The following is a 144,179-nucleotide window of genomic DNA, read 5'->3' on the forward strand; positions in this document are numbered from 1 at the left end:
AACAATATAATAAAGAATAAAAACATAAAAAATAAATGTCAACAATATTAGAATCTCAGGAAAAATATAATATAATCATCATTCATCAAATATTTTTACCTGGTCTCCAAAACACTGGCATTCTATACAAACAAAAAATGTCCTAAACAGTGACTATGCGGCCTAAAAATAAAGCTGGCTACCCATTCAATAAGTCCATAATCAATGGTCAAGAAAAACACCTGAAAATTTAAATGTGAAAACACTTAAAACCGGCCTAACTCCGTTTGCACAAGGAATCGCCGTTCACGTATTTTTAATTCCGCCTTCATTGAAGAACATGGATGCCACCCACGTCAGTCACTCACAGGATAGCCTCTGGAACCGAAGAACTTTAATCTGGAACCATCATCTCGCAAACCGGAATCAAGGCATTTTTATTCACCGGACTGCAGGCATCCTTTTGAAGGGGCTGGAAACCGCTCACTCACTTCCCGGGAAACCAGGAACTAGAAGGGTTGAACTTGGATCTTGGATCATATCTTTACTGCTGGCTTTAGCTACTAGGAGCTCTTACCAGTATATTATCATTTTACCATAGGCCATAAAGTTAAAAATTTAAGAGGTGTATTTAAAATACACCGCGCCCGAAGGCGAAATCAATAAATGAGAGAACTCATAAAATAAGTTTTGCTAAATTGCATGGCACAGCATGGGTGATTATATACGTAAATGGTGGCGAGAAGCGAAATGAAAGTCTAAGCCTCTGCGTGAGTCAAGAAGTGCAGAAACACGTGATCAGCGTCCGGCATTTAGATTGGTCGAGGAGTCAGACTTCGAAACATGAAGTTTTTGTAGTTTTTGGCAATAATTAAAGTTCGAACATAGTAAAAGCAACATCTATTTGTGAATTTAAGAGTCCTATGTCTTTGAAACACTTGAAAATCTTCTAAACTTGCGATCAGAGCGACGCAAGATACTTATAGCAGAAGTAGGAATGACGTCATCTCACGGCAACCAATCAGCTATCGGCACGAATCGGCTTTTCAGATGACGTAACATCATGTTTCGTTTTTGCATCTCAATTAGGTTGAAACAGTCCGTTCTCAATGCAAACAGTGGCAGCAAGAAAAAGAAGTAGAAGTAACTACTATATTACATTAAAATAAGGACTAAACTAAATAAACATTTCAAGGAGGAGAGATGACGCAGTAAAAGGTTTAAAAATAAGCTATATTTTCCAACAAATGCCCCCCACATCATCATCTCCGACCTGAAATAAAAACCGAATGCCAGTATCTTTACAAAATTCAAAACAAGAATAAATAAATATCACAATTTCATTCAGAAATTTTTAAGAAAATTTTCCTTTGGGAAAATCTTATCCCATTATTCAAAAAATTTTACCGTAGCAAGAAAGTCCAACATGTTACAGAACAATACAAAGACATATATGATCACACGCTCAATACTTTTACCCAGGGCCCTGGTCACTCATACAACATTCTACACTATACAATTTTACATTTACCTAATATCCATCATATATGACTTATAGCATATTTTCAAATTAGCAAAACTCTTAATTTAAATACACACAAAAACAAATTTCATAAGAAAATTGTTCCACAAAATCTTACCAGGTTATGCTTAGTCAGCGGTTTTGTCATGGGATCAGCCAGATTATCTTTACTTGGGACATATTTTAAATCAAAAATTTCCCTGTTCAATAGATCACGAATGAAAAATAGTTTCACATCTATATGTTTTGTCCTCGAGTTTTCAATGGGTGATTTTGTAAAACAGATAGCAGCCATATTATCAGCAAACAATATTGGCCTCGAAACATAGTTACTTGCACTTTTAAACTGAATGCATTCATCCAAAATGTTTTTAAACCAAACTAATTCTTTTGCTGATTCAGTCATGGAGATAAATTCAGCCTCCATAGTAGACAAACTCACTCCCCTTTCTTTAAATGTACGCCAAGATATAGGTGATTCTCCCAACAAAGCTATTTGTCCACCAATAGACACCATATCATGCCTGCTTGAAGCAAAATCCGAATCTGAATATATATTGAGCTTCAGTTCCTTGCATACCAGTTTGAGTTTGTGCTGTCTGGTATTGGAAACGTACTCTAACAGTTTAAGTAATTCTTCCCAGTGAAACTTACCAGGATTGCTTTGGAACTGAGAAAATATATTAACAGCATAAGCTATATCCGGACGATTACGATTGCAAAGAAACGAGAGACATCCCAAAACATTTCTATAAGGATAATTCATCATTTCAGTCGTTTCTTCTTGTGTACTGGGACTTTCAGTATTTCACACCTTTAACTATTGGAAGGGAAGTAATTTGTATTTTAAAAGACTTAAATCGATCAACTATGTCTTCTATATATAATTGCTGATGAATTAAAACACTATTGTTCTCATATTCAAACTCCACACCTAGAAGCTTTCTTGTTTTACCTAAAATTTTCAAATCAAAATGTGAACTCAGGACTTTTAATATCCTTTTGGCCTGAACTTCACTTTTCCCAAATACAACTATATCATCAACATAAACCAACAGAATGACAAAATCTTTAAAACGATAGACGCAATTACACCACTCAAACTTGATGAACCCTAGGTTACATAGTGTTCTATCCAACTCGTAGTACCATAATCGGCCACTCTGATGCAAACCATACAAGGCTCTATCTAAGCGACACACAAAAGTTTCTTTATCTCGCTCCACAAAACCCTGAGGTTGGGACATGTAAATTTCCTCTGATAAAGGAGCGTAGAGATAGGCACTTTTCACGTCACATTGTATATTTGCCCATCCAAGGTGTGCAACTAAAAGGGAGAAAAAGAGCCTTATTACTGAAAAGTTGACTACAGGAGAGTAGGTTTCATCATAGGTATCGTATTTAATTTGCCGATAACCCTGAGGCACTAAACGAGCTTTAAAACGAACGATGTTTCCAAATTCGTCACGTTTAATGTTGAAAATCCACCTGCAACCTAGTGGAGTCTTGTCTTTAGGAAGTGGAACAAGATGCCATACCTTATGCTTTCGCATGTTGGCCATTTCCTCTTCCATTGCCTCTATCCATTTAAGCTTTTCTGCAGATTTCATTGCCTGGTTATAAGTGTTTGGAATTGAAACATCTAGTCAGCTATCTCGGGTATACGACGTTGAAGGAGTACCAGTTGGGTGGATTTCACCACTATAAGTATTGCTTCCCTTGAAATCAAACAAGGTAGAATCATACTGAATATTATGTTCAGTCATCAATTTCACATATCAAGTTTCTAAATTCAGGGCTTACATTCATATAAATTAACGATAATGCCAATCGACTTCTATTTTGATAGTCGGCAATAATTTCTTTTGCAATACCCTTAACATCATTTAAATCAGGACATTTTTCAATACCCTTGACCAAAAGCCATGCATTTTTTTCATTCAAGACAAACTTCATATCTTTAGACCATGTAAAATAATTACATGCATCAAGTTTAGCAATATTATGCATGACACTAACAGTAGACATATTTGAATTTTAACAAAAACCGCCCCCCAATCTCTTAAGTCCTAAATTAACTTTAAACTTCAAAAGTCTGCACTAAAATAACTCAGGAGCTGGAGGCCCATAACCAAAATGATGCTAAAGCAAAGTTTAAAGTTTAAAGAAATTAAACATTTAGCAGTAGTAGCAATGAAAGCTCCCTGAGATATGTTGTGCAGACATTGAAGACAATAAAGGATTTTGAACTTAACCAATTTATTAACAATATAATAAAGAATAAAAACATAAAAAATAAATGTCAACAATATTAGAATCTCAGGAAAAATATAATATAATCATCATTCATCAAATATTTTTTCCTGGTCTCCAAAACACTGGCATTCTATACAAACAAAAATTGTCCTAAACAGTGACTATGCGGCCTAAAAATAAAGCTGGCTACCCATTCAATAAGTCCATAATCAATGGTCAAGAAAAACACCTGAAAATTTAAATGTGAAAACACTTAAAACCGGCCTAACTCCATTTGCACAAGGAATCGCCGTTCACGTATTTTTAATTCCGCCTTCATTGAAGAACATGGATGCCACCCACGGCAGTCACTCACAGGATAGCCTCTGGAACCGAAGAACTTTAATCTGGAACCATCATCTCGCAAACCGGAATCAAGGCATTTTTATTCACGGGACTGCAGGCATCCTTTTGAAGGGGCTGGAAACCGCTCACTCACTTGCCGGGGAACCAGGAACTAGAAGGGTTGAGCCAGAGCGACGCAAGATACTTATAGCAGAAGTAGGAATGACGTCATCTCACGGCAACCAATCAGCTATCGGCACGAATCGGTTTTTCAGATGACGTAACATCATGTTTCGTTTTTGCATCTCAATTAGGTTGAAACAGTCCGTTCTCAATGCAAACAGTGGCAGCAAGAAAAAGAAGTAGAAGTAACTACTATATTACATTAAAACAAGGACTAAACTAAATAAACATTTCAAGGAGGAGAGATGATGCAGTAAAAGGTTTAAAAATAAGGTATATTTTCCAACAAAGATAACTAATCCATGAATTAATTTACTTGCACCAAAAAATATTTTCTTTTCCTTGAGAGTTTAAAGACATTTTAAACAATATTCATTTTATGAACTCTTGATAACGTGACCTTCGAACTTCGACACCGGTTTTGAGCTTTGGCGACAGATATATCGCGCATGCACAGCTGTTTCCCACTATGATGGAACCGAGCCACGTCTGTTGCAGAGAGGTTTTCCTTCTTTACAATACATATTTTTTTAATTCTAACCTTCATGGTACCGTATACTAGGATTAAACCCATTTTGTTTCATACGATAACAGGTACTTTCTTTAGTTCATGCACTGCACATGCGATTCTCGAGGTTACTGGAAACCAAAAGTTGCGGGAAACTTGCTTTGCCTTTCTAAAAAGACAATCAAATTGGAGCTGCGAAAATTGGTTCTATGCCAGCTGCCCGAACGACACTCACGTGATACACAATTCGCCAAAAAAGTGATCTCTTCCGACGTCGGCGCAAAAATCGCCTTTTTTGGCGGGATCATTGTATGAAATTCCCTGACTTTTTCAGATTTTGACTAAAACACTTAAATTCCCTGACTTTTCCCTGAATTTTTTGGTCAATTTCCGAATTCCCTGACTTTTTCCGGTTTTCTCGGTAGCAGGGCAACCCTGCAAACAGGTTGCCTCTGAAAGTAAAATTACAAAGTTCAAATAGAAGACAACCAATAGTTCAAATAGTGGACAACCTGGGTCCTTACCGCCCACTAAAGGGCGTTTCAGTTTTCATAGCGGAGCAACCAAAAGCCACTGCGATTACATATTAACCGACTAATTGTTGACCAGTCAAGATTAGTACAACGGTCAGACTTATACAGGGCATTTGTATCGTGACTGCACCCGACTTCTTTCGTGACCATCTGACCAACGCCATGAGACGATAAGGATGTCTTGCATACCGAATTTGATAACAGCGCAGCTTGCCAAAAGTCGTGACCACGCGACAGAATTTAAGTGCAAAAGTTTTGTTCATGTGATGTAAGTGAGGCTACTAAATCGTTACGTAATCGAAACTAAAGTCAGTGCGTAGTTAGCTCATAACTTCTAACAAAATATCTCAAAGAAAAAAAAAAAAAAAAAAAAAAAAAAAAAAAAAATGCTCAGTTATTCGCCAGAGAGCATCTCAAGATGGGTTACTAGAATCTGTCGCAATATTGTGCCATACACACTATCCAACGAGGCAATGAAGATAAGTCAATTACGAGAACATCTTTCTTCAAAACATTCTTCATTATATAAAAACTTTCAAAATCGTTCAACTATCATTGTGCCATTTAAATTGCTGACGTGATTTTTGCACAACTTTGCTCAATTTGAGGCGTAGAATTGAAATATGGGATTAAACTGGCATTTCATTTTTTAAAAAATCTGGTTTTTAGTCAAATACACATGTCAGAACAATGCTAGATATATTTTTAGTCACGCTACTGATATGAAAAACGCAGTAAATTGGCCAATTGAAAAAGGAGATATACTAACTGATCCAGAAAGTAAGTACCACTTGGATGTTAAAAAAGATTAGTCATTTGTTACCTTTTATATTTAATTACAAAAAAATCTACACCCCTTAAATTACTTTTCGACGTATTTACCATCAGCATTAAGGCATGTGTCGTATCTTGGCACTAACTGCAACAAATTCGGAGAATTTGGCCACCCGCGACGTGAACCAGTTGTGGATGTTTACATAAATTTCATTATCACTTGCAAAGTGCAGGCCGGCAAGAAATTTCTTGAGAGAAGGAAACAAATGGAGAGCTAGGTTTAAACTATAAGCAGGTTGACAGAATTCTTCCTAGTGAAATGAATCAAGCAGCGCTATTGTTACGTGTGTTGCATACAATCGCGCGATACCCACCTTTGTTCTGTGTCGTGCGGCATAAGTTCTTCAGTGTCTCGCAGAAGGCTGCAGAGATGACTGTTGTGCCTCACTTCATTTAGTCCACTTACAAAATTTTTTGACAATCCCAGAACACGGTGTGCACGATTTTTCTCGAAAAAAGAGGTGGGAAATAGGTTTTTCGGGAATCAGTACACCACCATTCCAGTGACTACTGCTTTGTTTCAGGTATCTCATAATAAATGTATGTTTCATCGCTTGTGACAATCCATTAAAAAAAATCATCTCCTGTTGTATATCGCTGAAAAAACTCCAAGGCTGTTTCCATTAGCATTTTCAGAAGCCATCGTAGCATTCCAGTTTTTTGCAGTACAAATGCTCAGTCACAATTTTGAGTATTAAAGATCATAAAACGTTGAAATGATCGAAAATGCACTGTCAAATCAGAAATCATTAATCGCCTAATGGAACAAACTTTCTCGTCAACCAATTCTTCGATGATCAACGACGGAGTCCATTGTACTCCTCGACTGGACATTTTCCCTTCCTTCGTTAATCCACTTTCCCCCTTACATTTCTGCATTCTCTCTGCAAGTTTCACTTATGTAACAATAACGCAATCAAAAACTTGATATTGGCCTTTAGTTTACAGCTGGCAGGTCGATCGATTGTTTTAAACATGATTAATGACAAACATTAAAGTAAACAAATAAAATGACTAGGCTACTTTGTTTTCAAAATGTCCGATGTAACTACACATGCATGACCTTTGTCCTATCAAATGCGCAGCAGATATGCGGAAAAAGCACTTTCAGGATCAGGAAACGGGCCCAACACATTTTTTTTTAAGTCAAGGAAAAGCATTTAATTATTTTTCACAAACACCTTACATACATAAACTGTTCATTTTAATTGTTATTGCATTATTGCTTTATCAAAACCTTTTATAGCAGAGCACTGATATTACATAAATTAAAATCTACTGAATACATAAAATATAATAAAATGAAATATTTCTTTGATTGCTATCTTTCTTTCTTTCTTTGATTGCTAAGCTTTGAATGAAATAAAGTGACATTTAGGTGGAATTTTTTAAAATTTCATTGCATGCTAAATGACTTAACAGTAATTTTTTTGAATTATTTTCTGAAAATTAGTAAAGTTCTTTACACTTAAATATATTTGATTACAAAAAAACTGCATTACATTTAAAAAACATAGTTTCTTACTGCATATCTGCAAAAAAAGCACTGATGTTATTTGATAAGATGTGGCATTTTCATAGTGATAAAAATAAAACAATGATTCGCTATGTACATTTGTTATATATTTTTATAGAAAATAACAAATCCATTTCTTTCTTTTTTTTACAAATCAAACTTTAATGCGAAATAGTACATGGAATATATACATAGTTGATAATCCTACTGCAAGCAGAGTTAGATATAAAACTGCGTTAAAATGTTCTTTGCACCCAACAGGTACCTGAAAACTTATAGAATGCATTTCCTAAGGGAACAAAGTAGGATAAAAATACATTAAAAATTCCTCAATATTTTTTTTTCCAAATTAAATATACGGAGGCCGTTCGCAAATTTTTAGACGATTTTGCTTTGCTATTAAAAAAATTGTCTGCTTGGAATTTTTTTTTAATTGCAGATATATTTTTTAAAGTATAAATTAGCATCTGCTACTTGACATTTTTGTTTTCATGCAAAATGGCGCTTTTAAAGAAGTAGTGGATGGAAGGCTACGTTAGTCCTCTTAACAAAGAAATTTAGTCCTATCTAGTTATTAAAAAAAATTTTATAAAGCCATGAGTTTTAAATATCTAAATCTATGACAGATAATACTGTCAACAAGAAAGGAAGGGGGAAAACAAACTGAGTGTCAGGCTTCAAGTGGAAAAATTCTTCAAAATACCCTCCCCTTTCAAAAAAATTGAATGTTGCAAAGGTAAGATTTTTAATGTTAAAAGAAAAGCCATTAAGTCAAAGGACAGTTGTAAAATTATTAAAATGCTGAAAGCCAACTGTAAACAAAGTTGTTAATGCTAATTTGAAACTTAAAAGGGTGAAAAATCATAATATGCATCATCTTTCTCCATGATATATCACAAAATGTGCTGCAGAATGTTTTATCAGAAGCATTTATCCAGACAAAAATGGAAAACTGTTGTCACAATAGATAAATATTGGGTGTATTTAAATGATTTAAAAAAAAAAAAAAAAAAAAAAAGGATCCAGGTACTATCATCAAAGAGGAGAAAAAAATCTTAAAACATGGTTCAGAGAATCTAAAGAAAGTTTTCTAATGGGATTTATGATTATTGCTGGTTTTTCATATAAGGGCAAATTAAAAATAAAGAGAGTGGAGAAAAATGTTAAGATGAATTCCACATATTATCAGGACCATATTTTATACCCAGTTTCCAAATGTGAAATACCTCCTCTTTACACACAGTGCCATCATCAGTAGATCTGCATCAAGACAAAGCAAGTAACCACATGTCAAAATCCACTGTTAGTTTCCAGGAAAAAATGGGAAAAGAAGCAGGTATCAAGGCCATCGTACCCTTCACTCATATCTCTACTAAATCGCTGGATATTCATGGATTTTTGCTCTTTTAGACTTCTAAAAAGCAAACTGTCCAAACGTCGACCTACAACCCAACCCTCCTTGGACTTTGGAAAACTGTTCAAGCGGAATGGAATAAAATATCTCTTCCGATACTAAAAAAAGGCTTTATTTCATTGTCTTGAAAATTATGGTGTTGAAAGATAGTGAAGAATAAGGGTTATCAAACAAAACATTTAAAACACAATTTTAGCTAAATTATTTCTGTAAAGACAATGAAAATCTTCTAAAAAATGTGCGAACAGCCTCTGCATACTATATCAACTATAAAATTGTTTTATGGTTATTTAAATTATCATAAATTGCACTAGTTATGATTTGTTTGAAAGAGTACAGTACCTACTGCTTATTAAAATCACCTTCATTCCAAACATACTTGTGTTTGTTAAGCAACTGACGACGATTTGTACATTGCTAATCATGATATCAATTTTAAACATTTCAAGTAAAATAATAACTACCAACTAATTCCAAAAATAATAATTAAGAATTAATGCTAGAATTATACTGTTTATGCAACTTTGAAATTAGTTTTTTAATATTTTATAAAAATATTTTTATAATTATGTTCTTGAGAAAATTTTATCTTTTAAAAACAAATATCTTGTCTTCATTTGCTTCATATTAATTCAACACCATTTTTTCAATTTTTTTTTGGCTTTTTTTTTTATCAGCATCTTTCAATTCAAGATTTTTTTTGGAATTGGCAGTGCTTTTCTAATCTTGATTGATGATGCCAAGTCATTTCTTTTTTTCTGTATAACTTTCACTGTCAGATTCTGCAGTTTTTTTAATACTTTTATGCACATACCAATATTATTGTGGACTAACATATATATTTTAAAAATGAATCCTCATAACTTACTTCACTGATGTCGGGATCAGTAGCTACAATTTTTAGTTTTTAGATTCCTCGGAGGCTTTTTCTTTACAAAAACCACATTTTCAAAAACTGATTTTAATAAATTCTAACAGATTAACCTCCAGCACTGATTATATTATGCATGGACTTTTAACAGAGATATCAGCTAACTTATCACTTTCAAATTTGCATTTTCACAAAATTCAATTTTGTTCAACATTTTCTGAATATATTTTCTGTAATAACATTTGAAAGCTTTTATTACCCTGATTTTATTTACCCTGATCTAAAAGCAGAACGTTAGAAACTGTTAATGCACAAAATTGAAATTTATCTTTTGGTCCCACTGGTCACAAAGATACCAAAGGTTCACTATTCTAAGAGTTTCAAATGTAAACAAATGGTGGCCTTGTTAGGGTTAGCACCACATAAACTTTTAAATTGTCAATAATTCTACAACTATTGCATGCAGATTAAGTAAAGGCATAAAAACCTTAACTGGAACATAAGAACAGCATAATTCAATCACTTTTAAAGAAAAAAATGCACAATTTATCAAAATATATGAATAAAAAACAGTTCATTGAGCTGGATGAGAGGGTGAGTACTGTATATTCTGGCATATAATGCCCACTTTTAATAAGAAAAATAAAATCAAAATTTATGGGTGAGTGTTATATGCCAGATTTAAAAATAAGAAAATGATTAGCTTACAAAAATTAAATTTCTACATGTACCCAAGTGTTTTTATTTAAAAGAAATGACATAACTTATGAACTTAAAAAAATTCATTATGAAAAGTTCATCATATTCATCTTCTGCTGTATCGTCAAGTAAATCATCACATTCTGTTTCATCTTCACCATCACTGTTACTCTTATTTATAAATAAATAATCATCTTCCATTCCATCTAGATTGTCAGATAGTTTTTAAATTACTTTTGATTACATCCACTGCAGACAACGAACTCTGAAAACAGTGTCTCATATGTGCAGGGTAGGAAAAATTCAGTCAAAACCATTTTACTGAAGCCCTACATACGTGAAAGATAAAGTCAAGGTAATATGTCAAGTGGATGAACTATGCAGAGCTTTGATAGGTACAAGTAGGAAATTCTGGTACCGAAGAAATAGTCTTTTGCTAATCTGAGTTCTTTAAGTAGCAGAGATGAATTTAATAAATGACAGTTTTTCTATTGATGAACATTTATTTGCTTTGTTTCCTAGAAATTTGAATGCAATAAGCATGAGTTTATTAATCAATGAGTTTAATAAGTGGCGGGTACTGTATTTAAAAAGAGCAACTTTATAATTTTATTTTATAAAAATTCTGAAGTACTTTTGCATTATCCCACAGACCATGTAAGTTGGCTACCACTGAACTACAACCATTGGCAGACCATTCCACCAAAGTAGCAGCAATTGTTCCTGAAGAATTCTGAAAGAAATGATGCTTCTTTATTTAATAAACAATCAGAATTTTATCTGCTTTGTAAAAAAGCTTTCAAGAAATTTTGCTATTTTGTCAGGCTTTCTGATTTTACCAAAGCTCTATTTAGAACACTATGAATATAAACTTTGTACGGGTAATTGTTCCAATCTATCACTGTTTTGTCGGCCATAATCAGTTGACCACATTGTGTCCATTAATGCACACTTTTTTTGATGGTAGGATCACATAATTTTTAAGATAATACAGTGTTTGTTCTTCTGTAGAAGGCAGGTCCTAAATTTTAATCATTTGTTTCAAGGTGGAAGAAAAACATACAGCAATCACAGTTAATTAATATGTGTATTATAACATCAAAATGTAGCTTATTGAAAATCAATCAGAGATGCATGAAATGAAACTGCAGATTTTACGAGTATATTGCTATGTAATGCTTATCCATATTTGCCTCTAAAGTGCACTACTTGAAGACAGTTTCAAAGCCAACAGGGTAATACACAAGTACTAGTTCTGATTTAAAAGCTCAGTTCATAGTTGAAAGTACCAAAGCCAAAATCTATACTTATTGGACACACTTTTAAAAAAATGCAAGTTATTTTAGAAGATTTGTTATTTTTTAGTAATTTACTAAAAATTAATTTTTGTTATAACTTGTTAATCAAATTTTTTAATAAACAATAAATGCAAAGATTAATGTCATTTCATAAAAGGTTTTCCACAACAAAAATGTTTTATTTATCCATATTATAAAGAATTATTTTTCCAACTACAGTAAATTCTACCATAGATATCAGCTCTGAAATTGTCCTTTATTCTTCTCTATGGTGATAACTCTTTAACTCAATCGCAGTCATAAAATTTGTATTAAGGTTAAGGTGACCACTAAAATGTCTAATTTCATCATCAAACTAAAATATTTTACATATTAAAAAAATTAAAGGGCTATATTTCTAATTCTTATTATAATAGCAAAAGTATTTTTAATTAAAACCTACATTATTTCTGAATAATTAATTTTATTTTTTTAGCGTGGTGTAAATTATCATACAAGCTCCATTCAGCAGATTTAAATGAATAGTTTAAATGTTATACAGCACTCTTTAAAATGAAAAGAATGACACACCAAGTAAAACTGAGGTTTAGGAAAACAAAATCTTCGTTAATCAGTGCTGTTTTTTGTAGGAAAATAATAAACTAATAATAACTTAATAAATTTATCGTACTCCTAAATGTTTATACAGGATGGGGCAGAGCAGTATGCTTATTTTGAAATTTAATAAAAGAAAATGTAATATATATATTTAATTCTTTGAGCAGTATCAAGTACAAGATGTAAAGTGTATGTTCATACTGTTTTAAAGATAATATCAGGCAGACGGCATCCATAATTGTAAACACACTGCGTTAATCAAACTTGGAAGTTTCGTTCAACTATTTCCAGCACATCGACAGGCATGTTGGCTAACATTGCATTTGCCATCCCGGAGCTACAATTTCTTCGAAAAAGGTGGGGGTAGGCACAACCAAGAAACCGAGCCATAAAACTTTAGCCCGTTTGGTTCATTTAGTATCATGGAGTGGTGGAAGGAGGAGCAGGCATTTGCTGTCGAAGCATATGTTTATAACAGTCACTCAATCACTGACATGCAACTTTCATTCCATGCCCATTTCAATATTGTGCCCGGTGGTTGTCTTTCTGGTCAGCAATCGATTGTTTCGTGAGTATACAACTTCAGGGAAACTGGTGATGTGAAGAAGAGGAAACCCAGGCTTCCATGAACAACAAGGTCACCACAAAACATAGACATGGTAAGGTTTTCTGTTTTGTGATTTTCTAAGTGCTTTGCTCGGAAATATGCTGCTGCTGTTGTGTTATCCACTCGATCTATGAGACAAATTCTTCATGAAAAACTGAAATTTCATCCATATAAATTGGTTATAGTGCAGGAACTTAATCCACGTGATTTTATTACTAGAGAAAATTCATGTGAAGCACTTCTTGCAATGCCTGACAACACGCTTGTTTTCTTCAGTGATGAGGCATCGGAATCAGTAAATAAGTAGAACATGTGCTATTGGAGTCCTCATAACTCCAGACAACTTCATCAATGTCCCCTACATGCAGAACATGTAACTGTTTGGTATGCAATATTGCGAGTTCGAATAATTGAACCACGGTTTTTTGACGAAAACAAACAGGTCATTTCAGTGACTTCTGATCATTATGTGCACATGATTGAAGAGGAGTTCTTGCCAAAACTCAACAAGGTGAATGTGGGAGATGTATAATTTTAGCAGGATGGTGCCATGGCACATACAACTCGTGTGTCAATGACTGTTTTGTGCCAACACCCCAGGATGTATCATCATTTTGAGAGGCAATTTGCACAATTTGCTAGAGAAAATTCATGTGAAGCACTTCTCGCAATGCCTGACAACGCTGTTTTTTTCAGTGATGAGGCATCGGAATTAGTAAATAAGTAGAACATGCGCTATTGGAGTCCTCATAACCCCAGAAAACTTCATCCAATTCATAGGTAATTCTTATTTCTCAGTAATCTTTCTCATCACTTTTAAGCATATAGATATAGGCATCCGAAATTCAAAAACATTTAGGAAGAATAATAATCAGTGCACTACTCTAAGAATTTAATAGTATGTATACTTTTCTGAAGGTTATACTACTGATGGTAGAAGTTCAAAATACTACTGCATAATTTCAGATTAAGCTACATAAAAACTTTTATAAAAATTGAGAAAGGAATGATTTAATAAATGATAAAATAATTAGTATTTGAATTCAAATGTCAATTTAAGTTTTATACTTGTGCTTCTGATAACATATTTATTATCCAATTCCAATTCTTATCATAAAATATTTATCAAATGCTGTAAAAATTACAAATGCCTTTGAAACATGACTATTTTTAAAATTTATAAATAAAAGTAAAGCTCTTACATGTTCTAAAGTTTTCCAAGAACCAACTTCAGTATCACCAGTAGTACATGTGGAATCATTACCTGAAAAATATAAATGCCTTTTTTAAATGTAGAATGTATTTTGAAATTCTTCGGCGAAGGGGTAAACTACAAAATTAAATTTTCCTTAAAACTGTCTACAGGGTTCGTACTCATTTTTGCACACAGAAATTCTAAGGACTTCTAAGGACCATTAACAAAAAAAAAAAAAAAAAAAAAAAAAAAAAAAAAAAAGAGGACCTATTGGCAAATGGAAGCTGAATAAATTCAGTTAAAGCTATTATCTATGCCTGAAATTTACTTTTGTAATACCATCCTAAGAATAAAATAGATCCATAAGTAGGATGCATTATTATTAAACAGAATTATAAAACACAATTGAAAATAAAATCAACTTTAAATCAAATGTATCAAGTAGTATTGAATATTTTACACTTACAATATTTGGACATATTTGAAAGAAGATTAAGTGACATTTAATTTATGTTTTACTAACAGTTAGCTTCATACTGATTTTTTTCTTTTGTCTCATTTTGTCACATACTTTCTCAGCCTAGAGGTTTAGTAAATAGTAGGTAGATTTTATGTCAAATGGCATAAGTTAAAGTAAGAAAATCATAATCAGCATTATTCGTAACAGAAGATTGGCTGTTGCCACTGCTGCTTCTTTCTTACACAAAGACCTGCTGATCAGAACAAACCTGAAAGCCTGATGTATGTACGGTTTGCAAGGTTTAAAAGTTAGTTGTGTTCTCTATATCTGACGCAGATAGTGCCATAGCTTCGTATAGAGCTTCTGGGGTTGTAATCCAGTTAATATAGTTTAAGGTACCAATAAGCCACTAAAGCACCAGAGGCGACGAGTTGTTTTGCATTATTTTAAATCTCACTAGATGCAAAGAATAAGTTTTAGATATATATATATATATACATATTTTTTTTTTCATTTTCGTGCTGTATTTCATAATCACGTTAAGGCTTAATGAAAGGCAATAAATTGCTTTAATATGCAGAGATAATTTTAAGGTTGAGCAGTTAGTTATAAATAATTAAATTAGGTAGTTACTCTTAGTTATAAATTAACATGGCCAATATAATTTTTTTTTAATGTTTGTTAAAAAAGCACCATTAAAATCCCAATCTAATAACATTTCACATTTTAAAATACAGTAATTTGTGACAGTGATTCATAAACAATATTAGGATAATTACATATTAAAATCTTCAAAATATTTGTGTTTTGTAACAACACACAACAAAAACATTTTTGAGTCTTTTTAATTTGAAGCCTTCACAAACATTTTAGCTAATATATATCAATTTCCCTTTTTTTAAGCATATTTTCTAAAAATTAGAAATTGGTTTCAGTACACAAAACAATTTTCTCCCTAATTTCTGCATGCTTTATCTCCTAACTTGTCAGTCTCTCAACAATGTACCTATGAGGTTTTGCATGATCTGGTGAAAGTTAAATACTCCAAACCCCTGACAGACACAAAGCAAATTATCACTATGTTTGAAAGTAACTACAAAGTCAAATACAGGTTTAAATAAATCTCTTATTTAAAAAAAAAAAAAAAAAAAAAAAAAAAAAAAAAAAAAAACTTAAACCATAAAGGCACGTTCTTATGCTAACAAAATAAACTTATACTAACAAATTCAAATGCAACGATAACGCAAAGAGGAATAATTGCAAATTATCAAAGCTGGCAGGAACTAATGCAGCGTGCATGCACGCCAAAGCCAGAAACACTGCCTGAAATTATAAAGAACTGGTTAATTTATGTAATAATAACTGTACATATCTTTGAAGAATTATTATCTCTTTTCTTTTTCTTTCTTCAATACATTTCCATTTCATTTTAGAATTTTTGGATTTAATTAAAGATATCTGTTATTCTAAAAACTAAATGCACAGAAAAATAATATGAACATTCAAAATAAATATAAATGATACATGGTAACGCCCAGTTACGGAGCCAATGTGGCCGGATTTTTAGAATTTACTGACCCACCAAGCAAAAAATCTAGAAATAGCAAAACTTTTAGAATTTAGGACAGGCACTGGCAGAAAAAAATAGGAACGCACTAAGTACCAGAACTTAGTATCCACAGAGATTGCATCAGGTGGGAAAATGCCTAGCACCAGCCCTGCGTATGATGAGTTGAGACATACAAGATGAATCTTTTAAATTGTCAGTTTTCAATTTCTTTATACATGGAAAAATTCTTGTCTGTCCACGTGATAAGATTACAAGCATTTTTGATATTTTCCACGCACCATTCCAGTGAAAAGTAGAGAAAATAGAGGAAAAAAAAAAAAAAAAAAAAAAAAGATGTTAAAAAGACTTCTAGTGTCAGAAGTATAACATTCAAATACTATGTTTCCATTGTTCTTCCAAAAATTCTCCAAAAAGTAAGAAATTCACCATAAACTTTCCGTAAAATACACCCATTACGTGTTAATACCATGAAGACACTTTTCTGGCATATTCTAGAACCTTGGGTTTATAAATCTTGTCTTCAAATGCTTCTAAACTTTCCAAGTTGCAATGCCTAAAATCCTAAAGAAAAATTATCCCTAACAATCCTATAACAATGAAATGCCAGAAATATTTTGAAGGGAAAGAATAAAAGAGAAAAATGTGTTAAAATCATTTTATACAGAAAAATGATGCAAATTCTGAGAAAACTGCATGGGAAAAACTTTAACCATGAAAAAATTAAAAAGAAGATATTTTTTATTAATTACATAGCTATTTTGCTTTTGCTAAGAATTATTTCATAAATTTTGCTTTATTACCTTATTTTTCAGATTCAAAATATTGCATAATAAATCGCCAAAACAGAAGGTAATATCACTGTATAATATTGCATTGAAAAATAAAAATGTTTCATTTTAATGCTATTTCTCAAATATGATATACACTGGTGTGCAAAAATTAAGGACGAAGTCGAAAAATTAGCATATCAGCTGAACGAAGAGGCAGAGCGGACAGAAAGACCAATCAGGAGATTACGTAAGGTGATGTACGGTAGCACATGTGCAGATATGCAGGTAGGCGTAATGGGGGAGTGTCTGAGTAGTATAAAGCATGTTGTTGGTGTAAGATCAGTATTTCTGGCAAAGAGATTGCACGCCGTATAGCAGTTAAAATCACACCGAGTTGCCGCCTCAGCGAAAAATGGCGAATAATCAATCTGTTAGACGACATCCGGATGCTTTTACCCGAGGTCGAATCATTGGGAAGTTGGAAGAAGGCCGCAGTGTGACAAGTGTGGCTGCAGAGTTCGGAATTGCTCACAGCATCGTTTCACGACTTTGAAGACAATTTCAAACTACAGGAACAGCTATCCGGGGGTTTAGTAGTGGTCGTCCACGAGGAACCACACCCGCAGATAACCGGTATATTGCCTTACAGGCCAGAAGAAACAGGCGGCAGACAGCGGAAGAAATCGCTAGACACACGACACAGGCGACCGATATCGCGTTTTACCATGGCCAGAAGACTGCACGGTGGTGGTCTGTTTGCACGACGCCCTGTACGGTGTGTACCTCTAAAGCCTGCCCGTCGGAGAAGGTGTTCTCTGTGGTGCCGGGAACACCGGAATTGGAGAGACAATGAATGGGGACGAGTACTCTTTACAGATGAGAGCAGATTCAGTCTGAGTAGCGATTCTCATCGCATATTCTTCTTCCATATGTGTGTCTTTTTAGAGGCGCTATGGGCCCGCAGTTCCTTTTCATGGATGACAATGCAACATGTCATCGCACAGTAGCTGCCGAACAGCTCTTAGAGAGTGAGGATATTGAACGTATGGATTGGCTGGCACGATCTCCGGATTTCAATCCCATCGAGCATGTATGGGATTTTCTAGGCAGACGCTTGGCACCTCGTACCTTACCACCAGTAACGATTCCGGAACTTCGATTGGCGCTGCAAGACGAATGGGCAGCAATGCTTCAACAACTCATTGACACCCTCATTCTCAGCATGGGCAGACGCTGTGAAACCTGCCTAGCAGTCAGGGGAGATCATATCCCCTATTAAAGACCGAATGTTTCTTGCTGGACACCCATCACAGGGATGTTTCGGCCTTCAGTCGCATTGCGCTCCATGCTACTTTTTCAATAAAGCTTCTTTTTATCCCTCTGATTTCTCTTTTAGTAAGTGTTGTTTACATTACTCATGTCCTTATGTATTGGGGATCTTACGGTATTAAATGTGTTGATTTGGAAAGCTTTTGTACAAAGTTATATTGAAAAAACCGTCTCGTCCTTAATTTTTGCACACCACTGTATATTATCAATACATTATCATTTTAATGATTTTCAACGCTAAAATGTTTTCAATGCTAAAATCGTTGAAAATTTCCCAGACCTCCCCCCCCCAAAAAAAGTTTCCTATAGAAACTGATCTTAAAATCGCCAAAATGCTGGTATAGAACCGTTTAATAAAAGAATTCACATCACCAAAAGTGAAACGTTGTGAAAAGAGCTCTTCATTAGAAAAAATTAAATAAATTCGAAATGCTTATGTTTCACTTTTTGCCCAGAATCTTGAGTATCAAAATGTTTGTATTAGAAATACGAACAAATTATAACCTATTCCACCCATTTAAAAAGATAACCATATTTATCAGTGAATCACTAAAAATATTCCTCCAAAATGCTAATTCACACTCAAAATGAGTCATAAAAACAGGCAGAAATTTCAGATGATTAAAATTATGGACCTTCTTCCGATTTTGGCGCAATTAAGGACTTTTAAGGTCCAAAATTCGATTCCAAAAAACCTAAGGACTTTTAAGGACCATATGAACCCTGTGTCTATATTATTTTTAATTAAATTAATCACACAGATCATCAAGATAATTATTTTACAAAAAAAAAAAAAAAAAAAAAGTTAATTATAGCTCACTTGTAACAAAAACAGATGGTGGTCTTAGCTCTATCTCAACAGTTTCTCCAAGAATGTCACATTCTTGTGGCTTTATGTATCTTACATGAAATGGAACATCCACATTATGAGAGCCATTCTTTGAGCATGAATAAAGTTCTATATACAAAGGTTGAGCATTATAAGCTGGGGTTTCAGTATTAATAAACTGAATCTGAGGAATCTATATATATAAAAAAATTTTTTTTGTTATGCTATATAAAATCTTCTGATACATTAAATTATATATAATAATTTCATAAAGGTTGCACAATGCATAATAACATAGTTTTGATCTTGCTATCAACAAAACATAGGTATAATTGACTATTAAAAAAAAGATTTGACTACAAACTGAGACTATTGCATTATCTGCCCAACACCCCCACAAAGTCTAATTTTTTGCCAGTTTAATAAATGAAACACAGCAGCCACTTTAAAAAATGACAAAGATCTGAATGAATGTTATACAAAATAATAACAAATTAAAATTTAAAAAAAGCAAAAACATCTATAATGAAGCACTGAAAATTACATAAAACAACATCCATAACGAAACGCCAAAAACTACACAAAACAGTCACAAATTAACTAAGTTAAACATGCATAATAACGCACTTAACTTTCTCTCCCCCCCAATCTTTTTTTAAGCTAAACCATAGTGTACAACACTATGGTTTAGCTTAAAAAAATCAGAGAACTGTAGAATTCTCAGCATGCACAGCAACTTGATATAGCTCTCCATGTACACAACCTATTTTAAATTTAAAAAAAAAAAAAAAGAGAGAAAGTGAGAATTACACTTATTCGTAGAAAACCATTATCCCAATCATCTAAGAACAGTTCATAAACTACTTTCTAACTACAAGATTTCAATAATAATGTAACATTGGAGATAAATAAAAGCTGGCCAAATGCATCACTTTATATGTATTTTATTACTTAAATAATAATAATGAAAAGTGGCTAGTGCATCGCACAGCTGCACCACAGGTCCGGGGTCTTATCCCCAGGCTGGGCAAGGTTGAGTCAGCCTTTCATCCCTTGAATGGGTCAATACAATGAGTACTAAGTTCGCTTGGAAACTAAACACCGGGGGTACTGCAACAATCTGACCACTTGTCCAGGGCATATGCTGATGCACTTTGGGGCCCAAGGTCAAGAAAATAAATTTCAGGTTACTGCAGGCTGTGGCTCATTAGGGCTGTTGGCCACTGAGTTTAGTTTTATTAATAATGAAAATCAATCTGGACTTTATACATCCAATGGATACTGTTCAGGTATGTGCTTTAAAATCTATTTAAAACAGTCTTTTTGCTTTTCCTCCTAACCTTTTCCCAAAGATAACCTAAACAATCCGATCGCTTGTAAAATAAAACTTTATGGGATAGCGCACTTTCTACCACTGAGCAAAATGCAATATTTCTTTAAGAATACAACCCTTTCCCTTTGTTAGCAACTCCACAGTTGCATTTAACAGGGGGAACAAAAATTCATATGCTAATCACAAGCATAAGCCTTGAATTCCAAAACTGCATGCATTTATGGGTTGCCAGATAAAATACATTTTCATAAAATTCTGGGTTCTCTACATCAGTGGCATAGTGCTTCACTTGATAACTCTTGCCATGGTTAATGTGGATAATTTGATTTACCCATTTTAAAGTCATAATTTAAATAATAAAAATTTGTAACATAAATAATTGTAATCACCATTATTAGATATTTTTAAGTCAAATTAATGAAATATTAATTCTATATAATACAAGGTGAATCCAGAAAATATTTATTTGGTAATTAAAAAAATATTATAAATAAGCCAATCAACACATTTTTATTTTTGAAGCATGTAACTTCTTGCACATTATGTCAAGTTAAGAGTTGTATTGCAATGACTGCACATTTATTTGCATTGGTAATAGAAGTGAACAGAAAATTAGAACCCTTTCAAATGCAAAATGAGAACTGTCAATCAACTTTTGCACAGTAAAAACACTTGACCATGCGAAATTCACCATTAAAGTCACACAACATTTTAGGTGTATCAGCAATGAAAAACTGAAAGTTTTTCTATATATGTCATTACATGTTATGCATGATACAGTTATTCATCATCTCAACTGTCTCCCATCAAACCACTATATTCTGAGACAGACACAGTTTACTCTTTATTAAGCTCATGTTCCATGGTTAAACAAGCAATGAAAAAGGCAAAAGCATACTGTGAGGCACTGAACAGCCTAAGGACAATTATTGAAAATTACAGGAAAGACCTCTCGTGTAACATGACCATTTTTTACGATGATGCTTGGCACTTTTTGCTGCATTTATTATCACTGCTTCAGAAGTTTAATAAGGGAAGTTTGGGAAAATCAACAAATAGTCTCAATCTTACCTCCATCAACTATTGTCTTTTTATTAAATTAATATATTTTGGGATAGAATTGTTTTGTTGATGCATGGTTTGGTTTATTTGAACATCGAAAAGCACACACAGCCGCCCAACCCATATAGGATATAGCATCGTTGACTGCCGTGCCGAAAAGGCCCAGTTTCGAATCCCGGAGAAGGCATGGATATTTGTAAATGTATAGTATCGCTGCGGCATAGAAGACCCTCTGACCCATCTCCCCGGGGTGCTCTCCATCAAAATTGGGGGCAGAACTAAGCCAAATTTACACTGTCACCTGTTAAATACTCAAGGCTGTTGCCAACAACAGGCACAATCTTGCACTCCTTGCCACAAGAAATAACAGCTTGAGCTGAATACGTCAAACCAGTGAGCATAAGCAACAACAACAAAGCACACACAGCTATCTGTCTAAGGTAAGGGATACCTCTGTGGAGGACTTTGTATGGGAACTGGCTCATAACAACATTACCCAAGGGAAAAACCACAAAAACAGCCAAGCAAGCCAACCTGTTTGCCTGGAATTGAGCTCAGGTCGAACTAAGAGCTTTAGACCACTTGGCCATTATGGGCCCTTTGCAAACATATGTTTCAGAAAATAGTAATTGCATGTCTGAATAGACTGGCAGCAAAAGTGTATGACAAAAAAAAAAAAAAAAAAAAAACTCTGTATGATAAATGCTGCAATGTTGTAGGTACCTATCCGCTTGCGTAAAATAAAGCTCAAGTTATGCATTTTTCACACTAAAAATATGTCCTTAAACTAACTGCTTCTTTCTTTTATTACCATGCACTGCCCTCTGTTGTGTATGGAATTAATTTATCCAGCTGGCAGTTAGAAGTTATATGCTTTAAATCGTGGTAAAAAGTAGTAGGCTATTGATATTTTTCTCAACAATTAGCTAGTAGTCTCTCTAGTGTGATGCTTGAACTCAAATACAGTGAGAATAACTTTCACCAGCTACATTTGTTTGACTAGGCCTAAGTAAAAGAGAATGTAAGAAATTATTGTATTCACCCATACAAGCTTTTACAGTGTAAATTATTAGTACATCCAACTAACTTTTTGGATATGTTACACATAAAAAAATTCTTAAGATGACTTATTAATAATCATATCTTAAAAGGCATATATTGCAATTAAAGTAATATAAAACAATAATATAAAACTTATTTTTGCTTACACATTGTTAAAAGGGTTAATTACCTTTTAACAATGTGCATATCCTAGCATATCATGATTATTTTTATTACATACAAAAATCATCTAGTCATTATTTAAATAAGAGTGCATTTAAAACATAGTAGATTCTCTCATAGTAACCACTTCTGAATGTGATTAATATTTCTACATAAAAAGACAAACATAAGTACTGAATAATACCTCTCTGAAATGAAAATCTTTAAAGAACACAAAGATCTTTTTGATGTTGTATGTGAACATTTTACAAAGACTTCAAGGTATTTCAACTGAAAACTTTAAATTTACTATTTATGAATTAAAGCTATATCCAAGTTATTTAATTAAAAGCTAGTGACTTTATGAAAATTTCTAAAGCATAAAGAATATAAATTCTCAACAAATATGCCCTAACTTTAATTGAAAACACTGAAAATTAGAAAAATTTTACAATTTAATGTATTCCTTTTTATGGCATAGTTGAAAGCTGTAAAAATAGCATTCACATCTGCATAGTCCCCATTTTTCAATGATCCATTCTTTCAATCTCCATTTAAAATCAAAACTCACAACTCGGTGAATAATCTGCCCTTAGAATCTATTTCACTATTTTGTAAATTAAAAGGTTTTGTTTAATTTGTCATATTTCTTTCTTTGTGGGCAAATAAATTATATTACTTTACATTTATATACATTCGCATATGATTTACAGGATAATGCAGTACAAAGTCTGAGATCCGAATCGTTGGGACTTTGATGATTCCAAAAAATTCTGACTTCAAATCATCAGTTAAAATCTACTAAAATGACATGTTGACATGGCAAAATCAGATCAGACAAAAAAATACTAATGCTAACAACCACTCACCTAGTACCTAGCTCGTCATTAAAGCATTTTTTTCAAACGGGGGAGAATGGGGATAAGGAAGAAGAATTAGCTGCACTAGAAGGTACTTTTGCATACCATACTATCTGCCACAACCACAAGTTTACGTCTATAGATTGTACATCCAAGCTGCTTCAAGTGGCATTTGAGCCTAAATTTACATGTGCTCAAGGCCGAAGCAACAATATTAAATGTTTTTATGCCTTATTCTATAGGAGCTTTGCACAGTGATTTGAAAAAAAAAAAAAAAGTTTATTTGTTTTAATCTTAACTGATGCATCGAATTACACAAAAATCAAACATTTTCCAATTTTCCAATACTTGTTAAATTTACAGATTGGAGCTATGGAATAAGAGCAAAAATTTAAGAATTTAAATCTTTACCTGGTGAAACATCCGATATTGTCAGCAACTATTTAACACCTGTCTTGAAGAAAATAATTTAAAAGAAAAGTTATTGGTCTTTGTGATGATAATAAGAAATTCTAAATTTGGAGAAACTGATAGACATGGAGAAAGTAATGTTTTTGTTAAAACTGAAATGAAACCTTAGGCATGGTTTAATTGGAGTCGGATGTTTAGAGCATATTATCCATAATATTAGAAGAACATCAGCTGATATTTTGCCAACTAATATATAGAAATGATTATTTCTAAGGTATAGTTTAAATCCTATAATGTTAGAGTAGAAACAATGAAAAATTTCTGCAACTACTTAGAAATCCATTTTTCAGTGATACTAGGATATTCACGAACAAGAGGGTTAGCATTAGACTTCCCACCATTGAAAGAGTACTCAAAATGTTTTTTACTGCTGAAGTCTTATTTTCATCCTAAGTTATTCCAATAAACATTAAAAAAAAACTTAGAACTCTTGAAAAACTTGAAGAGAATAGAGTTAAAACAGTTAAAACAGCCCTTTTTTTCAATTAATAAAATAATATCAAATCATAAAATATTGGAAATAAATATATATGACGAATATGTTTATCTTAAACAATATATCACAGAAGAAAAAATATTGGCCAGATAAATAAAAAAATAAGGTATGCCCATTTCAGTGGATGGAAATCATTGCATATTTTAACAAAAACCAGGTTCCTTGTTCAAATGTTTCAAAAACTGCAGAGTTTTCCTTTTGGCTTTTTGGCACTAATGCTGCAACTGAGTGAGTATTTAGCATTATGAATAGTTTTTGGACTAATGATAAGCTTTGAAGTACACTCTTTGAAGAACATGTTAATCACCAAAATATATTTTGATGAAAATTGCATGGATTTTTAAAAGATTAAAAAAATATATATTTTAAGAAATAAAAGGCTGCTTCATCAAAATAATTTAGAAAGGTTACAAATTTATTATTTTGTTTGATGATGATACTATGTTTTGATTCATTCTTTATTTATTGAAAAATATTATACATCATTATTAAAAAATAAAACAAAAATTATTTATTTTTTTATACATATATAGATGTGTGTATTATATATACATAAAGTACAAAAAGAAACATAGTAATAAACCAGTAGGAATGGGTATTTTTCTACTTATTTTAATTTTATTTATATATTTATTGGAATGATGGTCCCAAGGTCTGGATATTAGATGATTCCGGATATAATGTATGTCCAAATTTCGGACTTTATACTGTATATTTGTTTCTTGAAGATGAGATTAATACTCCGGCTCCTAATCAGTCAAATAAATTTGGGATACCTTTATAGAGATCCAAGTAACTTACACTGATGCATTACTTTTTTCTTCATACTGCCACAGCACTTGAATATTATAAAATGGGATATTAATGAAAATTAAGTGTAAGGTGCAAAGGAATTATCTAACTTGCACATATTCACTCTTAGAAATATTAGATACTTCTGACAGAGATATAGTACATATTCATTATTAATATGAGTTTGGCAAATAAAAAAACTGACAAATTTTAGAAGCACCAAATATTTTATTACAGCTTAGAATTTGAAAAATTTACTTCAAAAAAAAAATCTTGCTTGAGCATGCTTTGATAATCGCCCTAGATTAACTGAAAAATTCAAGATAATGCTGCTTTTACATTCATACACAACAAAGTTAAAGAAATAATTAATAATACTTTTTCATCTTAATAAAAAAAAGCAATACCCAAAATAAAAATTAAATAAAACAGTTTACTAGCATTATACAGTATGTACTTGGACAACAGAATAATTTTTTAGGCTCTACTCTTATATGCGCCCTAATTTCACCAAATATGGAGATATGTGTTCTGTGCTGGTTTTTGGTGCGATTGCGTGTTGTATGGCAACCCTGTTGACATTGAAAAATCTTTTGCTGGAGTGGTTTAATTGCTCATTGGTTCATGTCGTGCGTGTTTTGAAATGGCCTGTGTTCCAATGATAGACATGGTGGCAAGATTTCAGTTGTGTATTTTAGATTGTGTGGAAAGTAAATTTAGTATTAAAAGGTACGATGTTGGAGTTGTTAACGAGTTTTTCGTTCACGGGCATCTTTATGAGGATTGAAGTGTATTTTGGAATTTCTGCGGGACTTTTAAAATGAAGTCTGAAATGCGGAGCTGCTATGAGAAATCGGATGAAGAAGATCGTGATAGTTTTTGTGTGGACTTGCAGTCAAATGGTTGCTGGTAAAGCATGCGGCTGTCAGCAGAGTTTAAGATTTGGATTGTGGTTTTGGTGTAGTAAGTTAACTTTGGAGGAAATTTTTATCATTACTTTCGAAATTTTGAATCTCAGAAAGACATGTGATATAGCAAAATCGTGGCAGTTCAGAGATGTTGTGTGACTGGCGAAATTTAATTCAGGAATGCATGATGGCAAGTGCATTTTATTTTACTGTTTTTATTTTGTAGAATGTTATGTTCACTGCTTTTTTACTATGAATTTTTGTTGTTATTGTTGTTTTCTGAATTGTTTGTAATTTAGTTTAGTTTATTTGGTTGATTTGTGTGAAATGCCTAGATTGTGCAATTTGCAGATGATTTTTTTAAAGTTTAAACAGAATGCTGTGTACATGGTATTCTTTGAAATTTATTATTGTTATGTTAATTTATTGAAGCGAGGTGTGCATAATTCATAGATTCCTTCGCTACCTAGAATGTGCAATTTGTAGATGTTTTCTGAAGTTAAAACATATCATTGTGTACATGGATTCTTGTCAAATATTTTTGGTTAGAAACTTTACGTTTTTGCAATCTAAATTTTTTGTTTTGGAATTTTAGCTTAAATTGTGTCTTCAAAATGCGGTTTTTGCATCTGCGAAAACCGCATTTTTGGACACATTTTAGGCTTAAAATTCGAAATGTAGACAAAAAATTTAAGTAGTAATATGGCAGCGTAGAGTTTCTTGCCAAAAACCTGAGGGCGCATATAAGAGTAGTTCCACCTTTTATTACATCGATTTTCATGTTGTGTGTTTAAAATGCACTGCAAATGCAAAGTGTGCAACTATAGAATATTCTTGTTACTGAAATGGAAATCCATTTATTCACAGCACTGAATGTTTATGAAGCTTTCAGAGCAATTTCACTTTTTAATTAAATTAAAAGACACTTTTTTTTTTTAGCCAGTATTATGATTTACTAGAAAGTTATAACAATATTTTATGTTTAAAATAATTAATTCTTAATATCAAATGGATAACAGCATAGAAAATTACCTTTATTTCAAGATTACTTATTGTTCTTGGAATCTGATAAGGATCTAAATATATTTCTTTAGGAAAATTTTCCTTTATTAAGAGCTTTGTTTTGCCTATTACCCCATGGATATTTATGCTGTATGATAAAATCCTATAACAAAACAAATATCTAATTATCATAAATTCATTAACTTAAGCAGTTCTATTACAAACTGTATTTTTTTTACTGTATTTTAGTAATGATTAAAAAAATAATAAATTTGAAATATAAATAAAATTAATTATGTGCTAGCATTATACAATACGCACAGAATAACTACCCATGGGACTAATAAAATTAGTCACTTGGGTTTTTTAATCACAATCATCATGATAACCGCAATAAACTTCAGTTGTTTAATTTTCTTTTTACATGGAGAGGCACTTACAAATAGGTATCACTAGGAATTAAGGACAATTTATCAGTCATTCAATCATCTCATAACTGAAAACGTTATTCAGGATACACCGCAGCAGGGACTTATAGTGTGAACTTCGAGAAATAAGGCTGTCCATCTCTCTCGTGACGTCACGACAAGGAGTACAAGGAAATCTCTCTCCGGCATTCGAAGCAAGTGAACCCACAGTGCACTATTTTATCAGTAAAAGCTAATTTTATGTTACTCTGATGTAAATTAAATAGGAGATTATTAAATAAATGATACTATCTTAACATTTATTATATATCATGCTTTAAGACTTCAGATATCTGAGCTTATTTTTCATAATGCTTGATAAAAATTTTCACTTGGATGATCAATAATTATTTATATTAGTCTCATTTTATTTTCCATAGTTTGGATACACTTTCCAACACTTCATAACGCGAAAATGTTAAGCTTTCGAACTGCAAATGAAACATTGCATATTATTTTTCATTCATATATAAACGTAAAAAATATGAATAAAAAGAACATTTTAAAAGAACCAACTTTTTTAAATAATATATAATTTTTTTCAGTATGGCGATAAAATGAAAGAACTAGCATTTTCGGTTATTACATTTATTTTTTAAACAAATTTAAGTGTAAAAGATCTTTCATAATAAACTAAATATTAAAAAGGAATACAGTCAAAAGTCGTTAATCCGGACTCGTCGGGACTTCGTCGATTCCGGATTATAGATCATCAGTTTAAATCTCGTAAGATAGCATGCAGAAATTCTAAAATTAAAAATATGAAACCGTAATTTATGAAATAAAGAACAATTATGATCTAAAGGGTACTAAAATTTCCAAAAAGAAAAAGCTTAATATTTATTTGTTTACTTTATTAAACATTTCTTTCAATGTAAGTTGTTTAAGTTTTGCTTCGTTTCATGTGATAATACTTTCTCTTTAATTCTATTAAACAGACATAATTTCTTGTTCAGTTACAAAGCTCCGCTGTTCAAGTCCTATAATTGCTGTGTCGAGAACACCGACTAATTTGTCAATCAAAATTTTTTCGTTTTCAATAACCTCTGTCACTTTCTTCGCTATCGGAAGCGACTTATAATGACGAGGAACTTGTTTTAAATCATATCAAAGAAGGAGCATATCGAGATGAAATACTACACTTGGTAAAGAATTATTAACCTAAATAAAATAAAAACATCTGCGCTGAAGATAAGGATAGTGCTGACAGATCAACTTCCAATTCATTACACGCCCGCCGCGGCGTTCCCCCCGCCGAGCAGCGTGAAATTGATAAACAGATTTTGGATTTCAAAACATACTTTCGCTTTAGATCCTTTACATATTAGCAAATATATATCGGAAATTCTGTTTGATATAATCGAAAGTTTAAGCTTACTTTTATAAAATTGCTCTTACAGTCTGCAAAAAATAATAAGCCGGATCCAATTCGAAAATTAAGGAACAACGCAATCATCAACATTAACTGAAATAGATAATTAGATAATTTTAGCTTATACATCCATTATACATAAAACGCGCACGCGAAAACGTATTCTGCACTTGCGCACACTCATATGTGCAGTCGTAAAAGGTCTTACGCGCACGCGTAAACGCCTATGCGCATGTGTCAACGCGGCGCATGCGCAGAAAGTTTTTAGTTTTGAGGTCCGGATTATAGATCATTCCGAATTATGGGTGTCCGAATTAACGACTTTTTACTGTATTTCATCATTTATTTATCAATATAAATACATTAAAATTTATTTTTTAATGTCAACATTGTTTTAAACTGTCAAATGGTGAATTGTTATTACTAAAATAATTATTAAACTTGCAGTAATCCAGATTCTTACAGAATAAAAACCAAAGATCTATTTTTAAACTATTACAGAAAATCATTTTACTTTAATTTTGTCGACTGTCTTTATGAAATCTTGATATGTCCACATTAGAGTTTATGATCATAATACAGTACAAAGTCTTTAATTCGGACTCGTCGGGACTTCAGCGATTCCGGATTAGGGGTTTTTCCGGAGTATAGATCATCAATTTATATCTGGTAAGATGGCATGCAGAAATTATAAAATTAAAAATATGAAACCATAATTTATGAAATAAAGAGCAATTATGATCTAAAGGGTATCAAAGTTTACAAAAAAATAGCTTAATATTTATTTGTTTACTTTATTAAACCTTTCTTTCAATGTAAGTTGTTTAAGTTGCTTCGTTTTTTGTGCTAATACTTTCTCTTTAATTCTATAAACAAACATAATTTCTTAATCAGTTCCACTGTTCAATTCCTGTAATTGCTGTGTCGAGAATACCGACTAACTTGTCAATCGAAATTTTTTCATTTTCAATAACCTCTCTGTCCCATTCTTCACTATCGGAAACGGCACATCGAAACATGCTTTCGCTTTGTAGATCCTTTGGCAGCTCCAGAATCAGAAACTCTTTTTGACATAATCGAAAGTTCAAGCTTACTTTTTATAAAATTGCTCAAACAGTCTGAAAAAATAATAAGCTGGATCCAATTAGAAGATTAAGGAACAATGCAATCTGCAACATTAACTGAAAGAGATAATTAGATAATTTTAGCCTAGCTTATACCATCCGTTATACATTAAACGCACATGCATAAACATATTATGTGCCTGCGTAAAAGCGCATGCACAGAAAGTTTGTAGCTTTGAGGTCCGGATTATAGATCATTCTGGATTATGGACGTCTGGATTAAAGACTTTTTACTGTAGTTAATTTCGTAGCTCTCTAGATCGAAAGTTGTGCCTGTAACTATGTGTGAGTTTTGATTCTTTGGATTACTTATGTGTTGAAAGGAACACGCTGTAGAATTATGTTTTAAATTTTAAAATATGCAAGGTAGATAGCTGAGGTTCCCACATCTCATTACTGAAGTGCATGCGGTAGAGCCTATATTATAACAGGAAAGTGCAATGATAGTATAGGATACCAGACGTCCCTTGCAAAAGCACTTCATTCTCCCAGTATATTTAATCTTTTTTAATTGTTTATTCTGCTGTATCCATTTAAAACATCATATACTCTATAGCTTTTCAAAAATTTATCATTTTACTAATGTATGAAGTTTAATTTAAAAAACGTAACAGAAAAATTTTAGGGAAAAAAAATTCTAAGCTTTATAAGCGACTGGTGTAAAAATATTGTTTTCAAGTTTTGTTTATATATATTTAAAAATATAATATTAATTACAACTTTCACAATAATTTTGAAAATATGACCAAAAAAAAGTTTAAAAAAAAGGTAATGCGAAAAACATAAATTTGAATTTTTAAATGAAAAACATTATTACTTTTAAATCTTTAAAACGATAATGACAAGTACATTAAATATAAAACTGAATTAAATTAGATATTACAAATCATTTAATGCTATATGATTAATATATAATCATAATGCACAGCATTTCAGCAATACATGAAACAAAATTTACTACACATTAAATAATCCTGTAGTGTTATGACTTAATTAATTTATTGTTTACTTTTACATTTTACACTAGTTATAGTTTACTTTTTAAATATTTTACACTAGTTTTTCAGTGGAAATCATTTTGGCTTTAAAAACAAACATATTAAACATATAGAAAACTTAATCTAGTTTTCTTTAAATATCAATAAAATCATAGTAATGAAACCTCACCCTGTTGTTTTTAGTCGGAATGAAGTCCTTCCGTTTTGTCGCACGTATTCATTTTCACATCTGCATCAACAGGAAAAGCGAAAATATGTATTGTAATTTCAGTTACATTGCGATACTGAACACATGTAAGACATTATATTGTTTCTGGGACAACCCCCAAATTGCAAAAAAACTCAAATTTAAAGAGTCCGACTATGAAAAAAGCACGGTATGTACCAAGATTTTAGGTAAATAATAGCAGTTCAACCAGTTCTCTCATAGCAATGGCGACGAACAATAACCTTTGACCCAAAGCTGCCCTCAAACCCAAAGAGGGGTGCACTCTCTGTACTGACGTAACACGCTCTATGTCATTGAGCTATATGGCCTTGTTCTCGAAGGCCACGCTGATAGTGCACCATAAAGCCTTGTGGTACAAGGTGGCCATGAAATTATGTACCACACAAAATACCTCATATTCACACCAATTCCATCTTTTAGTGTAATATTTATTATTTGTAAAAATAATTCTAATACCCAAGAACAACCATTTACCTAAAAGAGTTTTCTTGTCTTATTTATTTATTGAAGAATTTTAAAACTGAAAGTATTTGAAATTACACTATAAACTTTAGAACTGATCTTGGTACTCTTCTGTTATTGGGATCAGATTCAAAAATCTATGCATATAAGCATATGTGTGTATACACATACATATATATGCACATGAACACAAACATACATTTCTCAATTCTATCCTGATAACAGAAGATTATCCTGAGCTATCATGTTTGAAACTAGATAATTTAATATTCTTTTCAGGTTTGGTAAAATTAAGCTTGCTGTTTATTAACTAGTACATACTTTTAAATTTTATGCTATGATTTAAATAATATAAAACCTAAGCTAAGACACGCTTATAAGAGTAATATCTTTATCTGTTTGTACAAAATAATTTCTGCATTTCATTTTAGTTTAGTAAAAATAAAAACAAAATTATGCATTTAGTTTTATAGTCTATGTAAATAAAAAAGAATTTTATTGTTTTCTATTGGCATAGAAACAGCTAAGTACTTAAGATTAAAAACTTTGCTTAATTTGATACATTTTCCACTATGCACCTGCCATGCATTTTGGTGCCTGTGAAAGAGATACCAAATACACCCCAAAACCCAACAACTGCAACTAGAAATATGCTGCCATCTAGAACCGTTCTTGTAAGTACTAATATTTTATAATTAAAAAAAAAAAAAAAAAAAAAAAAAAAAAAAACCCTGATATTTGGGCTCTTTTTTACAGCTGTTTCAAAGTGTGATGGGTGCATAACCAAAAAGTAACCTTAACCCTTTATCTAGCCTAATGGCAGCAATGTATGCTTCATAAAAATATAAACTTACTATATCGTATAATATATATTATATAATGTTTAATATGCCCAACATCTAAACTGTGAAGTTCTTTGACTTTTTAAAGCAATCTGTTTTTGCTTAAAAAATATCAAGGAATTGCAGGTGTTGCACGCATTAAACATTGCTCAACTGTTCATGACAAATATAAACAGAGTACCACATTTGTTCACTGACACTCCATTAATAGGAATGTACCAATACTTTTTTAGCTGTATAATCTTTCTGTAATGATAAAAAACAGAAAAAATTGTGTTCACTTAGACAATAGCAAACATAAAATTTGGCTTACGATAAGTAAAAATATAAAATTTCATAACTTCCATATTAGCACACACTTCTACACAATTTTTTGGAGGAAAAAAAGATGATTAGCAAAAAATATTTATTACATATACATGTTACAGTTTAATTAGGTGATATATATAAAAAAATAATTGGTAAACCTAGTTACTCAAAGAATTTTGTTTCTTTTGCTCACATAAGAACTTCACTGTAACAACCTTAGAAATATATTTAATGCAAATGTTTTTTTAGCAATTTTTCAACAAAATACCGTATTCCTTCATAAATTTTAACAAGTTTCTGGCATTGCAAGCATATCCCCCCAAACGCATATTTTGAAACTGATTTTTAGATATAAAATAGCATAATTTATTTATAAATCTATTGGAATTTGAAATAGTACAACAAACCAAAGCATATAAGAAATAATGATGTTACTTGTTAAAACTGAAGAATTATATCTTGATGACTGCCAGAACTTAACACATTTTGAACATTTTATGATTTCTACTAAAGGTATTTGCACTAATATGTTGGTAGAAAAATTTCTTTGCATTTAAGTAAATATGTATTTGATTTGATAAATGAGAGGAATTAATACTCGGATAGACTATGATTCCAGTTATCTAAGCTCTTGGAATTCTATTGCAAAATAAACTGCAATTTAAACTCAGATGTGTAGCTAGAGGGAAGTGCAGCATTCAAGGGGTGCCAAATTGACGTTATGAAATTTTAGAATTAAATGTTTTCTATTCTCGACAAACATGAGGGGGTGCAAAATCTTCAGCCATCTCCTGGCACTGGAAACGTAGCTATGACTCTCTTTGGACTAAGTATACCTTCAAACTTTCACAGAAAAATTAAGTACACTTAGTATCTGTGTGTAAATGAGCTTCTTGGGCAATACTTTATGATCATTTCATGCTTTGGGTATGGTGTTTATTCAAGGGCCTCAAATGCCCTCTTTCCATGTTTTTATGATAAAGAAATATAATTATGAGGATTTATGAGATTATTTTTGGTTCCTGAAATCTGCAATTCATAGTCTAAGTGATCAAACCTGGCCAAGTTAATCAGGATTGTTTTGGGTTCCTAGTAGTCTTTTTTTCAGATTTTGGATTTAACATCAGAAATGATTTATCTGGAGATATCGGCAACCAATGAAAACATATTGTGAATTCAAACCACAGACAACAAAATAAAGTTCACAAGATTGAAGCCATACAATCATAAAAACCTAAATTTTCAGACAGTCTGAAAAATGGACATTATCATTTAGGAGTCGAGCACTTCAAATATTAATCATAAAGAATAATATTAAAAAGCTGGAACTTGCAGCTGTCCACAACCACTGATTTATATTTAAATTTTAATCTTCTCTTCCGAGTCAAAGTTTTAACAAGTAAAGAAACTTAAAAATGTTAAATTAATATTTTCTCTGTCTAAATATTTGAAGCTTAAATAGTGGTCCAAAGACAGCTTTTTTTTTTTAATATGGAATGAATATTTCCTCAGATTTTGATATTCATTTAATACACAGAATAATGTAAATTAAGAATTTTTATAGATGACTTTTATTTTTTAAATATTAGATAATATGAAATTAAATAATCTGTCATGCTATCTAAATTTCTTATATGACCTTTGTTTACATATTATATAAATTTTAAAAAATCATATTTCATAAAAAATTTATATGGTACATTTCCATTTCGCCCGCACAAATCTCGCCTAGAAGACTTTATTGGCAACAACATACAGTATACACATAAAAAATGTTAGTTCTAAGAATTCATTTTTTGAAGGCATAAACATTTTAATATCGCTTAAAATTTTATAAAAAGAAAATAAATAAAGACAATATATTTGTAAAAAGACAGTAATTTAAGAATTTACTATGTTTCATGGTTCAACATCCTGATTCGTTGGTTCATATCACGTGACCCCAAGCGATCTCATCTCACGTAAACTACTCTACAAAAATTTAATGCTCTCAGTAATTATCTACATTAGTTTCAAATTAAATCTTAATTTGGAACACAAGTTTATATGCAAGAAATATTTCAATTCGTACGAATAGCTTACTCAGAAATTATGTAAAACTGCAGTGCTTTACTTCGCTAATGCATTTACATTAAAATTGATAAATTAACCCTTGACTTTATCTTTTCTATATTTTCGGCTTTGGGTGAGCGCTGTGATTGCATCCTAATTGACTTAATTGGGTATAGTAGACTTTAAGGTACCCCTTGTATTATGGCAAAGTTGTTTGATTTATCGCCAAGTTGTTGTTTCATTTACGGGGTAGCCTGAGTAGTTGAATGTTATGGAAACTCTATTGTGACGTAATCGGGTGAATGATTCTGGGAAATTTTGAATCATGGGATGTTTTGTAAGCATTTTTGTGGTGTGCGTTGGTTTGATTCTTTAGATGGTAGAATGGGCGAATGTAGTAAGATTAATTTGAAGTTTCTGTACGATTTGGAGCGAAAGGAGAAAAGAGCTTTAATTGACTGGTGTGTAAATGAAGGTTTACTTAGTAGCCATTATAAGTGTTCTGTATGTAGGAAGGATATGTGTATAGTCGAACGTAAAAAACGTTTAGATGGATTTGAATGGGTTTGTAGGAAGAAAGGTTCAGATGGTCACTATGTGAAGCGTTCGATCAGAAAGAGTACCTAGTTTAAAAAAAGTCATTTGAGTATGATTGATATTTTGATTTTTACGTGGCTCTGGCTGTACAAAGGGAACTTGAAAATCATGGTAAGTGAATATTTATTTTTGGTCAACATGTTTTTCCTTTTTTATGTTATTTTATTGTTTGGTTTAAAATGCGTTTTATTGAGATTATGTATTTTTTGTTTGCCTATAGTGTAGAATGTGGTGCTCCTTTGACTTTTTAAGTTAAAATATATCGATGTGTACATGGATAAAGTAAAGGGAGTGCGCAATGCAAGTTTGTGCAATTCTGAGATATTTTTTTAAAGTGAAAATAGGTCGACGTGTACATGGATAAAGTTAAAAGAGTGTACAATGCCATTTTTGTGCAATTCGAGGATTTTTTTTAAGTGAAAATAGATCGACGTGTACATGGATAAAGTCAAAGGAGTGCGCAATGCCATTTTTGTGCAATTCGGGGATTTTTTTTAAAGTGAAAATAAGTCGATGTGCACATGGATACCGAGTTTGTGCAATTTTTGTCTTGTTATTTTGGCTTGTGTTTTTGGAATTTTTGGGTCAAAAACCGCTGCTTCGCAAGCCAAAATAACAAGTCAAAGAATTGTACAAAATCAGTATCCATGTACCACCAAAAATCGCCAAGGAGTACCCTAAACTATACTTTTACTGAAAATGGCCTTAGACATAAAACTGAACTATCTGATAAAAATTCTATGTAATTATATGCCAGTATTGAAAGAAACAATGAATATGATAAGAAAAAGCTGCGACTTGTTTTGAAAATGAGGCGTAAAAGGTTACCAGCGAGAATATTCTGTTTGGCATCGGTTGTACCATTATTGGCGACTTTATCGCTTGCGCCGGCAAAACAGAAAAGTACCAAAATTATTAATGCTTATACACATGTTATAAAAATAACAATATTTAATTTATAGCACTTTTCCTTAAAATGTAAAATTTCAAATATCTGACATTTCTTTTCTTATTATTAAGTAAGCAAAAGATACTTCCATATGTACTTCTACCAGAAATTTCAGTTGGTGTCTAGATAACTCGGGGAGCAATTCGAGTAGCACAGACTTCAGTTCAGAATTTAGATACTGAGGACTTTGGAGTTTTCCTTCTTCAGTAACACACATTTCTTAAAGATTTGACAAGTTATCACAGTTTTGTCCACAACATCCAGTACATCTTTGCAAAATCTGATTCATGTTAATTCCTTTCAAAACAATAAATAAATTATGTAACTGTTCTAACCATAACCTAGCTTCCTTCAAATCAGTCTCTAGCTCTCATTCTTGTTATCTATCCTATATTTTCCCAACATACTATATTTAACTGAGATATTGCAGAGGAATTAAGGGCAATAGTCTGAGATTGAAAGGAACTGAAAAAATGTCAGCTTCTATTCTGTTATATCTCAAATGCAAGAGACTCGTTGGGTAGCAAAAGTTGAAAATATGGCTGGAAAGAGAAGGCAGACAGTTTTCGGCAAGTTATTGCCAAAGCCTGGTAGCAACTGAAGTTCTCAGTAGTGGTTAATACACAAATACCAAATAAAATTTCTTTTATGAAAATTAATTCAAGTTTTAGAATACTGTCATGCGATACCTCACATTAGACAACTAATACTCAAAGTCTTACTTACAGGACATTTGATTTTATCCACTAAAATATCCATTTCAGACTTTGAAGGTACACTAGGCTGATTAATAGTACACAAGGGAGAAAAAAGTGTTTACAAATTCAAAAGTTAATTGTTTTTCTTGTTTAGTAACAATCATTTTCTTGATGTAAATGTACTTAGAAAAATAGTTCAAATATACATCAATTTCAGGTCTCATATATATTTTATTATATTACATTCAGTGCATGCTTTAATTAACTATTTACTGAAAATTCAAATTAGCCTGTTCTTTCCTAAATATAATGATCATACATACACAAGGAAAAATGTTTAATTCCTAATTCTAAACTTTCTGAAGGCAAAATTAATGTATATTACTTTTAAAAGTACAGGAAAATAGTTTAAAAAGTAAAAATTAATGTATACATATACCACCCGAAATACAGACTCATTTTCATATCCGGATTATAGTGCCTTTATTATCCCATTGTCATTCCAATCCTGATAAAATAGGAATTTGAGTAAAGAACGCAGTTCGCTAAAGCGGGATCCCGCGCGGTTGCGCTATCCCGGAATATCCAGTGAAGGCGATTTTCTATCTTGTGATTTTTCAGAGCATCAGTAAGTCCTATAAAATAACTGACTGCATTTAAGACTGCATTTAAGAAGCACACAAAAGAAGGGTTAAATATTCACAAAAGGTAAAAGCAATATGTTTAATTGAAACAAACACCACGGAACTCCCACCACATATACAGCTATTCTGATTTTAAAACTCTAGTCAAACTGTTTTGTTTCATTATCATTTAAAATGTGGTAAATGGTACCTATGGAATCCATTAAAAAGTATTTTTCTTTTGAAGTCGGCGGAAAGATTCTGACTGGAAAAATTGCCTGTTGCGAAAAAGTACTGAAACTCACATATCATAAACGATATTAAAACACAATACTTCTTTTCCCATCTCATTTCTGTAGACGGTTTGTGTTTTCCTTGAGATTGTCACTTGAGTATATATTAGTTGTAATATATATTATGTTATGAAAGTGAATTAATCTTAATACAAAAACTTTTAATTTGAACCCTAGTTTACCAATTCCTTTAGTTGATTATATCAGTTTATAGCTCAAAAGTTAATTTTTACAACAAGTGTTCCATCGTAACAACATCTGTACCGAGGAGAACAAATTGCTAACTGTAACCATATTTTCATAATAAAAAAAAAAAAAAAGAGTACCGAATTAAAAACAATGGCGGAATTGGCAAGTGCACGTGTTAAAGAGGCTATAAACTCAATGCTTGAAGAAATTGATAGGTCATGTATGAGAAATATGCAGGTATTTTTCTTGGCATTTTGAATGTCAAAAGGTTTATGCCTTTTCTTTGCTTAGTTTAAAGTTTTAATTTTCCTACCGTGTTAAAAACAACAATCGCGGACGTTTATCTTCGGTAGCGGTCATTTTGACCGCTGTAAACCAACCAACTTTTATTTTACTGTTAACAAAAGTGAGAGAAATGGAAGTGCTTGACAATTTTAGCAGGACATAATGAAATGATTTGAAAACACAAATCTAAGGAAACATTCGTTTTAAATATGCCTTTTACGCAAAATATACAACGAAATGTAAATTTGCATGTCAAAAAAATATTAGCAAGATCATACAGCAAAATGTGGGAACAAAATTTAATTCACACCTTTTGCATTTATAACAGCTTGTAATCTTTTGTCATAGAGAAAAATAAAGTCCTGTTGGAAATTTTGTGCCATTCTTGCAAGAGTATATGCTTAAGTCCATCTTTGCATGAAATTTTATGTTTTATGACTTCTAGGTTAAATTTGTGCCATAAATTATCAATTGGATTTATGTCAGACGATTGAGGCAGTGTCTTTTTGAGTAACTATTACCAGGTGATGTTCTCTGTATCCTTAGGGTCATTGTCTTGTTGAAACACAAACGATGTTCCTAAGCCAAGTTTGGGCACTGAATTTTATGTTATGACGTAATATGTCAATGTATGTATCCTCAGTGAAACACAGGTTACCAACTCCCTTTGCTGCCATACAGCCCTAAACTATGATGCTTCTCCAACATGTTTTACAGTCAGTACAGAGGCGTAGCTAGAGTTTCCAGCACCCAGGGAGAACTGAAGAATTTGCGCCCCTTTGTGTGCCAAGAATAGAAAACATTTCATTAAAAAATTTCGTAGCATCAATTTGGCACCCCTTGGATGCTGCGCCCGGGGACAGATATCCCCTCTTGCCCCACCCTAGCTATGCCACTGAGTCAGTATTAAATATAGTTTTTCCAGTTCGGTGTTAGGCCTTTTTTCCCACATATTGTCATCCATCACTCTCGAAAATATTAAACTTTGATTTGTCAGACAAAATAACTGTGTTCCAAAATTCGTCAGATAAATTAACATGAGATTTTGCAAATCTAATCTCTTTCTCCTGTTTATTTCTAAAATGAAAGGTTTTTTTCTATCTGCCCTTCTGTAATTTCCTCCATATCAAACATATCAAACATTCCGTATAGTCTGTACATTAAAAATTTTATGCAAAGTATTAGCAACATCTTTGGCTAACTGGGGTGCACTTATTTTAGGGTTTTTCTTAACCTCTTTGATAATGCCACATTTTTCCTTGCAGAAAATATTCAATGCCGTCCACTTCTAATCTTATTTTCCATCGATCCTGTGTCTTTGAACGTTTTTGCAACACTTCTAACAGTAAATAAACTTATGTTTAGTTGTATTCCTATAACACAATAAGTTAAACCCTCATTTCTGAGCTGAATAATCATGTTTTTAATATTAACATCTAACTCCTTCAACTTCGAAGCCATTTTATCACAGTATTAGCAAAATAGCATTTTAAAAGTTTTGAAGTAATACTGCAGACTTTATACTTACAGGGATTCTTATCAGTTTAAATATGTGACCTCAACATAACAAAATTTACATAACTGTTAGAACTTTGCCGATACTTATTTGATATGCAAATTTATGTTTTTGTTGTATATTTTGTGTAAAAGGCATATTGAATTGAAAGTTTCATTAGATTTGTATGTTTATTACCTCCTGTGTTCATTTTGTCCAGCTAAAATTGTCAAGCATTTCCTTTGTTAGGTAGTATGATCATTTAACCCACTGTACATACATTTAGGTACATGAATGTAAATTGAGTATTACAGACAAATACTGAAAATCCGCATTCCCTCTCAAAATATAAACATTCAGTTTATAGGTTCCGGAAACCATAACATTGAGTACGAAATATCGAAGAAAAAATACCTAACGAATAATGCCGTCATAATTAATGAATAATAATGAGCCATAACGGAAATACCAAATTATTGACATCATGATAAAAGTTTTTCCCCCCTCTAATCTGCATCGAGGTAAGAAAGTAGACGATTCACTCAAACTCTTCTTTCAAGTTCACGATTCACGTTGCTGTATTTTCTGAACTTTGTTATTTCATGAGATTATTTAGTGCTGCTTTTTTTATCCGGATATTTTGTGGATAAATTAAGAATATTTTAAATTTCAGCCCCTTTTATACAATTACAGATAAGAAATGCACTCATGATTTTACTGCTTGCAACATTGAAAAATGTAAACACATTTACATGTTAAATGTAAACACATTTAACATTGCATTGATGGTAATGCAAAAAGTGCAAATTCTGCAAAAGATGGACGCAGGTGCTACTCCTCGGTTTATAGCAAGATCGTATGGAATTGTGACACGATTGTGTGTGACATACAGAAAAATAAAGAAAAGCTTTGAAATTTTACAGCAACAGTGATTCTAACACCGAAACCGGAAATCTTTGCATGAGGTGAAATCGTCAAACCTCGATGCTGTGTGTACGTAATACAATGAATATAATCAATTTATATATGTAATAATAATTTAATGCATATAATAAGTTATTGCAATAATGTATATAATAATTTAATTAAATGTATCTAATATGCCTTATTTATTTTGCACTTTTAGTCTGAATATTATGATTTATCTTTTCTGTCCTGAAATCAGCACAACCTCTGGTCCCAAGCTTTGTGGATTTCTGGACTTCTACTGTATTGATTGTTTGACTATAGCTAATTTGTTACAAACATTTAAGTAAATTTTTAATGTAAGTTCTGTGCATCGAGAACAAGCAGTATTATTTTGGAAAGGAATGCTGCATCCTTATCTGTTAAAAAAGAATACAGGCTTGTCGCAAAGAAACATATTTTTAATTAGATTCATAAAACTTAATTGTGTTAGTGCATAAAATTTTTCATGTTGCAGGATATGAATATTTTTAAATTCAAGTGTTTCACCTGTATTTTAATAAAATGCCTTTATAGACATTCAGTATTTGACTGCACGGTTTTACTTCAGTGAAGAAGTTCGTTTATAACAGAGAACAATAAATTATTAATACATCTTTTTGGTTTCAAAAAGGATTTATATTTATTTCAGAATTAAAAAAATAAAAGTCATGTATAATTATTGTGTAATACAAAGTAGGATAAGGATAGCAGGAAGATTTCTAATTGCCGTTGCAGGGTGTGTCCAATAACTTGACATGTTCATTTTCCATATACTGATTTTTATGCGTACTTAATATGTCTGGTGCTATATTTTTTCATTTTCAATATAAGACTAAAATGTTTCTAACTGGCTTTCAGTACTTTTCTGCATATTTCTATTTCAAGAACATGTTGTTAGCATTCCCCCTAGATATTATACTTATTAAAGTTACTCTAAGCATTTTTTAATATCATTTATTTAAGTAATTTTATGAGTTACTTTCCTGCTGATAATTCATGCTTTATTCACAGTACAGCAAGAACCAGAGTACAGGTCTCCAATGTATAGATAATTCATGATGCTGCAAGGACGGAAGTTCAGGCCTCCTACCTTTTTTACAAAACTGAAGCATAATGTGAGGAAACAATTACTGTTAATTTACATGGGAAGGCCTGAAAAGTAATTTGCCAAATGGCAATATATAATGTAAAAGACTTGAATGATTTAAAGATAAATACTAGCACATAGCAAACAATATAACAAAAGCAGGGATGACATATTAATTAAACAGACTATAATAAGCAAAAAATGTGTGTATGATTTAAGATCAATAGACCTTTTCAAAATTATATTTGTAATTGTCATCTATATAGAATGTATTCCCACAAGTAATTATTCCAGTCTATAATAGCTGTCTCTTCCATGCTTAGTTGCTTTTCACATGATTGGACTGAAGTCAGTTCTTCACTCTAACGATACCACAGTAGCATAAGATATTTTTTAACTTCTGAATTAGTTCATGATGCTAACATCTTTCTTCTTGCAACTCCTTAACATTGCATCTCCAAATGGTTTCTTTTTCAACATACAGTGGCATATAATGGCTGTTTTCACAAATTCTTTGAGAATGTTAATTCCCCCCCCCCCCCTGTTGTGAAAAAACTGTAACATCTTTTTTTGTTGATGCCAAATTGAAAATAGCAAACATATTGGAAATTTAAGCAAAGGAAAATTGTTCATTTAGCGCTACAAACTTTTTGAGCTGAAAAAATGTAAACCATGTGCAGATTAGAAATTTTGTCATTGTTCACTGTTTAGTCACGTTTGTAATACAGTCAAAAGTCGTTAATCCGGACTCGTCGGGACTTCGGCGATTCCGGATTATCGATTTTTCTGGATTATAGATCATCAGTTTAAATCTGCTAAAATGGCATGCAGAAATTATAAAATTAAAAATATGAAACCGTAATTTACGAAATAAAGAACAATTATGATCTAAAGGGTATCAAAATTTACAAAAAAAAAAAAAAAGCTTAATATTTATTTGTTTACTTTATTAAACATTTCTTTCAATGTAAGTTGTTTAAGTTGCTTCGTTTTTTATGTGATAATACATTCTCCTTAATTCTATAAACAGACATAATTTCTTCAGTTACAAAGTTCCGCTGTTCAAGTCCTATAATTGCTGTGTCGAGAATACCCACTAATTTGTCAATCGAAATTTTTTCGTTTTCAATAACCTCTGTTACTTTCTTTGCTATCGGAAGCGAATTATAATGACGAGGCATTTGATTTAAATCATATCAAAGACGGAGTACATCGAGATGAAATACTACATTGAGTAAGCCAAATAAAATAAAAACATCTGCCCTTAAGATAAGGATAGTGCTGACAGATGAACTTGCCGCGTTAAAGATAAACAAAGTTTAGATAAACAAACGTTAAAGATTAGATAACCAAAGGATATGCCTTTATCCATTTTTTGCAGCACTTCCACTTTTTGTTTAATGGACTCCGAAAGATACTTTCGCTTTGTATATCCTTTACATATTAGTAAATATATATCGGAAATTCTATTTGACATAATCGAAAGTTCAAGCTTACTTTTATAAAATTGCTCTAACAGTCTGCAAAAAATAATAATCCGGATCCAATTCGAAGATTAAGGAACAACACAATCTGCAACATTAACTGAAATATATAATTAGATAATTTTAGCTTAGCTTATCCCGTCCGTTATACATTAAACGCGCATTCGTAAACGTATTTTGCGCATGCGCACACTCAAATTCGCAGCGGTAAAGGTCTTACGCGCATGCGCAGAAAGTTTGTAGCTTTGAGGTCCGGATTATGGGTGTCCGAATTAACGACTTTTGACTGTATATGAAAAAAAGTCTCGAGTTTTGAACTTGAGACATCCAGTTCCCTTCTGTTCCTTTACATTTTGGTCACACGTAATATATACAACTTCAGTACTAGTGTTTACCGTAAACCTTCATCAGTTTGCCTCCAAATTATCCTCCTTATTTCAGATCATGTCATCTGACTAAACAGAAGTTAGCTTCATTTTATTCCTTTGTTTTCCATGCACTTCACGTTTGCTCCTCCAAACTGGCTCTTGACCAAAAACTAAATTATTTAAAAGCAGTTGCTATTGATTGGCTTTTCACCCAACATTAACAAAGCAGTAAAAAAATTCTCATCTCAGTACATCAAGGCACACTCTTGTTTTAGGCAATTATAAGAATTCCTTTGTCATTCCTTTCTTTCCATCAATTAGCTATAAAATTGCATGTATTGTACAGAAATTAACTTTCAGGTTGTTTTTTCTCCAATCAATAAAATTCCTGGTTCCATACTTAAGGAATCCATTCCGAATATGAATTCCTGGGGTATTTACAGATTCCTTGCCAGCATGGTTTAATTTATATTGGTCAAACTAAAACAGCCTTAAAATTTAGTGTTAAAGAACATAAGGTATATGTTAGGAAAAAGGAAACACAGAAGTTCTGTGTTGCCCAGCACTGTTGGTCTGAAAATTACACTTTCCATTTTTCTACAGCCAAAATTTTTCAAAAAACATCTTCCATTAGTAAATTAGATTTTCTAGAGGCATTTCACTATCATAAAAATCTTTCTGTTCTAGTTAACGACGCTAATTCCAATCCATCTTTAACTTCAGCCTTTAAGGCAATTATGTTTTAGTTTTCATGTTTCATCAATAGATAGTGCCAGTAGCATAACTGTCTAGCCATTGTCTTATCAACATACCTTATCTCGTTCATTTGCACTTAGACAGCTGAAGGATTTATATTAATCAAGATTGCACATGATATTATTTATTTGCACTTCAATTCTTACCGTCAGTTCTAGTAGAAGTTACAAATCAATTATATTTAATTAAGGATTGGATTGGATTATTTAATTATGGCAAAGCATACAAAGGCTATCTGCCTAAAGGGAGGGATGCCTACGTGGAGGACTTTCTAAGGTAAACTGGCTCGTATACACGTTATACATGGGGAAAACCACAATAATGCCCATGCGGCCAGCCCATTCGCGGTATTCGAACCTCAGACCGAACTACCAGTGTTCAGCGTTTTTACCGCTCGGCCGCTGGTGGGCTATTTAATTAAGGAATGACCATCTATGTTTAGAAATAGCGTACCATAACAATTCAATTATTGGCTCTGTATCTTTCATGTTACTCCCGATTGGCAAGCTACATGATTTTTAATGAGTATTTGGGTTTTGCTAGTAACTTCACTTGGAAATCTCGCTTAAACTAGGTTAGTTGGTTATTTGAACATAGAAAGAACATGGGAGCTATTTGATTAAGATGCTTTCATATAGAACCTTTGTAAAGAGAACCTAGAAAACTACGAAAACCAACCATGCAGCCTGGGTTAGACTTCGCAACAAACAATTAGTATTTAACAATCTTCAAATGCCAGGCAACTGGTGAGGCTCCAATTAAATCTCCAATTTAATATTTTATTTGTAAATATTTAAAATATTGTTGTATTCATAGACACAAAAATCAGAATTTAAGTTTTGTTAACTCGTTAGTAAACTACCAAGTCATAGTGCAAATGAATATTCAGTTTCTTTTGCAATAATTGTATTCACTTAATATTCTTGGAATATGAGCTAAAGAAGGAACATTCTCGGAAGATTAAAGAAGTGTTTAAATCCAGTGATATTAGGTTTGTCTTACAAGCTTAGGATCAAAATGATTCTGCAATTGCCCAAGTAGTTGACTTGACTTGTAAATGGCTGTGAATTAAGCAGATGACTTTTAATCTTACGTTTTCAGTCAGAAAACATATTCCAAATGTTTTGTATTGCATGACAATGCATCTTTTCATTATTCAATAACCAGTCGGAGAACTGCTTGTGTTCCGAAAATAAGTATGTGTACTCAATCGTCCTGCATGTTCTTCAAATTTGTCTTCTTGTGATTTTTTTTTTCTTTCCCAAAAACTAAAGTTGTCTCTTAAAGGAAAGTTTTTTGACATTGAAGAGAAAAAAAAGGTATGACATCTACTTTTGGAGGCATGCCAAAAACAGATCTCTACAAGCCTTCTCTTCTATTACATGTTGTGCAGTCAGACAAAAAGTTGCATCAGCATAAATTCTATAATCTATTCTTATTATACTCTGATTACTTTATCAACATACAGTGAATATATACTAAATCTTTTACTTCAGCTTAAGTAATTCGGAATTTTTGACGGAATTATTGTAGGAACTAGGACTTAGGAGATAAGTCAAATTAAATATTTCGATAAGCCAATAAATTCAAGGTCGAAGTTTCAATATTTATTTTCGGAGGGAGGGGAAATTTTTTCAGTTTTGGTCCATTATCCTAAGTATATTTGCTTCGATTCTTTATTTTTCCATAAAAGCGAAAAATTTACGCATGGTATACATGTAACGCATAGCTTCAAATTAAAATTTAATAATATACAGAGTGGTTATAATTAAAGTTCCACATTGAAACGGTCATAAAAGGAAAACTACTGGATCAAATGTTATCAAACTTGGTAATCGTGTAAAGGAGGTCATGGGAATTTATTTTCCGCGAAAAAAAATAAGTTCGAAACATCACCACCTGTGGGGAAATGCCGCTGTATGCAATATTGTTAAACGAAATATGGGTCAGAATCTAACTTAACCTTTTGTTACGCGGGTTTAATATGTTGTATACCCTTAAGAAACTGCGAAGTAGGCAAATTACCATTTAAAGGCGTTAAATTTGATAAAAGTCGAGTGCGCCATCCGTGTAAGTGAGAAATTCGTCTGTGAAACCCACAAATTAGTGATTAGAAAATGTGTAATTTGTAATTTTTGAAGCCTGAATTCGGCACTAAAACATGAAGATACTGATTCAAAACGCTTTTAATCGATTTGGGCCAAAGAAATCCCTCATATTATCTATCTAGTTCCATTGCATTCTCCTACTGCATTCGATTGCATAGGAGTCATTCCACACCGTCTGGTGTGGAATGACAGCTAGTTTCATAACTGAACCATTTCTCTCTGAAGAGCAGTCGACAGCTGGACCACTGTGATTGCAGCTCATTTAGAGTCAATGTTAAAATGTTTCGTGATACATGAACTGCAGTAACGTGGCATTTTACGATTTCTATGCAGGGCTGGGCCCCACCTCACATGTGTTGCACAGTTACTTAGGCAACATTTCATGAATGAACGTCTTATAGGCCAACACTTACCCTCTTCCCACCAGACCTCAACCTCTGTGACTTTTGGCTATGGGGTTATCTCGAAAGCATTGTTTATGGTGATAATCTAAACAATTTGACAGAAATGAAAAATGTGATACACTGACATGTCCGTAACATTCCTCCTGATATGCTAAGAGCTGCTGTTGAGAATGCAGTAAAAGGATTTAACTTGCTTTCGGAAAATGCTGGACGCTACATTGAACATGATTTGTAACACATTTTGGAAAATATTAAACACATTTTAAACAGATGTTTTCGTGTCTTATTTCATTTAACAATATTGTGTACAGTGCTATTTTTCCCTGGTGGTGAGTTTTTGAACTGTTCCCCCCCGCGGAAAATAAATTCCCATAACCTCCTTTACACGATTCCCAAGTTTGATAACATTTGGTCCGGTAGTTTTCCTTTTATGACCATTTCAAATTGGAACTTTAATTATAACCACCATGTAAATTAAACTTTAAAAGTTTGACAGTTTGGTTCAAGTCCCAGCTTTAAAAATATATATATAAATAAAATCTTTTATATTAATTCTCTTAGAAAGAATGTTTTAAAAAGCTAATTTTTCTCTTCCGTTATAGATTGTATAAAAAATCATGATCTTTAGTATGATTTAGATTGTTTCAGCCGATATAAGAATCGGGTCACTCGGTGGTACAGAATAAACCCTTCTGGACTGTTTTATTACTTTGTCATTTAGCAAAAATCTTTTAATTAAAATATTTATCCTTTGGACTTTGCTTTAAACTTTATTTATAGTAAAAATGACTAGAAAATGAAAAGCTGTCTTCTGCTGAAATGCAATTCATGTAATTGATATTTTAAAAAATTGACAAGAATGCAAAATTTATGGAAGTCTAGCAATCGAAAAATCTTAATTTTCTTGTGTCGGACATACCAAGATGTTTCAAAAAGTTGGATGCAAAAACGATATCATTGCAGATTAAAGTGAAGAGCGACTGCTTTTAGACTATATGGTTGTATAAATTTAAGTTACGTTATAGAACATCATATCGTATCATAAATGGAGAATCCCATGATTTTCTCAGTCGAATTATTTGAAGATTCAGGAGTTTATCCAGTATTGTATGTGGATGTCACCTAAAAGCGTTTTTTTTTCTTCCCTCCTGATGAAACAGCGGCCAAGCGGTAAAGTCGTTGAACACTGGTAGTTCGGTCCGAGGTTCGAATCCCGCGAACGGGCTGGCTGCATGGGCGTTTTCGTGGTTTTCCCCATGTGTAACGTGTATGTGAGCCAGTTTCCCTTACAAAGTCATCCACGAAGGCATCCCTCCCCTTAGGCAGATAGCCCTTGTGTGCTTTGTCATAATTAAATAAACCAAAACCTCTTGATGAAACCAGTCTTTCCTTTCATCTCATACTTTCAAAATGTTTAGCCTCTAAAGACTGATAAAGGCTCTGACGAAATACTTCGTGAAGAACTTTCTAAGGGAAACCAGCTGTCATACACGATACACATGAGAAAATCCACAAAAACGCACATGCAACCAGCCCATTTACCGGGGTTCGAACCCCGGAGTGAACTACCAGTGTTCAGCAACTTTACCGCTCGGCCGTTTGTGGGCCTTTATGAAATGGAAGGCGATAACTTTATTTAAAATGATTGTCAGAAATACCAAAATGTTTCGAAAAGTTGGATACTTTTCAATATACTTTTAGAATGCTTAAAGAAACAGAGAAGAAAAATAAATTTTTTCGTAAAATTTAGTTTTCGTATTTTTTTTAATTTAAAACTTTTCAATCTTATGATATTTGATTCTTGCGATTTCAAAAATAAAATATTTGACTAAAATATGAATAACATTTTAAGAAACCAAATGTAGGATAAAATTGTGTAAAGCAATGGGCACAATGATAAAACTGTTTAAAGCAGTGTATGCAAGTCATCCTAAGTTAAAATGTCGGTTATACATCTCTCTTATTTATATATATCTTTTCTGAACGGAACATTGAAAGGCATGTTAATTGTGCTTTACTGTATTTTCTCTTTTAATATATGCAGTTTTCAAACACTTCGTAGTCTGGGTTACAAAGTATTCTTCCGAAAGAAACGCAATTCAAATAAATAAAATCAAATTCTGGAAAATTTATATTAATAAGTATATTTAAAATGCTCAGTTCGAAGGAATAAATAGAAAATTTTAAAACAATTATCTGAAGAGACAATGCAACACAAACAATTAAAATAAAAGTATAAAGATTTAAAAATTACCTAAAATAATAACTATGACAAAAAATATATATAAAGAAAACTATTTGATAAAAAATAAACGCTGCACCTTTATTTATGCAGTTCAAATAGGTAAATAGAAATTTTTAAAACAGTTATTCGGGGGGAAAAAAAAAAAAAAAAATCAAACACTTAAAATGAAATTTGAAAAAGAAAAAATTACTTAAAATAATAAGTTATAATTAAAAATATAATGTAATGAATACTATTTGGAAAAAAGGAACAATGGTGACTTTTTTTCCTCTCACGGGAAAGGAAACTAGGTTGCCATATATTAAGAAGTTCGCCAAGTAAACTATTCTTGGCGCAAACTGAAAAAAAAGTGCCAACATAAATTTGTGAATTTCTCCGTAAATTTCGCTCCAAATTAAAAAAAATTTCATATTTAGGTTTAATTTGAGTTGTAGAATCGAAATATGTAAAAAAATTGCTATGTTATTTCAGAAAAAGTCCGATTTTGTGTCAAAATACCTATGTTAGAATAGTGCTATATATAAATCTAATATATATCCTAAGTCGCGCTTTCGAGACATGAAAAACGCAGTTTGAATTTTGTCAATCGGCCCAGTAGAATGGGAGATACAGAACTGTCTCCTCCCCCCATTTTTTGAGCAGTGTACATTGATTTCCTAATTATGAATTTTGAAAGAAAAATCTGCAAAGCTTCTCTGTTAAATGATAAATGTATCATTATTGTATGAAAATCCAATATTATAATTACTCATGCATTCTCCCGTCCCCCCCCATTTTTTACCAATTTTATTATACTGAAATCAAGAGGGGGAAATTATGTAAATAATTTAATTTCTAAAGGATGTGCTTATAGTAAAAGCATAACAAATGAATGTTCATGGATTAACTACCTATAACTGTAAGAATACTATTTATTTAAAAGAACCCTATATTCCATTAAGTATATGTAGTAATATTAACGTTAAAATATCTAATAAGGCATCTTCATTTCTACTACCCTGTATCTTGAATCTTGCCTGCTTTTATTGTTATTAGTGATGGGCAACTTTGGTACTTTCTTGTACCTGGTACGAGAGTAACGAGTACCGAAAAGTTACTCAAGTAACCGTTACTTTGAAAAGTACCGAAAACCGATTTAAAGTAACGATTTGGAATACCGAAGTAACGAAATACAGGAGTAACGGTTTGCTGTACCGAAGTACCCTAGTAACGGTTTGCTGTACCGGAGTACCCTAGTAACGATTTGGAATACCGAAGTACCCTAGTAACGATTTGGAGTACCGAAGTACCCTAGTAACGATTTGGAGTACTGAAATACGCAGCTAACGATTTTGCACACTGAAGGAACTAAGTGCAATATCGCCTAATGATTCTATTAATCAGGCATGAAAGAGCAAAAAATGCAAAGGAAAAAAAAAGAGGAACATGTATGTTTACATAAACATGTTCGGATAATTTCCGGTGTTCCATTCGATAGTTTTTCCCCCGTCAAATAAGCTCCAGAGGAAGTAAAAAGAAAAAAGAAAAAAAAAAAAAAAAAAGAAGAAGAAGATTCGGACTGCCAGGTCAAAGTTCACCTCTCTTCCTATCGAAGGAGCGTGGTCACGTCCTGGGGGGTAAAGCAGGCGTTGACAATCCTGCGTTAGGCACGTGACCTGGGTTTAGTTTTTGGCGAGATGAAAATCTGTTTTTAGAAGGGAGAAGAATTATCATAAGTGGGTCAGTTATCTTTGTTCTTTCATTAGAAAAGTTTAAAATTGCATCTGTATTTTATGTTGATTGGCTTAGTGATCCACTAGATGCTGTGACATTTTCTGAAGTAGGTACAGTGGGATAAAAAAGGATCATATTTATTTAAAAAGGATCATATGATTTACGTTGCCCTGTAAGGCAAGCAAACGAAAAATATTTTTCATGATTTATGCTAAAAATATGTTGAGGAAAAGGAAGTAATCTAGTTGGTAGTTGATTCCATTCACCAATCCAACAACAGCAACTTACCAAATCAATCATTTCAGATCTACGCAGTTTTTCTCCTACAAACGATGAAAAATCAAAACATGCACAGTTCGGATTGCAAATCATCTAGCGCTCCCCTCCCTTTCCCTCCTGACTATACTGACTCTAATCACTAATCACAAGCGAGCAATGCCGGCGACAGTGACTCCAACTGCTACTATTCCCCCCCCACACACACACAACGAACGGCCTTTCGAAAAATTTCCACTATTTCACACTCGTCCTCCCGCGCACACAAAGGCAATTAATTATACTACTCAAACTCTAGTCTCCGTGATGAACAGAACGGAAGTTCCCCCCTTTCATGTTTGCCATTCCATGCCCTATTTCAAGGTCATTCATGGACACAAGGAGCGCATACCACCATTTCACGACTACAACCAGATACTACTGTCCTTGTACGAAAACCGAGTTGAGCTGAACCGTCATCGATCCTCCAGTAACGAATACCGAAATACCGAAAAGAGACGCATATTTTCGTTACAAAGTAGCGAATACCGAAAAGTACCCGTTTCGGTACAGAAGTAACAAATACCGAAAAGTGCCTGTTTCAGTACAGAAGTAACAAATACCGAAAAGTACCCGTTTCGGTACAGAAGTAACGAATACCGAAAAGTACCGATTTTGGTACTGAAGTAATGGGTACTTGGATGTACCGATTTTCAGTACCTGTTACAACTAAGTACCCGTTACAAAATACCCGGTTCGGTAGTACCGACTCATCACTAATTGTTATCCATAGCTATTCCCCAGGTCTCAAATCATTGTTGCTAGAACTGTGTTATCTGTTATAGGTTGCTAGTCATCACCATCATTACTGTTGTCATTACCTTTAGTGCTGTTCAGTCTGTCTTCCCTCATTTTTCAGAACCACAAAGCATTAGATATCCCTGTTTTCTTGTAATTTTCACTTTAATTCCTTCTGCCGTCAGAGCCCATGCATTCAAAATCCATGGGAAAAAAAAAATAATCAGTACGTAAAAGGGCATTTATTTAAAAATTTAGGTAAGCTCGCTTCATAAAAGTGTTGAGAAAGGGGAAAGTTGCATGAATGCTCAAAAAAGCTTTCAGAACCTTGCATTAAAAAGTTGGGGGGGGGAATATGCAAGTAAAAAAAGTAATTAATTTGCAGAATAATTTTAATAGCATATAAAAAATAAGCAAAACAAAGGGGATTGAGTAAACTGAAAGGAAGTCTTCTCAGCATCAAGTAATTAAAATATGTTACGACAACCCTTTCAGGACTAAAAAAAAAGAGAGACAGATACTTTATGGTCATTGTACTGAATGAAAGGTCAGCAGGAACTTTTTTATGGGTTGTTATACTTGAGCAGGTTGCTGTATACTAGCACAAGTTGACTATGCAAAGAATTGTGTGCAAATACATTTGTACTTTTTTTTTTTTTTTTTTTTTTTTTAAATCATTGTAGTTTTACAAAAAAGAAAATAGATGGAATAATATTTCAACTCACTGTAACGCTTTAGAAAAAAAAAAAAAAAAAAGTAGTCTTTTCAAAGTTTTATAGTTGCCATAAATAAAATGAGCATTTGTTGTACATATTTAACTAACTTAAATAACTTTTATAGCTGTAAATTGTTTTCGATATTGCTTCTTTATGTATGTACACAGAAGAGCCATTACATTATAACCACCCTCCATCTATAACAATGGGACAGCCCAGGAACAAAACCACTGCGTGTGCACAACTAATGTTGGAGTATATAAAGTGGCTATGCATCGTCTTTCCAAATGTAGCGTGATTAGTTATGTAATGGGGAAAGAAGCTGATTTACCAGACTTCGATAAAGGTCAAATTGTCATGGCTCGGTGACTGGGAGCATGAATATCAGAAACTGTGCATTTATTGGGATGTTCACGTGCAGTTGTTGAAAGCACATATCAAAAGTGGTGTATGGATGGTGACACAAGTTACCGGCCACCAGTGTATTGCTGACGGTGCATTGATTCCAGAGGAGGGTGGAGATTGTTACACATTGTTCGCCATGACCCAAGAGCTAAAACAGTAGTTACCCAGACAGTGTTTTTCAGCGTACTGTGCATCGTACATTGCTGCGTGTGGGCCTACACAGTCGGAGGCCGAAGCATGTCCCTGCACTCATCCGGCACATCATCGCCAGTAGTGTCTGCAGTATGTCAAGAAGCATTAAAATTAGACATTAGAAAAATGGAAGAAAGTTGCATGGCTGACGAATCATGTTTTCTGGTCCATTACATCGACGGGCATGATGCAGATTTCCAAACGAAATCCTGGCTCCCAGATGCACAGTTGGACGGAGATAAGCTGATGGCGGGGGTATTATGGTGTGGGTAATGTTTTCATGGAGCACATTAAGACCCATAATCTGCATAGAACAATCGCTGACTTCTGTGTGCTACGTGAACATTATTGCAGATGAGATTGAACCATTCATGACAACAGTATTTCCGGTGAGAGATCGTGTTCACCAACAGGATACTGTACCATGTCATAAGGGCCGAATCACCAGGGAGTGGTTTGAGGAAAATTCCAGTGGCTTTCAAGTCATATCTTGGCCTCCAAATTCACCTGACATTAATCCAATAGAGCATTTGTAGTCCTACCTGGAAAACCAAATTTGTGCTGCCACACTACTCCCTTGCAGTGTGTGGGAATTGCAAGTTGGTGCATGCTTGGTACCATATACTTCAGGCTATGTATCAGCACCTTGTGGAGTCAATGCCACACTCGGTGCTGGCAGTTTTGAGGGCTAAAGGTGGTCCTACATGTTATTAGCAAGGTGGTCGTAATGTAACGGCTTTTTGGTGTTTCTCTTGATTATTAGTGTTATCATACTTGATATAGTTAACAGTTAAATGTATTCATATGTAACCAAGTTTAAACAAAATGTATCTGCAACGTTAAGAAATAAGGAATGCCATAAATTTAAAATTTGGTTATTAACAGAATTTCCATTTCTGGTTAAAAAAAAAATAGCAATTTCTTTCAAAGTCTGTTCCTAAAGATTTTAAATAGTGAAGGTGTTTTATGAAGCAATGGTTGTTTGCAACGTTTAATACATTTTAATCCATTTAAATAATTTAAAGAAAGAAATTGCCAGTTTTTGATTTATCATCAGTATTGATACTGGGAGTATAGTATAATTTTTAATGAATAAATGATGTTCTTTATAATGGCAAAGCATGTAAGAATTGTATAGCTGTTTGCTCTTCAGAAAAGTGCTTTTGTGGAGGACTTCTGATGCAGAAGGTTGTATTCACATTACACTAGAAAAGATACAGAAACTGTATAGCCAGCTTATTCAGTGAAAGAGAAATCAAGCCAGTCTTACAAATATCAGTGTTCAGAATTCATGTTCTTACAAATATGAAGCATAAAAAATTAAATTTTGTGATTTCTTATATAACAGTTATGCATATTTCCTTTGTTAAAAATTTTAAAAACATTTTTCAAATTTCACGAATAATACTGACGTGCTTTTTATGTTTTTATTTATTAATTCTGATTTTTCATGATGTGTTTAACTTAATTCTCATTATTTTTTATAGCTTATGCAGAAAACATTATTTTATTTTAGGGAAATATGCACAAATGTGCTGCCAAATGCTGTGATAACTCTTCTTCATCAATGCAAGAAGTTCATCAATGTATTGAATCTTGTAGTTCTACATTGACTGAAGCTCAAACATTTCTTCAAAATGAATTGACAAATTACCAGGTATCAGTAAATATCTTAAAATTTTAGTTGGCTGTTGTAAATTCATAACTGCATATGTAAATGAATTTTTTTTAAAGAAAACTAGATTCTAATTGCGTTATTTGTTAGTTTTGCATCATACGAATGTATAGATTTCATTTGTATAAAAAAAATGTATTTAAATTACTTTATGTATCACTGTCTAATCTGATAATTAATTTATTTGTAAGCATAGTGTCGTTAGTCTTCCAGAAAATTTTGCAGGTTTTTAAATTAAAGCATGTATTTGTCTAATTATTTTGTTACTGCTGATACATAATTACTATGACTGAAGCAAATGTTTAAATACAATTTTCTCTACTCTTGTTTCATAATTAATTCTAGATAATCTTTGCATTAGTAGAGCATTAAGAATAAAGAACCCCCAAATTCATTTCATAATATGCTCTTTTATTTTAAAAAAAGAAAAAAAAAAAAAATGTTAGTTATACTGTTCAAAAAATTCATGCTGTATATGGATAAAGCATTATTTCTTTAACTTATGAGCCATCTGTCAGTTGATATTCATTTCTTTTCTAGCATTTAGAGAATTTGGTTGGGGAACTCTGGAATTAGAAGTGCGTTTATAGTTTGAAACCACGTTCGAAAAGCAATTTCAACATCTTTGATTTTCTAGCTTTTTTGTGCTTGAGAAATTTGCATTTTTTATTAGTTCTTCATTAAGTAATTCCTTCTTAAAGTAAATTACACAATGCTGTTTGCAAAATTTCCAATTTAAATGCAGTTTTTGATTGGGTGTAGTTATAAGCATTAAAATCTTCAAACAATTTATCCTTTGCTTTCAGGTGTAAGTCTTTTATTGGCCTTTTGACATGTTATAACTTAAACTCACAACAAATTAAGAAAATGCTTCTTTCATGATTTATTCAAATTTCAAAATTTACATTTCTAGGTAAAATTGCTCTTTGTCTGTTTAGTCTATCTGCCACTTGGTGATTACAAGCATGAACAGTGCTTTCCGTACTTTTTTTTCAGCCCACAATTACCATCTCCTTTCCAAAGACTTAATGTATGGTAATGCTAGGAGACATTTTATGAAATTGTTTTATCTCTTTGAATATAATTTGACTATCCCAAAGGGAAGATTTTGAATGTAGTAATATTAAAAAATGGATCTAGAAGTTGCATTTCCATCTCCTATCAGCTGGTATTTGAGAAAGAACTCTCGCTCATTTACGGTCTTTCTTCCACAGGGAAATGTTTTTATTAACCTCAAGATAAGGAAATTGTGACGCTGTGAAATCCAGTACAGATTTAGAACTCTGGAAACAGTGTACAGGGAAAGTGTTAAAAAAATATTCAAATGGATTTTATTGAAGCACTACATAACCAACAATAAAACCATGACATTACCAATACATTAAGTGGATGAACTATACGTTTTGACAGGTCAAGTAGGATATTATGGCACCGAAGAATCAGTCTTTTGCCAGTCTGAGTTCAATAAGTGGTGGAGATGAGTTTAATAAATGGCAATTTTTGTATTGATTAATAATTATTTGGTTTGGTTCTTGGAAATTTGAATGTAATAAACAATTGCGTTTATTAACCAATGAGTTTAAAAAGCAACGGGGGCTGTATTTTTATATCGTTATGATTTACATAATATATGGTAAGCCACACAATGCTATATACATCAGTTGTTAATTTTATTTTTATATCATATTTATAAGGATTATTTATTATATATATTGGATAAATAAGCTTTCTTTTCTTACTGAGGATTTTTTCTGTAAAAGTGTAAGAAATTTACAAAATGAAATTAGTCAAATAATATAAAATTTCAAATATCTAATTAAATGTCAACAAATTTTACATTAAAATCATATTATAAGTACTTCAGTAACCAGAATCATCTTTTATTTGGTATTTTCTGATTATCTGATTTCAACTCCAAATTTAAGTATTTGAATTTACTTAAATTTGGAGTTGAAATGGCTTTGCTAAAATGATGAAAACATCCTGGTTTTGAGCAAGAATCTTCCGGTTTTCCATATTTTAAGGCTTGACAATGCCTTGACTTCATTAAAAGCATCAGGGTAGCACACATATGCATTAATTGTGTAACTCATAAAGCTACAGTATATATGGCATTAAAAATATCTTTTATGAACTTGAGTAATCATATAACTGTTTAAAGAATTATCAGTCAAATGCATTATAATTTATATTAAGTATTACTAAAATATATATATATATTACTAAATACATTTTTAGTAATATATATAATATATTACTAAAAATGAAATGGCAATAAAATTATTTAAATGTAATGTATTAACTTAAAAATTACATGTCTAGCACATTATAAAAATTATTAATTAATTAAATCTATCACATTATAAAAAGTGTACTTTTACAGTTTGGAAAATAATAAAAAATCTTCTGACTCAAGATCAGCCATACTTTTAGAGCTGGCAGTTTGCTAAGATCTTCTGTGTTAAAATTGGCTACAGCTGTGATAATTCACCAAGCCTCATGAATGATAATTCTCTTCAAGTAAAATATAACAAGATGCAAAAGATGGAAAGATTTAATTACAGATTTTTCTGATGTCAATATCTTATCTACTTATATGTAGTTAAAAAATATTTGACACTTTCTAACAATTTGCACCCCCACCGAAAAGTCGTACAAAAATATTCATGAGGTAACACAGTTAGTCCCCAAAATAGTTATGTGGTAATCCAGGTATTTTGCACATCTGTTTAAATACGTGTAGACCTGCAGATTTGAAATTCAACTATCATTATTATGATTAGTGTTTCTTTTTATAATTTAGTATATATATATATTTTTATTGAATCATAATGCAGAGTTTTTTTGTTGGCTGATGGAAAAGAAAAGAATTATATTTCTTCAGAATTGTTACATTCTGCGTCCAATAGTTTGGATTGCATGCATTTACATTTTTTTCTTAAATGATTGAATTTTAGGAAATGCAGTGTGAAAAATTGCAAGCAAAGTGTTATAATGCAAGTTGGAAATTGGTTTGAAAATAGCCATGTTTCATTCATAGCAGCTATTTGCTTTACTTATTATTGTTGGGTTGTGTGTAATTCTATGATGTCTTTGTTAGTGAAAGCAAATTGTTGTGTACATACGTAGATGTAGTCCAGAAAAATTTCTTGAAAAGTAACCAATTCAATTTATTACCAATTTTTCTTTTTTTTTTCTCTTTTAATTTTATTGATTGCAGTTTTATGAAATTATGCATGTGCTGCCATTTTGAAATGGCTCTTGGCTTTAGTGTCAGTAAGGAAATAAATTGCAAAGAAGTCGTACTTTGCTGTTAGCAGAAGTAAAAATGCAGCAGCATGACTAAAAATAACTAATATTTATTTTACTCTTCTGAAACTAACTAAGCTGCAGTAGTAGTCTTTTACAATTAAACTAAAGCAAAAATGAAAGCATGTATGGAGTAAGTAGACTCCGTAGTGCACTTCACAATATTTCAATTCTCTATTTTTATTGTAGATTATTATCTGATAATTTACTTATGTTTTCTATTTGGCTAATGCACATTTTTTTTTTTTTTTTATATATAAAAGAATGACATAATATTACAATTACCAACCTATTCTTTTCAGGATCGTATCCAACGATGTGTTATGCAATGTCAAGATGAAATCAGAGATAAAATTACACCATCTACAACAGAAGCTGAACTTAGTGGCTTTAAAAAGAACTTTGAAACATGTGTTGTTAAGTGTGCTGACACACATATAAATTTAATTCCATCCCTAACAAAGCGGATTATAGATGTTTTACTATCTAAAATGCAATCTAAAACAGTAGTTTAGAAAATGTGTAGCTTAGATCAACCAATTTATTTAGTCACTAGGCAATTTTTTGTATTAGTTTAAAAAATAAATTTTTTATTTAGTCTAATGTATTATGATAAAATTATGAAAGCTCTAATCACATAAGAGTACATTAGAAAACTGATATAGTATACTGGTATCCAAAATTAAGGTTACAAGCATTAAAAGTTATCTTAAAAAATAATTGTTTTAGTATAATGAAATTTTGTACACAGATGCCCAATACTCCGAGAATAATAATATAGTACAACAAACAGAAGGTAAATATTTCTTTTTATATGCAAATGAAATCATAGACAGCCAAAGCATGACATTCATATTTGCAAAATGGTCTAGCTAAGAAGGTGTGAGACCACCATGTCTAACTTTCATCCCTCACATGAAGCCCTATTGTAAATGAGATTGTTGATCATAAGCTTGTGGCAATAATTTCATTATCCTAAAAGTGAGGATTTTAACCACTTGTGGTATGACTAAACTTCACGGTTGTGGTGCTGTGCACTACAATATAACAAGCGGTAAAATGTCTCATTAACGCCACTCCGCATCTGCGAGTGCAATCCAGAGCTGTAACTCGAGAAATAAACAATCTCGTTAGGCGACGTGTGCACTACGTTACTTTCATTTTTACAATAAATGCCTATCAACGTGGTGTTTACATCGCTCGCGGTTTGAGACAAAAGCATCTCGACGTGCCTGGCACGTCTTTTTAGCGCAAGTGGTTAATGAGTCTTGACATTGTGCAATGGCTCTTTCTAGAGAATCTCAGACATATTCTATTATATGGTTAATGAGTCTTGATATTGTGCAATGGCTCTTTCTAGAGAATCCCAAACATATTCTATTATGTAGTCTGGCGACTTTGGTGGCCGTACCATGACACATCCAGAAAACTGTCAATCAGTTCAGCTCTTTGTGACTTGGAATTATTCTTTATAAAAATAAAGGTCTCTTCAACAACTCATCATAAAAACTTCTTATAATTTCTGTGCAAAGTGTATGGCTATCCAAAATGGTGCCTCTCCACACAAGGATTCCACTCACACCAGATTGGTCGATTTCCTCATATTGGAAGGATGAAATGGGCCCCAAGTTCTCTCCAGATGAAAACTCATCAAGAATCTCTGATGCGTTGTCCTGTGGGGATGGGCAATTTACGCTGCTAAGCCTAACTTTGGAAAAAAATCATATAACTTAAATTAGTCATCCAATTTTCTGTACATTTTGAGAAGAACATTCAGGTAATCGTCAGAATTAATTTTAAGCCTTTATTATTATATTTTCCTTAAAAATTTTATAAAATACTCATTCTAAAATAATATAATTTTCCCCTTATCCCACAAATAAATAAATATGTAAAAATAACCAAACAATCGCAGATTTTATTTAACACAACACACAATTAAAATTTTAAAATATTAAAACTATCTTTCATAAAAATTCAATGAGCAAACAATGAAAAGTAAGCAATGTTTCAAAATGAGACAGTGTATGATATTCTTTGAAACATGGGTGTATGCAAAGTCCAACGTTGCATTAGTCACAGGAATATAATATCTGCTGCTATTTTACTCAGCAAATTTGACTCATTTAGCATTTGTATATGTTCTATGGTCAGATAGTGCTTTCATTTGGCATTTAAAAAAAAAAAACCTTTCGCCAAGCTCGTCTCAATGCCTGAAAACTCAAAGAGTAATAAAAAAAGTCTCTAATGATCGAACATCTACTCCACTATAACCCATAAAAAAATAAAATAAAAATAAGAAAAATTAATAAATTACATTACAAGTATTCCAGAGCAATGACGCAGTAAGAGCCATTACATTACTCAACACTAACAACGAATTAGGGATTGTGTATATTCTACATTTAGATACTGCTTTTGTTTGCCATTAAAAAAAAGATAGGTTTCACTGAGGATTAAAAATATTCATCTCAAAGCACGAAAAATCTAAGAGTAATAAAAAAAAAATCGCTAATGATAGAACGTCTATCCCTCTATATCGCAAAAATAAAAATAAAAAATACCTCAATGCAGCGAGAGCAAGTGCATTTGTTTATATCAAATGACTCCGTTAATTGCTCAACACCCATCCACGAACCTCACTCTCATTCCGTACCAAAAACAAAAATCATTGCATAGTAGAAATGAAGGAAAACATACTTAACTTTCGATATATTTCCCCATAACAGGCATACAGCTACATCTAGTGGCAACAAAAAATATTAATTAAACGTTCTTTCTAAAAAGTCAAATGTGGTACGCCCAGTAGAGTGAATTAAATGGCGATTCAAATATGGCACACATAGCCGTGAGGTAATGTTCACTGCTGATGCACATATGACACACCCATACTGAATGGGTTAATAATGGTATCTGTAGTTTGAAAATAGAACCATAATTTTGATATTACCATTTGAAACATTCTTTGAATGACCTCTGCTTGACACTGGCCTACTGACATTTCAATACATCATCTAAAGAACTCATTTTAACCCTTTGACTACTATGGGCGCATATATGCCTTTTGCAAAAACCATTGATGTGGCTATGGGTGCATATGTGTGTACTGTGCAAGCCATTGGTGTAGAATATGGGCACAAATGCATGTTTGGTGAAGTCTTTGACTGTTTACTGTTTTCTCATGTGTATGTTCGAAAATTATTTCTACATAATATATGTCCAACACTCTCAGAAACCTGATACCTCTTCGTTGCTTAGCAACATGAAAAAATTAAATCTTGTTTATTTGATCGAACATTTTGCAGCCACACGCCACTCATGTGAAGCGTTTCAACTTAAAGTAATTAGTAATTGACAGTCAGTCTTGTGACTTTTTAATGTAATAAATACAATTCTACAAATGAATTTCTCAAAATCTCCCAGATATCTTAAAAAAAAGTATCCTTTTAAATAATCACTAGACATTTATATTTTACAGTGTAATTTCAATTATCTGAGCTAACGGCAGGGAAGCAAGTCATGGGTAATTGAAAAACATGGGATAATCTAAACTATCAATTTTGATGCATATCGTGTGTTTATTTCTTTAAAAAAAAAACCAGTAATTTTACTTTGTTTTTGAAAATATTTGTCAAATTTCATAGCATAATTTATTATTTATTTCATTCTCTCTTCATAGTGCTGTTTTATTACTGTATTTGGTTCCCCTTTGGTCAATCAAGTCCAATCAAATTTTAACAGAAGTTATCTCTGTTTTAAGACTAATATAATTACTATCTTTGCTTGTATTTTCATTATGATTTTATGCCTCTTCTTTTTTTGTAACATTTGCCCAGCTCAGTCAAATCACCATTGAACTACGTTTTCCTGATCAATATTTTCGAAGAATTTTACCTTTGTGGCATAAAACTTCAGTTATTGTCTCAAATTCATTATAACTACATATTACATTCATGCATATGCAGAACAAATTGCAAGGTAATTGCTAAAACTAAACCTAAGATACAATTCAGCAGTTTTTTAATATGCTCAGACTTGTGCTGAGTGTGTGTGCATGGCCATCCACACCTAGATAATCGAAAGTACTCTATATTACCCATTCCTCAAATTATACGTGCTATCAATTTTTAAAATTAATGGTGACAACTATTTTTAATTATTGAAAAAAATAATTTTGTAACTTTACCCATGTATGTTTTTCTTCTAGTAATATCTTAGTCTGAAAAATAATAGAAAATCTAGGCTAAAGTTCCAAGCACTATTTATTACCTAAATTCCTTTATCACCAGCAGTTTTTCATTTTCATTGATATTTAATAATTATACATAATTGAGGAGAAAGAAGTTGTGCACTTTCCTTGCAATTAATTCATTACAAGATGTTCAGAAAAGGTGACTACAGGTTTTATTTAAAAAAAAAATATATATTAATTCTTATCCTACAGTCCTAATTAAAATTTTAAAATAAAATATAGAATTTTATAAAAACGTGCCAACCTGTTGAGCAAGGAAAGTTTCATATGGTTAGAATAAAAAATCAAAGTTACTGAGATATTTATTTAGTTCATATATTTAATACAACTTCCATATTTTTGTGTGCTTGATAAATATTTCTACTTATAAATTTAATGATTGCTGTTTTACCCTAGACTAGTGGTGTTCAAACCTTTTGGGCAGTGTGACCCTATTTGAGATAACATGCTGACCCAAAAGTTAAATCGATCAATAAACTAATTGCTTAAAAACTAGCATTAGATAATATTAATAATCAGGAAGACTTTTTTAAATACAGAACAAACTTTACTGTCAAAGCAAGTATAATAAACTGAAATCAACTCTGTAGTTACCAAATAATTAGTTGAAAAATCAAGTAGCATTAATCATTTATAAATTAAAATTAAAACATGGAGTATAACACATAGGAACTTTAAAAACTTTACGCAATTAAAAAAAAATAAATAAATAAATAAAAAAGGAAACATTTAATGAGACCTAACCTTGTTTTTTTTTAACCTTGTTAATAACAAATAGTAATATTTTTGGCTCTGTTTGAAATTGTTCTAAAAATAATCTCTCTAGAATTTAATAAAATTTCATATTTAAAAATTTTCTGAAAAAAGTTCTCAATGATGTATTTGTATTCAGTTAAATTTATTTACCAATTGCTTCATATACCCTGCAATATAATTTTTATATGTACCACCAATGTAATTTTTCGTGACTCGGTAGATTGACTACTGTTGCCCAAAACTATGAAAAGAAAGTAGCTTCCCCCCCAATAGCTCCTCTCTCAATTTGCTTTTAAAGTTTAAACTAATTAAAAGTGTAAAGAATATTTTTATAATTTAGTTTTTTATAGAAACTTCTCAATCACAGTGCTTAGTCTGTTTTTGTAAAAATATGCATTGTGTGTGTGTCAAGAAACTTTCTAACTGAAAGCATATCTGTGGGATCTATATTTAAGAAATAAAGCTCATAGTCATCTTTTTAATAATACACATATTACTGCATGAACTTGAAAATGAGACCCCTCTTTACATTTGAGAATAATTTTAAAAATATAAACATAGGTGAACATTTGATAACAGCATGGCTCTGATTATTATTTATCTGTTTTTGATCGAAAGGATAGTCAAGCGAACTTTTAACTGGCAAAACTGGCAAAGTGAGGGGGAATATACACCTACATGTACAAACATAATGATCAAAGTATATCCTTAAAACTTATTAAAAGTTCTTTCTTGGGAACAGAAAGTGTTTTGTAATCTAATAGTGACCTATTATCCGGAGTTGTACATTTTTATTACAAGTAAGCAAAATATTTTAAAAATAATTTTAAACATTAATAATATTTCTGACATAACTATATATTTTTACAACAGGTCATAGACATATACTTCCAGTTACAAAAGTATTTCCATCAATTAAAGCATTTATTTCTGGCGATGAGGTACAAATTATAATGCCGAAATTAGATGAAGGAGTATGGGGAAAAAACTTACTAGCAGAATGTGATCAGCATTTTTCAAATTAAAAAAAGTCAATTTTATAAAAACATGAAAATGATTGTCCCAGGCCTCAAACTTTACTTAACAGTTTTATACAAAATACAAGAAGTTTGATTCCTGTACAACAAAACTTGACCAAGCTATTTGATTTCAAAATTTAGGATATCTGACATCATTTCCAACTGGAATTAAGCAATTCTTTATTTCCAAATACATGTGAATCTTGTCAATTGTAAATTTGTAATACAAGCCATGTTTGTTCTCACACACTGTGGTTCGTAACTGGAATAAGAACTGAGCTCATTGATTACTATCAAAAGGTTTAAAAAAAATCATTATCTAATAATCATACAAAAAAGTAGTTAAACTAGAAAATGTTTAAAATTTTTAATTCCTGCAAAAAACGTTACATGTTGGCTATGCGTTATTACTAAAGTGTTTTCTAGAATAAAAATTCTGTGAATAAGTTTTTTTTTTTTTTTTTATTTTTATTTTTTTTTTTTTTATTTTTATTTTTTAAAGCCCCCAGTGAATAACAGCTTACTTTTCTTGTGAATACTTTTCACGCCAATCAGTACAAAATTTTACTCATAATTTATTAACATCAGAAACCTTTTTCTAAACTGATAGTTTTATACAAATAAATGCTCTCCAGTTTGCATCTGGTGCCTAAATACAATCTCCAACTTTGAAATGAAATACCTTAGTTAACTGTGTAAAACTTTCCTAAATACAAGTGTAGGCCCTGAAGAATATATAACAAGTTAACCTTTGTAAAATCAATTTTTTTAAATTTAAAAATGCTAATATTTGTGCCATATGAAACATTTCTCACTATAGTAATGTTCTACTTATGTCTATGACTAGTCGTTAGAAAAATAAAGGCCATGTCAAGGCTTTTGTAGACATGGTATAGTAACACTTATAGCTACTTACATTATTTACTTTGTATATTGGAATCATTAAATAACAACAATACATTATTTATTTTGAAATTCATATATAAGTTTTATTAAGATCTGTCATTGGAAAAATCTTGTTTCCACAAGAATTCTTTGACATAAGCACCTGTACCCCTTTCACAAGATTCAGAACAAGTATACACAATTAAAGTACCCCAATCCACACTATCTTCTACACTATCTAAGGATAAAAAGTTCAAAAGTTGTGGCATCACCTGAAAAATAATGTTTTTATTAAAATTACAAATGATTTTGAATAAACATAAGCAAATTAATTATCTTCCAAATAGTGATGTATTTTTGCATATGCAGCAATTTACTTAATCTACAACTATAGATTAACAAACTTCCACAACTGAATCTGAGCTATTTTAAGAAATTTGTAGGTCTTAAAAATACCAGCAGAAACAAATTATTTAGGTAGTAATACTGTCAATTTGCTTACTAAGCCTCCTTAACTTTAAAGCACAGAAACCAAGAAACCTAATGAAAGGATATTTTTATTAATTAAAACTATTTCATAACTATTTGATCCAGTTTTACCTTCATGTTTATTAAAACAATACTGTTAGCTTGTTTTAATAAACATTTCTGTAACATAAAAGTCTACAGAACTGCTGAGGGGAGTGTACACCTACATATACAAACATAATGATGAATAAAGGATACCCTCAAAACTTATTAAAAGGCCATTCTTAAGACGACGACAAAAAAAAAAAAAAAAAAAAAAAAATCTACAGACCTATTATTCGACATTCTATACTTTTATTAAAAGTAAATAAAATATTTTAAATAAAAAATTGAAAAATAATTATCATTACACATTAATAAATATTTCTGACAATGATTTATAATTCTACCTCCATCTCTGACTTGATGCAAACATTCATGCTCTTTGAATGTTTTTCCTCACCATAATTTTAATGGTATATACAAAGTCTCTAAAGTATATTTTTTGAGAACCCCATATTGTAATATAGTACTCCATATTTGAGTAATACAGTCAAAAGTCGTTAATTCGGACACCCATAATCCGGAATGATCTATAATCCGGACCTCAAAGCTAAAAACTTTCTGCGCATGTGCTGCGTTGACACATGCGCATAGGCATTTACGCGTGCGCGTAAGACCTTTACGACTGCGCATTTGCGTGTGCGCAAGCACAGAATACGTTTTCGCGTGCGCATTTAATGTATAACGGACGGTACAAGCTAAAATTATCTAATTATCTATTTCAGTTAATGTTGATGATTGCGTTGTTCCTTAATCTTCGAATTGGATGCGGCTTATTATTTTTTGCAGATTGTAAGAGCAATTTTATAAAAGTAAACTTGAACTTTCGATTATGTCAAATAGAATTTCCAATGCTGGAGCTCCCAAAGGATCTACAAAACGAAAGTATGTTTCGATGTCCGTCAAACAAAAAGTGGAATTGCTGCAAAAAATGGATAAAGACATGAAGAAGGTGACAGAAAGGTTAGTGAAAACGAAAAAATTTCGTTTGACAAGTTAGTTGATGTTCTCAGCACAGCAATTACGGGACTTGAACAGCGGATCTCTGTAACTGAACAAGAAATTATGTCTGTTTGTAGTATTAAAAAGAAAGTATTATCACATAAAACAAAGCAACTTAAACAACTTACATTGAAAGAAATGTTTAACAAAGTAAACAAATAAATATTAAGCTTTTTTTTTTTTTTTTTTTTTTGTAAATTTTGATACCCTTTAGATCATAATTGTTCTTTATTTCATAAATTATGGTTTCATATTTTTATTTTAGAATTTCTGCATGCCATCTTACAAGATTTAAACTGATGATCTATAATGCGGAAAAATCGATAATCCGGATCGCCGAAATGCAGAAAAATCGATAATCCGGAATCGCTGAAGTCCCGACGAGTCTGGATTAACGACTTTTGACTGTACCATAATCAATTAAATTTTCACAGTAATAGCTTTGACTTTAGCTACAATTTCAACAATTGTTACTTTACCTGAAGCAGAAAGAATAGCTGATATTACTACTGAGGTGACAATTTGTAGGATTTTTCCACACTTAACTGCTTCCTTCAAAAGCTCTGCACATATAATATTATCCTCTGAATCATTTTCATCATCAGCTTTGCAGTGACTTCAACAAAAAATTCAACATGTCTGAAGAAATATTTGGTAGTTTTTTCTCAGGCATCACTATGACTCATGATATACATGATGGGCAATGAAAATATAGCCTGCCCCCAGTAATAATATGACAAGATAATAAATAAGTGGATTGTTTTATTGTATGCTGAAAGTGGTCCTCATTCACATTTTGTGCACATCTAGTCACATCAGAATGGCTGATACTGCTTGCATCTGTTTAACAGTGATGTTTGCAATGTTTTCCTTCAGTTAATTTGGATTGTTGATGTAAATTTTTTGCTTTAATTTTCCCAATATATAAAGCAAGTCCACCGACAACTCCGAGGAACATGGTGGCTTTGCTAAGCATACACAGTTTATGACCTTATGCAGTTGAGTCGTGTAAGGTGTGATATGTTGCCCTTTCACACCTTACACGACTCAACTGCATAAGGAATAATTAAGTGAATTCACTTTTTATTTTGTTAACTGGTCATAAAATTGTCCAAAGGAGTCTGGTTAAATAGCAATATTCACACTGGATTCAAAGAAAACTGGGCTCATTATTTGTGCTCTTGGACACTGTGAAACAAAACCAGTTTTTTTTTATTATGAGTCGAAATAAAATTTTCAATGTACTAGTATACCTGGTATTTCTAGGAATTTTTCTGATGTAATAAATAAAATCAAACTTTTCCTTTAAGACAATAAGTAATACATCCGAGTGTGCATCAAACTACTGTACACTAAAAAAAGGGGGGCAGTTCTATATCTCCCGTTCTACTGGGCCAATTGACAAAATTCAAATTGTGTTTTTCATGTCTCGAAAGCGTGACTTAGGATATATGTTAGATTTATATATAGCACTGTTCTAACAGAGGTATTTTGACACAAAATCGGACGTTTTCTGAAATAACACCAATTTTTTCCCATATTTTGATTCTACGATTGAAATTATGCCTAAATATTAAACAGGGTTAGTAGCCACATTTTAGTTAAAAACATAAGCACCTGTCTAATTACATTATACACAACTGCCTAATCTTAAAAGAAAAATTAGACTTGTAATTAAATATGAGAAATTCAGTATTTATTAAGAGAGATTGAGTATTACTCAATCATGGAAAACAATTACTTTTTTTAAATAACAATTCAATTTACGGAACTAGTTTACAATGAGGGGGAAAAACTATGCAGAACTAAGCTATATTACAAGATTTAATGATGAAATTTCTGTTCAAAATAGGGAAAATTAATAATAATAAGCCATATTTATTGTATTCACTTGGATCCTAGTAAGAAATACAATTTATTTTTCCACTCATATTCATATTTAAATAATTTAATCAAAATTCTGAAAATTTTCATTATATAACAGTTTTCCCTTAACAGATATTGCAAGTAAAGTAATTTAAGTAAGAAGACAAACATTTCTGAAATCAGAAGATGGGAAATTGCTTCATGCCTTTAATAGTAAAAGCTTAATTAATCCGTATACTCGGAAATTGCCGATTATCTGAAAATTCCGGATAGTCGAGTGTAGCTGGAAAAAGAGGAGGGAGGTGGGGTAGATTGTAGCCCTTTTTTAGATTTTTCAGCTAAATAATGCTTTTGACATTTCAATATGTGCATCATATAAAAATAGCCCAACGAAACTGAAAAATATTCTGCTTAGCAAACACAGTAAAACTCTTTTAAGTGCTCATAAACAAATCTGAAACTGAACATGAAAATTAATTATCTCTGCAAAATATTGCAAATGTTATTGTGCAATATGTGCGCCTTACTTTGTCTGTACATGATATTATGCAGTCGGAATCAACAGTTGCTGGTATTCGGAAAATAAAGAGCTAAACAAAGGAAAAGAAACTTACCAATATGGGGTGTTTTCCATTCAAATTTTGAACAGACTGCATTAAATTTCCCGAATAGAATCATTCTTTGCTAAGGTTGGTAGACCGCACACTTTTCAGACCTATTTAATCTAGATTGAAAAGTGAAAAAAAAAAAAAAAAGTTCGTTGCTTGTCTTGCTGCGACATGAAACGGTTTCAATATTCGAGATTTTGCAGAGAAAGAGGAGGACCTCCCAACTTCCATAATGCATGATGCACTGGCAAAAAAATTAAATTATTTTGACTATTCAATTACTTTCACTTTATTTACGCCATTCCTAATATTATTCCGTAGAAAGCTAATCAGTGTTAAAACACACCCATTTTTTAAGTTTATATACACTTCAGCAGTTACTGCAACTATATTATTATAAATATTCATACATATCCTCATAATATAAGCATAATGATCATAATAAATGTGAATATGAACTGACCACACGGAACGAGAATGCAAATTATTAAAATCTTGATAGAAATTCAAACATGTGTAGTCTTGGGTGGGAGGAAAAGAATACAGAATGTACCGGAACTTTCTACCGCTTTCGCATTTCTTTCACCAATGACGTGCACCAAAGTCTGTACTACACACCAAAGGTTACGTTAATGCAGAGAAAGGGGCGAAAAGCTATTTCCCAGACTATGATTCACCATCTGACGTTCTATATAAAGAAGAAACGTTATTTATTTAATTTCGGCCTTCGTACAGGGAAAAAATATGCATTACTTAAGGGAAAAAAAAAAAAAAAAAAAAAGGGCTCTAAAAGCAAAAAAATAAGTGCTTGAGAGAAAAAGTAAGCATTTCAAATATAAGGGCCGTTACGTACCATGTTAAATTCTGTAAAATTTGGTGCAAAATTTACGGAGAAATTCAAAAATTTATGTTGGCACAATTTTTACTTCCTTGTACGAAGTAAATTGGAAGTATTGTAACCGTGAAAAAATTCAGGCATCATATTTCAACAAAAATATCCATTTTGACCACTACCGAATGCAAGATATTTTTACGTGACAATCATACGTAAGGACAGAATAAAGGACTCTTCTCCCCAAAAAAATTATAAAACTGATTGAAAATGAATTCTAAAGAGAAATTTTCGTGGCATCTGTGTGTATGTATGTACGTATCTCAGTTTCTTTATTCTTATATGTTTGTAAACTGGGCACTTTTGGCTTTAAAAGTGATTGAATTATGTTGTTCTTATCATCAGGTTAAAGTTTTATGCATTTAGTAAATCTGCATATAATATTTTTAGAATTATTAACAATTTAAAAGTCATTTAAGTGCCGCTAAGCCTAATTATTTTTGCAATGGCAGCAATATTTGTTTACATTTGAAACAGCAAAATAGTAGATTTGTTGCCAATCTAGAGAAAGTAAGTTTCACAATAACAAAGACAGCGCCTTCTTTTATTATTGCGAATTAAATCATGCTTTATTCATTCTGGAATTTATTCGAGGAAATAAGTGTTTAAGATTTACTTCATAATTTTCAATACAAATATTTTGAGTTTTTATGTATTTTTGCCTTGTCACGAAGTGAAAACTGAATTAATTGAATGAGAAATACTAAATCATCTGTGAAAACTTTTTCTTTTTTTGTTGTTGTTGTTTTCTTAATATGTTTTATACATCATTTTAGATTTATTATAGTATTTGAATAGAAAATGTGGCAACGATTATATAATCCTTAAGATGATATAAATTTCGGGCATTCTGACATGAAAAATCAATGAAATGTAATGCTGTTAAGTAAACCTATGAGCAGAGTGTCACTATGATAAACAAAAAGAGTGCATTTATTTATTCTATTGTGGTTTATGTTCTATCGATGAAATAAATTTAATTCAATCCATTAAGTTTAAATGAAATGCAAGGAAAAATGCGTATAATTTAATATTTCATACAAGTGATGTTTCATACAAGTCATGTGATGTACACATCAGATTTTTTTTCAATATGCACCAAGAATAATTCACTTGGCGCACTTCTAAATATATGACAACCAATTTCCCTTTCCTTCCATTATGCCTGAGCAGGAAAAAAAGGCACCTCGTTCATACTGTTTTACGTTGTGTAAAAGTGGAAAAAAAGTCACATTGTTCTTACTTTCAAATAATTTTAGCAAAGTGTCTAAACCACATTTGATGTTTTATCGCTTTTAACAAATATGCCAAATTTCAAAATGTGCCAATATATAAATTCACGTACATCTTTGGAAATTTTGAATACGAAACTGTAATTTTATGCAGGTATGCTTAGAAATCTACTTTAAGATGACGATAAAAATCTTATAGATTATATTCAAATTATTTTTGAATTTATAAAAATTATTTTAAAATACATATTTTAATAAATAATAAAAAATCCGGAAATTTTTTTTGGAATGAACCTGAATTTCGAATTCTGTAAGAAGGAATCAAAAGTTCAATACAAAAAGAGATATTAATAAATATACAGGGTGTCCGAATTTGGAGAGGCTGCTCTACTTAACAGACAGTTTAAAAGCATAAGAAAACTGTAAAACTCACAAAGTTTTTATTAAACAGTCAGTACAATTTCACTTGAGCTCCCTTAGTAACTCTGAGAATGTCCAGCAGGTAGTCCAGTTCCAACCATGTCTGGTGTAGCATTTCCGGAGTTACAGTAGCCGCAGTTATGGAAGCACGATTCAATATCACAGATGTTTCCCGAGTACACTTTGTCTTGCATGTAGCCCCAAAAGAAGAAATCGAGAGGAGTCATTTCGGGAGAACTTGGCGGCCAGACAATGGGGCTACTGCGTCCTATCCATTGGTTATGGAAGGTTGTATTTTCAAATGCACGAACATGCGTGTCCCAGTGAGGAGGGGCCCTATCTTGTTGGAAGATAACAGTGGGTTGTTGCATTTGGGATATTGCGTAAATTTATAACACGTCCAGGTAAATGTTTGCCGTCACAGACGTCTTAGCAAAGAAAAATGGTCCTATGACTGTATCATGTGTCAGAGCACATCAGAAATTGATTTTTGGGCTGATCTATTCCTATTGCAGTGAATGGGGATTTTCTGAGTTGTGCCGAATTTTGAATTCCTGAATTCTGCAGTTGTGCTTATTAACATTGTTGCTAATGTGATATGTAGCTTCATCTGAAAAAAGATGCGGTTTAGAAAATTGTGTTTATTTTTTATGCAAGATAACATCTCAATCCGCTGCGACCAATAATTTGGTTGCAGTTTCTGCAGAATCTGCATTTTATATGCATGCATTATCAGTTTTCGATGCAGCACATCATGAATAGTTGATTGTGACATAGATAATTCAGAAGCTGTCTGCTTGATCGACTGACTCCAAACGAGACTGTCGAACATGTTCCACATGTGAATCAGAATGTGAGCGCCAATCACCTCCAGATCTTTTTCATACACTTCCCGTTTCGAGAAACATTTTCAGCCACTTTTTAATGCTCTTAGCTTGGGAGTGAATTTCTTTCATAAACTGTTTGAAACATTCTTTACACTTTTTACTACGGATTTGTGTTCTACACACCAGAGAACAATTTGTGCCTTCTCTTGCGGTGATGCCATTTTCAGTTTGTTGGCTCAGCAAAAGTGCAGGTGTGTCAGAAGCAAGAAAAAAAATATTGACGCCAAACTCTACGAATTCAGCTCCCACATGTGGCCAATGTTGCCCTCACAGCGCTAAAACTTTGTGTTTAACTGACTGTTCAAAATAGGTACATTTGATTCGGACACCCTGTATATAAAATTTAATTAACATTGAGGAGCTTTAGCTCCTCAATGTTAATTGATTTTGATAGCTAGTTTTTTAAAAACTACTATTTAAAAAAAATGCATGTCATTTAGGAAAAATTTTGATTTTGTGTAAAAATACCTATATTAAAAAAATGCTATATATAAATCTAATACATATCCTAAGTCGCACTTTCAAGACATGAAGAATGCAAATTGAATTTCGTCAATTGGCCCAGTAGAATGGGAAATATAAAACTTTCCCATTCTCTCTCTTTCTTTTTTTTTTTTTTTTTTTTTTTTTTTGGCACAGTGCACATACACTGGTGTGCAAAAATTAAGGACGAAGTCAAAAAATTAGCATATCAGCTGAACGAAGAGGCAGAGCAGACAGAAAGACCAATCAGGAGATTAAGTAAGGTGATGTACGGTAGCACAGGCGCAGATATGCAGGTAGACGTAATGGGGGAGCGTCTGAGTAGTATAAAGCATGTTGTCGGTGTAAGATCAGTATTTCTGGCAAAGAGATTGCACACCGTATAGCAGTTAAAATCACACCGAGTTGCTGCCTCGGCGAGAAATGGCGAATAATCAATCTGTTAGACGACATCTGGATGCTTTTACCCGAGGTCGAATCATTGGGAAGTTGGAGGAAGGCCGCAGTGTGACAAGTGTGGCTGCAGAGTTCGGAATTGCTCACAGCATCGTTTCACGACTTTGGAGACAATTTCAAACTACAGGAACAGCTATCCGGGGGTTTAGTAGTGGTCATCCACGAGGAACCACACCCGCAGATGACTGGTATATTGCCTTACAGGCCAGAAGAAACAGGCGACAGACAGCGGGAGAAATCGCTAGACACACCACACAGGCGACTGGACGACCGATATCGCGTTTTACTGTGGCCAGAAGACTGCACGGTGGTGGTCTGTTTGCACGATGCCCTGTACGGTGTGTACCTCTAACGCCTGCCCATCGGAGAAGGCGTTCTCTGTGGTGCCAGGAACACCGGAACTGGAGAGACAATGAATGGGGACGAGTACTCTTTACAGATGAGAGCAGATTCAGTCTGAGTAGCGATTTTCATCTGGATAGAACAGGGAAGCCGCAATCATCCCTCGAACATCATTGAAAGGGACAGGTATGGAGGTGGTGGTGTTCTCGTTTGGCGAGGCATCATGCTTGGTAGTCGTACAGACCTTCACATCTTCGACGCAGGTCCAGTTAATGGGACCCGTTATTGTAACGAGATTCTTCTTCCATATGTGCGTCTTTTTAGAGGCGCTATGGGTCCGCAGTTCCTTTTCATGGACGACAATGCACCATGTCATCGCAGAGTAGCTGCCGAACAGCTCTTAGAGAGTGAGGATATTGAACGTATGGATTGGCCGGCACGATCTCTGGATCTCAGTCCCATCGAGCATGTATGGGATTTTCTAGGCAGACGCTTGGCACCTCGTACCTTACCACCAGTAACGATTCTGGAACTTCGATTGGCGCTGCAAGACGAATGGGCAGCAATGCTTCAACAACTCATTGACACCCTCATTCTCAGCATGGGCAGACGCTGAGAATACCCTAGCAGTCAGGGGAGATCATATCCCCTATTAAAGACCGGATGTTTCTTGCTGGACACCCATCACAGGGATGTTTCGGCCTTCAGTCGCATTGTGCTCCATGCTACTTTTTCAATAATGCTTCTTTTTATCCCTCCGATTTCTCTTTTAGTAAATGTTGCTTATATTACTCATGTCCTTACGTATTGGGGATCTTACAGTATTAAATGTGTTGATTTGGAAAGCTTTTGTACAAAGTTATATTGAAAAAAACCGTCTCGTCCTTAATTTTTGCACACCAGTGTATATAAAGGCATTAGAATTGTGTGCAGCTGTGAACTTTGCTGATAGCAACAGAAACCCTGCCATTGATTTCTTGTTCGTCATCAGAAACTGTTTCTTCAATCTGTTGTTTAATAGCAGACACTTTTTCTTCATATTGTCCAACTTTGTTTTCAACCATGTCTATTCTACCTTCCACTCCCTTGAATCTGTTTTGTATTATAGCAGTAATTTCCATTTCCTCTTGACCTGCTTCCATCTTTTCTTGAACTGACTTAAGGGTCCGTTCCATCTCTAGACCTGTTTGCATCCCTTCTTTAATAGGCTTGATGGTCCCTTCCATTTTTTCTTGGAGTACAGCAAAGACCATCACCAGCTGTCTTAGTTGCTTTTTCATGGCTCATCACCAGCATTCATCCCAATCCCTGGCACTAAAAATCTTTGAATGCCTAGGGTTTGTAAGGGACTGAATGCACACAGAAACATGATAGCTTAAATTGATTTTCTTTAACACCTTACAGTTCTGGAACATTTCACGAAAGTATTCATACTTTCGCGGTAGTTACATTTCACACTACTAAGATCAGTAGTTACATTTCACACTACTAAGAGAGTTAAAACACAATGCAATGCACAGTGCATTTAAAAGGTGAAGCTTGAATGTAGCTCTCTCAATACTGCACAGTCAACTCTGAATTAAAAACTGATGCTCTCTCTGGTCTTATATTGTTTCTCTCAGCTGCCGAGGAATTTCCATTACCTCCTATTTCTTAAAATTACTAACATCCAGATTTAACTCCTACAGTTGTGCAATATTTTGATGCCAGACGATGATTTCAAAATCAGATTTTCTTGGGAGTGGTGAAATTACAATTTTAGCCAAACAAAGACGAACGAGAAATTCGACTGGAGTAAGCAAAGTATAAAAAGAAACTAAAATACTTTTATTCATTCTTAGCACTAGATCAGTAAACTTCCCACCCTTCCATCAACATAATATTTAATCCTAAAATCCTATAAACAATCCTTTAATTATCAGTTTGATTGAAATGCAGTAATATATAAGGTTCAGCATAGGTATGTCATATATTTGCAGATTTTCAATTCCCTCCCCTCTAATATAATTTATGAATCTTCAAACATAATACCTTTGAACAAGGTACACTAATTTCATAACTGCAAAACATTGAGCATTCGTAGGTAGTACTGCCATCTAGAATCAAAAGGAAACACTAAAAACAGAAGATTACAGCTTTTGGTATAGAAAATTAGCATTTTTTAGAAGGTTAAAAAATTGACAAACTTTCAGTATATTTTACATATGAGTGCCCTTTAAAGGGTTAAATGACCTGCCTTATACATAAAATTCTTAACAATATACTATAAGATGAAGCAGCAGAACATAAATTATGAATTGGTCCCGAAAGTTGGTTGAATGAAGACTAATAGTGATGCCATAAAGACATCATTGTCAACATTAGAAAACTATTCTTTTACTTGATTTTCCTTGTATTGCTCTAAAACATTTGATTTTAAATACAAACCACATTTATCTTCAAATTTCACTACAAATTATTCTTCTTCCTTATTATTTATTTAATTTTTTACTTAATTCCAGCTGTCATCTTCTGATTCCAAAATGAATTTATTTGTATCATAACATAATATAGCTTCAATTAAGTTAAAACACTGTAATAGCTTTGCACTTTGAAGAAAGCCTAATCATGCAAGAATCAACACTCATGCGTATTAAAAAAATCACTTTTACCTAACGATAAGCAGGAGAAGAATCTACAACAAACAGTTTATGGGAAGAATAAGTTAATGCAAAGTAGTTTTAGGAATTTTTCCATAGAATACTGCATACTTTGGGGGGGGTAGAAAACAGACCATGGGGATTTTGACTACGGTCATTTCAATTACAGCAGTGTAAGTTGTGAAGAGGTTTAAAAAAATTTTTTTTAGCTAAGTCGCAAGAAAACAAGTGAACATTTTTAAAAAGGCTGAAATCACCTGAAATTCAAATGCACGTTTTGCCCCACAGCTGCATACAGGTATATCTTTCTCAGATGGCACATGTTCAGATGAAACCCACAGAGGTTCTCCTCTTCTTTGATAACGTAAAACCTATGGATTAAAAAAAGTACTTTATGAACTATTAAAATAATTAAAGCACAGGGTTAAGTACTTCTTATATAGTCTATGTCTGACTACTTATGATATTTTTGAGATTATAATTTTCCCATTAAATAATCTAACAAGTTCTATAAAAACTGGTAGAAAACTAAAAACAAGCTTACGTAAGATGTATAAATCAAAATGCAACTTTTTTTTAGATTAAATAATGAACTACAAAAGCATAAAAAGAGCTGTGTCTATGTAATAAATATATATTAGTAAAAAAGATATTAAGGTTTAGTTGCATGGCCATTTTCATGACTTTTCCCAAGTGTAATGTGATGTGATTATGAGCCAGTTTCTGTTAGAAAGTACTCCAAGAAACATTCCTTTCTTTACACACAAAATCCTCATTATAATCAATTACAATAACAAAAAAATATTAAAAGCAGTCATTAAGATGCATAAGCTCTTATGACCACAGATCAAGCATTTATTATTCTAAAAATCATAATATTAATTTGGAGGCAGCATTAACCATCTGAGCATTATGACTGGCTTTATCCGGTCATTAGAACTTTTGCTGCTTGGCATATATTAGCTTATAACTTATGATATTTTGCTTTCTTACTTTCTTTAATAATGTAAATATCATCTTAATGAATGTAAGTTTATAAAAATAAGAGACTAAAATAAGTAATTATACAAACTCAATTAATAAATGCTGTTTAAATACCAGTCTTCATGATAGATCTAAAATCCTGTGCCACTCAGAGGGTTAAATCTCTTATGCCCATACACAAAAAGGAATATGTTAAGTATGCAAGTAATGGTATCTGTGTATAGTAAACCACATATGATTTCCTCCACTCCAGCTTCTGTTAATTTATTATTTACTAAGTAACAAAGTAGCTTTGCTGCTTGAGAAGAAAAAAAAAAAAAAATAAATAAAAATAAAAAAAAAAAAAAAAAAACCTCTTCATCAAAATTATGCAACACCTACCACAGCACAATTAAAACTCTGACATCATTGTTTTGTTGAAAACTAAGAAAGTTCACCATTTCTTTGGTCAACACAGGATAGGAACTATATGGTGAGAGCTTAGCAAGGAAACACCTGCTTTAAGATATGTTAAATTAATATAAGGGTAGCCATTAGGAATTTATATTTCACAATACATCTTCAACTGACAAGTGACTAAGGATTTTAATGTATCTTTCGTCAGAAAAACTAGAATCCACGAGTTTCACTTCTAAAATTTATTATTATTAATTTTTTGAAATCTATAGACAAGTTTCATTTTTTTTCAGAGTTTCATGTAGTGCACTGCTATTTATAGCTATTTGTTATTTCATGTTTGGATGTTTAGCACAAATATTAAAAGCTGATTTATATTCTTTTATTCTGATGCATTTCACAGCAAGTGAAACATTTTGGACTACTGAATACTTCTTCACTTGTCTACATTATTTTTATATTTACTTTTGGTCTTCTCTTTCCATCTTCTATTTTGATTATAATTAAAGAATATGCAGAATATTACTGTGAGCAGTTTACAATGTCATGTCTCACCACAGAATAATACTACAATGAAGTCATTTCAAGAATATATCATATCTAATGAAACTAAATTCCATGCTGTTAATCATCATTCCATCTCAAGTACTTTTTTAAGTAATTTAACACTGGTAACAAATGTACACTTGGCCAACCTACGACACAAAAATATGGAGAATTTTCTCAAAGACAAAAAGATTGTTTAAACGATGAAAATATATTTTTAATAATGAATGGAACTAATTAATACATGAAAGTTCAGTTAAAATACTTACATGTCTTTTTTTTTTTAAAAACTATCTGTACCTTTTAATAGAAAAATAATACATTAATCAGTTTTCACACAAATGCTAAGAACAGTAGTAGATTTTACTTTCATTAAGAAAGAAGCTTCACTTATTCATAGCAATTACCACATAGGCCTGCTTTTGCTAATAAGTTTTCTAATGTATAATTACTAATATTAGATCTAAATTTAGTTCTTGTTTTAGTAACATTGAACATCCTTTTACAATCTGTACTACTATGGGAAATTGTCAGGATGGTGAACATTATTTTAGACAATTCACTCACTGTTCTTTAATATTCTTTCAGTTTTCCAATTAAACTCCACTGAGTGTCAATCCTTATTAGTTTTATAAAGTTTTCCAAGTTTTCTAATTGTAAACTACAATATTGTGACTGCAATTTATCAAATGCAACATCAGCATCGTCATTCAAAACTAAATGAAGTAAAATTGAAGAATCTAAAAAAATATAATATCAGAAAAAGATGCATAATCTAGAGCAGAAACATCTGCAACTTTACCATGCAAAATCACGTCATTATTGATTGGAAATTTATCTAGTATGTAATGACATACTCAATGCACTCAAGAACTTAAGATTTATTTTTCATACCCATTTCTTTAACAATCACAGTTGTTTTTGTCCTTGCACTTGAGAATTTATTAGCAGTTTTGTGTATGTGCATGTTTAAGAACATCGGCCCCTCCCCCGTGCTAAACTGGTTAAAAATTCGTAATAACAAACAGTACACATCACAAATATATTACATTTCTTTGACAAAATAATATAAGAAAAGTCATATGTGTACGACTTTTGAAATGCATATGAATATTTTACTTTTTTGCATAAGTAAAACAAAAAATTGTAATTTCTTAATCTATTTCTCGAAAGCATGTGAAACTCGCAGCACTCAGAGGTGAGATGAATGATATATTAACCACAATCTTGCTTTGTCCTCATTGGCTAATATATGCCAGATGACCTGCACTTGATGCTCATTGGATAACTGGAACACAAAGTTCACAGAAACATGCTCTCAACACACAAAGCAGAAGTGTGCCCTAATATCTCACTGATGAAACAACTTTGGTTTTCTTTTATATGTAATCTAGAGAAAAACCCAAGCACTTTCAGATGCCAAAAATCCCTTTTGGGGGTGCAAATAATGAAGTATTAAGCAAAACTACACAATCATGAGAAATTTTAAGAATAAGAGAATATCAGGAGAAATATATCGTAAATCGGGTTGGCGGAAGTAAAGTACCATAGGAAATTGGCAGAGTTGGCAACTCAATAAATACGGACCTTTACTTACAGAAAATAAATCATAATAATAAAAAAATCTTATGAGAAATATTCTATCTAAAGGCAATAACAGCAATTTAGAATAATACTTGTTTAAAGGCAGTCAAAATTATATCATTTTTATCTTCAGAATTCTTTAAAGTTACTTTACTCCCTCTAGCCAAGGTTCAAAACTAAATCATTCAAATCTTTTGAACTCTCATTGCTGCCAGCTGTTGCTAATACATTTAATAACTCTAATTCCTTGGGAGAGATATCACAATGAAACAGAGAGAGAGAAACGATAAAAAAGTAGCTAGAGAAAAAGAACCTAAAGGAAAGATGTGTAGATTATCTTTGGAATATCTTATCCATATTTACAAAGCAGTGAACTCTTTCAATCAGAATTACAGCCATTCTTTTACTACTGCCCTCACTTTTAAGGTTTTCGGAAATTCTCAAAAACTTTTACAGATAGTCTAATAAAGGATATAATTCCTAGAAACCAAGTGATTATTTTATTAGCAGTAATACAAGTAGCTGATGGAAAATTGAGGGGGGGGGAAACAGAATTTAACACAGTTAACCTAATTTAAGGTATTTTCAATGAGACACTACTGTTACGTAAGAAAAGTATATAGAACCTTACTTAAGGAATTACGTGGAAAAGAAATGTGACAGACTTATCACAATAAGTTCTTTGGTACTCATGTATTATACTACTATTGATTGCCAAAGTAACACAGTGTGGTTGACCATGTCCTTTAGAATTCTGCAGTAATGACTGGCGATTGGCAAAAATTATTGTCTGTGGTTGATTGGATAATACATAAGTACCAATTTTTCTAATTACAATTGGAAAAATATTGAATTAATATAAAATCTGTATGCAATTCAAATAACAGTCAGCTCAAACTGTATCTTTCTATAGTACAAAAACCATTACATTAAAGTGAGCTGCTGTTTGAAAACAGAAAATGTAAGGAAAACTTATAATTTTATTAAAAACAAATTTAAACTACTATCGCTAACCTGTTCAGGTTCAATTTTTATCCTTTTCTGAAATTTATTGAAAGCTTTGTCTTTTTTCTTTACCACAATATCAAGGTCATCTACACGCACATCTTGCAATTCTCTTGGTGCTTTAGAAGATTGCATAAATTGATGATATTCTCTCATCTTCTCTTCATCACTTTTTTCTGCAGTTACTGAAGGCAGTTCTTCAGTTTCCGTAACCAATTCAAATTCGGGAAGTAAAAACTGACTTTTCAACTTCTTGTGTTTCTTTGTACCATCATCTGCACGAAAGACAAAGTATTTTCATTAGATTTAAGCAAATCATAATGCTTTAAAAAATTGTTTTTGATGATTTATATACATTTGAAAAAATTACCATAAAGTTTATTTCAACGTCGAAATAAACTGTTTATACTTATTAAATGTACTATTACAACATTCTACCCTTAGACATTTAATTACTTATTATAAATTAAGGCTGATCTTTGGAATATGGTAACTGGTAGTTTCGCGACATTTTGGAGGTGATAAAGGTTACTACCTAGGACTTTGGTAATAATGTGAGAAGTACTCAGTTCCGATTACGCATTATTTTGTGTGAGGGAAATGAGAGATCATGAGATATGTCATGTGACATTAATGGACGAATTACAGTTCTTTAATCGGAAAAGGGGGGGGGATTTGGAAAACTGTAGTACTATATTATTTTGTATTAAGCTTCATTGTGTGTTGTGTGAAATAATGGAAGTGTGCGTGCCACGTAATGAAGATTCTGAAGATTAGGTAAGTTAGTATTTTTAATCATTTGAGGATATTATTTTTATGCATTGTTCTAAATGTAAGGAGTAAATAAATTAATATGATATTATTGGAAAATTGTTATTAGCAATGATTTAGTTTAAAGTAATTAGGATTGTAATCTAATTTTTATTAATTTAATGTATGTGCTTATTTATATTTTAAGTAGTATTTTTTAATTTAATGATCGTGATTTTGTGAGTTATATGTTTGTAGTATTTTGGAATACTTTTGAGTCGAAGACATTTTCATGCATTTTCATGAAATTTTTCTAATTTATGAGAAAAAAGTAGTGTACATGGATATAGTGAAGAGTGTGCACAATGCCATTTTTGTGCAATTCTGGGATGTTTTTTTAAGTAAAAATAAGTTGACGTGTACATGGTTTAGTAATATTTTAATTAAATGATAGTTATTTTGTGAATTTTATGTTTGTAGGAATTTGGTATACGTTTCAGTTGAAGTAAACGTGCATGGAAGTAATTTAAATATTTGACACTAAGTATTTGTAACCATTTGTAATGTTTACGGTATGAATTCGTTGGTGACGTTTATAACATAATAGATAATTTAGAGGTAAACGTTTTTGGATATTTTATTTATTTTATACATGGAAATGTTCATCTTTGGAAAGGGTATATACTTTTTGCGATCAGGTAATTTCATATATGTTCTTTTTACCGGATTTAAAGATTCACAAAATTTTCATGCATTTTCGGGAATTTTTTCCAATTTATAAGAAAAAAGCAGTGTACATGGATATAGTGAAGAGAGTGCGCAATGCCATTTTTGTGCAATTCTGGGATTTTTTTTTAAGTAAAAATAAGTCGACATTTACATGGTTTAGTGATATTTTAATTAAATGATAGTTATTTTGTGAATTTCATGTTTGTAGGAATTTGGTATACGTTTCAGTTGAAGTAAACGTGTATGGAAATAATTTAAATATTTGACACTAAGTATTTGTAACCATTTGTAATGTTTGCGGTATGAATTCGTTGGTGACGTTTATAATATAATAGATAATTTAGAGGTAAAAGTTTTTGGATATTTTATTTATTTTATACGTGGAAATGTTCATCCTTGGAAAGGGTATATACTTTTTCGCGATCAGGTAATTTCATATATGTTCTTTTTAACAAGTTTAAAGATTCACAGAATTTTTTTGCATTTTCGTGCAAATTTTTGTAATTTATGAGAAAATAGCAGTGTAGATGGATAAATGTCAATGCAATGTCAATGTGTGCAATGCCATTTTTGTGCAATTCTGGGATGTTTTTTTAAGTAAAAATAAGTTGATGTGTAAATGGTTTATGTGTATGTGCTATTCTGAAAAACGCGCAAGGAGTTTGCGATTGTGCACTTTTTCTAATTTTGCAATTAATATTTGTCATGATTAAGCAGTTTTGTTACATAAAATTTCTAGCATAAGTGTAATTCGGCTAGTAGATTGTTGGAAAAAGTGTTCAGTAAATAAAAAGAAAAGAAACATGTCTTTGGCGGCGAAAAAAAAAAATAGAGGGTTGCTGTAGCAGAGTTGGTCGCCAAAAAATCGCCAAGTTACCATAATCCAAAGATCAACCGAAATTAATTTGCTACTATAAATACCTTACAGCTATTTTTATTAGACTATAATTAGTACATCTAACTTTCTTTCAGAATGATTTTGATATTCAGGCTTTGTGGTGAGTAGAAGTTGGGTGAAGTCATCTAAGGCTTATTTTTTCAATTACATATGAATCAGCTTAATATTAGTAATATTTTGTTCATGATCCTTTTAATAATTCTTTTAAATAAGTATAAACACTTTTTAAAAATATCACATAAAATGGTACACATATGAAACGATTACTATATATCATGGAACATAACATGCAACCAAAGAAAGGGGTGTATAAGCACATCCTTTTCTTTATGAAAAAGCCTGAAAAGTATACTGTGCAAAAAAAAGGGGGGGACAGTTTTATAACTCCTATTCTACTGGGCCAATTGCCAAAATCCAGCCTGCGTTCTTCATGTCTCGAAAGCGCGACTTATGATATGTATTAGATTTATATATATAAATCTAATACATATCATAGCATTCTTCTAATATAGGTCTTTAGACACAAAATCAGACTTTTTCTGAAATTACATGCCAATTGTTTTTCCATATTTCAATTTTACGACTCAAATTATGCCAAACTGCCAAGTTTTGTAAAAATTGCATGATTAGTTTTTAAAAAATTAGCTCTAAAAAATTTAGCTCCTCAGTGCTAATTGAGTTAGGTATACATTTATTAATCTCTCTTTTTTTATTACTTGATTCTTTCTTCCAGAATTCGAAACTTAGGCTTACCCCAATTAATATTTGCATATTTTTTATGATTTAGTTTTAAAAGTTGTATTTTTAAATATTTTTTATAATTTTTTTGAAAAAATTTTGAATTACAGCCTATACAATTTCTACCACCATCTCAAAGTAGATGTATTTCTAAGCACACCTGCAAAAAATTAGAGTTTCTATTCAAAATTTTCTAATATATACATGAATTTACATATTGGTGCATTTTGAAATTTGGCATATTTGTTATAAGCAATCACAATGCCAAATGTGATTTATGCACGTTGTCAAAATTATTTGAAATAATGAATGATGACCATTTTCCTGCTCGTGTAAAGAGAACAAAAAAAGGAAAGGAAAATAGGTTGCTAGAAAGTAAGAAGTTTGGCAAGTGAATTATATTTTTGCACAAACTGAAAAAATTCGCCAAGATAAATTTTTAAATTTCTTCACAAATTTCTCAGCAAAAATTTTAAAATTTAATATCTAGGGATAATTTGAGTTGTAGACTCGAAATATGGAAACAAATTGGTATGTTATTTTAAAAAAAAAGGCTGATTTTGTGCCAACAGTCAAAAGTCTTTAATTTGGACGTCCATAATCCAGACCTCAAAGCTACAATTTTTCTGCGCATGGGTAAACGCATAATGCGTTTACGAATGCGCATAATACCTTTACGCATGTGCATAATACATTTACGGATGGATGTTTAATGTATAACGGACAGTATCAGCTAAGCTAAAATTATTTAATTATCTATTTCAGTTAAAGTTGCAGATTGCGTTGTTCCTTAATCTTCTAATTGGATCCGGCTTATTATTTTTTGCAGACTGTTAGAGCAATTTTATAAAAGTAAGCTTGAACTTTTGATTATGTCAAAAAGAATTTCCGATTCTAGAGCTGCCAAAGGATCTACAAAGCGAAAGCATGTTTCGATGTCCATCAAACAAAAAGTGGAATTGCTGCATAAAATGGATAAAGGCATATCCGTTATTTCTCTAACCATTCCGAAATCTGTTTATCAATTTCACGCCGCTCAGCGGGGGGCATTGCGGCGTGTTCAGTGTAACCAAAGTCAAGGGAGTGCGCAATCCCAAGTTTGTGCACAAACCTAGCGTCCATGTACTGCCAAAAATCAGCAATTTTCGCCAGGGGGCACCCGCAAATATATTTTTCCCCTAGATCATTCTAGAAAATAAAAGAGCAAATTATTAGGTAGTTCAAAAGTAACAGAAAAAGGAAAAATTTAGTAATTTAAAAAATATAGACAGTAGCACAATATGGTTTTCAAAGAAAAGCACGGGCTTTTTTTATATAGTTTTATTGTCAGAATAATTTTACTGGCACGCTTTATTTGAGTTGTGTCAGAAATTTATACAGTAGTGCAGCACAGTTTGAAACACAGTCAGGATTACACATATTCAGTACTTTTAATCCCTGATTGTCAAGTGTGACATGGTATTTTATATCTAAAAGAGATCAGTTGGTAAACTACAAAACCTCTATAAATCATACTGCTATTAACTGAGCTAGCAATCAATTGAAAAAAAATTACTCAAAATATATTACAACATTAGACAGCATACAGTGAAAATTATTAATACAGATGAATTTCTTTATCAATGAATGTAATTTTGGCCTTTATTTTTAATGATTAGTTATTTAATGGCCTTCCTATAGTTCATTACAGTAAAAAAACATGGCGTACATGTGTCCAAGATGAAAAGACATGCATGTTGCAGAATGGATAAATGTAGAAAACGGTGAACCACATTTTCAAGTTTTGAATCTTGCCAAAGAATGGTAAAAACAATGAGAAACGATGCTGAGGATAATAATCAAATGAATAATATGAAAATTAAAATGATGAAATATATTTAGGGTGCAGCATAGCATATTATTAAAATTCTGTCATACATAAATGACTGACTACCTTTTATTTATTATTTTCTATACCAAATAAATAATTACTCAAGTTGTATTTTGAATTCAATAAAATTCCACAGAAAAATTTTGATAAAGAATTCTCACATGGACACATGCAAGAAAAGCTGAAAGTTTCATTTTAAATAAGTATACCATTCTCAAATGATATGATAAAAAATGATTAAAATATACAACACTCTTAAGAGAATTTTTACGCAGCAAAATTAAGAAAATAATTCAATACACAAATTATAATTCTCTTACTATTTCCACACATATTTTTATGATTCCATTCCCAGTCACATTTCCGATGTTCCTCAGAGCAGTAATTCCTTTCCGAACATTTCTCACAGCTAATTGCACTCATGCAACCACACACATCACAAATTGGTTGAAATTGTTCTGCAGATGGATCATTGCAAGATTTTTCATTCAGTATAGGAGGATCATATGAATAGAACTCGTTTTGTCGAGGTAGCTGATTACGAAAAACGGCAAAGCTGCTATTACTAAATCTCTGATGACATTTTCCATTCAAGCACATAAAAACAAAAATAGTACGATGAAAAGTGTCTTCTTTCTCTGCCACTGGCGCATATACTTGAAGTAAGAAAGCAAGAGGTTTTTCACACTTTTTGCAAAGAAGATCAGCCGGATTAGGTAAATCTTTTAATCTGAGCCATGCTGGTTTGCCACCAATTTTGCTCGGAAAATATTTGCTGGATAGCTTCCAAGAAGCTCTCTTATCAGCAAAACCTAGCTCAACTGATTGAGAGGCCATAACTTGTACAACTTAAATTGTACAACTACTAATATCATACAAATTTGAAACAGTTAATCAAACCTGAACATGCTCAACCACAAACACAGACACATGATTTTCAGATGTTGCCATATAATTAAGTATGACTGGCACCAACACCTCCTAGAACTAACTCAAGGCCACGGCGCGCAGTTCGTGACGTCACTGCAGTAGGGATACTTTCGTCCTCGCCAACTTTAAGGGCGCCTTCTTAAATGTCCATTTGACAGGCTTATAATTAAACTGAAATTTTTATATTTAATTCTCATTGTTTATAAATCTGGAAAAAACCTTGCTTTCATTAGAATGTGAAGAACCGAGATTTTTATTTTTAGAATGTTTTCGATACGAATAACTAGAATTTTTAATTCCATTAAAAGTTATTACTGATTTTACCAAATTTAATCGCTGAGTAACTCTTGTTAACGAAAGAAACTTCACACTTAATGAATCGGAATTTTATTTGTACGCAATAATTAAACAGAAAGACAATTTAAGACATGAAAGCAGGATATAGATCCTAAAAAATTGAGATAAATTCTAACTGATCTAAATTATGAAGCTATTTTACCTGGAATCATGTAGAAAACATAAAATTATTAGTTGAAAACAAATATAATTAATCAGAGATGTTTATTGGTCAAGAGTCGTATTAATTATACTTACAACAATTTATGCCTTGACTAATAAACATCTTTGATAAGTATAAGTAATATATCTTATTTTTAACATATGTTGCCGAATAATAATAAATACTCACGTTTGAAAAAAATAACGCTAAGCTTGCAACGATTTAAATAAGTTTTCATAATTATTTGAGACCTTAGGTGCACAGAGAGAATTAAATATTATTTTGCATTTTAAATGGCAAATATCAAACCTCTGATAGAGGTCTGATATAGATATAAATAGCTAACCTCTGATCTTTACAGGAAAATTTTATAACATGGTTTAGCAGTATTATGTGGAAGGCAAATGTAACAAATCCTAAACTGGGATATTGAACACAACAAATGAAAAACACAATTATCATTGCATTATTACTGCCGAATAAAATGACTAAAATATAATGCCCTTAGGATGCACTAAATTATACATTACAATTCGAAATAATTTATACAATTCGAAATACTTTAGATAATATGTATATGCTTATTTTCAATCAGTCAACTAAAAAGAGGAAGGATTGTTCCAATAGAGGAAAAGAAGAGAAAGAAGAAAATCATCGAAATTGTCTTTGCAGTCAATTCAGAATTATTCAAAACTGTCTGTATTTTTACACATTAAGTTTTTCGGCTTTAAACTGAGCATACATTATTCAATTTCATTAAAATTTGTAGCATAAAATAACATAGGTTAGGTTAAGTTATTTTAATTCGGCAAAGCCTCGAGGGCTATCTGCCTAAGGGAATGGATGCCTTCGTTGAGGACTTTTTAAGGGAAACTGGCTCGTATACACGTTACACATGGGGGAAAACCCCGAAAACACCCATGCAGCCAGCCCGTTCGCGGGATTCGCACCTCGGACCGAACTACCAGTGTTCAGCGACTTAACCGCTCGGCCGCTGGTGGACGGCTAAAAAAAATATAAGTTAATGTTTCTTCACGACTAATAGAAAGAAAATCATACTTGTCTATTAATTGTATAAAGTGAAACAGGTAACTAGTTTTGAAGAATCATGTCTAATTAGATAGAAAAATCTTTTGTCAAATAAAGAGTTGCCAAAATTTAATTATTTACTTACAAAAAATACGAAACACTTGCATGCAAAGATTGTTATAATCGGATTTAATTATCTAAACTAGAATTAAATACAAGATTTTGTAAAACTTCATATTTAATTATTTACTTTATATTAAGTGAATTTTAAGAATATCAGGCATGAACTCACAAAAATTTAAGTAGCGTATTTTTTCGCATTGAGATCAGAAACAAAATTGGTATTAGTTACAAAAATATTATCAAGATTTTTCAAGGTCTTCGGATTTTAATAAATACGCTGTTCCTGTGACAAATGTATCGAGATATTTAAAGGCAAGCATTTTGCAACATACAAAATGTATTTACAATTTTGAATTTTTATTAATCCTACATTTAATCTAATCCTACTTTTAAGTCACACATTTGTTTAATTTACTTAACTTGGTAAATGATGCTATTTACTACAAAGTGACTAGCATGATGAAAAAAGTGCCATCTGCTATAGATTGAACGATTAGCATGATGATAAACAGTACTATTTGCTATAAATTAAATTAATAGTATGATTAAGTCATCATATTTATATAATCACTATTAGACTTACAATAAGATTAAATATGTTTACTTTCTATAAATGTATGTACTGGCTTTGGTTTATGATAATTGTAACATACTTAACACAGAAGCACTTTTTAAAGCACAGATAAGTATAAACTTATTCATTAAAAAAAAAAAAAAAAAAAACGCAATTTACCTTCGAAAATTTTTTTGGCTTGAAATTGCTTCTATGAATCGCCTTTATCCATTTATTTAAGAATTCTTTCTCTTTCGGAAAAGAGAAAACCTGTACTTTAGGACCATTTGGATAGTTCTCTTTACAGTTAGGTACACAGCATGTGTAAACCATATTAAAAATTTGAAAAACAAATAATCAAGTGGAATAGTTATAATATGGAAATATCTGAAAAAAGAAAGAAAATGTCCACTGTTCTTATGGACGACTTCTGACCGAGTGACCGTCAAAACTCCGGAAATCCACCCACCACAGTCCTGGGTGGGGAGAGTTAAATGAAATGCAATCCCTACTGAAACTGACGTCACACCTCCTCCTGGGAAACGCGCCGTGGCCTTAAGTTAGTTCTAGGAGGTGTTGCTGGCACGCAGGCTCCCTAAACGATAAATTGTTTCATAACAACAACGAAACTATATATAAGTTAGCTATTAATATATAAGTTAACTATATATATATAGTTTATATAAAACCTATCAAATTATTAAAAAGCTTTTGTATTTGAACAGCGCTAATCTAAAATTCTTGCTCAAAATACCTCAGGAAAGTAAAAAAGTATTACTTTAAGTAATCTGGCAACATTATGTTCATGTGCCAATACCTTCAGTTGCTTCGTGGTTGTAGGTATTACTTGTGTAAACTGTCTACCGTGTAGTAGATTTGGAAAATATAACAATGCAACAGCTAGTTTTTCTCTTGGGGTTTTTGCAATTATTTTTTGGATCGGAGACTGTCAGCGATAAGAGAATCGCTAGAGCAAGAATCGAGGTAATTTATTACAATGGTGTAATTTAGCTCTTAAATTCGCAAAGAATGGCGTGCCACATGTTATCATTGAGATCCAAGACGTGGTAGTAGTAGCTTAAAAGTAGTTCTAATATTGTGCTTAATATATCACACAGCAGTAAACACTGTTTCTAACGTGTGCTGTAGTAACTGTTTCTAACATAGAGGTAGAAAAGGAAGGAGGGGCCAGTCGGCACTAGAAGTGAAGCACTACTTTGAAGCTTGGGTCACCAGATGCGGTGTTCTTTGTTTACATTCAGAAGCTCGCTTGACACGGTTCTGATAGTATTTCGACAACGACAGTTTCATACAAATCGAAAAAGGGACACTTTCGCATGAAAGAAACATTCATAGTGTGATGGATAATAGCAATTTGTATAGTTTAGTGACATTTACGCAAAAGTCACATCTTGGTTATTTTTCGATAACTAACAACAGCGCGATTTTGATTATGAATTTGTTTTATAAAATTCTAAGCTGTTGAACTACAAAAATATAGATTTTAAGAAAAATGTTATGCTTAAAGAATGAAAAATACCTTACGGTACATTTAAAATTGTATACGTCTTTCGATACCCTTGGTAGAGTATTCGCTACTTTTATTTTATTTTCCAAACGCCAAAATGTTTTAAATAAAACAAATTTTTTTCACATCCATATATTATTGCAAAAAGCATGTATCTGCCTTTGACAAAATACATAAATATTCATTAAATTATTTATAAATGTATTTGAAATGAATTTATTCACTTATAAACAACTGTGAAAGTACTGTGAAGAAATCTAATTATTAAATGTATCTAATTTATAATAAATGTTATCTAAATATATAATAACCTTAATATTGAATTCATAAACTGAAATCCTGTTGACAAATACGTTATAAAACTATTTAAGCAAGAATTGTTCGTATTGGGAAGCAATCTGTTAAAAGGTATTGTAAAGCAAATGCTATGAGATGCGCACTTGAGTAAGTAATAAAGAGTTTTGGAATATGTACTGTTAAAATGAAGGGTAAAAAAAAAATCTGATAAGTATAATTAAAAGAATTATTCCCCTTACATTTTATAATAGCTCAGTTACAAGTTTTAAATATACTTAAAAAAAAAAAAAAATTATTTTATTCCCTTTCAGAAATCTTCAGAGAAAGTCAAGTACTATTTAAAGTATTTCGCTAATTCCTAAGAATTCTCTAATTTAAAATGAACTGAATAGAGCATTAATTATAAATTGACTTACATTTTTCAATTTAAAAGATGCCTCAGAAGCCAAAAAATCATGTTATATTTAAGAAAGTATTTTAGGAAGAAGCTCTATAAATAGAAAAGAAATAATGCATAATTTTAATATTAATAATACAATAAACTTTGATCTTAATTTTTGTACCTTAACCGAATAAAATCGAATTACCTTAATTTTTTTTCCTAATGTAATTAACGAAAACTTGTGAAAATATTTCATTCAAATTAAACCATTCTGAGAAAACTGTTCTGTGAAAAGTATAGCATTTAATTCCGTTCAGAATGAAATGTTGTTTTCATATACTTAGGACTCTGAAGTGTTGTAGAAAAAGAAAATATATACATTTGTATGTATATTTCCGACGTAATTACAAAATATTTACATCCGAACGCGTCAAATCCCATTGAACTCGATGGTAAATAATCCAATGTTTTGGTCACCACGTAGGATTGCTGGTGCTTCAGAGCAGGGTACGGGAGAAACTTGTTTAGGGCAACTCCATCTTACTTCCTACCTCCATGGTTTCTAACGTCTGCATGCTATATTGGGATATTCGGCGACAGTTTTCTAAATCGCGCCAACATATATTAAAATTCTGCAATATTTTCTTTTCTGTGTTGTTTTTTTAGACACTTTTCTAATTAAGGTACTAATTATACGAAAAGAGAAGACTATTTTATCAGTAATAATAAAGACAAGTGATGAAAATCTAGAGCTGAATAAACTTAGGGTCTCCGAAATAATCTTACTTATCTGATGATGGAGAAAAAATGTATAAAAGGGGAAGAACAGATATCGCAGCAGTTTGAAAAGCACCAAAGTATGTAAATTATCAGAACAAAGGCAATTCTGGAAACATTGAAGTTTTTTACTTCAATTTAATATTTATTTTTCTAGCAGTTCAGTAGATAAATTAGTGATATATACTGACAAAAATGCCATGTTACTTGTCACCATATACATATATATAGAAATTCAAATTCAGAAAAACAAATATCAACCAATGGTTCTTGTTATGTAATAAATATTATGTTTTGTACATATGTGGAACAGATAGTACTATTAAAAGTATCATTTAAATTTATAAATGAGTTGCAAAACGAAGTATCTTTTTAAGGAAAAGCATAAATGTGGAAATATGTTCTAAAAGGGAGGGTTTTATGTGTCTAGTAAAAATTACAAAGTGAAAATGTGTGTGTATTTTTCATTTAAAGTACTTTACTGTAGTCGCAAGAATATTAAAATTGTTACATAAATTAAGGCAGAAAAAAAGAAGATTGCTATTCATCTGAGCTCAAGAATAATTACTTAAAAGGAAGAATATTCATTCATCTGAGTTAAAAAATAATAATAACAACCCAGACACATTGATCCTTTCTTTCTAACAACCTTTACAGTGTATCATTTTATTCTGTAAATGATGCAATAATTTAATGAGCTATATGAGATGATTTTGTTAAGTTTGTAAAATATTAATTGATGGATGTGTCACTTTAGTGTTTTAAAAAACCAATCTGATTAAAACAGTACGAGGCAACTGAATTATAGTATATTAAATTATTTATTTCAATTCAATGGGATACTGATGAGAGCAAAGTTTTTAAACTATTTTAACCTATTCATATGCTTACATCGGTTCAGAATGTATGGCTTAGTATTCTACTGTGGCAAATGCTAAAGTTGCAGCTAATTTCATTTGGAATTCTGGTGGGAAAACTTATGATTATAGAGATGTAGTTTTCCATGTAAATTATCTAAATTCTAATGAATTTCACTTATAAAGGTATTTAGGTAAAAGTATGTTTACAGGTACCCCTTTGCGATTTTTGGTGATACATGGATACCGAGTTTGTACAATTTTTTGGCTTGTGTAGCTGTGCTTTTTGCACTGAAAATCATTGCTAGACAAAGCCAAAACAACAAGACAAAAAGTTGCACAAACTCGATATCCATGTACACAGTGACCTATTTTCACTTAAAAAAAATCCTAGAATTGCACAAAAATGACATTGTGCACTCCCTTGACAATACCCATGTACACATCGACCTATTTTCATTTAACCTTTTGAGGCCGGGCTTTGGTAGCAGTAAAAGCTACCAAAGGACAGGAAATCTTGAAGCGAATGCTTTCCCCCCTTTCAAAAATCACCTCCTATTTGCAACAAAGATTCTTTTGTGTAGTTTAATGGATTCTCGGAGGGGTGCATCTATGTCGCAAAAGGAAGACCTTTGGAAGAAATAAGTGGTTAAAACCCTAGGGATGTCAAATTTGACATTTCACCCCTCTTTTCAGTCTGGAAAATGGGGGAAAAAGACATAGCCACTAAAGTGGGCGACCCCGTCTTTTCAAAGAGAGGACTCTATGGCTACTATAATGGCCATCCTGTCTTCAAAAGGTTAAAAAAAATCAGAGAATTGCACAAATTAGGCTTCGCACAATCCCTCGACTTTGTACATTGTGCACTCCCTTCACACATTGAACTATATTCACTTAAAGTCAAAGGAGCTGCCAACAAAATATAGTCTCAATAAACTACATTTTAAATCAAACAATGAAATAACATAAAAAAGGAAATTCATTTTTGCACTACACAAAGGAAATATCCACTTGCCTTATTTACGAATTAACACGTCTTCAGTCATTCAAAATTCCTTAACAGCATTCATAAACTTCCTAATGTTATCTGTATACTGGCATCGCCACATAAATTCACAAAATAAGAGGCAGAAATATCCTCCGTAGCGACGTTCGACTGTACACATTTCCGACATACAACCATACGCATTTCCTTCCTACAAACAGGACGCCTAATAATGCCTATTAAGTAAACCTTCATTTACACACCAGTCATGTAATGCTCTTTTCTCCTTTCTTTCCAAATCGTACAGAAACTTCAAATTAATCTTATCACATACAGCCATTTTACCTTTAAAGCACAAAACAAGCAGTATACTTCCCGATCAACACACGCCACAGCCCTTATGAATTTACCGCAATCATGCAACCAATTACGTGATAATAGGATTTCCATAAAATTCAACTACTAAGGCTGCCATAAATGAAACAACAACTTCACAATAATACAAGAGATACTCTTTTCTCTACTCTAACCGGTATTTATTCTTAAGGCTGATAGCTTTTGTCCCGATTAAACCTATTCTAAAACTCAATTTCATTTAACACTTGAACAATCAAATAATAATGAAACAGTCTGTCATTATTCAAAACATTTTCTTTGTTTAAAAATTTTTAACATACGCAAATATAATGAAGCAAATAAATCCTGACTAATCAACTGTACTCTTGTTGTTGGGACTGGATTCAGAAATGTATGGATGTATGTGTACGTACTTACTATATATTCCGGAATATAATGCACACTTTCAAAATAAGAAAGATAGAAATTTACGGGTATTACTGAGTATAAAAAATATAGATTTAAAATTAAGGAATGAGTATAAAAAAATTAGATTTCTATTTCTACCTAAATGCTGTTTCTTTAAAGAAATGACATACCTTATGAAATTAAAAATGTTCTTTATTGGATAACATGAAAATTTCGGCATTTTTGTCTTCCATTACGTCTTTAGGCAAATCATCAAATTCTGTTTTAGCTTTACCATTGTTTTTACTCTGATCCATAAATAAATCATCATCATCATCCATTCCATCTTTCACCAACACCCTTGCTGTAGCACGATTTCCATTTTCTTTCCCAAAATTAATGGCTTTGCATTTGAAACCAGCACTGTGTTTTGTTTATTTTTGCAGGAGTAATCTTTACTGTTAAAAGGAACACTAAATCAACTGTATTTCAACTAAAGCAAATGTAATTTACTAAAGTCTTTGAAATCACTGCTTCAAATGACTACAGAAAGAGAAAATGTCTAACTCCTAATTCCACGAATTCATTCAGTTGGAAGTGCATTCTTACTCTAAATTATATCCCCTTTTTCTCAAAATCCTATAATAGCACTCTTTTGGACAATTGCATTGAATACAATCTACCCTCTTTACTGGAATATTTACTTCCTCCAGCATTTAACCCACACGTATGTTGTTCGCCTTGTCGCTTGTCAATTTGGTACATCATTTTTCGAAAGGCTAGGACAAATCTTCAAATAAGTTACCTTAATAGGTAAGATCATTGCACGTATATCTTTTAAATTTCTTTGTGAAGAATCGAGTGCACGTTATATGTTGAATATACCTAAAAATTAAAAAATGTAGCTTGAAATTATAGGTGCGTGTTATATGCCAGATAATATGGTATATATATGCATACCTCTACACACATATGCATACATACATACATTTCTGAATCTAGTCCTGATAGCAAAAGAGTACCCAGTGAACTAGTAATAATAAAGTAGTAATAAAAGAGTACTTCTGCTGTAAAAATATATTTACTTTTTTTTTCTTTTTTTTCAGTACATGACTAGAAAAACTTAAAAATAATGGAAATGCTAATCTTACCTGTTAAAGATGGATAAGCATGCACTGTACTTCTTATAATTAATAGCTTATTAAAAGATAAAAAATTAAATTGAAAATAGAATGTGAGTGAAAATGGTTATGAGTGCATTGCTGAATTACATTTATCTCTGGCGTAACTCAAGACTTATACTTATCGTCTGAGTTTTTTTACACTGGAAGTGTGTCAATATCTGTGTGTTAATTATATGAGATTCAATCCAATAACTGAGTGAATTCATTTATACTAAATAGGGATTTTCATATGAAATATCAATGATTAGCTATATTCACTGAACAGATGTGCCAGACACACCAGTTTGGCAAAAAGTTATCGGCAAAACTTTGTGTTGAAAAAGACCACTTTAAAATTTAGTTGTGCATGTTGAGAATTTCTAACTCTTTATTTATTTGTCTGGGAACTACTCTTATATGCGCCTTCAGGTCGCCAAATGTGGCGACAAACATCTAGCCAAAAATTTCATGCCACCATATTACTACCTAAATTTTTTTTCTGCATTTCAAACTTTTAGCCTAAAATGTCTGCAAAAACCACGTTTTGAACACACAATTTAAGCTAAAAATCCGAAACAAAAACAAAACATTTAGATAGCAAAAATGTAAAGTTTCTAAGATGCACTGCGCACTAATCAACAAAATAAACTAAAATTTCAAACAATTCAAAAGAACAACAGTAACGACAGAGATTCATACTAAGAAAACAATGAAGGTAAAATCCTAGTATACGGTGCAGCCTTGGCGCGATTTTGAAAATTATCGCCAACACTAAAAATGATCCAAAGAACGTCTATATACCATACACTATATACTATGCGTGTATATGCATAATATATACTATATATAACAATATATATTCTTTGAATGACCCGTTTACTGCTCATCGTATACGTCCCGTTTTTGCTGCTCATCATAAAGTTGCCAAAAGTAGCCAAATCCCGTGTGCACCGGATACTAGGATTAAACCAACAATGAACATAACATTCTACTAAATAAGAAGAATAAAACAAAATGCACTTAACATAAATAAATGCTTCTTCCAACAGCAGAAATACCAATTTCAAACATCACCAAAAACATTTTGCCACAAATTTGTGAAAAGCATCTTCTCCTGTTTCAGAACAACGGTTGAAAAATTTATAAACCACCAAATAAAACTCCAAATCGTATTTCCGATTAAAAGTTGGCAACGTCGCTTTAACACGCCGCCACGTAATCTCTATTGTATTTATATGACAGCCAGACTCACTATCCCCAAAATTAATACTATGTTTCACAAATATATGTTCAAAATCTTCTTCTCCTAAATACTTGTAGAATTTTTAGGCACCCCAAAAAATAGTTGTACCAGGCACGCGACTAAAATTTTGCCAACACGTCATAAATCACTTAATTACCACGCGAACCGACTAGCAAATACAAGTTTCCATGTAAAAAGGGTTGCCATAAAAACCAACATCGCCCCCCAAACCATCGCAGAACAGAGCACGCAATCGCGCCAAAAATCAGCACACAACATGTATCGTAGCATTTGGCAACCTTAGGGTGCATATGAGAGTAGAGTCTTTTTCTGTTTCTTATGAATCTACGTGCTGTTAACTGTGGGAGCAGCTGTTCTTCTCCACAATTTAGCCATTCTTTTTTTAAATTTTTGGTTTTATTTAAGATGTAATTTGGAAGATTATGGCTATATTTTGGATCTTCTAATTTAGCAGCTTTATTTAAAGTAGTGATTCTCAACCTTTTTTCCCCCTTGCAGTACAGTTCCAAAATTTGGCAGCACACTAACAATAAAAAAAGTGGGCTAATCTTTGGAATATGGTAACAGGTAGTTTGGCGACATTTTGGTAAGGCTATAAAGGTTACTAGCTAGGACTTTAGCAGTGTACGTGGATAAAGTCAAGAGTGTGCGCAATGCCATTTTTGTTCAATCCTGGGATGTTTTTTTAAGTGAAAATAGGTCGACGTGTACATGGATGATACCGTGCATGTGCAATTCGTAAAAACGCGGCAAGCAGTTTGCGATTCTGCACTTTCTCCCAATTTCGCACCTAATCTTCGTCATGATTAAGCACTTTTGTTCCATAAAAGTTCTAGCATAAGCATAATTCGGCTAGCAAATTGTTGGAAAAAAATGTTGAGTAAAAGGAAAAAAAAAAAACGTGCCTTTACTTCGTGAAAACAAAATGGCGTCCAAACAAAAACTAGCAGGTTGCTGTAGTAGAGTTGGTCGCCAAATTTTCGCCAAACAATCGCCAAGTTACCATAATCCAAAGATTAAACAGAAAGTGGTAAATGTATATTTAAAGGTACCTTTTGGTGGTACATGGATACCAAGTTTGTGCAATTCTTTAACTTGCTATTTTGGCTACACAAAGCCAAAATAACAAGACAGAGAATTGTAGAAACTCTATCCATGTACACATCGACCTATTTTCATTTAAAAAACGTCAGAGAATTACACAGACTAGGCATTGTGCACACCCTTGACTTGTCCATGTACACATTGAATTATATTCACTTAAAAAGTCAAAGGAGCAGCCAACAAAAAAATACCTAATCTCAATAAACTACATTTTAAATCAAACAATGAAATAACATAAAAAAAGAAATTCATTTTTGCAGTACGCAACTGAAATATCTACTTAACCTTATTTATGAATTAACACGTCTTCAATCAAACAAAATTCCTTGACAGCATCCAAAAAACATCCTAAAATTATCTGAACTAGAATCTGTATACTTACGTCGGCACATAAATTCACAAAAAAGTGAAAAATATCCTCTGTAGCGCCGTATCGTCCGACCATACTCATTTCCTTCGTACAAACTGGATGCTTAATAATGGCTACTAAGTAAACCTTCATTTACACACCAGTCGAGTGATGCTGTTTTCCCCTTTCTTTCCAAATCGTACAGAAACTTCAAATTAATCTTACCACATTCAGCCATTTTATCATCTAAACCAGAAACCAAGCAATGTACTTTCTAACCAACACACACGACAAGCACGTACAAATTCACCGCAATCATGCAACCGATTGCGTCATATTAGGGTTTTCGTAACATTGAACTACTCAAGCTACCATAAATAAACCACCCCTTGGTGATAAATGAAACAATAACTTCACGATAATACAAGGGGTACTGTTTTCTCTACTCTAATCAAATAAGTTTTAAAAGAATTTTACTTATCTGTAATACACTATGTAAAATAATTTATGATAATAATTTTCAAGATTAAATAGAATAATATGTACAAAAAAGACAACAAAATGTTTATTGAGCAATTAATTAGAAATGCAAAATTTGAGCAAAATTTTTAATTTTAAATAAAAATTTGAGCAAAAATTTAATGCAAAATTTGAGCTTGATGATTTTTGATTATTATTATTATTATTATTATTATTATTTTTTTTTTTTTGTATTTGGTCTTAAAAATGATAATGCCACTCTCATTTTATCATCTACATTTAAAAGTCTCGTTCTTTTTTTCATTTTTTTATTTATTAATGCTGAAAATCCGAATTCACACAAATAAGATGTAGAAAACTGTAATATTTTAAAGCTTTTTTGGCTATTATTGGATAATCACATCTAATTTTAATCCAAAATGAATTAATTGACTCTTTCAAATGGTTTGAAATTAAATCTTGAATATTATAGAGCAAAATTAGTTCTTCCTCTTCATTCAGAGTTAATCCATATACAGATGTATTCGTTATCACAAGTGGATTACGAACCCAATCAATTTTTTTTATATCTAAATTTGGAAAGTAATGAATAACTCTCTTCTCTAGAGTTGTCAAATGGTCAATAACAATTTTATGAATAGTGTTATTGGAGTCTTGGAACTGACTCAAACTTCTCCAAATTACCTTCCTGTGCTGTGTTCTTCCATAAAGTTATTTTTTGAAAGCCCACCAGTTTATCTGTGGAGTTTAAAATATTTTCTTTTGGTTCTTGCATACATGAATTTATGTTATTAAAAATATCAGATAAATAAGCTGATATCAGATAAATATCACACCATATTTTATCTTCCAACAAATTAACAAAACCATGATTTTTTATTTTGTTCAAAAATATTCATCTTGTTTTTTAATTCAAGCACGCGAGATAAAACTTCCTCTGGACAACCATCTTACTTCCGTGTGAAGTATCAAGGATTCGTACTTAGCTTCCATAGCTTGGCATAAATTATTAAATAAGTGACATTTTAATGGTTTTGATTTTATAGAATTAACCAATTTAACGCATTGTTCCAGCACTATTTTAAATTATGATGGCAGATATTTTGTAATAGGTGCTTCCCGTTGCAAAAAACAGTTAAGTAACTAATAGTACAGTCAAAAGTCGTTAATTCGGACCTCAAAGCTACAAAATTTCTGCGCATGCGTCGCGCATAAGCGTTTACGCGTGCGCTTAAGACCTTTATGGCTGCGAATATGCATGTGCGCATGCGCATAATACGTTTACGCACGCGTGTTTAATGTATAACGGACTGTATAAGCTAAGCTAAAATTATCTAATTCAGTTAATGTTGCAGATTGCGTTGTTCCTTAATCTTCGAATTGGATCCGGCTGATTATTTTTTGCAGACTGTTAGAGCAATTTTATAAAAGTAAGCTTGAACTTTCGATTATGTCAAATAGAATTTCCGATATATATTTACTAATATATAAAGGATCTACAAAGCAAAAGTATGTTTCGAAGTCCATTAAACAGAAAGTGGAATTGCTACAAAAAAATGGATAAAGGCACATCCTTTGATTATCTAATCATTCCGAAATATGTTTATTAATTTAACGTTGCTCTGCGGGGGGGGGGGGGGAAACGACGCGACACGCAATGAATTGGAAGTTGATCTGTCAGCACTATCCTTATCTTCAGGGCAGATGTTTTTATTTTATTTGGCTTATAATTCCTTACTAAATGTAGTATTTTATCTCGATGTACTCCGTCTTTGATATGATTTAAATCAAGTTCCTCGTCATTATAATTCGCTTACACAGAGGTTATTGAAAACAAAAAAATTTCGATTGACAAATTAGTCTGCATTCTTGACGCAGCAATTTTACAAAGTTTGAACGGTGGAACTTTGTAACTAAACAAGAAATTATGTCTGTTTAATAGAATTAAAGAGAAAGTGTTATCACATGAAACGAAGCAACTTAAACAACTTAAATTGAAAGAAATGTTTAATAAAGTAAACAAATAAATATTAAGCTTTTTCTTTTTGTAAATTTTGATACCCTTTAGATCATAATTGTTCTTTATTTCATAAATTACGGTTTCATATTTTTAATTTTATAATTTCTGCATGCCATCTTACCAAATTTAAACTGATGATCTATAATCCGGAAAAATCGATAATCCGGAATCGAAGTCCCGACGAGTCCGGATTAATGACTTTTGACTGTATATCTGCATTTATTTCTTTCACATGTTCTACAAATCCTTTTATATGTCCAGTCATATCTGGAGCATCATCTGTGCAAATGTCAGTACATAAATTTCACAAAACTTTTAATTTCTTGTAAATATGAGTTAATTACATCTAAAATATGTTTTCCAGTTGTACAATCAGATAACTGACGACAGCATATAAATTGATTAATTATATCATTTTTGTGAGCGAATTGAACAAATGCAATTAATTGAGAATTTTCCTGCAATGTCTATTGTTCCATCTATTTGTAGAGCAAAGTTTGAATTTGCAAGAGTTTTTGCAGTATTGTCTTCAATATTTCGTGACATGTCTTTAATTCTGTGATGAATTGTGGCATTTCACAAATATCAGTATCTGCTGATCCACCAATCATTATTTTTACAATTTTGCGATAAGCTTGGACCTATAATTTCTTCAGCCAAATTATTAGGTTTTAATTTAATTTGCAATTAATTCGGCTATTTCATAAGAAGCTATGTGAGCTTTTTCAGATACACTAAGTTGTTTTTCAAAACCTTACTTGTTCGAATTTTGCAGATAAGGATTTTTGAAAGTAGCCTTCATCTTTTGATTCAATCGAAGGATGGTTAGTTAGCAAGTGGAGTTGGAGCTTGCCAGAACCATAGCACTATTTGATAATTTACAGCCACATACTGGACACTTTGGAACAACTATATAATTTTCCATTGTAAGTGTAAATCCAAATTTTAAGAAATCGTCATTACGTTTCCGATGAACAATATATTTTTTGCAGAAGGAAACACCTTTATCCTTACTGGGCATCAGCTTATCAGCTTGATCACTAACATCGTCATTACTATCACAAGTTTTCTTCTTTTTAACCATTTACCCATTTCAGAATATTCTATTAAGATAAAAATAATTTTGTCAAAAAATTATTAAAGAAGCTGAATCATGTATTATCTTTTAATACATTTTATTTAAGTTTGAGAACACAATACTGCATAGCAAATATATAAATTTATAAATTCAAAGCAAGCATGTAAATAGTAAACTCAACTAGTATATAGTTTTCTTTGGCATAAACTATAGTAAAAAATAGTACAAGCATTGTATATGTATATACTATATACATAATATGCAAGACTGCATAATTAAGATTTGCCAGATATTAAATATACATATAATATCTGGCAATGAGAAGCACGTTAGACTGTGCATAATCAAGATTGCCAGATATTAACTATATATATAAAATTATAGGTTTTCAAACATTCAAATTTTTTCAACAGCCTGTTATATTAGAGATGTATCTTATAAATCTGCATTTATTATATTTTCTTTATTTATTATTCATTTTTCGTTCCACTATTTTAAATGGCTGCAATAATTATTTAAAACTTTTAAATTGATAATTTATTAAATAAAAATCTCTGAAGGTATATAATCAATTTGAATAAAGTAGTTGAATTTCGAATCAGGCGGAGCCAACTCCTCATTAAAACACATGAACTGGTAAGTTTGGCTTCCGTGGTGTGCTTCCATCTATACATGAAAGGATAAGTTAAAACTACTACAAATACCATTAATTTATTTCTATAAAACAGCCGAATGATTCAGGTTCCAAATTTTTTTCAGTTTTGATATCGGACTTTTGTGATATCAAAACAAAAAGCATCATAGAAGAAAGTTTAAGAGCATCAGTGGATTTGTTCAAATCGATGAATAGTGAATTTTACTGGCAGATGATCTGAACTTAGTTCATGAAGCATATCAAGGTAAGGTGCTTGCGTTAAATTTTTTGTGATAATGATGTAAAGTTCTTCTGAAGAACGTGTGATGAAATCTGGGAGTGAGATGGGCGTTGAATTTTAACTTTTAAGTGGATGTTTGGTATCAAGATCTGCAGCAATAATGAGAGTTGAGAGTGGTGGTACAATTGGTGAGAGAAACTCTGTCTTCCTCCGCAAGACAATTTAATGGCAAATGATACGCAACTGTTAAAATATATGTTTCATTCGTATGACTATGCACTATAATAGCAGTGTGTTCAATTGAAGTGTTACCAGTAATCTGATACTGTGTGGACTGCAGATGGTTTTTAACAAGTATCATAGTGCCTTAACCTCTCTTATGAGTTCTATCATTTTGGTAGAACCTGTACCCATGAATCTTAAATTTATCACAGGGCCATAGGTGTGTTGCATTAAGTCCAAGATATGCTTAGTTAGGAAGCTTTTAATTTCTTTAAGTTGCCACCGTGCACTATTAGCATTGAAGAATGCAATGTTCAGATTGTTGTTCGCAGTGTTTTGGGGATGAGTTGCTCTGTTTATGTGATTAAAATCCGTAATCTGAATTTGTAAGGAATTTGAAGCCAATCTGGATTTTATTCAAGATAGATTTTGATGTAATAAAACATTCTAAAAGAGTTTGGCTTTAGCAAAAGTAGTTTTTATCTAATTTGTGAAGTCTAGTATATCACTGGTAGAATCTTATTTTGGACATGCTTTCTGATATTAAATTTTTCATGACTAAGGTATTTAGTCGGTATTGGAAAGTTTTTATTATCGTTTGGTGGAGGTTTGCGAGTTTTAGCTCTTTTTTTTTAGTACTTCTTGCAACCTCTGTAAGCTGAAACTGTGCCCTCTGCAGAAGCAGCACATTCCTGGCAGTGATTTATCTTTTTTACAAAGATATGTCTCATGGCTTTCTACGCATTTGAGACACCATGTCTTGTGATGGCAATGTGTATGATTGTGGCCATAATGGTGGCAATTGTGACATTGCTTTGGTCCTGGGGTTGGCTTAAAGGATTCCACAAAAATGCCTAAATCCATAATATGTGTAACCTCAAAAATTTCTTTGCCTTTAATGCTGCATTCCACTTCAGCCAGGAAAAGTGGTAGCTTAACTATTTCATTTTCACATTTGCGAGTGAATTGCTTGATAGTTTTGACTGGAATGTCATTTTCGGGCAAAACTTCCAAGATATCTTCAGATTTTGTGAAAATTGGAATTCCTTTAATAATTGCTCTCATTGGTTTGTCCTTAGCCAGCAGAAACGTATGGTATGAGATGCCATGTTCATTTAGAAGAGCTGTGCCCTTTCTATAATCATCCAAGTTAAACATTTTAATGTGTATATTCCTGGCTTTCAGATTTCCTTCTAATACTTAAAAAATTTGTGCAATGTCATCTCTAAGGGGTTTCCATTCAAATATGTCAGAAACATATGTCATGATGGGAATTCTCCCTGCTGTTTTACAGGGCTTAAGAAACCCTTCCAGTTGGTTATTTTGAGAGGGTGCCTCCATTTCATCATCGTCTGTAATTGTGGCATATTTATTTTTAATTGAAATTTCTGATGTATTACTGTCTTCACTAAAATTACATTTGTCTGCATCTTTGCTGTTTCCAACCCTCATTCCGAGACCAATGTTTATTTTGCTATGATTGTGTATTCTGTTTTAGTCGCATGTGCTAATTTGTGGAAATCTTCAATATTATGCCCTTCGATTGCATTTATTCTGTTAGCTAATAGGGCCTGAAATTTGAATAACTCACTTTCACAATCTGCAGTTACACTGTAAGTACCATTACTACGATTATTGAAAACTTGTGCTAGTGAAGCTACTGCAATATTTTGTTCCCCAAAGATCCCATGTTCAGCGAGTTGATTAAACATATCTGGGTCCTGAAGATACTGAATCTATATGCTATCCATACTTGTAGAGAGCTAATCGCTATCCTAACTGGTACATCGAGCAAGGCATGCCTAACATGAATACAAAAGTATGCTTACCAAGAGTCAAGTTGACTGGTCCGACAGCTGAAATTAATTCAGCAAAGTGCCTCCTAAATGAGGCATGCTAACCTTAAAATGTGAAATGTAAACAAAATTGAGAAGGCCAAGCTTAATGACATCATAAATAGGTGTGACTAAGGTTATGACTCCAGAATGTATTCTTAAATTTTATATTACGTGTAGTTTAGTATTTTCTAATGAAAATAGCAATAATCAGTTGTTTATCACTGTAAATTATCATTAAGTTCTTTATTTTAAATTTAATTTCTAACATTTAAACTTTGGTTTTACTAAAAATAAGTATAATAAAATTGTTTATTTTAAATTACCATGGTAGAATAATTCAGTTACACCATTTATTGAAATGGTAAACAACATCCCTGTCTCGCATACTTGTATTTTAGACAGTTTCAGCATTTTCAAAGATTTTTAAGCTTCGCCATTAATACAAATAAGAACAAGTTTTTTTAAAAAAATTAAATTTATGTTGCAGAGCCTTTTAATTCTATCATTTTCATAAATTATTTTATTGCTACACAACTTCATAATGCCTTATAAACTATTAAGTATACAGTATTCATTATTTGATAAAAATTTTAAGAAATGATTGTATTAATGAAAACGAAAGAAAAGAATTTTTTTACAGAAAATGAGCATAATATATAGCTTTGATTTTACTATTTCTCAGATTCCTAAAGTTTGTTGATAAAAACCATAAATTTGGAATAATATACGCAATTTTTAAAGTAGAAAATACAATAAGTATGATATAAAATATAGTGGTACTTACATATTAATGGCACTGCAGCTGCAGATTTGGCAATTTTTAAGTGGTGCTAATCTACACTTAAAATTTTTGCAACAAATCATAAATTAAAACACCTTATTTAAAATCAAAGTAGTCAGTTGGATTTCGTTGGAAAATGGGCCGATATAGAGTTTAACATAGATTCGAAACAGTCTCTGTTTTCTTTGGCCTGATGCTGTTGCCACATGAACTCTGCTAAATGATATTCTAAATGATGTCTTGCTGTCCCCTCTATGTCTCTTGTTCCTCTATTTAGCACTGTCCCACATTCTCTCAACTGTTTGTGTATGAATTCCTGTATCAGGATCAATAAAATTATATTTATGATTAACTTTAGCATGTAGGAATCCTTCTTTTTCAATTCTATTTGTTTGGTAACCTTTCCAACTGTCAGAATAAATTGTGCTACCATCTGCAATGTTTTCAATAATTTTATTAAGGAGGGTAGAGCCAGTTCTATTAAGAACAGTGACAACAAACGAGTCTTTTGTTTCTCTACATATACCACCAAACACCCACTGTTTGGGTAATACTGGATCACAATTACACTCATGTCCATAAATGAAGGATAATGCAAAATCAGGCAAAGGAAGAGTTAGAAGCAAAACAAATTTGACTTATTTGTAAAGTTTATTTATTAAACAAAAGGTAAAGAGCAAAAAAAAGATGCTACATGTTTGATATTATTAAAAAAAATTAGCGTTTTCTTTCTCCCTGGAGCAAATTACAAAAAAAAAAAAAAAAAAAAAAAAAAAAAAACCCTATTTGCAAAAAAACAATATTACATGGTTGGTATGATTGTTAATACATTGTATGTCTCCCAGACGATGCAATACAGTCCGTACAACACCTAGGCATGCTGAGTATCAAATTATCGATCTAATCTTGGGGGATGTTACACCACTCAAAAAGCAATGCTCTCCGAAGTTCCGGTAGACATGTAGGAGGAGGTTGACGGGCTGCAACTCGTTGGCCAAGTATATCCCACACATGCTCTACTGGATTCATGTCCAGTGAGAATGCTGGCCAGTTCATACGGGTGATATCCTCCAATTGAAGGCATTCGCTTATAATGTTTGCACGGTGAGGACAGGCATTGTCATCCATAAACACAAATTGTGCGCCTGTGGCGCCCCGAAACAAACGTGCATGTTGTTCCAGAATGACGTCCCGATAGATTTGGCTTGTCATGGTTCCAATTTGAACATGCAGGTCAGTTCTAGAACCCAGAATAATTCCAACCCAAACGAGCACTCCTGTACCATTGTAACGGTGTCGTTCAATGATGTTTTCTTGGTGGTAACGGGTACCTGGAGCTCACCATATGAAAGTTCGGCGAGAATCAGACTGCAAGCTAAACTTGGACTCGTCGGAAAACATCACACAAGCCCACTGTTGCAGTGTCCACAATGCATGCTCTCTACTCCAGGCTAACCGCAGGCAACAGTGAGTTGCAGTAAGTAGAACGCATCTGACAGGTCTACGAGCATATAGACCAATCTGCCCTAAGCGTCCGTACACGGTCTGCCTTGAAATTGTCGTACCAGTGGCTGAAGAGAGCTGACGAGAAAGGTCTGATGCTGTGCTCCGCCTGTTTCTTTTGGCAGTAACTGCCAAATACCGGTCCTCATTCAGCGTTGTAATTCTGGGGTGACCTGTGCTGTAACGTCTATTCACATTACCATCATCTTGGAATCGTTTCCAAAGCCTGGAGATGACACTCTGGGCAATTCCAAGTTTGTCTGATACTTCCAGTTGGGTATGCCCACATTCCAGAGGACCGATAATTCTACCATATAAAAAATCATCCAAATGCATCCTTTGTGTCATAACTATTCGGTTATTGCACTGAAATGCTTATAAACGCCTGCGAACAATTTTACTTCTTTGCCTGTATTCCTTATATATCACTATCTTACACTCTTGTCATTGTGGCGTACCATCAGTGTCATCTGGTTACTTCTTAAAATTTGCATATGATTCTTGAAGATGTGTGTAGTGATATTACAGGTGATATATTTATTTTAGAGTTCGATTTCCGCATGACTCCGAATTATCCTTAATTTATGGACATGAGTGTATTTTTACGTTTAGTAAACAAACTTTCATCAATTTCTACAATGCAATCTTGGCCACCTACCTTCTTGTTTGGTTCAAGTTGTTTTTCACAAAATTTAATCGACGTCAGCTCCTTGCACCAGCAATATATGAATCTCAAAGCTGAACAAAATGGAATTCTGCTTCCTTCAAACAAGTTGTCTTTTCTAAATCCCACTTGCTGATCACACTGTCTTAAATTACATTTCCAAAACATACGTTTACCAAAGTAAAGTTTCATATCATGTGAATTGGTACATTTTCATTTTTTTGGTAAAATATTTCGCTCCCGAAAAAATATAATTGTATCTTCTGTGTTTGGCAAATCCCAAAGACAATGCATTTTTGAAGCACTAAAAAATGGCATAAAAAATCAGCAAACAACAAGGCAATAAAGGAATCCAAAAGATAACTGCTTTATCCAAAAGTTATCCTGTTATCAAAGAGATAACAGGATTGCTCTTCATTGGCACATCAGCACAACTTCTGCTGTGGTGGTGTTAATACATAAGTACCAATAAATATAGTAAGAGTGTTTACAATAGCAGATGCTATGTATTAAAATAATAATGCAAAAACTATGTGATACAAATTTGCAATTTTCGTGACTCTTTAAAGATCGTCAAGCTGTCTATATTTGTCATAAGTTAGAAACATTATCAATATACCAAAAGAAAACAAAGCAACAGGGAAAAAAGTCCTAGTTTTAAATAGTAGGCAAAGTAAAATTGCCCATTCAAAATTTTTCTGTAGACCCAGATATTTCCATCTGAAATATTATTTTTCTTAAGTTTCATTTCGGATTCACACTTCTCACATCTTAAGTCCCACAAAAGTTTAAAAAAAGAAAGAAAAGCAACATTAATAACACCAGCAACGATAGGATATGAACTGTGCAAAATTTAATTGTAGACCCTCCCTTTTTTATCTAATCCACGAACTGTGGTGATGTTTTCCTGTCCCCTCTTTCTAAGAACTTCCCAAGAAGAAATGGGTGCTACAAAAAGTCATTTATCGCCATTAATGGGACTACAAGCCTCTTATTTTCATTTACCAGATATCGTAAAAATTGTGCGTACAAAACGAATATTAATTTAAAATCTGGCATGTGCTAAAGTAAAAATGATTTTTTTTTACATTCATTTTAAACTTTATGATGCTTAAAAGAATAATGAGCCAGATCTTTTTTATTCTTTTTAAGAATTAAAAACTTTCCAAGTTGTAAATTTTAGATTATTCAAAACTGATATATATATATATATATCAGTTTTGAATAATAAAATTGATAGACTAATGAGATACATAAAACTGATACATAATCAGCCTATCAAGTATTAGATCTGTAGCACACTTTAAATAAGTTTTCTTGTCTAGATCAATATTAACAAATCTTCTTAGATAGGAGAATGGTTTTTTTTTCAAATTTGCCATTTTAAATAAATAGTTCTAATTTGATTTAAAAAATTCTCTGTATTAAATCTAAAAATTGAATTTCTGAAGTGGTTCTAAATTCACACTAATATTATTGCAATATATTGCTTATTAAGCTTCCCATTTTTAATCGTTGAAGTTATTTAACTTTCTTACAAATTCCATATTTTAATATTAGAAACGTCTAAATATTTATTTTGTTTTCCAGTTATTCTACTTATGTTTTTGGCATGCATTTAATTTCTAATACACATTTAATTAATAAACTGATAATTATGAGCATCTGCAGAATTTTCATAATTAACAGAAAAAATTCGAACTCCCTTATATTTATATCTTGGGATTTTCAGTTCCCTTTTAATCCATTCCTTTTTCACATATTGTTGCATTGTATGCAAGTTTTCATGTATGTAGAAATTATATATTTTATATTGTATTTATATGCCAATTTATATTTAAATGATATTTGAGAAATTCTTGCATCATAACTCTAGTTAACATAAGATGTTTCTAACACCTTAGTAAAAATTAATCTTCTGCATGCAGCTTATTTTCCAATCTAGTTTCAGGCTGAATTATTTGTAAAATTAATTATTTGAAATTATTTGCAAACAAAAAGGGCCTTTAAATCATGCTACAGTAGAACTCCGATAATCCGGCACGTTCGGGACCGGCTCGGTGCCGGACTACCAAAAATTCCGGTCTATCGGGCGGTAATTATAAGAACAATTAGGTTAATAATTAAACTAAAAATACAGTATGCAAATACATACAACAAAGTTTATTTTACATTTCATATAATGTATGTACACGTACTGTAAAACATATTTCACTTAGATTTAAAAAAGTCACGAATGTCTTTTTGTTTTCTTGACTTTTGGCGTTTAGTATAAAATTTATTTCTAATGATATGGAAATCAATAATTTCTGAAGCACTGTAGCTAGTACTAGCCTCGGCAAAAGAGATAAACTTATTTAGTGATTCTGCAGCTTCTGCCCAGCTGATTTTTTCCTTTTCTTCCGTTTCAGCATCTGAGTCATTTTCTTCAAGATTTTGAGTAGGCTGAGGGTTTACTACAATGTTGATAATGTCCTCATCGGTTAGTTCTTGTTCAACAGGCTCATTCTCGTCGATTAAAAGCCACTCCTCTACCTCATCTTCAGGCAGGTTTTTCAAGGGGTTGTCAGTACTTCTAACGACATCCCAAAACTTTGGTCAGAGCATCTTGATGGTTTTCTTCCTCATCAGTCTGTAGAGTTAGGTCAGATGTAGGGTTTGCAGCTGGCCAAAGTTTTCACCAGCATTTTTGTAGTGTTGTGTTTTTTACCTGGTTCCAAGACTGTGCAATAGCATAGACGGCATCTTTTACTGTAAACGTTTTTTGAAAATCAGTCATGTCACAGTCGGCATTTAACAGGCCTTGAATAAAAGACCTTCTATAAAAGCATTTAAAATTTTGAATAACCCCTTGGTCCATGGGTTGAATCGAAGATGTTACGTTAGGTGGGAGCAGAGTAGCAACAATATTTCCAGAAACTAACTCATCTACTGGCGGATGGGCTTTGCAATTGTCCAAAAGAAGGATGGCTTTAGTATCTTCTGGTAGACCAAGGCTTTTGAAGGATTCCTTGACCTCAGGCACAAAGTGGTGAAAAAACCAGTCTTTAAAGAGGGCGGCAGTTATCCACGCATTTGATTGAGCATCGTATTGGACAGGCAAGTGTGTAACATTCTTAAAAGCACTGGGTTTTGCAGATTTACCTATCACAAAAGGGGTCACTCGGTGGTTTCTAGACGCATTAGCACATAGCAAAACGGTTAATCTGTCTTTGTTTTTTTTTAAAACCCTTGGCTGCTTTTTCTCCTCCCCCAGCTAGTGTAGATGTTGGTAAACATTGCCACAATAGCCCTGTTTCATCAGCATTGTAAATCTGTTCAGGTGTTAAATCATTATCAGCCACGATTTTCTCAAACTCGTCTTTGTATTTTTCTGCAGAGTTTTGGTTTGCTGAAAGGGTTTCTCCAGTTACATCAAGTCTTCGAATTCCATGCCGAAACTTAAAGTTTCTGAGCCAACCATCAGAATAATTACATTCACTTTCAGCAACTACTAAATCTTGGCCAAATTTCTTTGCCTTTTCAACAATCATTGGCCCTGTTACCGGCTTTCCTTCAGAACGTACTGCACTAAACCATTTGAACAATACATTATCTAGCTGTTCCAGTTTTGGTTTTTTTAATGTTTGTCTAGAAGCCAATTTTTCAGTTGTTACCGATTGAGAAGCAAACTTCATTAGTTCATCTTTTTGTTTTTTAATGTCATAAATAGTTGATGAGCCAGTATTAAACTCATTCATTAAAACATTTCTATTCTCGCCTTTTTCTAGCTGTATGATGATTTCTAGTTTCTGATTGAGAGTCAGTGTTACGTGTTTTCGTTTCTCTCCTTTTGAACTCGAAGGCTTAGGTTTTGAAAACATGGTCACTGTACAGTTAGAACGAAAATCACTTTTTTTATAAACAGTTTCAAAAGTTACGTTTACTGCGATGTGAAAGGACACAAAACAACAACGCACAAAAAAGTGGTGAAGACGCTTCTTGATTGATTAACAGAGCTGCACTGCACCTGAACTTGTTGTGACAGCTGAGACTAGCCGGCCGCTAATTGTTTCCGAACAATACCGAGTGCTTCCGGATGATCTCGAACTACCCCGAAAACTTCCGAATAGCTCTCGAGCGGTTTTATTTGCTTTAAAGACACACTTTTGGAGAAAACCAAAATTTTTACAATTTTCCGGAGCGATGCCGGATTGAACTCTTGTAATTTATAATGCATCAAGTTCATGTGATTTATAATTTTTTCAGCAGTATTGAAATTAATAGCTGATACTGATAATGTTATACATTTAGATTGCCATTGCCTTCTTCATTGATGCTTTTATGCTACATTCCTAATATTTCATAATGGCATACAGATAATTTTGACTCATTCACCAAGCATGTAAATCTATAATTCAGACCACTTTTGTTCTTACATGTTCTGTATCTTCTATTTTTTTAATATATATTTCAGGCTAATTTCAAAAGGTCTTATGATCAAGCGGAAAAGTCACTAAACATTGGTAGTTCAACCCAAGTTTCTAATCCCAGAGATCCCCCAATCTCTTTCTTTCTTTCTTTCTTTCTTTTTTTTTTTGGTACTTATTTACTGTGGAAAAATGTATTGTAAAAATTTCAGTTCATGAAGTAAAAATATATTTGAAATTTATTCTTTAAAAATACTGCAAATACTTGACCTTAGCATATCTCTTTACAAATTCCTTTAATAATAAAAAAATAATAATAATAACTCGGTTTCTGTGATTGATACTTGGTGCAAATTATATGTAACTTTTTTCAAAAGTGTAGAGTTTATATGGATATCAATAAATTAAGGATTATTTCTCCACCTAATTTTGTTAACATGTTTATTGCAGAATTTTCTTTTCACACTGTAGCACTTATCCTTACGAGTTTTCTATAATCATTCAATTTCTCTAGCTATGGCAACCATGGATACCTTCTGACAAGTAGTCATATTTTTAATCACTGTATTTTAATTTCTGTTGACTATCAGTATGTTATTTACTTGTTTCACAAGTGCAACTTTTATTTTATATGCAAATCTACATAAAATGGCAATAAAACTTCAGTTATGCGGAGCTCCTAATCGATTGTTTGTTTTAGATTGAATGAAATTAAGCTTAATGCTGTTAATTAGCTTGTTATTAATTTAATTATACATTTCTAATTAATTAGATGTTCAGATATTTCCAAGTATTGCACAAGCTTTTGCATCCCAACTTTTAATTTTTGAAAAAATAAGCTTTTATTTATTGAGAGGCCTGATTGATTATATTAATTTTCAGTATTGTTTATCTAATTCTTTTCTTCTAGATAAATTTTAGAAAAATCTTCTTAGCATAATAATTTAAAATTTATACGTCAGTATTCCAAACGCGTAGTAAAGTTGTTATAATAGATTTCATGCATTTAAAAAAAAAATTAACTATTAATTTCTGCAAACATTTACATGATTACTTTAATTAACAAAGAATATTTCTAACACTCTTTGATACGGAATAATCGTTTGCACGCCAGTGAACTATATTAAATTTTTCAGTCTAGTTCAGACATCATGACTATTATTGATGTAATTTATAAAAAATATAATTGGCATGCTTTATAATTATTTAATTTATGATGTTATTATAATACCTTTTGCTGTAATATTGTAATTAATGAAAGGTGTTGGTAATGCTAATATGTATGTTTACTAGTACCTTTTATTTTCTTTGTTAGCTCTTGCATTTATTACTGTTATTTAGATAATTAGCCTGCTTGTTAGATATTCTTTACTTGTTCTTGTGATTGTGATATGTAATTCTATTTCTTTATTTTCCTCTTGGCTACAATTCACTTCAAAAAGTAAAATTGTAACCCGTAGGCAACAGAGGGCAGGAGAAATTTTGATTCACGCAGTTGGAGTATACTCAGACAGAGGGAAAGAAATTATGATTCGCGCAGTTGGAGTATACCCTCAACAGCATATCTGTCTAGAAAATCAATACCTAATGTCATCCAAAATGTGTGGTTGATATCTCTAAACGACATACTTCACTAACATTCCAGCCATAATAAATAAGGCAACCAACAAACAATCAAAATCGGGCAAATGCATCCAGATAACATCCATGTGCAATTCAGCAAATAAAATCCATGTGAGATATGCAACTAAATAAAAAATCACTCACGTGCAGAAATGCCTAATGTTAGTTAATGCCTAGTTAAATGGTTTGCCATGCAAAACAAAATCTTGCCAAAATCTCATTGTTGTTACCATGCAAGACAAAATATCGCCAAATTTAGCAGCCGGTGTATCTGTTACATCTGTATTGAGTGAAGTCATCTATACTAAAAAGACATTTTCATATGAATGATTAATTCTATTCATTGAGATTTATTCAAGTGTACTCTCAATTATCTGGGCTAATAAAACAAGAGAAGCAGTTCACAAATAATTGAAAAGCATGGATAATCCAAACTATCAGTTTTGATGCATATTGTTATATTTTAATATTAAAAAAAAAAGTCAGTGATTTTACTTTGTTTTTGAGACTGTATAAATATTTGTCAAATTTCACTGCTTATTTTCCGAAGTGCTATTTTATCATTTTATTCAAATCTCTTCTTTTTGACAAAGTTCAACTGAGTTTCAATAGAAATCATTGCAATCTTAGGACTAATATAATTGTCAGTGTCTTCTTTGCTTGTATTTTCAGTATCACTCTCTGCATCTTCTGGTTTTGTAACATTTGTCTTGTTTTGTTCTTGTAACTAGCTGAATCTTAAGTTCATGTACTAAGAGCTTCATACTCTTGGTTAGAAGAATCTGCACACAATCATGATCTCTTTGGACAACCTATTAACTGCTCTTTTGTGTAACAATATCATAAACAATATGTGTGGCAATTCTATATTCTTCATCGAGCTTGATTGCCAATTTATCATGTTCAGATTTTACTTAATGTAAGTTTTTGCTTTAATGTTAAACTTTCTTGCACTCGGTATTTGTAATGCATTCTGTGTTCATTTTTTAGTTATAAATTTTTAAAGCAGTTCTTAAAAGAATAAGAAGAAAATATATATGAAAAAAAAAAAAAATCCATGTGATCAACTAGAACATTGTCATCAACTATCCAGGAAGAATTGTACAAAATAATCATTGAAACTAAACCTAAATGCAGTTCTTTAGAACATGCTTGGATTTGCATGTGCATGTTTTTTTATGCATAACATTGAGTGTGCGTGTGTAGTACCACCACGCATGAATAATCTACACCCGGATAATTGGGAGTAAACTGTGTGTTTTATTTTTTATATTGTTTAATTTTATTTCTAGAGCTGTGGTGGATGACGCTTGAATCGTCTGCCAGAAGTCAAACGGTTTATTTATCGTGACTTGCCTTTATTGTATCCTTTAAAACGTGCTATGCATACTTTTTATTTACCGTATTTGATGGCATATAAAACACACTTTTTTTCCTAAATTTGGCCTCAAAAAAGTTACCTGCGTCTTATACGTGAAGGACACAGGTTAACTTTCAATACTGAATGCTATTTTTAACCTGGATAAAGATCTAAACACACATAGAAAAACTTTTTTTCCTTGTGTGTGGCCTTCTAAATAAGGGTGCATCTTATATGCCGTCAAATATGGTAACTTTCTCTTTTGTACTAATTTTAAGGTTTAAGAAATCGAAAAAGATTATAAATAGATTTATAAAGTATTTAACTTTTTAAATAAGAGTTGCAAGTAAAATCCTTCTTTAAACTTTACTTATGCATTTATAAAATTCAAAGCTATATCAGTAACTTTTTGCTTTATCAAAACAACATATTTTACATATAAACAACATATTATTTCTGTTTGGCAGGTTATTTATCCAGTTACATTTTGATCAATTTTCTGTAATCAGAAAACGTAAACTGACGGTCTGTCTATGGAGAGCGCACTCCTCGTTGGTGCTCCACTAGATATGTCAGCCAGAAAAAATTTTCATTTGAAGAAGTTTTCAATTATTTTAGGTATAATAAACAGAGTCTTGTATAACTCACTAAGATTTGACTGTGCCATGTACTGTAGTGCAGAATATTTTATTCCAGAAGTCAAGCTTTTTAATTTTATGCCAAGTTTGATTGAAAGAAACCAATTCATTACACCAAAATAGTGATATCAGTTTCAGCTTCTGTGATGTGCTATTCTATCTAATATTTTGCTGGGGTAATAGAGCATTTTGCATTGAAAATAGCGACTGAAAGTTAAAATTTATAACTTATCACTGAAGTATGCTTGCTAAGATTTAATGTGTAAAAAATTTTCCGTCCATATATGTCCGTGACTTAGGCAGTAAATTATCAGAATTCTCAGATTGAACGCTATTATGGTGCTAGGAACTTATGAATATAAAATGAATGATATATATTAACCTGTAGTGTGAACATAATCTAAGAAGTAACAAGGAAGATATGCAGTACAAAGTTCTGGAATGGTTTGAAAACTGAATCCCAGCAACCTTTTGTTTTTTAAATTTGATTTATTTGAATTTTTTAAAATATTGCTTATTTGATATTTCTTCATAATAAAATATATGGAGAGTCTAGATTTCTTAATTCTTAATTTCACTGGGGTACTGATATCAAACCTGGCGAATCATTTATTATTTTTTGCTTTCATCACTACATGACTATCAACATGCTGCAGCTTGAGAAGTAACTCATGCAACGGTTTTTTTCCTCCCCAGTTAGAAACTGAATACCAAAGAGCATAGTAGCCTTCAGGGTCAGGGTTAAGCTTTTCACCACCAGGTGCAAACTCTGTGATTTCTGAATTCTAAAAGTTTTGCCCCCATATTCTGCCACCCGGGCACCTGTAGCACGGGCCCTTTATGTTGACATTAGGCGTGTTAATGATTAAAGATTTCACTTAATCCCACTACAAAGTGTTGATGAGGAAATATTTAATAGAAATTTCTTTCCATATGCAAAATATAGATTTCGTAAATGATACTAATAGGCTGAAAGATTACATTTAGTGCTGTTTGAATTGAGAGTAACAGATTATTCATTTAAGCCCAACACTAGTGCCAAAGCTGGTGTGGCCACATTAGATGGCCAAATTTAGGAGAGATAAAAATTTAAAGAAGCATTCAGCAACAAAATTAAGAGATGGCAAAATCTTTAGAATTGGCACTGGGATGCAAGCATTATAGAATTTATGAAAGTGCCTAACTGCAGAACTTTTACTAGCAGGAGACAGCACAGATTTGTAAAATTTCTAGCTCCGACCCTGGGTAAGCCTTACTTAAGGGAATTTATTTATTCAGGACTTAGATAAGCCTTAAGCATGTGCAGGAAAGAGTCATAAGTGCAATAAATAACTAATGTATTTCAGGTTTCACTTCATCAACGTGCGATAGAAGGGGAAAAAAAAAAAAAAATAGAATAACATGCTTTTAGTAGTCAATCTTATGGTACATCGCTAGTGGTGTATAGTAGACACTGTCTAAGCTTTTTATGATGATAGCTGTGAATTTGGAGGTTTTCAGATATTGCAAACAAAAAGAAAAATTTTCCAATTAATGGAATTTGTGAAGAAATGTAGAGAAATAGTAATAAATGAAGATAAAAACAGAAGTTTTTCTTAGCAATGACAATGCCCTAGTCATCAGTTGACGAATGAATGGCAAAATCTAAAGTATGGTTCTAAATCCAGAAAATATTACAACTGATAGTTAAGAAAGTGCTCGAGAGGTTGCTGAGACCAAAAAAATTTCTATTGGTAATTCTCAATGCCGCAATTACAGGGTTTGAACACTGGAGCTTTATAACTGAATAAGAAACTATGTCTATACATAGAATTAAAGGGAAAGTATGAACACAAAAAACAAAGCAAATGAAACAATTTACTTTTGAATGAAATGTTTAATAAAGTAAACAAATAAATATTGTGTGGAGGTCATTTTAGATAGGGTCATAGAAGAGTATAGTGTAACATGTATTTATTAACAGGTTTTAAGTTACACACAGACATTACATTTAACTTTAAGAAAATTACAGAGCAAGAGTCTGATAAGTGGGCCGCTTGGCTTTTACTGAAGTACTTCTTTGGCTACTCACCAGAGGGCAGCCTTGTTATCACAATTAGTCTAACAGTTTATGTTAAGGGATTGGTTACAATATTGAGTGTTTTTTTTTTTTAATTTTGATTAAGGTAATTAATGCTTCATTATTTCATAAATCAATATTTCATATTTTTAATTTTATAAATTCTACATGTCATCTTACTAGATTTAAACTGATGATCTAATGTATGGAAAAATCTCAAATCCGGAATCATCGAAGTCCTGACAAATCCTTTGACTTTGCATTGTATTAGAATTACACAACACTTTCATCTGTGCTCATCAAGCTCTGATATTTATGTGTTTTCAGTTTTTTGAATATGATAATGTATGTGTGGTGTGCGCGTGCGAGCATCTGTTCATGTATGTGTGTAATAATTTAGGATGCAAAGTAAGACAAAAAAGAAAAATTAAGATAAAATTTTAAAAAATAAAAATCTGAAGGATTTCAGATTAAATTGCATCCAAAGGGGCATTTTTTCAAAGATTTTGTCCATTACCTTTGTTTATTAAATATCACGTTCTTTGCACTTAAACCATAAAATTCAGTTCAAGAGCAATACTTCCAGAACACATCCATGCATTAGAGTCCTGGATGATCAAATGGAAAATAAAAGCCAACATTGATAAATCAGAAGCTGTCTACTTCACCAACAGAAGAAACATCAACCTAAGCATCATGCTAAAAATGTACGATGTCAGCATTCCCTGGGCCAAGCAAGTCAAATACCTTGGTTTCATTTTAGACTAACTCACTTAGACCCCACACATAATATATATTTTAAATAAGTTTCAGGGTACTAAAGCATTACTCAACCCCTTAATTGCCCGAAACTCCGTTCTAGCTTTGCAAAGTAAAATTCATGTTTATCAATCCACGTTGTGACCCATCATTACATAAGCCTGTCCGGTATGGGGTTTTATTTGTGATTCTAAATGGAAAAAGATTCAGCAAAGTTAGAATATCACTCTCAGAAGGATGACAAACTGTCCTTGGTATATCAGAAACAATGCAATACACAATGAGCTCAATGTTATGAAAATAAATGTTTGCATAGCTAAAATTACCAAAAAGTTCTTCAGAAATATTGAGAGAGTGAATAACAGCTCTATCCCAAGTATAACTTATGATTATGCAGACGACGAGAATAGAAAAAGACTGGGAGCAGTGCTCCAGCACTTAAGTTAATTCATTATACTATGTTCTGATTTGTGAACGTATTTACCCTTGAATCTCTTAATTTTCCCAGTAAAATTGTCTTATTTCACCCAGTTTAATGAAGTTTTTTTTTAAACACGCATAAGTGTCGCCATCTACATTTAATATTTGTAACTACTTTAAGTTTGTGCCACAACTGTGTCACCATCTAGCCTTAGGATTTTGAATTCTGTCTATGCACGAAGCTTTTGATACACTTAGGCACTATACCCATATCCTCTAAATTTTAACTTACCCTATTATTTTTCCTTACAAATGACGTTTAGGCCAACCAAAATTATTTCACTCTGTGATCTTATTTTACTGCAGATATTTCAATTCATTCAACTTTTATTTCAACTCTTTTAATTATTTACTATATCTACTCTTAAGTTTGATTAACACTTAGCCCCGCCCACCCGACCAATGCATGATTATCAAGATTATGCACTTGCCTTCCAGGTACACCATTGGACCACGTGACCCAGTAGCTCCACCCAAGTCACTGGAGAACTTCTATCTTCATTCTTCTTCGCCAATTTGAGCACCAGCAGCCTTTAAAGTAGCCTGCAACATTTAAGATATGCATTATTGCGACAATTGCCATGATATTATTGCTTGACAACATCTCCAGATATTTGAAGTGACTAGCTCAACATTCTGTATATGCATAAGTCTCACCACTGCTTTTCACGAGATTTAGTCTCACCTATGAACTATGCCACATTACGTTAAGGACGTCATGCCACTCCATATGTATTATATGTAGGATGAGGCTTTTTAGTCCAGGAGCCTGATTCAACATGCTTTGCACCTGGGCCTTCAAGAGCAATATCGCAAAATTGAGCATATCTTTAGAATTTCCGATACAGAGTTTCATGAGCTGGAGATACAAATGTTTTTTCTGTACAACATTGCCATTGCTCGCTTTGAAATCCTTGAGTTTGTTAATCAAAAATTCGTTAAAGTTTTACAAAATTTGAAATAGATCATAAAACAAATATCAAATTTGGGCATTCACATGCCCATATTCACAGTAGGATTACGTCATTCAAAATTCAATGGCTCTATGTACCATTGTTTTATCATAATGCGAGAAATATCCATACATTTATGCAGTCCACCAGCGGCCAACCGGTAATATCGCTGAACACTGGTAGTTCGGTCCCAGGTTCGAATCCCGCAAACGGGCTGGCTGCATGGGCGTTTTCGTGGTTTTCCCCATGTGTAACGTGTATACAAGCCAGTTTCCCTTAGAAAGTCCTCCACGAAGGCATCCCTTCCCTTAGGCTAGATAGCCCTAGTGTGCTTTGCCGTATTCTCAATACACACACCATACATTCATGCAGATTTTTCATTATTTAATTTCTTCAAGTATAATGCAGGACTCTAACATTTGGTGGCAGCAGTTTGAATAGTGCAACGGACATTTATAGTGAACCAATGCAAAATTGCAAAATGAAAACAATAGTCCTTGGACTAATAATTGAAATCATGGTTGATGTTGTGGATAGTGTTGGTATGTAGAATGTATAATTGCATAGGTGCAGTCATATACAATTTTTATGACTATCTTTAGAAGCATAGTCTGATTTGCACATATTTATAAGCACAATTTGCACCTTTTGTACATCTTAAGACAATGAACAGAAATACAGTGTATAGCATCTAAGACAAATACAGTGGATAATAGAGAGAAGTGAGCTGTTGCATGTTAGCTGGAAGCAAGCAGGGAAGTACAACACATTCCAAAGAAACCCTGGAAGAGAGGCAAAACGTTATGTTTCTTTAAAAAGTTTTTACTTCATTTCAAATGTCATTTGACTCAAGGTATATTCTGAAAGTTTGGCGATTTCTACTATGGTTCATTGCACTAATATTATAAGCACCTTTTACTTCTACCATTTACTTAAAGGGAACCTTTTGTAAGATCTAAACTGGAGGATGAGCTTATTTTCAGACATGGTTTTTTCTTCCTTAGTCCCCCCCCTTCTTACTTAAATCAGCATGTTTTTAAGTTTTTTATTATATGTATTGACCACCTTCTTACTTAAATCAGCATGTTTTTAAGTTTTTTATTATATGTATTGAAGTATACATGCATTAAGAGGAAAAAAATTACAAAATTTTAAACAAAATTTCAGTGACTATGCAGATCTACTTTCTTATTTGCGACATCTCTTCAGAAAAGGGCCAGAAGGTGTGTATGCAATAAAAATAACAAAAACAAAAAGAAATCCTATTCTATTATTTTTATCTATTAACTTTTCACAATTTTACACAGTTGTCCTTTTAGTTCTACACAGTATTATATTTTTCAATGTTTTATCTAATATTTTAATTCTCTAAAATCCTTTTCTGCTCTGATGTAAATTATTTTCAATGTTAACTTTTTTATTTCTGTCAGGGTCTTAAGTGTTTGAAGATAATTGTTTACTGGATACTATCAGCCCCTTTAATTGCTCCACTAATGTGAGACATTTTGTCAACAGCTGCACAATAATTGTCCATTGTTTGCATCTGTGCATGCTTGGAACATTATGACATGTGTTTTATTTGACATTTAAAGAAAAAGAAACAACAGCTGATAATTTGAACCACCTTAAAAAATTGCAGATTTTAACAATTTGTATATCTGCATTGGCAGTAAATTATATCATTCTCAACATTGACTGCTGCTGATTATCTAATGTGCCTTTGCAGTACAGTACAAAGTCTTTAATCTGGACCTCAAAGCTACAAACTTTCTGTGCATGCGCATAATACCTTTACATATGCGCGTTTAATGTATAATGGACAGTATAAGCTATGCTAAAATTATCTAATTATCTATTTCAGTTAATGTTGCAGATTGCGTTGTTCCTTAATCTTCTAATTGGATCCGGCTTATTATTTTTTGCAGACTGTTAGAGCAATTTTATAAAAAGTAAATTTGAACTTTCGATTATGTCAAAAAGAGTTTCCGATTTTGGAGCTGCCAAAGGATCTACAAAGCAAAAGCATGTTTCGGTGTTCATCAAACAAAAATTGCTGCAAAAAATGGATAAAGGCATAAAGAAAGTGACGGAGAGGTTAGTGAAAAAGAAAAAATTTCGATTGACAAGTTAGTCGGTATTCTCGGCACAGCAATTACAGGACTTGAACAGTGGAACTTTGTAACTGAACAAGAAATTATGTCTGTTTATAGAATTAAAGAGAAAGTATTGGCACATAAAACAAAACAACTTAAACAACTTACATTGAAAGAAAGGTTTAATAAAGTAAACAAATAAATATTAAGCTGCTTCTCTTTTTTTTTTTTTTTTTTTTTTTTTGTGTGTGTGTGTGTGTAAATTTTGATACTCTTTAGATCATAATTGCTCTTTATTTCATAAATTACGGTTTCATATTTTTAATTTTATAATTTCTGCATGCCATCTTACCAGATTTAAATTGACGATTTATAATCCGGAAAAACCCATAATCCGGAATCGCTGAAGCCCTGACGAATCTGGATTAAAGACTTTGTACTGTATATATTTTGCATGGAAATTTCTTCTGTTGAACTTGTCAGTATAATTTTATCTTGCAACCCTTCCTTTCTTCTACTTAAAATTGTTTTTGTCACTCAGTGTTATGAATATCAACATTAAATTTTTTGAGAGGGATATTGCTTAGTAATATTTTATATGAATTTGAGTCATTTTGGTAAAGAGTTTATTTCTTTTATGGAAATTGTATTTTCATGCTAATTAATCTTAACTGTGTAAGTCATAATGCTGATTTTAAGCAAATAAGTGGAGCAGTCCCAGAACTAATATTTTTAAATAGAGATGGTGAAGAAATTGAAGTAAGTAATTTTTATATTTATGCTTTTAAATATAAAGTTATATTTTAATGTACACTTGTTTTTAATGCATAGTGTAGAGATAGAATGATTAAAGCTCTTTGAATGTGCTGTTTCCCTGCTGTTAAAAATATGTATAATTTTACTTTTATTTTTAGAAGTAGTTTATGAAGTTGCAAGAAAATATGTTAGAAAATTATGTATACTAATTTTTTTAATACTGTTAAAAATTTTAATACACAAATTAAGCTCTAAAGCATAGTAGTGAATGTTTAAAAGCATGTTGAAATCAAAGACTGAGGTCATAATGACTGCATTTTTTTTATTATAAAGGATCATGAATTTATCTCTGAAAATAAATCAACTAACCTTACAAGGGATGTGTGTGTTTGAGTAAAAAACAGGTTAAGTATGTTAGGAGGGAGGAACTTTGATTCTGCACAATGATTTCTTTTACACGATAATGCTAGACGCCATACAGCGTTATCTGTACAACATTATCTTGCTGACCATTCAATTGCAGTGATAAATCACCCACCATATTCTCCAATCTTTACTGGAAGTTATTTTGAAAGAGATAAATTTATTTACAGTAATCTTCTCTTATTTATGAGAAATTGTCCAGTTATTTTATGTACGGACCTTATAAATTCAATCTTTTAGATACGAGTCTAATTTACTGATAGTCAAAAGACTGTTGCTGCAAATAGGAAGTGATTTCTTAAATGGGGACAGCACTAAAATAAGAAACCTTATTTTTTTAATTACCTTAAAAGGATTCAAGCACCACTCAAAAAGGGGGGGAACGTAATATTTACTGACCTGTCACCATCATTCCAAAATGTAATGGATGACAGCTGCAGGTAAAATTATTAAATGATCACAATGACTGCAGCCAGTCTACAATTAAAGTAGACATCTGGTTGTGTTTCTGTCTTATAGCATGAGTGAACATTGACAATGAGATTTTTAACACAATCCAAAAGCATATGGTTTTGCATGTTTGTTCTTTAAGAGCTTTAGTGACCCAGACAATAAAATTGGTCAAATACATCCATTACAGTGTAATAAAGACCTAGTGTGTGACAAGCAAATGAGACAATTGTTATCAGCAAGGTATAATTTAAGAACATGTGGGTAGTTGCATAATAGACTGAGAGTTGAATAAAAAGGATCTTAAAATGGAATGCAGTGTTCAGAAGTTGCTAGCAGTATACAATCATGGATGCACAATACATGTTCCTCGCTAACTGTACTATATATTTGAAGCTTCTGTAGCTGATTCTGTTCTTATTCAGTCTTAATCCTTCATCACATATACCCTTTTATATTACATTTCTAAATGCACCGGGTCAATTTGATGGTAATTTTTACACTAGCTTCTCAGTGAGATAATGCATTTTAACCCCCCAAAAAATTATACCTAAATAGATTATTTGGATACTTTTTTAAGTGTCAGTATGTATTATTTGTTTTAAAAGTCAATTTTCAGAGGGGGGGGGGACTAATTTAAACTTTTATTTTGTATCCCTTTTCAGCATTCATCCTTTTTCTGCCATTTTGAAACATTTAATACATACAGTTAACAATATGTTACTTTCAAAAAAGTGTTTAAATAACATTAAAATGAAAATTTTTAATCGGGTTTATATTGGAAAATTTTGAGTAAAAAGTGCTTAAATTTTGAAATTTAAGAAATTTGGAAAATTTTGAGTAAAAAGTGCTTTCACTTAAGCATTCATGTTCATTTGAGATTTATTTAATTTTCTTTCTTTATTTTTCTTGTTAATTATTTAATTTTCTTGTATTTAATTTTGTGGGGGTAAAAAATTTGTTGATATAATGAATGAATGGGTTTTACACAATGATTTATCACATTCTTTACAAACAGATGAAATCTTTCAGTCTGGTTCTTTTGGACACTCTTCACATTGATGACAAGTTGGAAATTTCACCAGTCTATCATCTGGAAAATTTAGAATCCATGTTCTCGGATCTCTTAAGAAGATATTACTTTACTGAGTCAACAGCAAGTTACTTAAAATAGTTTCGTTGGGACAAATGATTGGTTTCATTGTGGAATTTATAGATAGTATAAGAATATATGCCTGTGATATTTAGTAAACTGAAGAAAATTGTCAAAGGTCAACGATAACTTTTTCTTGACACTAAATATACACTGGTTATCATAAATTAAGGAAAAATCACGATTACTGAAAAAGTTACATGTAGAATTTTATGAAACTTACCCGCAATATACAACACATAGTAAGGTATCAAATAACATAAAAAGAAATTACCAGTCAAATATGGTTGTATAGAAATTAGCACATGTATAAAATGAAAAAAATCGAAGGTGTCAGTTTGCTATAGGAAAAGTACTTTCAATATGAAATATGATCGCCTCTAAAAGCAATATCAGCACATACAGCGATATGTGATGCTTTCAATTATGTGGTCTGTCAGTTCTATAGGAAGTTAGAGCCATTGCTCTTGCAAAGCAGTTGCAAGCGCGACAAGGGTCTGAGGGGGCAGATTGAGAGCAGTTAGACGTCTCCCTAAAGCATCCCAAATGTGCTTGATAGGATTCAAGTGCGGGTATCGAGCTGGCCACTCCATGCGCATAATTGTTTCCTGTTGAAGATAATCATCTACGATGTGAGCCCTGTGTGGTCTTGCGTTGTCGTCCTGTAACAGAAAAGCATCACCTATTGCCCCGGCATATGGGTGCACATAAACATCAAGGATGTCAGCTCTATAAATCTGAGCATTCACAGTTCCCCTTGGAAAGACATGGGGGTCTGTGCGTCCACCCAAAGAGATGCCACCCCAAACACAGACACTGCTCCTTCCGTATGCATCTCTTTCACGGATGTTTGACGGATGATAATAGGTTCTAGGTTCTCTCCATATCAAATAATGCCTACTATTGCTTTCTAGACTAAACCTGGACTCATCCGTAAAGAGCACAGCCCTCCACTGATCAGGCGTCCAGTGGACATATTGTCGTGCCCACTGAAAGCGGTCCCTCCTATGGCGTGACGTGAGCGGCACACAAATGGCTGGTCGCCTCGCATACCTTTCTTTAGGGACTTCATTTTTATTCATCCTAATTGTACCTGCAGCTGTAATTTTTTTTAATAGCAAATCTAATGCTAAAATGGGAGTCGATAAACCAGTTATCCATACTTATATTACAAATACTTTGATTAATTAGAGCAATAAATATCTTCATGACATGATTTGGTTTATTGCTTGCTTTAAAAGGTTACCACACCCCCACACACCTTCTACGCACAGTTGACATTGACACCAAGAAGCCTTCTACGCACAGTTGACATTGACACCAACCTTCCGTTGGCTGCAGCAAGGGAGGATCTAAGAAGAGTCGGAGTAGCGGTTCTATCTATTCCTGTGTGCACATAATGTCAAATATCGGTCATCGGCGCTCGTCGTAGCAGTTGGCTGCCCTTGGCTGAACCTCCTAGATGCCGAATCTGTGGTTTCAAATTGCCTCCTGATCAAATCTGTGGTTGCAAAGTCTATGAACAACAGAAGGACTCACATTTAGCCATTTGGCCACTTCTGTTTGACTTTGTCCTGCCTCTAATCTCCCAATGGCTCTCCATCACAGTTCTGCAGGCAAATGATGCCTGGAGATCATTGTTATGAATTGGCTATCTCAGATTTCTGATATCACTATCACAGTGAAATATGTGGGCTTGCTCTCAAACATGGACTTTTATGCTCCTTGCAGATGACGTTTTCCGAGTGCAGCACCACTAATTTGCATATTGGAGATTTACTCAGCTACTCTTACTTGTCAACATATTCAAATTTTACACGGTTTGGCTTATTTTTTTGGGAGTTATCGCTATTTTTGTGATTTTTCCTTAATTTATGATAAGCAGTGTATTATCCACATCTCATCCACAGTATCTATTCCTCCTTTGGTCAAGGTGTAAAAGGTAATCATTTCAAGTTTACATAAATCACCTTAAGTCAAATTGATTCTGCAATCCAAAACAAATGGAGATAACACCAGGACAGATTTTCATTTTTTAGGAACATGTGAAAAAGCAGTTTTTACTCATAAAATCCAAAAAGTGAGAAATGTGCAGTCCTTGACTTAGGAGGTAAAAATTCTTTAGGGACTTCATTTTTATTCATCCTAATTGTACCTGCAGCTGTAATTTTTTTTTATAGCAAATCTAATGCTAAAATGGGAGTCGATAAACCAGTTATCCATACTTATATTACAAATACTTTGATTAATTAGAGCAATAAATATCTTCATGACATGATTTGGTTTATTGCTTGCTTTAAAAGGTTCACTATGTTGTTGTCCATCATTCCCGATTATGTGTGTAAAAAAAGCAGGCATACTTCATATAGTACAGGCACTATATGAAAACTCTACCATATTTCTCTTTTTTGTTCTTGATGTATTGTGAAACTGTCATCTTCCATGAAATGGTTCAAGTTTCTTATTGATAGTATAATACTTATAAATGCAATACACTTTTTTAAGATTATTAACTATTTTTTCAAAAAAATGTTTCTTATTAGGACTAGTCTATCAATTTCTTTTCTCACTTGATGATTAAATGTATGTTATAGAATCTCAAATGTTGAAGGAGGAAATGAAAATGGTTGATTGATATCATAGCTGGCAAAATTTGCATTCATGTTCCATTCATTGATGAAAAATCTTTAGCATTCGAGTGTGCAGCTCTCATAATGCCAGCATAATAAAGTAATTTCGTTTCTGCTTTGTTGGTTGACAGTGCATCTGTTTTGCGATTAAATTTTGTTTTGATTTATTCAAAATTCATGCATTTGATAATAACATTTACAATATCATTGTTAAAAAGGACTAAAAAATTTCTATAATACCTGTCTGAGATCTGTAATTTGGCTTTACATAGGGTAAATATAACATAGTTTTTGATCTTCTTCACACATTTGTCAGGGGAGGTCTTGCCATCCACATAGTTCTGTCTTTGTTGCCAAAATAATATTTGTTATTATTATATCTGTCGCATTAAATTTGAATTCCCTAAATCCATTTCTTGTTCACTTTCAGAAAGCTTTAGATGAATCAGAGCTTCCATTAGTTTTGCTTTTTATCGAAAAATTTGCAAGATCTCAGAGCCTCTGCTGCTTCCATTCATACTCAGTCAGATTCATAATGTAAAATGACTGCAGAATGTGCAGTGGGTAAAACTGACCCACACCCACACTCACATCCCCCCCACACATTTTTTTTTTTTTTTTTTTTCAAGTTTATTTTCCTTAAAACACCTTACTTACTAGACATCCTTCTTACACCTTACTCACTAGATTATACAGCAAAGTACCGAAAGTGACAGGTGCAAGTTTTCAGAAATTCATAAAATATCTGCAAGCAGTAGAAAACATCATGTCAAAAATATACGGTGCATGTGTTAACAGGTTAAAAAATCATCGTTGCAAACTTTGTACCACCCATGAGTAAGCTGAATGTTTTGCCATGGGGTGGAAAACATATGTGTTGAAGTTAAGAATCAAATTCTTTGTTATGCTACTCTGAGCAGAATATTCTTGTTTAGTATTAACAATACAGAGCTGTGCTTCCCCTTTGCGTGGTCAATGTTGTGTAAAGGCTCGTTTCCACTACTGCATACGAACGCGTTGTGTCAATTGAGGACACGCCTATGGCATCTGTATAAGCATTTCCACTGCCACGTATCCGTACATTATTTTCACTTTCCACCGCTAGGTGTCACTGTAATATTTTGCCGCCAAACAACCAGTTCGCGAGTTTCGACGCTGAACATCTGAATTTTTCCCGCTCAAGCGAGTATTGTTTGTTTTGGATTTGATATGGATCCAGACGTAAAACGCAGAAAAGTTTTGTTTACTGAATTGCATGTTATTGGCAATTTTTATTTCTGCTTATGAACTGCGCTAGCAATTTTTATCTTACTTATCTAAAACCTCTTATTATCTATCTTTTTAACCTTACTTATATAAAAAAAATTTTTAAATTTACTTCAGCTTCTATGCAATTAGTGATGTTCATAATATGCTTTATAACCTTACTCATCTAGCAATGCTAGCAATTTTTAGATGAGTAAGGTTATAAAGCATATTCTGAACATCACTAATTGCATAGAAGCTGAAGTAAATTAAACATTTTTTTTTTTTTTGCATTTCTAGAAGCCTTAAATATTAATGAAATAATATATATATTATTAAAACTAAAATGTACTGTTACTAAAAAATAAGAAAATAAATAAATAAAATAAAGTTAAACGAATTAAAAAATAGTTGGTACTTTAAAAATACAGAGCAACTGTAAAGAAAGGTTCACAATATTTACACACAATTTGCTATGCTTGTATACCGCTGACTTCAGGGTCATAGCTGGATAATTTATTAGAAATCTCGTTTGTTTTAAACTTCACTATGGGCAGTTATATTTTATACAAAATCCATAAAACATTATTTTTGATTTAAAAATTTTTAATTCATATCTCTTTTTATAGAAGTTATAAAAATAAGCTTTTTCTCTTTATATATATGCACACACATTAGATAAAGAAAATGGAAATATTTAATTAATTAATTCCTGTTCTTCTACTGGAGAGGACTGAATTTGAAAGCAATTATTATAGTAATTTTTTGTTAAAAAATGATTAGGGCATTAATACTGTCTCGCGTTATTTGGTAATGAAAATTTAGAGCCGTAAACATTCCAAAGTCTGAGCACATGTATGTACATTCACATAAAAGTGAAACGAATATATATAATGTGCAGGGTTTCAAAAGAATAAATAGTAAAGTTAAATTAAATTTAAATAATTCTCTTGCGCCATTGCTGCAAGGAATTAAATTTGAATTTAACAAACATTCTCTATTCGTAAAGAGGAAATTTAAATGAAATTTAATGCAAACAAATAAATGATTAATTATTGCTGCGAACTAATCTACAATACCATTTCAATTCTGAGAGCATATGTAAATCAAGTGCAAGTATCAAAATCCGTGATTAAATACATAATTCCAAAAATTTATTTAAATATTTATTTTATGTAGCCTATTATTCACTTATGCATTTTTATAAATTTTTTAGGATTAATAAATTTTTGGAATTACAGTCAAAAGTCGTTAATCTGGACACCCATAATCTGGAATGATCTATAATCCGCACCTCAAAGCTACAAACTTTATGCGCATAGGCGTTTACACATGCGCGTAATACCTTTATGCATGTGCATAATACGTTTACGCATGCGCATTTAATGTATAACGGACGGTATAAGCTAAGCTAAAATTGTCTAATTATCTATTTCAGTTAATGTTGCAGATTGCGTTGTTTCTTAATCTTCGAATTGGATCCGGCTTATTATTTTTTGCAGACTGTTAGAGCAATTTTATAAAAGTAAGCTTGAACTTTCGATTATGTCAAATAGAATTTCAGATTCTGGAGCTGCCAAAGGATCTATCTACAAAGCGAGAGCATGTTTCGATGTCCATCAAACAAAAAGTGAAATTGCTGCAAAAAACTGATAAAGGCATATCCTTTGTTTTTCTAACCATTCCAAAATCTGTTTATCAATTTCACTCTGCTCTGCGGGAGGGTGGCATCACGGCGCGCAATGAACTGGAAGTTGATCTGTCAGCACTATCCTTATCTTCAGAGCAGATGTTTTTATTTTATTCGGCTTATAATTCCTTACTAAATGTAGTATTTCATCTCGATGTACTCCGTCTTTGATATGATTTAAATCAAGTTCCTCGTCATTATAAATATCACGAATACACATCAAATAGTTTTCTGGTTGCAATTTTCTAATTTTGACTATGCGTAATGTATGCTTTACGCATGCACACTTTGAAAGAAATGTTTAACAAATAAATATTAAGCTTTTTTTTTTTTGTAAATTTTGATACCCTTTAGATCACAATTGCTCTTTATTTCATAAATTATGGTTTCATATTTTTAATTTTATAATTTCTGCATGCCATCTTACCAGATTTAAATTGATGATCTATAATCCGGAAAAACCGATAATCCGGAATAGCCGAAGTCCCGATGAGTCCGGATTAAAGACTTTTGACTGTATATATTTATTCATGGATTTTGATACTTGCACTTGATGTACATTTGCTCTCAGAATTTAAATGATATTGTAGATTAGTTCGCAACAATAATTAATCATTTATTTGTTTGCATTAAATTTCATTAAAATTTAATTAACTTTAAATTCTCTTTTTACGAATGGAGAATGTTTGTTAAATTCAAATAAATGTGTACAGGGTATGCTTTAAATTTGTATTTCAAAATTTTTTGCGGGGATAATTTAAATAAATAGATTTAAATATTTTTAAAAATATTTTATTTTTTAAATAAATAAATAATATAAATTAAATTTAAATAAAACATTATATTTAATGCATATAATAATAGAAATAAATTATAAAACACGAATATAGATCAAATTGGAACAAAAAGCTAAAAAAGTTGCAGACAGTTTGGAAAAAGGCGTATGGGATTCGAACTCACGACCCCAAAAGTTAAACCTTCTTACCATCCGCTTTACCATTAAGCTAGTATCACACCATAATAGTATGCATAATGTGGCTTATATAAATCATCAAGTAAATCAATTCTTAAAACTAAATTTTTTGGTCTTATTTCAGTGTGCTATCCTCTAAAAAGTTCACCAGAGTTTGTTCTTCAGCTTCTAGTACATTTCTTACAAAAAACATTATCTTTTAAGGTGGAGTTCCGATTGAAGTTAAATGGGCTGCTAAAAATATATTTCATGTGCTTACAAATATATGTTAGCCAAAAAGGTATATTTATAAATAGAGAAATACAGATTTAACATACTCTTTAATGCAGTGGGATATTTAAAAGGCTATCAAATTTAATTTATAATTACATTTTTAGTTTTTACCTGTTTCAAAAGAAAAAATAGCAAATCTTTTAGTGCCATATCTGGTTTGCTATAGCAGTTTGATACAGACATTCATTTTCATTAAAGGTAAATGTGTATGCAGAACTAGGAAATAATTGTCAGGACAAATTTTGCTATTTCATGGACTTGGAATTATAATTTTTGCCACTGATTTTCTTGAACGCCAGATTTTCTGTGCGAACAAGTACTGTAGTTGCAGTTATTTTATTTTTCTTATCTTTTTTTAACTAAATTCAACTGATTGCTGTCTTTTTCAGCACGCAGATTTCTTGCTATAATGTTAATTCAGAAATAAGTATATTTTCACAAAACATTCTTTCCCTAAGCGAGCATTCGTTGCTACTTCTGCCGCCATTAATTTTTGGTGACAACACCTGATTGCTCCTTTTTTATCACGTGACCCCAACGCATCCGCTGACATATGGATAGAAGTTGAACATTGTTGAACTCCATCCGTACGTCGTCCGTCATCGCACATCGACCGGATTGCAGATGTCAATCAAAGTGAATTCGCTCGCTGATCGGAGAAATGCATAGACACCGCAACGCATACACAGTAGTGAAAACGGGCCTTAACTCACAAATACATTGAAATTAAGAATGATCAGGAAAAATATAAATGCTTTCCAAAAAAAAAATCAACAAAAAATTGTATCTTTTCAAATCAGGAAAGTAAAAATAATAGTAATAATAATTAATGAAGTATAGATAAATCCTCTTAAATAATAAAAAATTTCATATTTTAAATAGTTACTAATAAAGTTACCTTTCTTAAAAAGAAAGAAATGCAGATTTACATATATTGTAATTTTTTCTTTGTAAAAAGTGTTGTATTCACTTTAAAACTGGTGTAATTTTAACAGCTTCTAATTTTTCTTTTTGCTTGTTAATGAGCTGTTTCATTCTTCTCTTTAGAACTGTAACTGTTACCACTCTCTTTTGACATGCAGATGCTTGGAAAGAAAGTGGATATTTTATTAATAAAAATTTGATTTTAGATAGTGGTCGAAAATGCGCAAAGCTGTTCATGATGCAGTAGCAGCAACAGGAGATGGTGTAGTAGCTGGTAAACAGATACCATTCTTTGAAACTTCCTTGTAGTATTATTTAAATGTTATGGAAGAAAACATGTTACTCAGTGTAAAGAAATTAAAAGGGGGGAAGGAAAGAAAGAAATAAAATGCAGAATTGATAGTCTATTATGAAAAGATGCAACAATAAATTTATTTAAAAATCTCTCTGTATTGTTAAAATAGTTTAATAAAAAGATAGCTTTGGTATTAAAGAAACACTTTATTCAATTTATAATTGAGATGAAAAAAAGAGAAATTTTAAAACTGCTTATCCTTCAAAGAACCTCCTTTTAGGAATATAGCATTTGTGTGGCTTGCCATATCCAAATAACTTAACCTACATTGATTTTCTCAGGAGTTTTGAAAATTTGTAGGATTATGTAAATTGTAACAAATTGAATGTAAAGATAGATAGCAATGTGTAAAGAATTTCCAAATTTGCTCTTTTAATAGGCCATATCATGTAATTATGGGTCTTTACAACTCTTAACCACCAATGCAAGGCAAGCATACTATTTACTGGTGAACACAAAACTAGCATTTTAGAAGTCATTAAATGTGAATCAGTTGTAAATCTTACAACAGTGATTTCCTCTGAGATATCAAACAGAAGCATCTGTATACTATACAACTCATGTATTGGACAAGTTTAAGAAGGCTGACTGTTTTTGTGATGTCAAACAGGCAGGACTGTTGGAACTGACAGCTGACAATATAAATCCTCTTTTTGTTGATGCCCAGTTTCTGTATTTTTGAAAGACAATTTATGCTGTATCTCAAAACCACAGTAAACAAATATTTAAGAATTTGTGTGAAACAAATATTTAAGAATTTGTGTGTGTAAATAATAAAACCTGATTCATGAATTTCAAGGTTCTCGTGGTATTAATTCCAAATAATTTCTGTATGAAAGATGAATGTATGTTGAATAATATTCAACAATTCAGGAATTAACTGATACTTTAATTTTGTCAATTTAATCATAGGCTATAGAAAAAGACCTCATTGGCGATCACTGCTATAATTTTTGTAAACTCCAGAAAGAATTGTGAATTACCTGCTAAAATATACTTAATCCTTCTCTCCAATACTGATAGCTGTTTTTCATCTACTCTTCTTCTTCTCTCTCTCTCTCTCTCTTTTTTTTTTTTTTTTAAAGCATCTGTGTTTATCCTATCCCAGTGTGCTTTACTTTTTATCATGAATATTTTAGAAGTGATAGGTGATAGAACATTCTTTATCTCATGTCAGTGATCAAGAAAAAATAAATTTTCCATTTAATATGATAAAAAAAAATTCCACTTGAAAGCGACGTTAACGTTCTTGTTTTTCAAACAATGAGGATTCTAAGTTAAATTTCCAAAATATTTTTGCATTTGTAAATAAAATAACAATTTAGAATTTTTTTTTTTTTTTTTTTTTTTCCAAATTTTAGTTTTGGGAATTTATATTATTTCTTTATTAAATGGTACTCATCATACTTTGGTCAAATAGAGATATTGAAAATTTTTATTGAAGAATATAAAGCTTAAAAAAAGATAATTTATAAATAAACTGCTGCTTCGTCATTATTAGTTTGTTTTCTATGTATTAATTTTTTATTGTGCTAAAATTATTCAGAATATTAGTATTCTCTTTTAATAGTCTGTAAAATCATGCCAGCTTAAATTTGATTAAAAATTCCAGTCCTCATCTGTTAATGAACATCTGTTTTTTTTTTTTTCGTTTGGAATTCAGTTGTATACCTACTTTCAAACTTTAATCTCTTTAGAGTTCCAGTTTACCATTAGATCATGTGCTGAAGAATGATGCTGTGATGAAGAATGATAATCCCAAAAATTGACAATGGGATTATCATTCTTCATCACATGCTCATACAAATCCACTTTTGTGGAGGGGGGCAGAAAGAAATGTTTTAGTGTTTCACTGATTCCACATTCTTATATTATGCATCGCTAGATCTGGCTAGATTACTAGCATCACTAGATTACCATTTTGCTGTCTTTAAAAAAGCCTAGCAGCATTTAAGTTGATTTGCAATTTCTTCACTTTTTTTTTTCTCCAAATATACTAATGTTATTGTGATGTTATCAGGTTTATGGTATTGTTATAAAATTATGTGAAATGAAAGCATTTATCTTCCTATTTTCTTGTTTTAAATTATATAACTTCCTCATCTGACAATTTTTTTCAACAAAGTTTTTGTCAAGACAACCTGGAAATGTGCTGTGAATTGGCAGTTGTAAAATGTATCAAGGATTGTCAAACATTATTTGCATGTGGTTTAATAAAATTTGCATGATAAAATGAGTAAAAATCAACATTGCCAGTATTTTTAGATCAGCTTATTAGAAGAATATATTTTTGTGTATTAAAGAATTATGAATGTGAAATATTTAAGCATTTTGTCATGTGGGTGTGATTTTATAATATCTCATGGTGAGAAAAATCAAATAAAATAAATATCAAATATTGAAAATTTGGTAAAGAATTATGAAAGTAAAATACTTAAACATTTTGCAACATAAGTGTCTTGATTCAGATGTAGCAAAAAAATATTGAAGAACTTCTGTCATTCTTAGTGATATGGCAAATGTTCACCAAAAAAGACCTGATAAGTATTTGTTTTCTCCGTTTTTGTTGATGGAAGTAATGAAAATGATTACAAATGTATTCAATTATTGCAACCTATTTGAATGAGGCAGAGGGCGAAATAAAAATAGCTCTTTTGTGTTCTCTAAATTTAGTTGGTGATTCAACTGTTAGAATGTTTTTGTGTTGATTATAATGGATTGAGTAAATTAAATATTCTTATAACTGCTGTTTCTTTATGTGCAGATAATTCATAATTATACTGGGTCATAATGAAAGGTGTGGCAACCTTTCTGAAAAACACTGAAAGGAATCTCTCATTATAGGTTGCCATGTCACTTAGTAAATCTAGCAGCAGAAAAGCAGCTCCTACATTACCAGTAAACATATATCATCAAATTTTAGCGGATTATTCTATTACTTAAAGGAAAGGGCTAAACAAAAAGAGAGCTTTAAAACTTTCCAGTAGTATTTCATGGAGAAGAAATAAGAAGAGTGCTAAAGTGCAAGTACATGAGGTGGCACCAACTGCCTCTCACCTTTGTAAAATGGCAGATATAAATGTGGTGGTAATGATCTCATTCAACTTAAAATCTTACTGACTGGAGTAGAACTGTCTTGAGCAATAAGTTCTGCTTTAAGCTATGCCTTGATGGCAAGTGGAGAAGTATCTAAAGAAGACAGCAGTGAATATTGACCTATTGCATGACAATAGGGAATTATGGTCTGAGAGGAGGGGCCATTTCTGTTGTGTCTAGTGGTGTGGGTTCAGTGAAATGCATGGCGCAACCAAAACAGACTAGTTCACGGCACAAACATTTATTTCTAACTAACTCATAAGACAGCAGCAATGCGCTGTTTATGCAGTTACATTACATTCTACTCTACTCTCGCACACAGAGGTTCTCGGGTACGAGAGTACTGATACTCTCGAAATCAGATGCTACAATTTCATATGATAGACTCCTTTTGTTGTCATTTGTGACATCTTACAGCATGATGTTATGTTGACCATATTCTATCCACCTGTTGCATTATTCTTCCTTTCAGAGTATCCCATGCCAACATAGCTACAGGATAATGGCCAACCACATGAGACAATCATTTCTACTGCTTATCTTCATACTTGCCAAATGTGTTGTATCTAGATTTCCATATTCCTCTCCATTTGGGATTTGAACTCAGCAATTAGAGAGAATTTGGCAAGAAATTGTGTAGGACGATATGAAGTTATGTCCCCTTCTGGGTGACTGGAAAAATGCTCACAGAATAATGCTCATAGGTGTAAATGCCCACAGGAAAAAAAGCCTAACTTAAAAATATGCTCACATAGATATATGCTCACATGGAAATAAGCCCACTGATAAATAAAATACGTAGAAATATCCTTAAATTAATCAATCAGTAATTAATCGATTTGAACATCGTACAGCTACTTGAATTTTTCAAAAAAAAATTTATTTAAACTACCAAAACATCTATGGTATATGCATATATCAAAAACTGTATAACTTGTGTATAGATTTAGTTGCTATATAAGATTAACAAATGGGCTGTTTTGAATTGGGAAAAAGAGAAGAGGAAGGAAGGAAAATGAAACAGAATATTCAGCGAAAAATTACAATTTTAATTGTTAAAAAAAATAATAGTAATTATAAGTTACAATATAAACATTTAGAAAAATAAGCAAATAGAAATAATTAATTTATTTAAATCATGTAAAAGACCTTGTTATATATAAATCATGTATATTTCGCATAAACTTTAAGGTATTTCTCCCGCCTTCGTGGTGTGGTGGTCTGCACACTGGGCACATATTCCAGAGGTCCGTGGTTCAATTTCCGGGAAGGCTTTGCTCATTTTTCACATCGCCTGCTTCCAAAATACCTAATGTCTCTACAGCGGCGCCCGAACTAAGAGGGTTGTGGATGATGATTCTCTACACCCAAGATTTGGTGATTTGATCCCCTAAAAACCCCAGTCACCCTTTAAAAGGAGGAGTATATAAGGTATTTTTCCCGCCTTCCTAGCATGCCTTCGTGGTGTGGTGGTCTGCACGCTGGGCGCCTATTCCAGAGGTCCATGATACGATTCCCAACAAAGGCTTTGCTCATTTTTTGCATCTCCTGCTTCCAAAATACCTAATGTCTCTACAAAGTTACTGAATATTAGCTAATATATGTAAATATCTAATTTTATCATCGATTTCTTCATAGTTTCTTACATGATTTGCGATTACCAAATGCAAATTTTCATATTTTTTTTATATTTTTACTTCAGCTAGTAATAAACGTTGACAGGCTAAATCTTTTTTTCAGTCCATCAAAAAAAAAAAAAAACCCACGTACTAGGATGTCTACAATTATATAATGAATTTAGTACCTTATGAAAGCTTTCGTAATAATTTGTTTTTTTAGGAGATTTTTCAAAGGCTGCTTCATAATGATGCCACACAATTGAAAACTGTGGTCTTCGAGAACTTTTTTTGGCTCCAAACTTAAATAACTCTATTCAGACATCAATTTCTATAGCTACACATCAAAAGTATGCAAAAATAGAGTAAATAAAAAACAAAAATAAACTATTGGTAGTTGTACGGGGGGGGGGGGCAGTGGTATAAAATATTACAGTACATGCAAAATTTTACTATAGTTTTCATTCTTTTATATACTGCCCCTGAGAAGGTTAATATGAGCATTTGTCCAATAATTTTTTCAAATGATCAAATAATTTTTCTTAAAAAAAATTCAAATAGGTGTACGATGTTCAAATCGATTAATTAATGTAAGGATATTTCTACTATTTTATTTATCAGTGGGCTTATTTCCATGTGAGCATATAGCTATGTGAGCCTTTTTTCCATGTGAGTATTCTTCTATATGGGCACATTTCTGTGTGGGCTTTTTTCCTGTGAGCATTATTCTTGTGGTTTTTTTTCCTGGAACCTCACTTCTGCCAAATAACAAAAATATAAATAAAGATGCCCTCAAAACACATAAACTTTTATATATACATGCAAAATGTTCTCAACAGCAGTCACATGTATATGTGTCATCTATGTTCATTAATTTAGCCCTGGCATTGTTACCTTGTTTTAAAATGAATAGAATATTTCACAATACTTTGACTTTTATTTTTATATTGTATGATTAGCAAAGGAGTTTCTGTGCATTAGTTTTAATTTGTGATACCAAAAGAATTAATTCATTATCATTTTTTAGAGAATTCCACTGAGTGAAAAAAGCCAAACTGAATGTAAACAATTACTACTTGATAAAGGATTTTACATGAAAAAGAGTGAAGATGAAGATGTCCCTGAAGAGTTTAAAGATGCTCCATATAACTCTCCACACTCTGAGTTGTAATAAAATACTCTTGTCCGAGAAAATACTCTTCTATTTTAATAAATTTAGAGTGTTCCTGTTTCATTAAAATATCAATATTATAATATATTATTTTCTTCAATAATGCACATTTTATAGCTTTTTCAATATAACCCAAATAATTTAAAGAAGTTTGTAAAAATTGTCATTAGCAGTATTAAAATATAAGGTTATAATTTATTTTCATTGTTTGATTAGTCAATTTTTGTATGTCAGCAAGTGTGTGAAATGCAAATGTGTGATCAATTATAGTAGAATTACCTCCTTGATCAAAGTGTTTCATTTTATTTAATTTTCTCTGAAGGAATATCTTTCCAAGGACTTCTAAACTTCTTTATCAAAATAGTCTTTGTATTGAATTGTATAAATTTTTAGATTGGTTGAGAATTTTAAAATTATGTTTCATGTTCATTATGTATTAAGTAAAGCAGGTTTCGTATAATTTAATATTTTTAATGAGATTTTTCTAAAAAATGATGTACTTACTATTAAAAAAACTTTGATTTTAAAGTATATTGATTATTATTTATAATTTTTGTATTGTTTTCAATTAACTTTATTGTTTAATTGAACAGTGTATTTAAATACATTTTATTTTGATCAATATAATTTTTATTACTTGATACATTTAGAAAGTGACATTTTAATGTTAATTTTTATGGCCATTGTGAAGAGCTATATGATGATGTAGATTTAAATATTATCTAGTCTGCATTTGATGCTTCTTGAAACAGTGTATCATAAAAAAAACCTGACTTAAAATGTCACATTTTTTCATTGAATAAGAATATATATTTATATGCGACAAATTTAATGGTTAAATGTATGTGTTCCACGAACATTTTATTGAAAGACCAATTATTACAGTATTTTTGTTTGATAAATAAATATGTAGTTCACAAAGAATTCTATTTTTTGAACAATTATATAAATGAAATAGTATTCAAATGATGCACTTTGTTACACTTATTATTTCAGCATTACTATTTTTATAATGTACTACATAATATAATCTTCAACCATATTATTTGTATAACAAATTAATGTCCAGAAACCAATTTTAAAGCATATCTGCCAAGCTGGTATATCAAGAAAAACATTTTTTAGGATGTGGTATGTTATATGATCCTAAACAAACTAGTACATGTATTATTAAATAACTGTGAACACCAGCAAGGTGAAATATGGCCACATGTTTGAAATAAATGTTGATGCCACTTACTCATATAAAATTTGAAATTCCATTTCTTCATTTCAAGTAAGATTTACATGCCTGAGTTTACATCAGTAAGATGATACTGAACATGTAACAAGTAATTGCAGTTGTAGCATGGAATTATTATCTTGAAGTTGTATGATATATATGCGAGCTACATATGGTTTTCGCAAATGAGTAGTACAGTTCTTATGCAAATAAAATGTAAGGTAAGCCAAAACTACTCAATGTCCCAAAGAAAGTGATTAATTTATTTCATTTCTTTTCACAAAGTTATTAGTAAACTTGAGTTGATAGATGTCAAAATGGGATTATTCCATATCTTGTTAGTTAAAAAACCTAATTATGTTATTCAAAAATGTTAAATATGCATATATATGTGGGGAAAGGCAATGACCATAGTTGATAACACACATTTATTACTATTTACAAATATAGATTACATTAGGATTACAATTAATGAAAATGGTATACGAGCGATCGAGCAACATCTGCTCCGCTCGCCAGTTAATCCTCGTCTTCTCTCGAAGGCGGGAAACACATGCTGATGCAATGCATACATCACACAGTAGGGGATTAGGGAATATCATGACAACATTTCCCACATTCGGCCATCATGACCGGACAGGTGACCTCGCCTGAAGCAACATAGTATATCATCAAATTAAAAAAATTATTATAATTTAGTAACATAGGTATGAGAAAAAATAATCTGTAGATACAAAGCTGAGGATACTTACACAAACGAAGCAAAAAAATAGATTAAACACACCACAGCAGTTAACTAAAAATAAAAAGAACATTAGTATGACAAAATGAATTAAAAAGTTGATATGAGGAAAAAAAATTATTAGAAAGTTCTCAGGTGTCATCTGTCCAAACACAGGAGGACCTATAATGCTGACAGTTGTATAAAAATCAAGTGATACGTTCAATATTGTTGGACCAGGGTTTCATGTATTCAGCACAAGTAGATGTTTTGGATGGTCCGTCGAAAAATGCACACTTTTCCACATCATATGTGTCATTTTGTTTGAGCCTGGTGACTTTATAAGGTCCGAGAAATTTCTGTTTGAGTTTTAGACCAGGGCCAAACTGAGTTCGTTTGATAGCCACGAGGTCATGCAGTTGAAATTTTTGTGCCTGTTTTCGTCGCAAATTATAAGTACGGCGATTTTCGTCTTGCACTTTAGAGATTTGCTGTTTTGCGTCCTTACGGAGATCGTCATGTTGCTGAATGAATGCAGATTTGATCTCCTCGTCGATTAGAGCAGCGATGTTTATGTCGTTTTGCGATTTCATTTTAGTCCCAAAGAGAAGTTCAAAGGGAGTAGAATTGATGCTACGTTGAAAAGTTTAATTAATAATTTGTTGCACAACGGGAACATGGCGGTACCATTGCTCAGGGTTGGTTATGGAGAGTTTAGAAAGGACAGCAATAATAATGGAGTTCAAACGCTCAACTTGACCGTTCGATCGTGGGAGGCCAGCTGTAATAAGAACGTGCTTTATTCTCTGTGTGTCACAATAGTTTGCAAATGCAGTGGATTTGAATGCAGGGCCTCGATCAGAGATAATCCGCAAAGGATTTCAGAAGACTGATCTTTGAGATTCCAGCCGACTGATAACTTCATCTGCGTCTGTAGACTTTGTCGGATAAAGGCACACGAATTTAGTAAACGAGTCTATAACTGCCAAAATATGTTTGTATTTCTTTGATGTGGTGGCAAGGGGACCTAGGTGGTCAATATGGTACGTGTGCTAGGGTGCGTCGTCTTTCTCAATGGGGTGCAGTAGTCCATCTTGTTTGCCACGCTTTCGATTATTGAGGATGCATGGGATGCAGTTATGGATACACCGCTCAATTTTTTCTTTCAGATTTGGGATAAAATATTCGCTGTTTAAAAGTTCTTGAGTGCGGATTACGGCGAAGTGGCCTCGTTCGTGAGCTGCTTTAATGACATTTGCCTGCATATCCTCAGGCACCACAAGTAAGTCAATGCCATTGACGTTTTTGTACAGGAGATTGTTCTTAACGAGAAAGTTATCATACAAAGGCGGCGTCTGAAGGAGTGCTTTAATAGCTGTAATATGCTCGTCGGTTTCTTGTGCTTTGCGAAATTGGAGAAGGACACTGTCTTGGATAGTCATGCAACGTGGACTGCGACTGAGGGCATCCACGTGAGCCATTTTTGAGCCGGTACGGTGCTCAATTTCGTAGTCAAAATCTTGGAGATATAAAACCCATCAGGCTATTCTCGAATTGAGTTCCTTTTTATTTAAAGTTTGTACAAAAGCGTTGCAGTCAGTGATAATTTTAAAATGTGTACCAAGGACGTAATACGGAACTTTTTTAAAGCTTCAACAATTGCAAGGACTTCGAGTTCATAACTGGTGTATTTACGCTCATTGTCCGATGTTTTCTTTGACATGTAGTAGACAGGGTGAAAGCTGTTATCGTTCATTGATTTTTGTAGTAGGACTGCCCCCAAGCCATCAATGGATGCGTCAGTATGAATTTCGAGAGGACTCTTTTGATTAAAAATACTTAAAACTGGTTGTTGAGAAAGCAAATATTTTAATCTGTGAAATGCGGCTTTCTGATCAGCATGAAATTGAAAGGGGGTGTCCTTATGAAGGAGATCACTAAGGGGTTTTGCAATGCTAGAATATGAGGGGATGAATTTCCTAAAATATCCCGTGAGACCGAGAAAGCGTTGGACGTCTTTCGTTCTCTTAGGTTCGGGGTAGTTAATTACAGATTTTGTTTTCGAAGGGGAAGGAAAAAGTTTACCACCTTCAACGATATGTCCAAGAAATTCGATTTTTTTGTGAAGAAATTGACATTTACGAAAATTAACTTCTAGACCATATTCACTAGCAACTTTGAGTACTTGGTTGAGACGATGAATGGCCTCATTTTCATTTTTTGCGGGAATAACTACATCTTCCATGTAGGGTAAAACATAACCTTTGACAATTAAATCACGAAAAACATAATTTATAAAGCGCTGGAATACTGAAGGGCAATTTGAAAGACCAAATGGCATTCGAAGAAACTGGAATTGTCCGTTGTGAGTTACAAAAGCTGTAT

The 144,179-nt window shown here is 32.1% G+C and overlaps 3 protein-coding genes and 1 pseudogene across 7 annotated transcripts; 2 read left to right on the forward strand and 2 right to left on the reverse strand.

Moving 5' to 3' along the window:
* Window positions 1–7,788: 7,788 nt before the first annotated feature.
* LOC118193617 (GPI alpha-1,4-mannosyltransferase I, stabilizing subunit-like) lies at window positions 7,789–38,672 on the reverse strand. 4 transcript variants are annotated; one of them, XM_085813838.1, is made up of 6 exons: window positions 38,355–38,672; window positions 31,552–31,611; window positions 27,452–27,584; window positions 19,286–19,487; window positions 14,344–14,405; window positions 7,789–7,944 (listed from the first exon to the last, which is right to left on the reverse strand). In XM_085813838.1, exons 1-6 carry the CDS (start codon window positions 38,492–38,494, stop codon window positions 7,810–7,812), a joined length of 732 nt encoding a protein of 243 aa, XP_085669964.1. In that variant the 5' UTR covers window positions 38,495–38,672; the 3' UTR covers window positions 7,789–7,809. The 4 variants fall into 4 exon arrangements, with proteins under 4 accessions (XP_085669964.1, XP_035220623.1, XP_035220622.1 ...); XM_035364732.2 differs by lacking the exon at window positions 31,552–31,611 and adding an exon at window positions 37,963–38,155 and having other exon boundaries at window positions 38,355–38,492; XM_035364731.2 differs by lacking the exon at window positions 31,552–31,611 and adding an exon at window positions 37,960–38,155 and having other exon boundaries at window positions 38,355–38,492.
* A 41-nt stretch (window positions 38,673–38,713) lies between these two features.
* Window positions 38,714–59,471, forward strand: LOC118193618 (TIM double twin CX3C motif protein-like). Its single transcript, XM_035364733.2, has 3 exons — window positions 38,714–38,862; window positions 55,401–55,541; window positions 59,171–59,471. Exons 1-3 carry the CDS (start codon window positions 38,776–38,778, stop codon window positions 59,381–59,383), a joined length of 441 nt encoding a protein of 146 aa, XP_035220624.1. The 5' UTR covers window positions 38,714–38,775; the 3' UTR covers window positions 59,384–59,471.
* A 6,384-nt stretch (window positions 59,472–65,855) lies between these two features.
* Window positions 65,856–87,690, reverse strand: LOC118193616 (uS5 assembly chaperone PDCD2-like). The gene is made up of 4 exons (XM_035364728.2): window positions 86,998–87,690; window positions 81,702–81,967; window positions 77,435–77,548; window positions 65,856–66,052 (listed from the first exon to the last, which is right to left on the reverse strand). Exons 1-4 carry the CDS (start codon window positions 87,512–87,514, stop codon window positions 65,888–65,890), a joined length of 1,062 nt encoding a protein of 353 aa, XP_035220619.1. The 5' UTR covers window positions 87,515–87,690; the 3' UTR covers window positions 65,856–65,887.
* A 2,931-nt stretch (window positions 87,691–90,621) lies between these two features.
* On the forward strand, window positions 90,622–141,101 carry LOC118193615 (selenoprotein M-like; annotated as a pseudogene). Its single transcript, XR_015040406.1, has 4 exons — window positions 90,622–90,795; window positions 116,047–116,117; window positions 123,777–123,855; window positions 139,708–141,101. The product of XR_015040406.1 is annotated as a selenoprotein M-like (transcript).
* Window positions 141,102–144,179: the final 3,078 nt, after the last annotated feature.

Source organism: Stegodyphus dumicola, chromosome 3 (assembly GCF_044657685.1).
Source record: "Stegodyphus dumicola isolate Sdum_Otavi_A_Nest chromosome 3, ASM4465768v1".
Taxonomy (NCBI): Eukaryota; Metazoa; Arthropoda; class Arachnida; order Araneae; family Eresidae; genus Stegodyphus; species Stegodyphus dumicola.

What these genes read in the sequence shown, in the direction of transcription:
- LOC118193618 (XM_035364733.2), top strand. Translation starts at nt 38,776, where the DNA reads ATGGCGGAATTGGCAAGTGCACGTGTTAAAGAGGCTATAAACTCAATG. An exon ending in CATGTATGAGAAATATGCAG is followed by an intron (nt 38,863 to 55,400) that starts GTATTTTTCTTG and finishes ATTTTATTTTAG; the next exon opens with GGAAATATGCACAAATGTGC. An exon ending in ATGAATTGACAAATTACCAG is followed by an intron (nt 55,542 to 59,170) that starts GTATCAGTAAAT and finishes TATTCTTTTCAG; the next exon opens with GATCGTATCCAACGATGTGT.
- LOC118193616 (XM_035364728.2), bottom strand. Translation starts at nt 87,514, where the DNA reads ATGGCCTCTCAATCAGTTGAGCTAGGTTTTGCTGATAAGAGAGCTTCT. An exon ending in TAAAAATTGAACCTGAACAG is followed by an intron (nt 77,549 to 81,701) that starts GTTAGCGATAGT and finishes TTTAATCCATAG; the next exon opens with GTTTTACGTTATCAAAGAAG. An exon ending in AACGTGCATTTGAATTTCAG is followed by an intron (nt 66,053 to 77,434) that starts GTGATTTCAGCC and finishes ATTATTTTTCAG; the next exon opens with GTGATGCCACAACTTTTGAA.
- LOC118193617 (XM_085813838.1), bottom strand. Translation starts at nt 38,494, where the DNA reads ATGAGATGGGAAAAGAAGTATTGTGTTTTAATATCGTTTATGATATGT. An exon ending in ACCATCTGTTTTTGTTACAA is followed by an intron (nt 14,406 to 19,285) that starts GTGAGCTATAAT and finishes TATATTTTTCAG; the next exon opens with GTAATGATTCCACATGTACT. An exon ending in CTTGGAAAACTTTAGAACAT is followed by an intron (nt 7,945 to 14,343) that starts GTAAGAGCTTTA and finishes TTGTTCCCTTAG; the next exon opens with GAAATGCATTCTATAAGTTT.